Here is a 105,046-nt window from a genome sequence, read left to right as displayed (position 1 = left end):
AAAAGCTAATGGCTAAGACTCAGTGAGAAAGCTAACAGCTAACTCTCCAAGAGAAAGCTAACAGCTAACTCTCCAAGAGAAAGCTAACAGCTATGACTCAAAGAGAAAGCTAACGGCTAACTCTCAAAGAGAAAGTTAACGGCTAACTCTCAAAGATAAAGCTAACGGCTAAGACTGTCTCCCCCCCACCAATGCTGCTCTGCTATGACCCCTAAGTTTGCACCTTACTGGGTAGGGAGCAGGTTCTGAATGCACTTTGTTACTGAGAAGGGCACTTTTGTCAAAGAAACGGGTACTTTGAAGCAAAAAAAAAGAAGAGGAAAGTGAGAAAAAAAACCCTCCGTTCATCAGGAGCCATTTCACGTTTTTTTTCTTCAGTTTTGTTCAGTTTTTGACAACGGGCTGCCAAAAATAGATAAATAAATAAATATAAATGCCTGCAGAGTCTCACAGAGATGTCACAGGGAACAGTCGGTTTGAGAAACAGACGTGTTAGGTTTTGTGACCTAAAAAAACACAAACAAAAAAAAAAACTTTTAAAGGAGAAGAGAATCCCCATGTAACTGATTGCACTTGAAGTTAGCTAAGTTAGCAAGTCTTTGTTCATGTCTTAATGCAGAGTGGGGGGAGGGGGGGGGGGGGGTGTGGGTTGAGCACTTGGGGGGAGGGAGGGGGGGCAGTGTGTGTATACGTGGCGCTGGGGTCAAAGGGCAAACCCAGGTAGGCGAGCTCCAGCCTATCCCATCTGGTCCTCTGTTCTTAGCTTTGGTCAGTTTACACAGTAAATAGGACACACCTTCACCAGAGCAGTGTGTACGGAATCCCTACTGGGGTCCAGAATCTCATTTCAGCACGAGGGCATGTGCTCCTTGTGGACTTCATTTTGTCTGTTCAGCTAGACTCCGGGCTCTGCCTTTAAGGTGACCTTAAATAGATTGTTTATTTTGTCTGTGTGCACATCTGCGCAGATCCCCTTTCGGCGGTGTATATCACGCGTTACGGCTCTGCCCGCGCGTAGCCTCACGTCCAAGACGTTTGGGGTTTTTCGTTTCGTGTGGGTCTGTGGCCGGGCTAGCCCACGGTCAGAGGCAGCGCTGGGCATTATATTTCAAAGTGCCCTCCAGGAGACAGACGCAGCCTTTCTGCAGCGGAAAGGCAGCTGTGTTGCCGTTGCCGCTGCGGCGTCAAACCGGTGCCGCGTCTGTGAGCATCTGAGTTATGGGCGCTAAGGCTAACGACAACATTGAGCTAACGGTGTCCTCTCCAAGCCTACGGGTGGAAATGCAGCGTAACGTGTGTAGAATGCGCTGTGACATCACAGTACTGTCTCCTGGGCGCGACCTCGCCCCCCCTGCCGCGAGTGACATCATCGACCCCGTCATACACAGGGCTAAGCCGCCATCTTAGTTGGCAAAAGGCCCTAAGCCTGTTTGTTATGAATCACTAAGAGCAGAGCTCCACTAATGAACATCACACGCGGCTCACGTAATGCTAGTCTGCGTGTTGCTATTCACCACCCCGGTTGGAGAGGCGTAATAACAGGTCTGATTTTCCAGCTGGTGAATCTGTGTATTAAATCTGAAGCGCAAAAGCTGCCGCATCTAGTCTTAGATGGACACACTGATTTAAAAAACAGCTTTAGCGCCCGCCCCGCCTTCCTTATGAAATTATAAGAATGACTAAGAGGTAGTCCTATATTTAGTATGAGGCTGATCCTTAACCATGCCACGCCCCTAAGCACTCTCCTCCCCGTGATGCGTATGCAACGATTTGTGTGGAATCATACAATAATTTACTTGAGTTTATTTTTCTCTTTCTTCCATTTTGTTTTCCAGTAAACTGTAGATTCTTATTCATTTTTGTAGGTTGACTAGTTTCTGGATTTTCCCTGTTTATTTCTCTTTTGAAAAAGGTGACGCTAAAGCTTCTAAAGTTTTATTTTCTGTCGTTCGTTCGTTCGTTTCTTTCTCTTTTTTTTCTTCAAAAGAAATTATGGCTGTTTGAGGGTGGGGCAGAGGGCTGGGGTTGTGGTTTCGGGTGGAGTATCCTAAATCGGATTGGGGAAGTGTGTGTGTGTGTGTGTGTGTGCACGAGTGTGTGTGTGAGTGTGTGTGTGCTGGGGGGAGAGGGGTGTACAAAGCCTGATAGCACTGGAAATGGTGCTTTAGCTGAGACAGCAAGAGTTTGCACTAAAATAATGTTCTGGTCCTGCTCAAAGCAGGACAGGCAAGGCCTTTTCGTTTCCGTGAGCATAGAGTGTAATACACACAGTATCCCAGCAGGGGGAGTCTGTCTGAGAATTGAGCAGCTCGATTGTGTGTGATTCCAGTCCTCAAATTTACAGTGCTAGTAATCAGAAATCATTGTGGGGGTGGGGAAAAGTCTTAAATAACACACACAATCATTGTACAAACTGCATATTTCTAAACAAAATGGTAGCATCCGACATTACATAGACAGATGTGTTGGATTCAAATGATTTGTTTTATCCTATCCCCCAATCACAAAATAACGATTGTGTTGCTGGGTGTAAATGTTCAGCACAGGGAAATTTGAACTAAGTTGTACTTCAGTGAAGTACTTTAATGAGCTTGAAGACTACACGCCCCTGAAAACAGGGAGTTAGTGTGTTCAAATGGAGGTATATCCAGGTGCCAGAGGCTAGCACAGACAGGCGGACGCAGGGTTTCTGTGTGTACCCGGAGACTCTCTGGCCTTGTCTGAGGGCTGAACTTTATTCAGTGGGTCCAGTAGGAGTCTGGGGCTGAGGCTCAGGTTCACAAAATGGGGTCCGGGGAGAGAACGTGCCTTAAAATGGAGAAAGACTGGGATGCAAACCAATGGTTTCCCCGCGTTGTTTTTAGTCAAAACCATATCGGTCCTGGCCAGTGTCGCAGACACTCTTGAGGGGGTTACTGGACTGATTGGTGTTTAAACACTGGGGAATAAAAACCAATCGAAATATCAGAACTAAATTCACCCTCATTGACATTCAGAAAATGAGTAATGTCCCAGTAATAAGCCATAATATCAGCTATATTGGTCAATAGCTCACTAGCTAGTAGCCTTTTGGCTTTAGCATTTTAGCAAAATCAGTGGATGACAGAGAATAGTTTGGGGAATAAAAATACCCAGATAAAAGAATTGTAAGTACATACGTATATAAATAAAAAGTTCAGAGGGCAGGACTATTGTGTTCTGTGCTCCCTTGCACCCCCTACAGGCCATGGAGAAATCTGCAGCTTCAGCCTTGGCCTACAGACACTAGTCGGACACACTGAGAGGGTTGACTTGGCTTAACTGGTGTATATCCAAAATTGAATTTTTGATCTTTTTTTTTTTTCTTTTTCTTTTGTATTTATTAGAAGAAAAAAAAAAACATCCGAAAGCGTTAAAACACACATGAACTTTAATGACAATAATAACTGTAATAATGGTGGAATGTGGAGGCTACGGCAGGAGATTGTTTTTTTTTTTGTGTTTTTTTCCCCGTTGTCACGGCCGCCCTTGATCTCCGGGCTCATAAAACACAACAAGGCGAGTGTCTGAGTGCGGGTCTGTGGGGAGGGGGAACCAGGCCATCGGCCGCCACACGTGCACACTTCACCCCTGGCCTATCAGAGCAAGCTGTTTGCACTAAAAACCCCTTTTGCACTAGCAGAACTATGCTGATGAAAGCCATACTGGAACCTCTCTGGGCTCGGCTGACGAGGTCTGGCTGGTTTCCTATCTGCGGACTCGCTGGACTGTAGCGCAGTAATGCACAGCGCTAGGCCGTGTAATGCCATTGCAGGCACTTGAATAGAAGAAGACTGTCAGAATCTACTTGATTGTCACACCTGAAAACAGTTTGAAGGTTAAATATACTGCTACATGTGGATTCTGTGATACATTTTAATTGCTGTTGGAAACAACTATGTTAAGAAGTCAAGAGTGAACCTTTGAAAAAATCAAATGTGTTGCGAAGTGATTTGCATACACAGATTTTTTTTTTGCCAAGTTCAAATTAAAATCTAAAATTAACAGAATGTTGACAGAATTCCTTCCACCTCCCCAGCAATTAAGAAGCCTATTGGTTCAAAATATTCCTGCAATTTGCCACTCACAACCCTGGCCTGCCCGTAAACGGGGGCAGTGCCAGATAATTTGTAGAACATAACCTGATAAATGAGCCCTCATTTGGCTTCAGTCTTAAGGAAAACCACCCAGCAGCCAGAAAATGACCAAGTCAGCCGGGTGCCAGGTCTGCAGTGGAAAAGGTTCACGAGAGTTCCCCGGCACTTCAGTGGGAATGGAGGGGGGAGGGAACGGTTGATTTGCACAAACCCTAGCGGTGAGGGAGGGGGGGGGGGGGGGTGTTTGGGGATCGGGAAAACCAAAGGGGAATTTGCTGTGGCCTGGAATTCTGACATTCCGGGCGGAAGTAAGAAGTAATGTTTGCGTCTTGTTGTGTTTCATGGGTGTTTGTAATGATATCATGTTGAGTGTTGGCAGAACTGGGGTGGGGTGGGGTGGGGTTACCAAACCCACGATGTGGGCCTTGGGCTACCAGTCACATTTATTTTGCTGAATTTTCTTTTTGGCTGAATACCAGAGCGTCATTGTGATAATCCATTCCACCTGTTCTCTTTTGCTTTGGGATACAGCAAATTTAACCACCCGCAAACTCGTTTCATGTATACTCACCCCTTCTTTAATTTTTTTATTACAGTTGAGGGCAGCTGGGGTATGCGCCCTACTCCTGCAAATAAGCAGTTCATTGGTTTTGTCGCATATTCACAGACCTATTTGTTTCCTCTTCATGCCGAACTGCCACATTTCACACGTGTTTTCAAAGGTGGAGCCAGGCTGAAAAAGCCAGTTCTTCCTGCTGTTGTGTGATCATGTGACTGTGGCCCCACCCACCCACTGCTTTGCCCCATGAGTTGCAGCTCTGGCAGCTAGGCCTGTATGGGCTGTGACCCTGCCATTGGAACCAAGCACTTTGCAAAATGGCCATCCAGAAAACAGAAAAAAAAAAAATGTGTGTTGTTGTTATGGTTATTACTGTTGTCATTATTGTTGTTATAATTCTTGTTGATATTTCATTGCTTATTATTATTGATAATAATGTTATTATTTAAAATGCAAAAACTATATGAAAATGAAAAAAAACTTGAATATTTGATATATTTGGGATAGAAGTCCATTTTTACTGCCGCCCCCCACAATCCTACACAGCTGACACGCAGCCGCTCAGTGCTTTTACAGTCTCAGTAAGAGGGAGAAGCCATTTTCCCCCACCTTGTTTCAATACGCTTACTCATCTTAATCAAGAATGCAGATGCTTGCTTAAACTTCACATCAAGTATAACCCTGCTCAACAACAAAGGGAGACGTTTGGATATTTAATTGTAAAATATATGAGACACTAAACTCTCGATGGCCATGCTGAAAGATTTACTTCACACTGTTTTGCACAGCTGCTAACTTTGTCGAAGTCTTTCGGTGGCGTTGCCGTTCCCCGACAGTGCCACCCTGTGGCAGGCATGGGAACTGCAGCTCAGTCGGAGAGGAGTCCTGCCTTCCATATGTGGGGATTCTGAATTTCGTTACGCAAAACTGTGCAACCGAGGTGGAAACAGACATGTTCAAATATGCAATATCTTCGATAATATTTTCAAATCCAGATTCATACATTGAAAGACAATAGTGCACAATACAAGAGACCGGTTACATAGAAACAAACTGATTCCACGGTGAAGGAGTGTGGAGAGCAATTCACATTTGCCCGTGGGATCGTTCGCTGGTTTAGAGGGGGGTTTCTGGTACACAGTCGGGTCAGACCCATGGACGCCCCACGAGGGTGACATTTGGGGTCTATGGGGCGGCAGAGGACTCCCTATGTCTCAGGCCTGGACAGTAAAACCTCTGTCCTTTTCCAAAAAATGATTATTCCATTCATTGTCAGTCTAAACGTCTGTAGAAAGTGAGGAAGGGATTTGTGGTTGGGGAGAATTTGCACTTTTGGCTACAAAGTAAAATTGTGTTGTACATGAGAGACCACTAAATCGACATAGTCCAAACTATATAATTCCATTGTTTTCTTTTTTTTTCTTTTTTTTTATAAAATATATCCAAATATCTCTGGCGTCCTGGTTTAAAGAAAACAAGATCTTTCTATTAAAAAAATGAACTGTATGTGTCTTTTTGTGCATGTCTTTTGTGACTGTCTGTGCTTTACCTGAACACTCGAGACTTTGAGGAGGTGTTTTAAAGTGTGACGTGAGAGAAAGAGTACACACATCGCTCACAATGTCCCCTCGTCAGCTCTGCTCTTTCAGAGGTCCTGATAGATGTTAGCTCTGCCCACACATAATACTGCACATCTATCGCACTACACGAGCGCTTCATCGCTTCCCTTTTGAGAAAACGTACATTTTTTGCAGCACTTTACAGGGAGAATGTACAGCCAAATAGAGCTTAAATCTGCTTACCACAAATCTACTTGGTCGAGTCCATTTCAGTTCCATTCAGGAAATGAATTTAAATTAAATTAATTCTGCTTTGTACTACATAGAAATGTGCAAACAACATACTGTATGTTGATAGAAGAACAGTGCAGAATATGTGAACTGTTAATATATGGAACAAAAGGAGCAAAAAAAAGGAGCATTTACCTCAATCTCACGTGCAGATTTTCTTAGATAAATAAATTGATATATATATATCTCCTTTAAATTTGGTTGTGTACTTGTGTAAGAGAAAAAGAAGTTGGTATTCACAGATGTACTTTTCATAACATGACAGCCCACAACTGTTGATTAAAATCCCATAAGCCCTGGAAAAGAGGCACTAATACATCCATCTATACACTACATGAGATAATAAAATAAAAGTTCCACAGAAAATTTCAGAAAATAAAGAAATATGCACATTAAATATATCCAGTAAGTTGGCATTATGGACTGAATAAAATGATGGTTTAGGCAACGTATTTGCTATATTGTCAATAGGAATTTTTGCCCAGATTGCTAAGCAACAGCATGATTGCATGTACATTCAGTATGATGTCCAAATCCATTGAGACCCTATGCTCTCCATGGACTTTACTATCTTTGAAAAATGGCTCTTGAACAAGTGCAAGGCGCTGTGCACTCATTTTGCCACAAGGTGGCAGCAGACTTCAGATAAATGCCGGAGGATGACTCCCAGCACCTTTGAGCACTTACTGTAGAGTATGTAGGTAAACGACTGTAATGACTCAACACCTTCAACTGTACTGCAGAGGTGAATAAATAACCGTGTTGTCGAGCGTGTATTGCAGATAAGCTCCACGTCCACTGCTTTAACCTCGAGTCTGTTCTTGGGTGTATCATCGCTCTGTCCCTAAATTCGGCCCGTGCGGTGTGGAGAAGGTGGGGAATTCGGGTTGTCAGCCTGCTCATTAACCTCAGGGCGACAGCCCTGTCTTCCACACCAACCCCCCAGCAGCGTTCATCCTTCACTCGCTCCCTCTCTCCCTAATTCCGCTCTAATGACATTAGCGCCCGCTAAGTGCGCAGTGAGCCGACAGTACGACTCGTTCGCGGTTTCAGACACAGTCAGGGTAAAGGAACAGAGTGGACACTTCTTAAGAGCCACCTCGGGCTCTTCGGGCTCATCAAAGGTTTACAACTGTCATTGAACACGTTTATCGAATTGAGGTCCGTAATCTGTTTGCAGTTGGCTACAGTGAAATTAATATGAATGAATGAATGAATGAATGTTCAGTGAGTTAAGTATACTCTGAATCTCTGTATATGAGTTCAGATTGACACTGATCAGGTGTTCATAAGTTTAGCGCCCTACTCTCAGTGTGTCTGTGTAGCATTGTCTCTGGCACACACTGAATGTCGCGTTTCGGCAATGGAGGATGGGTTATGCTGTTCAAACATGGTGGTCCAGGCTATTTATTGCCCTTGCTGTTTTCTGGGAAGTCTGACTCATAAAGATTGAGTTATGCTTATTTCATCAAAGTCCATATACAGGGTATCGCACAAACAATGACTTTATGTGCAACTGCATTGTTGTGGGACACGACATTGCATTTCCGAGCCACCCAAGAACAGGGCTGGAATCTGTCTGACGCACGTCCGTCAGTTCTACTTTTCGCTGAACCCAAACCCCACCCTCCCTCCTACCCCTAAAAAAAAATACAAATAATTCATTAAGAAATGGCATAATGCTCTTGTCTTTTAAAGATTACCTTCAACAGACACACATATTTCCACGTCCCTGGAAGTAAGGTGGCATGCTTGTTCTTTTGTCTTGTAATTTCATCCAGATTGTGCTGATTAATTTAAATGTGTTGGTAATTCAGCGTTGCTCAAGGCGTTTCTCTGCCTCATTTAAAATGGGGGGACATTTGCCCTTTCACCCCTGTACCCTACTTCCTTCAGGCCACCCCCCCCCCCCCCAACCCCCCAACCCTCCGAATTGTGAAGCTCGGAGCGAGGCATGGAGCCCTGCCCCCCGGCTGTCTCTCTCCCGAAACAAGAAGGGGCGAGGTGCCTTTAAACCACTGCGGCAAAAACTGCAGGCATTAATATGCAAAAATGCAAATGAGTAGGTAATTAAGAGCCCGAGTTCTCCAGAGGCTCTTTGATTGCTAATGAATTCTAATCTGCAAAGAAGGGGGGAGGGGAAGGAAGAGGAGGAAGGAAGAAAGAAAGAAATAAAAAGAAAGAGAGAATGAAAGAATCACCAACACCACCGTCTATCTGTTCTCCCCATCGAAACTTCCGAGGCCAGAGTTAGACCCAAAGTTTTTAGGGGGGGGGGGGGGCGCACACGTACACCCTCAAGCCCCATCTCGAAAATGGGGGAGGGAGCGGGGAGGGTATCCATCTGAAGAAATCAAAGGCGTCTCGCGTAGATCAAACCGGATCCTGTCTACATGAGAGGCACGTAGGGGCGAGCTGCCGCGACAGCCTGTTTGGCTCCGTCGCCTGGGCGATATCACAGAGGCGACGGCGTTCTCCACGGTCGAGCTCAGAGCCACACCACCGTGGGGCAGGACTGTAAGGGCAGGACTAAAAGGGCAAGACTGTAAGACCAGGAAAATATAAGGGCAGGACTGTAAGAGCAGGAAAATATAAGGGCAGGACTGTAAGAGCAGGACTGTAAGGGGAGGATCGGTAAGAGCAGGGCTGTAAGAGCAGAATTGGTAAGAGCAGGGCTGTAAGAGCAGAATTGGTAAGAGCAGGGCTGTAAGAGCAGAATTGGTAAGAGCAGGGCTGTAAGAGCAGAATTGGTAAGAGCAGGGCTGTAAGAGCAGGTCAGTAAAAGCAGGATCAGTAAGAGCAGGACTGTAAGAGCAGGTTCGGTAACATGACAATTTTCCAGAGGGAGAGTCAAGTTTCCATCCCACTGCATGATGGGAAACATCATTAGCCATGGGTGAGTGGAAGCAGGGCCTGCTGGGTGAAAAATAAGCCACACACTCACATACTCACACGCTCACTCGCTCACTCGCCTACACACTCGCTCACACACTCACACGTTCACACACTCACTCGCTCACACACTCACACGCTCACACACTTACTCACACGTCCACGCACCCTGGGTGCAAATGCAAACTGCATCGTCGGACTCGGGGAAAGTTGTCCACAGGGGAAGTGGTGTTGGGGCACGGCGACCTCCAACCCCGCTGTATAGTATAGTAGAGAATATGGGGGAGAAAAGAGTCGGGTATCTTGGCAGGAAGGAGTTTGATGGCAGCAGCTGCACTGGGGAGAAGTGATGTCATTTCATCACTTTTGCGAGCGGTAACTCCCCCTACTTCCACACTCACACACACACACACACACACACGCGCGCGCACACACACACACACGCTCGCACGCACACACTGCTGTTATTGTTGTTGCAGTGCTCCCCCGACACCCACCATCCCTATCTCCCCCCCCCCCACCCCACTCCCCCCCTTACACACACATCCATCTCTCTTTCACTCTTTCTCCCTTTCCTCCTCTCTCTCCCCGAGCTCCCCCCGCTCCTTCCCTTCCTCCAGGCTGCTCTCAGGGTTTGTTGCCAGGGTCGCGCCGCTGACGGAGCCCAAACTCTCGGTCTAACTGCAAACGCTATCCCCCCCCCCCCCCACTCCCCTCTACTCCCCCCACCCCCCACCCCCCCCAATTTCCTCAACACCTCCCACGCGGCTTTCAGAGACGAGAGGGACTCGACTCCGCCGCCCAGAGCATTCCCAGAAGGGCCCAGGCCTTCAGAGCTCGGAGCGGCCGTCGTCTTTCTTTTAGGTAACAGCTACCCCCCCGCCCCCCCCCACCTCGATTTCGCTAAATTACGCCAGGCCCCGCACCCCTAACCCCCGCCGCCGCACCGGTTCGCTCGCTCCTGCGACCGCAGCCTTGCACTCCGACAGGCCTCAGGCACCTGAGATTGTCAACAGGAAGCCTCACCCCGGCGCACTGTACCAGACCGGGGTGACTGGAGCGGCACAGAGACCATACAATGGAAGACACAACGTGATTTCGAGATTTCGCGTGGGCGTCTGACATCATTTATGGGGCAGCCGTACGGGGCTAACCCGAGGAAGTTCCTTCCTACACTGAGAGAGAGAGAAAAAAAAAAAACAATAAACATGCCCGCGGGCCCCCCTCCAAAATTCTGAGGGCCCCGGTTAGGCGGAGAACCGGTTAATGGTCAAGATGAAGGCAACTTATCACCTCGTTCACATCGAGCGTGGTTCAAGTTCACTTGGCCATGCTGAGTGTGATTAAGCGATGCCGTTTAGTTTTAAAAACAAGGCTGCGTTTTTTTTTCCTGTTTGGCGACTGAACTAGCAGAGCAGTTTGCTTCTGAGAAGCTTGACACAGTTTTGAGGAAATGACACACTCAGCCTATGCCTGGCAGGGCACCAACATCTGAGTGGTGTTTGCGCGGCTGAGAAAGAGAAAGCTCGTAGCTCGTACACGTATGATTATTTTACTGAAAATATTCCATTCAGAATTGAGTTTAGTCTAGAACTAGCCTTAATCAGTGTATGTGAAACTGGCCCAATAACTGTTAAATTACCAAAGAATGGCAAGCTTATATTGGCTGCCATACTGTGCTATTGCTAATGATGTGCTCTGTGCTGGGTGCTGGGTTCACTTGACTGCTCATCTGAGTCTGCTGCAGGCTGCTCTCACTGAGCTGTTTCTGCCGTTCAAAATTACCCAGCATCCCTACCACGAGCAGAAACCTTTTGTTGCATTGCAGCGATCTTTTCAGAGACATGGGCTACAACAATGGGGCCAGTCAGGTAAAGCAGCGAGGAGCAGCCGATGCGTACACTTGTGAAAAATTCCACAGGTGCCAAGGGCGTACAACAGACTGAGGAACAATACAAGATGTGTGCACGGTGCATCAAATGCTCCCCAAACAAGTTTAATTGACATTTAACATTTCATATTGCCAAAATATTTGTCAGTTTCAATGTTTCAATGTTTACCCAACTAACCCAGCTAAGAATTGCAGGTTCTCATAACGTTATCTGAAGGTAAGTTTTGGTTCCCAGAATATTCTGTTTGTCAAGTTTCCTGGGGGTTCTTAAAATGTTTGTGTGTAATGTTTTTTAACGTTCTCAGAACGTTCCATGAACGTTATATGAACCTTACTGTAGGTTACCTGAACAGTTTCTGAATGTTATTTTCTGGGCAACCGGGGAACGTTCTAAAGTCGTTCTGAAGCAAAACGCTCTTAAATCACATTTTTCCAGAACGTTCCAAGAACGTTTTTTTTTTTTTATAACATTACAGTTGAACCTACTTAGAACCTATAGATAATGTTACTGAATGTTCTCATAATGTTCCCTGTTGGCTGGGAATCCTGTTTGGGAGCATTTAGTAGCACATGGGCGTCTATTTTCATCACTTGTCAGGAAAAAGAAAAGTGCGCAGTCTGGAAGCTGCTAGTTAGCTTTAGCGACTACTTCCTAGTGGCTCAGGTGGGGGTGAAGGGCCCGTTTTGGACGTTCTCTGCCTGGCCTCTGATAGCGCCAACTCAGCAGGAGTCAGTTTACTAGGAGCAACAGAAGCAAAAGCAGATAGATTCTCTTCTCCTCCCCTCAGCAGAGATAGGAGCAGGACAGAGGGGGGAAATATGGGCAACAAGCCAAAGCCATCAATCTATTCTGTCTCAACAGCAATGCCTCTCTCTAGCAGTTTTTTTTTTTTTTTTTTCAAGGCAATGGAAATATGATCCCAGGCCCTATGTGAAGATCTGTAAATTCAAGAGTGGGTTCTGGGGGATTGAGAGTTTAGTTGAAAATGACTTGGGGAAACGATAATATTTTTGAAAGTTAAGAAATAGCTGCCATAAACCTTCCGAAAGCTCTTGGGGAAGGGAGGGGCAAGAGTTTGTGGAGGAGGTGCTGGTCTTGGCCTAGTTTCTTGTCTGATCAGAATCCTATAGCCCTCTGCCCCTCCTCCACCCCTACGAAGACCGCCACTGAGAGTGTGAGAGAGAGAGAGAGAGAGAGAGGGGGGGAGGGAGAGAAAGAGAGAGAGAGGGGGGAGAGGGAGAGAGAGAGCGATTTTAATTTGTTATTTCTATGACAATAATGCTATGATACCTTCTGAAATCAATAGAATTTACTGCAAGATACTCCAATAACAGCTATAGACTGTTTGTTTTTTTTAGGTACACAATCTGCAATTGACTGAGACTAGAGATGGGGGAAGGGGAGGGCTTACCAGAACGGCAAGGTAGCTACTGCAAAACCACAAGCCCCTAACACTCGGAGAAAAAAAGGTGTAAAGTGCTTCTCCTGCACTCTAAGAGGTGTCACACATCTCAACAGCTGTAGTATTATTATTAACATTTATATGGCTCACCGAGGCCTCCACCCAGGGCAATGTATAACGTGTATTACAATTTGGCTCACAGCTCTTCACCTAGGAGACATGTAGATCATAAGCATTGTGATTCCACCATTTTGGTTCCATTTATGAACATTTTATCGATTTAAAATTGTTTTAATTTGAATGTTTTCCCAGCCATATTCCAAGCAAGAAAATGTAACATTCAAATGAAAAGAAATTTCATAGGATCCAGCCATTCGAACTAGGCCTACTTTCTTCATAATCAATCCGCTGTATTCGGTGACACAATCCAACAAGTGACCTATAAACTCACAGCATAACAAAATACGTTGTTTTAATATTATACTAGTTTTCGTATAGGCTATTATTAAGATATTTACCAAAGAGATTTATTTGTTTAATTTTCTCGATGTGTTGCTAAGGCAGTTGGGCCATTAAACGCCCAGTTTTCCGTTTGTCAACCCCCCTCCCGCCTTCCACTCTGATCGCCCCAAACTCTCCATGTCAATCCCAGCTGTTACTTTAAACCGCCTTGGTGAACTGAGGAAGTAACACCTCCTACTATTTTCCCCCTATTGCGGTGAAATGCAGGTTTCTTGTAGAACGACTGAAATTCAAGAAAGCTGCGTTCATTGTTGAAAAACAGACGTTAAGGACATTTTCTCCCAACGCCATTATTTAAGTCCCGTAATAGATTATTTCTTTGGGCTTTTAGCTTTGGGATTGTTTGATAATGTATAATTAAACCTACTGCTTCAAGCATATGCTTTTCCGTGTTAAATGGGCCGTAAGCATGCGAGTAGGCCTAAGTGTGCTGTGGACATTGATTTACATAATTACTTGTCTATCTATCATAACTCGCGTGTTTACATCCCTCCAAGATGTATTTATTTAACTGCGCCTAGCTACTACATCAGTTACGGTACAGTTCGTTAATCGTTTCTCTGTTCGAACGTCTCAGAATATGAATTTTCTTTTTTTTATGTAGGCCATGGGTCAGCAATGTCGATGTACTATTTTAAGATAGGCTACTTGGAAATTTGGAGAATTGAAGTAGCATGTCGTGAAATAGCCTACGAAAGTGATTAGATGGTAATCCACTTTGGCGGAAAATCCAATCATTTTCAATCAGTGTTGCACAAGATATTAATCGTTTCCCCCTTTCCCCTCAAAATCATTAGGCGCAGCCTGCAAGGGGACAAACATAAGGCGATAAGGCTAGTCTTCAGTTTCAAGCTCACGCGAACAGCTTTCTTGAAAACGTCCCGATTGGTTAACTCATTAAAGAACGCGGAGGCCAACCGACAAGAACCAGTTCATATGCACGGTCGCCTCCCATCACACTCACGCGCCAAGCAGTTTCCAAAAACCATCAGTGTATCCTACCGCATAACAATACTGTCAGGGATGAAATGTCACATTCAAAGATACGTGTGACGGGATTGCACTGTACTTATTCAATTACTTGTTTCAGTATTAGTCAGACTTTCCACATTTAGCCTAAACAAAATATCATTCCAACAAGTAATTGAAAATGTATCAATGTTCATTTTACATTGCTGCAAAATAATATAGTGGCCTACCTAAAGCTGCAGTGGTATGCAAGTATACACGTTAATGTTTTTAGTGTTGTTGTTGTTGTTTGTTTTTTCATAAATTGTGTTCAAAATATACGTTTTTCACTTAATGTATATGGTGTAAATGTTCATCCAATTAAATGCAAATTCAATTTGATCATGAATCACCCAATGATACTAGTCTGTGGGTTCAATATGATTTTTAGCTGTTTCAATGTGTTTATTCTGGTGTTGTTTCTCTTATAATTCTCATATCATACAATGTTACCTTTGTTTAATGTTCTGAAAAATTTGAATTGAATCAAATAAATACAGAAATGAACAGCATTACTTGTATTGGTGATTGTACCAGTACAACTATAACCACGTGCTAACATTAGCATCATTGAGATAGCTCATGCATAATAGTGTACACATAAACAACTGAATGTGCTGAATGCATAACTTTGGCATGCAGTCCTACACGTTTAAACAAATAAAGCAACGTGCTGTTACTCGCTCTGTTTATGCGACCTTTCGGTCTTCCACATGTTAGTCGCTGGCTTCAGCTGCAGTTGCTGCACGGGAAGCTCTCCTGCCTCAACACAACCTCATAAACTGGCGTCGTAATGGAACAGGCATGCGTCATAACCGTCCGTCCGGATATCTGCAGGCTGTCATAAGGCTTGCTCTCCCACATACACACACACACACACACACACACCTTTTTATTTTTTATTTTTTTTCTTGAATAAGAATTCCATTCAGATCAATCCAATCAGATAGCAATTCTTCAATGGCACTTGCGCAGAGGCAAGAGTACCGCCCGAACGTGTATTAGCTGGTGGCATTATACACGGCAACTGTATCGAAGACGTGTCTGTACACATCACCGTGGGCATGTATGACTGTGCTGTATTCACACTTACTATGCCCCAGTGCATGACACAGCTGGCCCTGGGGGGTAATTATTAAACCATGCTGTGGCTTCGCTTCCTCTCCTGGGAAACCTATTTGATTATTTTCCAATATGTCCCATGTGCAGTTAGAGTCCCTTCCTCCCTCTCCCTCTTGCTCCTGTGATTGCGTTCGAACTGAAAACTCGGGCCTCTGGGAAATCCTCGCTTATTGACGCTCTGCGCACTCCACCTAGACACAGCCGAAGACAGGTTTTCGTTACCGTTGCCACCCACAAGATCTAGCCCGTGTGTCTAAATGGAAATCCCTAGCTCCCTGACTGAAACGGACCTGTGTGTATACGCGGCGTTCGCGTCTCCCAGGGTTCAAGGTTCAGCTGTAGGGTTATAGGTGGTAATAAGCAGTTTCTCTCCCTGTTGCGTTTCTGTTGGCGGTCCCCTTCCTCGCGGTGTCTCTCTCATGCCTGTGAGACCTTGGCTCAGTTTCTCTCGGACACCCTGTGGAGCCAAAGGCTCCCACTCACTGAATCACGGGGCATTATGCAATCCCTGAAAGCCACGACTGATCCTCCAGAGCCACTTACTTCTGAAACTTTCCCTCTATTACTGTAACCTGGCCTGCGTTATTGTACTCAAACAGAGCCTGGTCACGCATTGTTAACCTTTACGTGTATTACTGTAACAACAATTAAATAGAAAATAAGAAGACGCATACATTATTCTATACTCATCCTACGAAGTTAGGAACTAATGACTAATTTGCTTTGTGATGCCAGAAGTACATTTCAATGGCTGAATGGTTTTATTGGAAAAGGGCTCCTTTAAATATGGCAAAACCCCACAACAACAGTACAACTAAACAATGTGTTGACAGTATAACTCGTCGGCGTGTCTATTTTGGTGGTCAAAAGAAACAAATTAAAGAAAGGACAGAAATATAGACTTTTTTGCCTTTTGCCATTTGTGCTGGAGGGAGAGGGGGTAGTGCACGAAGAGATGACCACCCAAGGGCCTTATAGGTCAACCAGAGACCTCTCCGCTCCACAGGAGTAAGGGACCGACCTATAAAGTAAGACAGATCCAATCCTAATGTGTGTGTAACGGGTGTGAAAGAGAAAATGTAAAATGGACCAGGGCAAAAGCTTAGGAGGCAACCAGCAATATTTTATATTAGAAATTAGGTTGTGATATTGGATTAATCCAGGCAGGCTAACAAAGTATGAATCGGTTTGTAAGCCTCATACCTTCTTCAATAGAAGACATATAATGTTGTGCATTGTTAATAATAGACATAGCACCTTTTCCATTAGCAATAGAAGTGTCTGGGCTTACGCCGTGGGAAAACACACGATTTCCACGAATAAATGCACGTGATCGTGAAGTCAATTAAAGTAGCGCACATAAAGTAAGCTAAGATAACCACACAAACGTAATAAGTTCTACCAGATAATAAGCCGTGTTATCGTATAGATTACAAGTGCGAATGCCTCTCTGCATTCGCACTTGTGCAGTTTCCAATGACTGTTAAGACCGAACTGTTAAAATTGCTTTCAGCGTCTACATTCTCTCTTTTCTTCCCTACTTCCCCTTCTCCCAATGTTGCCGACGATCCTCCTCTCCCCTCCCCCACACACAATTCTGTTATGATCCCCCGCACTCTACGATCCCGCACCTCTCCCTCCTCCCCACCCTAGGTCTATGAATCAGTCACAGTGAGACCAGAAGCTATTTATTTTGTGTTTCACGTCAATTTCTAGAGTTAAAAAAAAGCAAGATGGGAGTTTACTGGATGCTTTCCGTAAACCACAGCACGCGCGCGAACACATACGCAAACGCAAACACACACACACACACACACACACCACAATATCTACTAAAGCAAAAGCGACCGAAAGTTGCTATGGCAACAATAGCACTATACATTGTTAGATTCTATACAATCCAAGGCTGACTGAACCTCAGAAATGTCTCAGTTCAGTAAACTGTGGGTAACTATGGACAAACGATTACTTAAACTATAACCTTTTGTGCCATGGTAGCCTGTAGGTCAAATGAGACATAGCCTAAGTTGTGAAATGTCGGCTTGGAGTACAAAGATTCATTCATAGCTTTAAAAATAATATTTTAACATGCTGAGAATCTGTATCTGTAATTGATTATTGTGTAGTTTTCCAATAAGTTGAAGCTACCATTTATACCACAGTACAAGTTTTAATAAACACCAAAAAAGTTTTTAGATGTAGTAAAAATAAAAAAGTTGTTGAAATAAATTCTTCGCATACAAAATACATACAAATACTTTATATGATCCTCTGCTCAGACTGTGACCTCGTTAGAATTTGAAGCTCTGCATCCGATGCCTTTTAGACAACAAAACGCAAAAATCACATGTGCTTGTCTAGCTAGGCGGCCTATATGATGCGTGTAGTTCGAACTATTAAAAGGAAAAAGTAATTCGGTTGGTGCGTATTTAAAAAAAGAGAAGCAAATGGTCGTCTTTTTACTGTTCCTGCTATGTTAAGGGTAACGGCATTCCTTAAATAAATGTTTCATACCTCACAAAATAGTAGGCAATGTTATGTTTATGTGCCCAACTTTCCTGTGTGCGAAAACCACCGTCCTAAGAGTGAAACGGGAGGGAATGTTAACCATAATATTACAATGATGTCAGACGTTCAGTGCTCAAGCCCCCTTCAGCCAGCCTCAATGAGCACACAGGGAGAGGGAGCATGGAGAAAGGGGCTGGTTTTGCGTTTAAACTCGATCGATTACTGGCTGTTTCATCTGCTAATCAAGATGCTGTGTCTTCTTATTGGCCGAGCCCCTGCGGGTTGATCATTCCATCTCGTGCTGCTCCCGCTTGTTGCAGCCAAGTTTGCTGTTGTTCGCTTCCGCTCACAGGCATAGTTCCCATGATCACATTTATTAATAAAATACAACTATTCTCAAAAGCCTTAAACTCGTCATGCTAAGCTTATGAGTAAATCGTACCTGTAATATTTTTCTGGTTTCTAGGACTTAAGTGACAACGTCCGAGCTTATTGTTGGGCGTTTGAAATTGGACACCGCTAGGATTGAGGTCCCTATTTCATGCGGAGGGATACGGTTTTGGTTGACAATGTGGATGGAGGTTGTTAAGATGTCTACTCGAAGGATGAAACGGTCTCAATTGTAGCAACAAAAAAAAGGAGACGCGAGAGTTGTAGAGTTTGGATGCGAAAAGGGAACCTAAATTTAATGACGTGGATTGCTGTACGAACCAACGTAAAATCAGAAGAAAGGAAGATATCGTGGCTCTGATACCCAGTGCTTTTGAAGAGGCGCTGTGGTGTGAAATTCTCTTGAAGTTTTATGTTATTTTTCCAACGGGGTTTCGTCTAGCTAGCTAGCTATCTTCACTGCTTGATGCTAGACATTTAAGAAGAAAAAGGTAATTCCACCAGTGCATGCATGTTTTATTTTGGGATGGAGGGTAAATGGCTCGTTAAAGTTGTACGGGGATACTTGTTTATTGTGAATGTTGAACTTTTCAAAAAATACAAACAAGCCAACAAAAAAACAAACCAAAAAAATAATAAGTTTTGGGAATGTGGGTTGTGTAAATGTGTATTTTATGTTTTTGTTTAGTTGGTTGTGTGTGGGTTTTGAGTGTATTTGTGTACGAGTGATGTCGTCCCCGCTGCAAGTCTTACCGTGGGGAAATCACTCCTTTGTTCAGTTCTTGACAAGTTTTAAAGTACCACCGAAGTTGACTTAACTGAATTTATGACTGGTTCCAGTGAGTGTAGTTGGCTAGATGGCAACCTTTAGTTTCAACCTGTTTATTAGGATGTACGGTAACATTGGCTTGTTAACTAACTCAAGATGAAGAAAGCATAGTCGAATTTGGGAATATGGGACACTGAATTGTCTTTTTCTCTGTCCCGTTTTTGGTGAAGGGCAAGTCCTATTCTGCCGGTTATTCAAATATTTCGTTGTGTGTGCGTCCGCTACTATTCGTGGTTAAAATGGTTGTGTTAGTGGTCACTAGTCCCAATTAGTAATGCTACAGTGTTTATTGCATATTTGCCACGGCATTCCTTGTTACAGCCCCCCCCCCCCCTCCACCCCCCAAAAAAGAGGAAAAAAGCATACCCCATCTTTATTGCAACCCCTTAACATAAGATTATGCGTATGTGAAGTTCTTCTTTGTCTTGAACACTTAAATGTGGTTATTTCGACATTTTATAGCCACAAAGCATGTAACTTGTTAAACTAACTTCGGCATATATTTAGCTTATCCTACACCTATTTTCCGAAAGGCCAGACTCTTTGTGTGCAGTGCATTGCCTATGAAAGTCGTTGACGACGTCCGCTGACATCAGAAATGGATCAGTAAAGTAGTTTTATCTGGAAGTGATGTAACTTGGCGTGTATGGAAGTATTAACCCAGTATCCGTTGGCGTGCAGCTGGACAACATATCTATAGTTATTGCCCTTGGGCATGGCCAATGGAGGTGAACTCGTTTACAGCTTGGAATAAATATTTACATGCTTTCGGTCTGGGTGTCTGACGAGGCAAAATAAAGAAGAACAAGGAAAAGTATTGCTTAAGGATATGAGATTGTGGCAGTGGGGGCAGAGAGACTTATTGGTATGAAATTTGTTCACGCATTTCGTGTTTTATTGACGTCGATAAGAGGTAGCCTACTTGTACCCCAGCTAAATATTCAGTTTCCTTTATATTGGGACAACTGTTGCACCTTGCAGTATAAAATGGAAACGTCAATGTATTTGGCTGTTATCGGTTGACTACTAGGGCGTATGGCGGTCTGTGTAGTGACAGTAAATATTTAATGGAAGATTATTACTGCTTGTGCGAATTGTGAAGTCGCGATATTCGGCCTTGGCGTTTGGGACTTGTCGAATAAGGCCAGGTATTAACGTTAGACAAGCCAATATTTGCTATTAATATTAAAAATATGTAGTATGTACTATTTGTTTGCACATCCTCACACGGTTTTGAAAATGTGGGACTGCAGTAGTAGTTGGTTGCTGTAACGTTAAGCGTATGTTTCGTTGGCTTCGAAGTATAGCGTTTTGAGTTATGAAACAAGTGTCTATATCCTTGGGACAGAGTAGCCTAACTTGTAACTGATAAAACGGCAATGTTCCCTACGCTTGGCAGAAACGGTAAGTTCTGTGTTTACAGCTCATGTTTTTTTGCTGTCTTCATGACTTGGCAAAGTTTAATCGAGATCTGTCCGCGTACCTTGGTTACAGCAGTGTGTTGACGGCATAAGTTGGGCTACATGTGTGTGCCATATTTTCACATGTAGGCCATTTTCCTTTGTAAAATGAAACGGATCAAGGAATAGTTTGTTTGAGAACATTTTATTGGCCATCTCTTGGCTTCCCCTACCATAGTTGAGTACTGTTCTAAAAAAAATATTTTGAAAACACAAATTTAACGGCCTGTGTGCATATCACACCCATTGTTTTTAAGTTATGTCCCCTTGTCCTATGCCACCTGTTTATGCAACCCACGTGGTCCTCTTAAATCGAATTAACATAATTTTATTTCCTTCTTTTTTCTTTTTTTTTTTTTTACTATGATGTTGTCAGTAAGGGCCACCGGCATCAAGCAGTGTGCTCATGCAGCAAAAAAAGAAAAAAGAAAAAAAAGATTGCTGGATTGAAGCAGAATTAGTATTGTTTCACACTGTTGACATGGCATTGTTGTTCTGGTGTAGAAGTTGTGGCGGAAGTGCTGGGGGTGTTGATTTTGATAGTATGCACTCAGCCCTTTGGCCGTGCAGAGCATGTAATCGCTGGCTTCGATACAGAACTACCTGCTAAAGCACACCACCTGTTGGAGCCCGAGTGCTTTTCCTCGCCGCACTTTGTTCGTGTCATTACCGCAGTATAAATTGCACGGTTTAATTTTGTATTAGTGCGGAGTAGGGGCCTGCTGCATACACGCAAATTGGACCTCTAGCAGCGCAAATTGTCAATACCCTGTCATTTCGGGGTTTTGCATGTAATCTGAGCAGATTTCCTGAAAGTGACATTTGTTTATTGAGTAATGACAGGTTTTTGCTAGAGCCGTTAGCACCCTGGGGTTAGAAGTTTCAAAGCTTTTTCAGAAACGGTGCTTAGCACTTGAAAACCTATTAGACTGCCGGCACAATGGCAGGAAACGGCCGGGCAATTGTAAATACATTAGATGGAGATTCTTAGCAAAAAATAGCCCAGGTATTGGAGATACTCAGAGCTTTGTTTGTTGAGAAGGTGCCATTAAGAACTTGGGCTGCCAAATTCGTGTGAATGGTTTAACTTCCTCCTCAACTGTTTGCAGAATGAAGTGTTTTTTTTTTTTCTTTTTTCTTATGGAAATGTGAATGATTGCAGCTCGACTTCATGCCTTGCTGTATGTGCGATTTCTCTTTCCCCTTTGGTGTCTCGTATGGTAATGCAGGTCTGATTTTTAATCCTTTTTAAATATAGCCTGACTCTGTGACGCATGAAGATGAAACTAACTTGCATAGGCAACAAAACTGTATGATTTGGATGAGCTGCGTTTCAGGTTTCTTGCAAAAGAAGCATATTTTCCATCTTTAGACCAGTTTAAAAAAAAAAAAAAAAAATTATATTAACTTGGGGGACTGACCACTCAGAATTTGGCAATCGACAGAACCTTGAATTTAATGTCATTTTTATTTAGTGGTGGCACTGTTGCAGTCGTGTACCCAATTGCTTGGCTTTAAATTGGCAGAATGTTGTTGAGTTTGCATTTCAGATGTGCGCACACACCTGGGACTCCGCATCTGTTTCCATATATTCCACTGCGGAATGTATTCCGTACCTCTCTTTGGTCTTGTCTTTGAGGCAGTCTGTGGCATCTTGCAGCTGTAAGTGCCTACTGCTTTAGCATGCCAAAGTGGAGGAGATCGTGTGTGTGTGTGTGTGTGTGTGTGTGTGTGTGTGTGTGTGTGTGTGTGTGTGTGTGTGTGTGTGTGCAAAAGTGAAAGCAACCTCACAGGAATGAGAACTGTGGTATTATAATGGACACTTGCGTTTTGTAGCTACACTATTTGTTGAAATGGGAAGTAATGTTATTTTTAGGAGGGAAAAAAAAGTGAATAATTTACATAAAAAAAGCTTTTGACTGACAGATTATTTCTTAAATAATTATTTTAAATTAAGAACTTGTCTTAACAGGCACGGAAAGCCACATATTAATTTGTGATGAAAAGGAACCAAATTCTCACTGGTCCGGGAAGTAGCATAGTGTGAACTGATGAGACCGTGTCTAGTTATATTTGAAAAGCACAATTTCTGATCCATACGTACAAACTGCTGGGAATTAGGCCTATACCTAACATGCCGATATTTCCTGCTAAATCTCTTGCTCTTGCCCACACTTGTCCTGCTTGCTATAGCTACCGTCTTCAACAACATTGAGCAGTTTGGCAAGTGTTGTGCCATGTAGGTGGGTCATGTACATTTGAATTCTTTATTTAGGTCCACATTTATAAAATGCATTATAAGGGCCCAACTATATTTCCGTTGTATCCTGTGATGTCCTTCACTTGAGTGGCAGAAAGCATACCAGTGGACAAAGTCGGCCTATAGTGGAGGAGAATGAGCAATATTTTGCTAGCTGCATTGCTTTCAGTTTAGCCAGCCCGATTAAGTGTAAACCCTCTGACCACGAGCCTGTGGACAAGGCCTAAGCACACACACCCACACACACACGCACACGCACGCAATTTCCCTGTTTTGTCCCTGATTCGGAACGCAGTTGCATTGTGTTGCTGTCCCATTGTTGCTACATCCGTAATCAGCGTTCGCCGGCCTGGGCCCCCGCGCACTCGGTCTGCGGAACGTATGAGGTCAGCCCGGCCAGTCCTTCCCCCCCCTCTGCACCGTCTGACTGCGCAGCCCGGGTGATGTCACGGCCGCGTTCGGGCCGGCCGATTGGCCGTTTCTGCATTTTTGGCCGGCGCTGTCATCGCGTGAACTCGGGATTTGTAGACCACCCCCCCCCCCCCCACCCCTCCTTCCCCGCCTCTGTTGTCAGCGTGTCTCAACTCGATGTGAAACCGGAGAGCGTTGATTCTCTTACATTACATTTTATTTAGCAGACGCTGTTATCCAAAGCAACATACGACGCTGTGGTATAGTCAAGGTCATAGATCACACAACCGAACACGTCAGATAAGGTACAATTCGTATACGATACGGTTGTAAGGCCATGGACATAAGGCCAGTACACAAGGTAGTTGGGCGACGTCTCTTAACTACCATACCAAGACATGAGTGCCATAACTCGCTCTGACAGAGGAGACCGGCTTTTATCCCTTTTTCAGGGCAGCCTGTAGCCTGTAACCTAGTGGCAAAGGCACATGACTGGGACCCAGAAGGTCTGTGGTTCAAACCCTGGTGTAGCCAGGAAAAGATGCACACCACTGTTACATTGCTCCTTGGGGGGGACTGTCCCCTGCTTAGTCTAATCAACTGTAAGTCTCTTTGGATAAAAGAGTCAGCTAAATAAGAAATTATTTATTATTATTAGTCTGCCTGTCTCTGTTCCCAAGTATGCAGATAAGGGCAATGGTTAGCACGCCTTGTGAACTAGCTGCCTTGGAGTTTGGGCTTTTTGCATAACTTGAATTTCAGTCTGTTGCATTTCTTTGGTAGGCGATTCAGCATGCATTATGGCATTCGTAACATAGCGTTCATAGCATGGCCCCCAGCGTTTGTTGAATTTGTATGTTAATATGAATATTAATCTGCTTCAGAATGTCTGTCCTCAGCTGCTTCGGTGATGGGCTCTGTCAGGGGTTAGAATTGGCCTATATTTTTATGAATAGTGGTGAGGGGCGGTGTTTGCTGGAGGCAAATGGTGGCCATAAGCATTTAGTAGGAGCAACTTGTCACTGTATGAATCCAAACTGTTGAATGAGGTTATAATTCTTTAGTAATGCAGTTACTATGACACTTGGGGCCGGTTTCACGGACACAGATTAAACCTAGTCCTAGACTAAATTCTCCCTACAAAACATAATTTTTACTCCAGGACTGAACTTAATCTGTGTGTGAAACCGGCCCTTAAACTTTGTTCTTCTGTCATAAAAAGCGAATCCTTCTGAGCGGAATGTCTGTCCTGATGATGGAAGGCATTTAAAGGTGTTCCAGTGCTGTTCATCCATCATTTCTTGCTTGCTACTCGTGTAGTCTGATATAAGCCCAGCTGAATGTCAAGTATTACAAGCATTTTCTCACACACCGTGAAACTTGTTTCGGGAAAGTCCTCAGCAAGTCGTCTACATCTGCTTTAACCCTCTCGAGCGTTCACCTGCGCAACTGTGGCTCTCTAAAAAAAAAAAAAATTATAAAATAAAATAAAATGGTAAAATTGTGCTTTTTGTAGTATAGTACAAAATTATAGCGCTTTTTTTTTTTTTTTTTTTTTAAATGCTTTTTTTCACGGCTAGCTTGCCGGCATGTGGCTCAGTAACCCGACACGCATCGCGGAGAGGGTGGACGGTGAAATAAAACCCGATTGGCCGTTGACTCATTCATTACTCATGGTGGGATAATGTGCCGGGACAAAGATGTCCCGGCGTAGAGAGCAGCACGTGCTGCACACACCCGTCTAAATAAAGCTGCACCTGAATGGAGATCCAGAGCGCTGCCCCGGTGGGGATGGGCGAGGAGGAGGAGGAGGAGGGAGGGAGGGAGGGGCTGTGATGGCCTTCCTCCCCCCCCTCAGGCTCCTGAGCTGTGGCTGGGGTTCAGGGGCACCTCGAGTGCTGGAGGAACCCACGCGCGTTCAGCGCGGTTCACTTCTGGGAAGTCCTGACAAGTGTGGATTGAGGGGGAAAAATTTCTGGGACCTTATTTATTTTTTTAAATATTTTTTGCCGTCTGGTCATGTTTTTGGGTGAAACTTCTTTTCAAACTGGATAATCTCTGGCTGTATGTAATTGGATGCAAGTGTGTACTGTACTTTAGCCCCAAAAGTATCTTCAAAGCCATGCTTCATTAAGAACATGGGTATTTTGGAGGCTCAATGGTACTGCCATGTAACCAATTATTTTAACCAAGTGACTAAGTCACGATGTAGCACAATATTAGATATTCCTTGCATGTTTTGAGAACTGTTCGAAATAATAGGGAAAAGCGTCACTCAATAATACAACCAAATAGAACAATGGCAAAAAGTTTGTTAAAGTGCTATATAATCTTGTTGGAATCATTTGACTTAATATCTTCCAAGTCAAGCAAAGTTACTACGTTAGTCCACAATGGCCAGGTTTATTTCTGAAAGTCCCCTTTCTCTGATCCCCCACACTGAAAATGGTCAGTGTTGAATCTACTCTGGTGTAAATGTTACTCCTTTCGAGTCCTATAACCTCTCGTAGAGTTAGAACGCCGTAAAACCTTTTGCAACAGGAGGCAGAGGGGTTTGTTCTGAATCCGAGAGCGTGCCTGTCTGTGAGAACCCTCACCTTCAACAAACAAGGTTATAAATCACCCGAGGGAGGGGCCGGGAGGGGAGCGCTGGGATTGAGCGGGGTCACGCCGGGGTCACGGAAGCCAGATACGCTCCTCTCATCAGCCAGTGACTGATCTGGCTTCGATTAACATCTCGCATTCCGTCGTCGTGGTGTTTTAAGCGCGAGTGTTTTTTAAATGCAGCCTCTTAATTTAATCATTTTTTTCCCCCCATAATTGCTCATCTCGAATAAGTGCTGTCCTTGACCTGACACTGCAGTTGGACGGAGTTTTATTAATCGGATTAATTGCCCTGAAATGAACAGTTTTACACCTTATTTAAACTGTTAACCATAGGCTGTGTGGTTTACGAGCCCGGTACAGTTTAGCTCGGTAGCGGTGCTTGTGTAATTAATAAATCTGGAAAACAAACAAAACATCACTATTAGATGCCTATATATATATATTTTTTTTTTCTTTTACCATCACTCATATCTTTTACCTGCTGCTTATCCACCTGATAGCGTGTTTCATACACAGAAACTTCCCAAAGACAGCCCGATTTGATGTTTCAATGGCTCGTTCTGATGTCTTTGCATTCTTCATATGTTCTCGACATCGGTACAGTACCAAGGTATGTGCTAAATGAGTTACACGTTAAATTGGGTTTTTATGGCACGCTGCAGGAATGTGTTCAGCTACGTGTGCCAATATGTAAATTTAGCATTAGCCTGTGTACATTTTAGTAGTAAATTATATAAATGAGGGATTAGGCTGTTAGGCCAAGTTTATATAAAGAGAATTGTTTCTTTTTATGGTTTTGTACGGTAAACAGTTTATACAGGTCTGTATACAGCGCTCATTTGAAATATTTACCAAGCATTAATAAAAGCATCAAACCGTCTTGATAATTAATCCCCGGTATATTTTGGAAAGATTAATGGCGCCCATAAACAGGATGGGTTTAAAAATATTCTAGCACATTACACAGTTTGCGGCAAATACGTTCTAATCCGGTCCACAGAAGTGGAAGCCAGAATGCATTAGCTGTTGCTAATTCTGGGGGCCTGCACGGGAGACTGTGACTTGGAGCCCGCTCAGAGGAAGCGGCACCTGACTGCGACCCTGGAACCACGACCGGCACCGCGCCTCAACCCGGCCGTTGGCGCAACATCGTTTTTGTTTGTGTTTTTTTATTTTTATTTTTTTCGTTATTTTTGTAACCTCCTAGCTCCGGATCAGTCGGCTCCTTTCTTTGCTTTGTCCAGCGCCGCGTTGGGAGTCGAAATGGAAGCATATGGTTTCGGAGCCAAATTGCGGCTTTAATCTTCCTCCGTCGGGTGCCCGCGGAGTCGTGCTGCGTGCGGGAACGGAGTGGGCAGCGATATTCCCGTGTGGAGGACGGGAACGCCTCCCATCGGCTGCCTCTGCTGCCCGAGCCTCGCGTTCCGCCGTGCCAGCATCGCCCGGGCCGACCAATCGCGGGAGGACGTTCGTTCTGCAGCTGATTGGTGCCGTTTCTCTAGATGGCATTCGGACGATGTTGGAAATCTTTCAGGAAAATGCTGATATGGACAAACCTGCGTGTTTTTCTTACTGCCACATGCTGTGACTTGCTTACTTAATACTTAACACCATCCAAATTGGGCTCTTCCAGATTAATTTAGTCTTGTTTATGTGGAGGTTTGAGAAGTGAAGGCTCCAGGATAGCTGATGGGTTATTGTTTTGAGAGCAAGCTTTTGGAATAGGGCCGTTTTAAGTGGAACTGATCTCGGTTGAGTTTTTGATCTCTTGTCTCACCCAGGTTGTCAGGGTTGTCAACCCTCCTGTTGGCCCAGGGTGTGTGGAGGATTTTGGGGGTCTTGGTAGTGTCGCCCATTTCTGGGGAATTCTTTTAGATACGGGAACATTGGTTCACTACATTGTAGGGGTTTTCCAACCTCAAATATTTCTCATAGAGGCAGATTTGGTATCACTGTGCTGAATGGATCCTCCCACTCAAAGTTTGAAGTATAAGAGGTTTTAATGTTTAACTTTATCAAGCACTTTTGCAGAATACTTTAACAGCTGTTTACAAGGCCATTATTTGACAGAGCATGTTTAAAATCAGCATTATGCTGCCAAATTGAGATGTTTTGTGGCAATAAAATATGCCAAACAAATATATTTCATTGAACACAAAGAGCCAGGAAATTTGGGGCTGGATTCCGGACGTTTCCTGAAGGCTGTTTATCAGTGGAATTAATTGGGGACATGGTGTTAGCTGTGTGGTCTGAACTGCAAGCCTGTCTGCATGTTGAAGTCATTCACCTGGCCTGAATTTCATCCCAGGAAGTGACCATCAGGGCTGTGTACTATGGTCAGTTAAGCCAGGTCACAAGTGGAAAGTGGTATTGGAAGGACGATGGCTAAATTCATCAAAGTTTCTCAGTGTACCTTTGTGTGTAGCTCAGTGTGTAGCTTTCACACACCTGGATGTGTGTGTGTGCGTGCCAGATTTGTGTTCAGGCATCGTCTAGTCATACTGGCTTGCTGAGGCTTGCCGTGTCTGTGTGTGTGAGTGTCAGATGTGTGTTCAGGCATCGTTTAGTCATCCCTGGCTTGCTGAGGCAGGCCGTATGTCTGTCAGACGTGTGTTCGGGCATCGTTTAATCATCCTGGCTTGCTGAGGCAGCCCCAGGTGTTTGGTAGAGTGGCCGTCCCCCGAGCTGAACTGAACTGAGCCCACCCGACTGGAGATTCACCATTTCCAGTCTATTTCAGATTTCACATTTCCTCTGCGTGTTTCTTTTGGAAGCGGCTTCCGTATCGCGGGTGAATGTTTGTCAGACGGCGGGGCGGTTCCAGTAACGGTCAGTATTATTGTAAAATGTGTGTTTTATTTATTTACATTTATTTTCTTTTCGGTAGGGCTGTTTGTTGGTGTGACTGAGTGGCATGACCGAGCAGCAGGGGAGAATGGCCGCAGTGGGAACAGACAAGGAACTCAACGACCTCCTGGATTTCAGTGCGGTGAGTGAGAGAGGGAGCGGGGGGGAGGGGGAGAGGGAGAGGGAGAGGGAGAGGGAGAGGGAGAGGGGGGGTAGAGGGGCGGGAGGCTCCAGTTTGAGGTGCTCCACTTGGGGAGAGGTAGGCAGAAGGGGGGGGGGCCTGGTCCATGTCGATGCATCACATCCCTGGGTATGTATTTTTTCGTACTCATTACCAGTGACGGTCGATTACCATTTGTCTCTTGAATTGACAGTTCTTTGGCTTTTCCCATGCTGATGGATGACACGGGGATTTTGCTTGCATGGTACCTCGTTTTTGTACAAGGGTGAAACAGGAAATAATCGAATGGCACAATTTGGTTTGTCTAGACTGAGATGAACTAAATAATCCAACCATGCTAAATTTCCTCACTGTTGGGTGATCCAGTACATTTTCAATGCGACCTGATATAAAATATATATATTGATGACGTTTTTTAAAATGCTGTTGGCCTCTTAAACGGTTTGGAAATTTAGCATGGCGAAATGTCTTCAATAGTCCTCATTGTTGGCTAGATTGTAGTGTGTTTAGGGTCGTCAGTGGTTAGATTGTATTGTGGATGCTGTTTTGTCCAATGAAATATTCTGGTGAGGTGGATATTCTTTCATATGTGGACCGACATTACAGATACGTAGGTCAATAGCTACATTTGTATGGGCAATTTCTGCATTGCTTGCATACAGTTAGGTCCAGAATTATTGGCACCCTTGATGGATATGCATAAAAAGAAAATACTGTATACTAAAAAAATAATACCGTTATTGACTAACTGTATTCTCCAACATTTCTCAAGTAGTGTGCTTTATTAATGATTCGGTGGAATCTGCCAAAGTCTTACATTTTTTTCAAGATCATTGATCTCCTTGGGCTTGTTCTGATGGACCCCCCTCTTCCGTTCAGACCCCATTTTTCTGATTTAAGTCTGGAGACTGAGATGGCAGAACATGGATGTTTTCACTTGACCATTTCTGTGTGGATTTTGATGCATGTTTGGAGTCATTTCCCTGTCATTTCTCAGCTTCCTAGCAGTGGCAACCAGATTTCCGGCTAAAATGTCACGGTGCTTTATTGAACTCATTATGCCATTGATCTTAAATAGAGTCCCTGGACCATTGGCAGCAAAATGCCCCCAAATCATCAATGACCCTCCTCCATATTTGGAATGAGGTGCTTCTCCTTGCTTGCGTTCCTCTTTTACCTGTCAATGGTGTGTGTGACCAAAGTGTTCAGTGTTGCTCTCATTTGCCAATATTTCTGGAGCTGACTATTTAATTAATTAAAGGTTTGCATACAGCTACACATTATACACCGTAAAATAATCCATCCATCCATCAATCCGTTCTCTAATCTGCTAATTCCTGGTCAGGATCACATGGACTGGAGCCTATCCCAGCATACATTGGGTGAGAGGCAGGAATCCATCACAGGGTGCACACATTCATACCCCTAGGGGCAATTTAGAGTCTCCAGTTAGCCTGGCCTACATGTCTTTGGACTGGGAGCAAACCGGTGTACCCGCAGGAAACCCACACAGGGAGAACATACCATCTGCACCACCACCGCCGTCCTAGTAAATGGTATAAAATATAACATATATAACATTATATGTTATTTATTAATGAATGTACACCGTATGCAATTGGTTAAGCTTATTCTCTTTCTATTCCACTGGCCACTGGTGGGATACCCGTGGTTCTACAGTAGCCAGTATTTGTGGTCTGTACAGGAATGGTTATTTCTGGTATGGGCTAACGCTTGCCTTTGTGTGATTGACATATTTCGGGAGATTATTTTTCCATCTCAAATGGCGGCTTATGACGTACAGAGAGGCCGCACAATAAAAGCACAGGAAGATGTCGTCACATGTTGATATACGAGTCACTGCTGATGGAGACCAGTGACAGCTGGCCCCAGTTTATAAGCTGGGAGAACTCTTTTATGGGCTAACCAGTGACTTCAGCTGTAGCCAGTGGGTCTGATGTAAGGATCTGGGGGGTTGGGGTTGGGTGCGTGGGGTTGTTTTGGTGGGGTTTTAGATGGAGAGGAATTTTTTTTTTTTTTTAACAAGGGCATATGCTAGTCACTGGTTTTTATAGAAAGTGTCTGTTCCAAAACTAAACCGGAAAATGGTCTTTGACGTAGACGGAAAGATGGTTAGATGGATAGATGTACTTTATCGAACCCCGTGGGGTAATTTGTCCTCTGTATTTGACCCATCCTTGCTGCTTCAGAGGAACGGGCTGCCACAGCGCAGTGCCTGGGGACCAGCTCCAGTTCTGAGGCCAGTGCCTTGGTCAAGGGCAACGGCAGGAGTAAACCTAACCTGACATACATGCTTGACAAATTTGTTTGAATTGGAACGATTCTGTATTTCTCCATCTTCGTTTATAAAAGAGAGAAAGAAAAAGAAACTGAACCACTGGTTGTATTTGACATGCGGTAATTCATATTGGAAGCTTAAAGGCTTGCGGTTCTCTATTACAGGAGTCTCTTTGCATCCCTTTAGCCCAAGGATGTGTAACCCTTGTCCTAGAGAGCAACAAGCTGGGTTCAGTTTTCACCTTAACCATTTGAAGAGTAGGCTTTCTGGAAAAAAATGTTCTCCCTTTTCAAAATTCTTTTCCATATTCCAGTCCGTATTCTAGATCTCCGTTGCTTTCAATTACCGGTAGTGATTGTTACATCAGCATTAGAATGTTCAGTTGGGAACGGTCTAATCACATTTGTGACCTCACACCTTAACGGGTGAAGTCTACTTGTGCGTTTGGGGAACGTCGCTGGGCTGACTCAACAGGGCTCTGCAGTGAGCCTGGTGTAGGCCTTGTAGGGGATGACGGCTCACAATGCAAGGCTAATGCCTCAAAGCCCCAGCCATGAGCCTGGGATTTATTGAAGAGCCAGGGCCCGACCTAATTGATTGTAATGGAAAATTGCTGTCTTTGGAGGGCGTGCGTAGACGCAAAACCGCGAATCCTAATTAAGAAAATGTTCTTGTCATCAAACTTGCCAGCCCAAATGAATTATGATTTCGCAACTAATTAGAACTCACAAGTATTAAATCTGCCTGTATATTTGATACCCCAAAAGTGTTTACTCAGTAATTACTGAGAGCTGAGTTATTGCACTGGAACCTTAAGGCCTGCCAGTGTATAGCTATGGTATTCACATGGTATAGCCTCCTACATCAGACCTGATGAACATGGTTGCAGGACGGAAATGGTGAAAGGACTTTTTGAGGAAACCTTTGTTTTTGTGGATTTTCTAGATGAATCATAGACAAAGCGGATGCATGGTATTATGCTAATTGTTTTCAGTTTATATTGTTATGCTATGTGACCAGGGCATCTGTTTCATATGTTATAATCTGTGTAATATGTAATGTAATCCCATTTGCGATAGACCTCTTAAGGTGGTATGACACAAAAATATCATAAAATTCATTCAGTTCATTCACGGCACATGCCAGTTTTGTTAAATGGCACCACTGTGCCTTTTTTTTCTTCTTTTTTTTTTTACCCTGTCCAGGGAGAGCATTTTATTTTATTAGTTTATTTAATAGGGACAATAGGCTTTGATGATATAATTGTAAATGTGACTGGGTTAGCCAGACAGGCTAGTTTCCATCTGTAGAGCCTGGCCAGGCAGTTAAAAACACTACAAAAACACGGGGACTCAAATGCATGACCAATATGTATGCGTGGACAGACTGTACCCGCACCTAAGCAATTCAGCATTCAAAAGATACAAGATGGAGAAGAGACTGATAACCGACAAGCAACGCTCAAAGGCCGAAAAGGGTTATTTTGGTGTGAAGGGTTTTCTCTGTTTTGTGGAGGTGCTCTTGAATTCAGCGGAGGGCCAGTGCGTACCTGGAGGAAACCCTGAATACTGAGGTTTAACTGGTCTGTGTAACTCGTCTGTTCTAATCACTCTCCTGGCACCGAGGACTGAGCAGGGCTGTCGTGAAGCAGTTTTTCGGTGGATACGCGTTCTCGCGCCGCGTCAGAACCTACCCACGGTCCCGATCCCCTGACGTCTGCCTAGCAACTGCAGATTGAGCAGGAATGTCTATTTGTTGTTGTTCCTCCCCTAACCGACCAATCGGAATGCGGCGTTGGGAGAAAAATAAACTGTCCGACTCTCTGCGGGGTGTGTTGGCGTGTCTGCTAACAGGCTTGTGTTGTCCTCTTCCTGTGTCCTGTAGATGTTCGCACCACCTGTGGCCAATGGGAAGAACAGACCAACAACACTCGCCAGCAGTCAGTTCGGAGGGTCAGGTAGGCATCCTCTGATTGTGCTTTTTTTTTCTTTTCATTTTTTTTTTTCTCTCCAGGGTTTTTCAGTGCATCTCCTTCCCCATTCCACAGTTTTAGTATCGGCGGGTATATCACAAAGCAGGTTTTACAGAGTTAGCTGGATAAGTCCGCCAAGTAAAACCCGGAACAGCCGTTTTTATATCAGTCCATGTTCCGGTTTTTTGAAGGCTTCCGGGTTTTACTCCGAGCGTATCCAGCCTACTCCCCAACTCTGCGTTGCGATATGCCCCCCAGCCCTCTCTGTCCTGTTTTCCTTCTCGGCTATTTTTTTTGTTGTTTTAAGTGTTGAAACGGGGACCTGCCCACTTCTGCTTTCGATCACTTTGATGGTGGTTGAAGAGGGCCGCCTCCGACCCTGTGCTGGCGTGGGCCGCATGTGGGCCGTCGTGCGGACTTGTTTAACGGCACGGCTGCGATGCGAAACGCCCCGTTCCACGCTGACGGAGCGCAGAAAAGTGGCGCGGCTGGGACCGAACCTCCAGCCCCACAGAGAAGGTCCACGGCTGGGCCACAACCTCCAGCCCCACAGAGAAGGTCCACGGCTGGGATCGAACCTCCAGTCCCACACAGGGCCACTCCACGGCCTGCGTCACATGTCTCGCCTTGTTTAGTTTTTTTTTTTTTTTTTTTCCATTACAAAACTTTTGTCCTTTTATTCACAAACACCCAATGTTCCTTATTCATTGTTTGTCGTGACCCCTTTCTGAGCTGTGCGCCTCTAAACAAAGGGAAAGGCTGTAAAAGTGGGTTGTGAAATTGTTGTGTGGACCCCCCTCCCCTCCCCTCCTCCTCCTCCTCCTCGCGGCTGGCTTGTTTTCCATCCTCCGCTCGCTGCGTGGTGTTTCTCAGCGCCCGGCCCAGAATGCTTTGCAGTTCCGCTGGCTTTGATCATGCCTTCACCCTCCCTGTGCGCACTGAAGTCCGGGGCAGGCTGTGTGCGCCCCCCCCCCCCAACACGCACACACACACACACACACACACGCTCGCACGCACACACACACTTTTTATGCTTCCAAGATGGTGTAGCCCAGCGAAGGCTGGAGGCGCTCACAGTGCCTTTGAACATTCTGTATGGGGCTGCATTGCATCACACTGACTGGAACTCTGGAATTCTGTTCCGAAAAGAAGGGTGCGGGGCGGCGAGGGGGGGGGGTGTTACGGAGGGAGGGACCCGGCGGTGGGGACTCGAGTTCCCCGCTGAAGGTTTAACGAGACTAACGCCAGGGCTGGTGTCGATTACCTCAGGCGAAGATGGGAAATGATAGGGAAGGCCTCGCCGCCCCGGTCGTTATGTCGCAACTTTTGACGGATTTTATGGGAACGCTCGTTGTTTTCGTCCGTCATACGGAGGGGTGGGGTGGGGGGGCGGACCTTTGGTTCGCTCTAAGATATTGTCCAGGGCATAGATTGGCGGTCGCCAGATAGGTCGAACCGTAAGGATGTTTTGCCGCTAATACGGTGCGTTTGGAGCGGCGTGTGACATATGAGCGGTGTGTACGCTGTGCGCTGTGTGTCAGCTACGAGCGGGGTGTGTACGCTGTGCGCAGTGTGTCATCTGCGCTTCTGCTGAGACGTTGTCGAGCCGCTGTCCATAACGGTCCGCTACACGCTATTGACGTTCGCGGGCTGCGACTCGGGCAGATGTTTATAATGCTTAATGAAGCGTGACCGAACGTGCCTTCAGTTGCCGAACACGACGTCGCGTCAGGCTACGCCTGGACGGTCTGCCGGAATCTCTGCAGTCAGGTACGGGTGTGCTGCCCTGTGTAGGCTGCCGCTGGCTGACTCTCGTATCGGATTTCTCGCCGAGAATTCGGCCATTGTGAACATGGCTTACACCGTGGTGAGATTTCTCACTGATAATTCAGCCATTGTGAATGTGAACGTGACTTTTTTTAAATCTTTAAACAAAATTTTTTTAATGACTTTTGACCTTTCTTTTTTGCCATCTTGGCAGTGAAAGGTTCAAACAAAAGTGTAAATTTCAATCATCTGGATTTTATATTGATGAGAGCAGTCAAGTCATTCTAAATCCTTGCTTCTGAAAATGGTCCTAACACACTACTGTAGCTCGCAGGGTTTTTAAAACCTTGCGTACTTCTTGGATCGTGGGAGCCAGATAAGGAAGTTCATTTTTTCAGGTCACTTGTCCAGTAATGTCAAGACGTGCTTTGTTCCAAAATACTTGTTGCGCAGTGCCAAAGCTGTGCTGTACCGGGTATGAAATTTGTTTCTCTTAAAAAATAATATTGGACAAAGTTGTTTTACAAGGTGTAAGCCGTGTCTTATGTTTATGGCAGAAAAATAGTTGTGTTTTGTAACTTTTCTCAGCCTCCTGTAAAACGGAGAGGCACCGGCCCAAGCTGGTTCACTCGGCTAGGGCTTCAGTTGAAAAAAAAACCTAATTGTTACCGTTCAAATCTTAATCTTAGGTCCCTGTTGAATTTCTGGTTAGTATTGTCTTTAAAGTTTAAGCATTGATTTATGATCTTTACTTAATTTTTTTCCGAAACCTTGTTTTTTTGCTGTCAGTGTGTGATTTATATCTCTTGGAAAGAGAGGTTCACTTGTGTGAGCATGAAACAGCCAGTGTGTGTGTGTGTGTGTGTGTGTGTGTGTGAGAATACAGCAAGGGAGTTTTTAGAACTTTTGTTACTTCCAAACTAGTCTCTAAAATGGAGGTTACAGAGGTAGGACTGAGTATGTGAGCTTTCTACCCCTTTGTGCCCCCCCCCCCCTCAATTTTCCTCCCTGGTGAAATAGAGACTTTCTCATAGCTGCTCCCCCCCCCCCCCCCTCCCACCCCCAGAGTGAGAGAACCCACCCCAAAGAGGGAACAAAGGCTGAAAATGGCTTATGGACTTTAAACGATTCCCCCACCCCTAAAGTGCTAAACACTCCTCCCCCAACACACAGCTCCGCTCCCCCCCCCCCCCCTTCTGCTGACCCTCAGGAAATGGCCTCAAAGGGGCGAAACAAAGCCCCCCCCCCTCCCCCGGCCCGAAGCGGGGAGCCCTGTCTGCGGGACGGAGGAGGAGGGAGGGAGGGGGGAGAACGGGGTCCTCCAGGCGTCCCCCTGCTCACCTCTGCAGCTGCTGCCGCCCCTCTGTGGGCCGGGGGGGGGGCAGGGGGGCGGGCGTCAGGACCAGGCCTGGGAAACCCACCCCCCCCCCCTCATTACCCCCATCACCCCCATCACCACCCCCACCTCCACCACCTTCTTCTGAGGCTGTCATCACCTGCTCCTTTCTCACCTTAACACCCCCACCCACCCGTCCCCGGTTTTTTGAGGGACCTCTTTCAGGAGAACAATCAGGAACGCGTCGCTCCCCTCTCTCACGCTGAGAGATGAGAGGGTTTCGAACTTGCCAGCTAGCCCAGGTACACACAGGCCCCCTTTTTAAAAGGTACTTCGTCTTTTTTTTTTTGTTGTCTTTCTTTCTTAAACATAAGCTACCGATTGGCTGAAGTGGGAGTTGGGGATGGTCCTTACAAAGGAAGACGGTTACTCCCCCCCCCCCCCCCCCCCCCCCCCCCCTTCTCCCGACCCCCCCCACCCCGACATCTGACTGCTGGTCCTGCAGCGGGGACACTGGAGCCTTCTCGGTGCCGCAGACAAAGAGGCTAACCTTACCCGGCAGCTGGGGTCCCGCACGCGGGCGCACGCTCCCGGACCTCCATTGTTGGCGGAAGCTCGGGTTTCACGCCGAGACGTTGCTCACGTGTTCTTTTTGCGTGTCGGAGGGTTTTTTTTTTGGTTTTTTTTTTTGCCCTCTTAAAATTGAAATGCAATTAAATTTCACTTTGTTCCACACTTCCGAGCGGTGTTTTCTTGGCGGTTAAAGGTCGGCACGAATTAATCGACTTCCTCTCTTTATCCTGTGTTTTTTCTTTTTTCTTTTTTTATTTCTATTATTATAGCGGGTCTAACCGTAACCCCCCCCCACAGTAACCTGTAACCTCTTTTCCCACCCCCCACCCACACAGTTTCATTTACCGAAAGCCTGAAAGTGAGATTTCTGTGCGATGCGTCTCAGCTGAGGTCAGTACTGTAGGGGAAGAGGAGGAGCTTCCACGAAGTTTCTGTACCGTTCCGGACCCATTTCATTTCTCCTGGCCACATCTGTCTCTCGGTGGTTTATACCTCCGTCCCGCGTGTGAACCCAGTGAATCAGACACCTCCAGCCCGTGTTTTACGGCCGGGAGAGGCGACGCTGACACGCACCCCGGCGCGCTGCGCTCTTTAATTCCCGCGTGTCTGTCCCGTCTTCCCCAGGTTTATTACGCGCGTCTCTGCCGGTGCCCCGCGGGCAGTGACTCAGACTGTGACTTGCCGCGCGGTATCTGTACCTCTGTGTAATTATAGACTTGGGCTGTTCGTGGAGCTCAGAGCAGCGGCGACTGGGTCCTGACTCACGCACTTGGCAGGGGAACGCTGTGACGCCCCCCCCCCCCTCCTCTTCTGTCTCTCTCATTCCCTCCCTCTCGCTCTCTCTCCCCCCTCCTCTTCTGTCTCTCTCATTCCCTCCCTCTCGCTCTCTCTCATTTCCCCTCTCGCTCTCTCATTCCCCCCTCTCTCTCTCGCTCTCTTCATCCCCCCCTCTCTCGCTCTCTCTCATTCCCCCCCTCTCTCGCTCTCTCATTCCCCCCCTCCTCGCTCTCTCATCCCCTCTCCTCCTCTCGTTCACTCTTATTCCGTCCCTCTCTCGTTCACCTCTTATTCCGTCCCTCTCTCGTTCACTTCATTCCCCTCTCTCACTCTCTCATTCCCCCTCTCTCACTCTCTCATTCCCCTCTCTCACTCTCTTATTCCCCCTCTCTCGCTCTCTTATTCCTCTCTCATTCCTTTCTCTCTTATTCCCTCTCTCATTTCTCCTCTCCTTCCCTTTCTCTCTTGCTCTCTATTCCCCCTCTCTCATTCCCTTTCTCTCTTATTCCCTCTCTCATCCCCCCCCTCTCTCTCTCATTCCCCCCCCTCCTCCCTCCTCCCTCTCCCCTCTCCCCTCTCCCCCTCCCTCCCTCCCTGACCCAGGGGGCTTAACGGCCCAGCCACAGGGTCTCTTCCTGATCAGTGTCGCATTCTGATCACCTGAGTAATTATCGCTCAGAAAGACCGCCTCGGCAAGGCAAACCGGCGGTTCTCTCCCCCCCTCTCCCTCTCCGAATCTGAGCAGTTGTTCACTCCTAGCGAAGAGTCCGGAGCTTTATTTTTATAAAAACCCTGACCTTGTTTGAGCGCCGTAGTGAAAGATAACCTTCCCGGGGAAGGGCACGGTCTCCTCTCTTCTCCTCGGACTTTGGGAAAGTTCTCTCTCTGGCGCGGAGGACTGGAGGATGATGTAGAGCGGTTATTTCACGTCTGGCGGGACGCCGCGGTTTCTCGTGCGCTCTGCGCACTCGCTGAGTTGCGACCGTGTTTAAAGACGCGGGTAAGGGGGTGGGGAGGTTAAGGAGGGAACACCTGTGGGTGACCGTCCGTCGTCTCCCCCCCCCCCCCCCGTGAGAGAGAGCCAGAATCTCCATCGTCTGGAGGGGTGGTAATCTAGGCTGAAGGGTGCGTAAAGTGACCTGTGAACCCCAACATAGCTCAGGTTTTGCCCAGGTATAGCCTGTCTGCCAGGCCTGGGCAAAGACAATCCTTTTGTTTCGGATTCAAATACTTTCTGTTGGTCTCGCCTGGTACAATTAGGCTGCCGGGAGGACCAGACGGTGGTCGTCGGTTCCTATACACCGAACAAGCTCAGAAAAGCGTAGGAAGGTATTTGAATCCCCAACAAATATGTATTTGGTCTGATGATTACTTTAACCTTTCAGCCAAATGTTGCTGGGTTTTCACCAGGACGTCTAGACCGCGTTTCACCCCCTTTTTGCCCAGAAAATGTGGGTGTAGCTCGGTTATCGCATGCCAGCTCACGGTCTTTGGGAACTGATTTTTTTAAATGAGGAAATGTCGAGAAACCGAATATGAAAAAAGCAACTGAAAATGGATGGATTTTTGGTTTGTTTTTTATAGCAGGTGGTGTTGTATCGGGAGAGCTCTGCAAGGGTTTCAGATGAAACCAAGTTAGAGTGTTACTTAGAGTGTGGCTCACACAGCCTTTTCTTCAATATTTGTAGCTATTCAACACACCTTACCCAGTGTTTCTTCTATCTAATGTACTTGTATCATAACATTAAAGATTTGTAATGTTTTTTTTTACCGCTATTATGTATGTATGTATGCATGTACGCAGACATGCTTTTATAAAACGCATCCTCGGGGATGGGTTCCTACACTCCCTCCGTTGAAAAACGTAATCTGCAGAATAATTTCAGGATAATGGATGTCTGAAATGAAATATGCAGTTCATTACCTTTACTGTTGTAGGCGTTTGTGTTGAAGAGCATCTCTTTTGTTTTGGGAACACAAGCTAATTTCAGATCCTTTTGTGGTTCTCTAAACTACTTCAGGCTATTCTAACCGCCGCGCCGAGTGAAGAATGATTGACTCATCTCTTCCCCTCTTGTCTATTGAAGCGAATTACTTATGCAGATCGCATTGTTACTCATTCTATTACAAAAAAAAAAAAAAGGCTGTTCTCCATCACAGGAACGGGTAAATAGACCCCCCCCCCCCCCCCCCCCCCCCCAATCCCTTCTCAAAGACGTGGATGGTTTACGCTTGGTGAGCCAAGCTGGATTCTGTTAAACTGGATGGAATGTGGGCGCGTCTGAATTCGTATCCGTTTCGGAGTTCCGCGGGCCAGAAAACGCAGCAGCGGAGCTCTGTCGGTGTGGCGTGCGAGCGGATTAGAAACGTCGACGTTTCTTTCGAGAGTTAAGTGCCGCTCGGGCGCGCAAGGTCGAGGTGCGTAGCGTGCGTGCGTGTCGCGGCGGGCGAAACGGAGTTCCTGTTCGCCCCGCACGTGTCCAGGCAAACGCACACGTGACCGGCGGACTTCAAAGCCGGCGGCGGCGGAAGGAAGCTGAGATTTCTCTGCTGGTGGAAGTTCCATAGCTTCTAGATGGATGAATATAAGGCTGGTTATACTTAAACTTCCAAGTACTTTCTTCTCAGTTCATATGTTTTTTTTGCTTGCTTTTCTCATTGATTTTGAAAAAAGAAAAAGAGAAAAAATAATGTTTTGATTGAGTTTTAAATGTCAAGTCCCTATGTGTCAAGTGAAGGCACTGGCGTGTAATGAGCTCTGATTGGTTAATCACCATCAATCAATCACTTGTCTGGAACCGGTTTAGTGTGAAGGGTCCCCGTGAAATTGCATTGTTTTAGCTGGGGCTGGAAATCTGTCGCCGGGCGGCTTTTCCAGGGGTTGGTAATTTCAGGAGACCGTGGTTAAGCGGCCATCTTTAGAGGGGCAAGAGTGAGTGATGGGTGATATGTTGCCTTATGTGCCTTTACCCCACTATGCAGTATAGTATATTGAATATGATTATTTCAGTTTGTCAATTTGTCCAATTTCTTTTGGTCCCCTAAAAGATTGTTTTGTGGGGAACATATGTTTAAAAAAAGAGACAAATTCCTACATGGTTCACCCAATATGTATGTTAAAACTTTCAGCTGAATAAATGAAAGCTGAAAGCACTTTAACCACATAGAACAAATCACCATTTCAACTGTTTGCTGGAGTACCGAGCGAAAATAACAAAAAAGAGTCTCTGTCCAAATACTTACGGACCCCACTGAAACTTGACCAGAGTCTGACATAAAGTGCAGGGGTGCACAGCGCGGGCCCCTGGGATGCTGTGGGATGTCCCGCCAGCTCCCGCTCTTGATTATTTGTATAACCCAGGTCGTGTATCTGCTCTGATGTGTGTGGTGAAGCCACAGGCTACAGCTGGACACTGCATACGGATCCTGAGCGAAAGCATTTTTAATACGATCCCAGATATCGCAGCGAATCGTCGGGAGTAATTGGTTGCACCAGAAACTAGCAGTCTCTCCAGGACTGGAGGTGTGCACCCCTGAGTTTGGGGTTTGGGGGAATGTATGTTATGCTTTTTATCCTTATTAGCACGCCCGATTATTAGTTAGTTTTTGTTTTTGTTTTTTTTACCCAGTATGGCTTTTACTATAAAAAGCAACTTCGATGCATGTGTGTGTGTCTGTTGCTTAGTTTCCCATGCAATAATGACTTGTGTAAGAATTTGTGTGAGGATTTTTACCACAGATGCCTCTTTCACCGACTGCATTTTTGCTGAAAGTAACTGGCACGGAAACATTTCGTCTGAACTGCGAGTTATTAATGCGTGACATCGGCTTAACCCCGGCACCCCCTCTCCTCGTATAAGTGTTTTTGCTCTCGGCCTGTCCCGGCCTGTGACACGAAGAGACTTCTCGTTTAGCCTCTTCTCAAAGCCAGAGGTCTCTGCCACAGCCAGGGCTGTTGTATTCCCCCAAAGATTCCTACGCGGTTTAAATCCGCTAACCGTTTAGTCTCGATGGCAGTTGTCGCATTCTCACCCAATTGGCTAATGTTGCGGTGGTGTATTGTCATGTTGAGCACCAGGCGGGAGAAGCTGGCGCTCGCCAAGAGTTGGCAACGGTAGGTTTCGGTTAATTTCAAAATTCTCGCTCGCTAGCGTTCCGTTGAAAACCATAGAGGCGGGCGCGGTGACCACATCACTCTGGTCTGATGCTCACTGCTCTTCAGAAGTGTCCCAACAAAGTTCTAGTTTATGCTGAGCTGCTAAGGTTGTTTGAGGCTTCTCTTTGCAGTAATGGCGCCGAAGATTTTAAAAACTAGTACGAAGCCGTTTTGTCATGTCCTTTTAATTGTCGATTTGTTTTACAGCACTTCGTTCTGTTTTGCCGAACTTGGTAGTTTGGGGAAAAAATGTTTCCGTTGAAATAGCGTGGATAATGAGGGCGAGGTGTGCCTCTACCTCCAATCCAGATGGTCTGGGGGGGGGGGGGGGGTAGGTCTAATGTTACCAGTGGACACAAAGATTATCATGTTGTGGTCAGAATTCGGGTAAAAATTGAATTTCATACCATTCACCAGATTTCACAGGGGGGTGGGTGTTCACGGTCTGTGTTACATTTTCTTTTCTTTTTTTTCTTTCCCCCTCTTTTCCCACCTCCACGGATCAGGCGGGGCCTCATGTATTCTACAGCAAGCGTCTACTCATCATATTAGATGTGTTTTAATTAGGAATGTAAATTGAAAATCCTTATGAATATGTATGTGGAAAAAGTAATTAATATGCACAATTAAATGTCACTGTCCCCTTTTTCTTCAACACCCCCCCCCCCCAACCCCCTCCCTCCCCCACACGCACTTTATTTCTCTCAATGCGGTGTTTTATTGTCTACATTGGCCCCATTTGATTTGTGGAAGTTTCCCCTGTCCCTCTTGTGTCCTTCCTACTTTGTCCCTCTTCCCCACCCTTACAAGGGCGGTTGATATCCTGGGTGCTCGCTACCTGCAGGTTTCCTGTACGTCTAGTTCAGGAGGAACTCTATGGTATCTGCTGCTTTTCAGCAGCTCGTTCGCCTCGCTTCTAATTGCCTCTGAGTTAATTACTCCGCGCAAGTGTGGTAAACAATGTAGTCACTGCATTAATTTCCTTTTGAAAGAGCTGCGCGTGTCTAATTCCACGCCGATTTGAATTTGGGATGCATTTTTAAAATGCGTTTTCATGTCAAAATGACCGGTTCTAAATGAGTCAATATGGGTCTAATTGCGTATGTTGGCAAGAAATCTTGGAAATGGCTACCAGGCTGTATATTTTAGTATTTTTTTTTTTGGTGATGATGCCTTTTTAGCATTTAGAACCGATTTATCCTCGCCGTTGTACGCTGCCAATACAACAGCAGTCTTTCCTGTGCCTTATACTCAAAATCCGCAGCAGGTGTGGTAAAGATTGAATCATTCGTACATTGTCACCGTGTATTTTTTATTTTTTTTTACATTTTGTTGTTTCGGCTCCAACGTCGACGTGCGCCTGGCAGCTGACTGGCGCGGTGTTTCTTCGACGGTGTGAATTTCGGCGGGGGAGGGGGGGGCTCTGAGGTTGGGGAGAAACGGAGGCTAGCGCTCTCCTCCTTCACACCGCGCCGGTACCAGCTCCATAGATCACCGCTGTCATGGCGTATGTAGGAGCACGCACCGCTCTGTTACACTCATCACTCATCCACCCCCCCCCCCCACCCCCCCACCCCTCTCCGCAGTTGCTGATCTTGCTGAGCTCCCCCCCCCCCCTTCTCCTCCACCAACCCCCTCCTCCCTCTTTTTTTAATTAGACAACAAAATCAAAGGAAAATATGAATATTCATAAGGTAGCCACATTAATATGCACAATTATGCAAATCAGTATGCAATTAAGCCTCTTCTCTCCAGAGAGTGGCGGCAGTGCTAAAACGAGACGGGGAGGGGAGAGGGGTTATTAGAAATTTCTGCTTCGCCGATCTTTAAAATGTTTTCTGCCTCTTTTTCTGGCAGTCTCTTGAGCTCGAGAACCGAACATACAGGTTTGAGTTTCCGTTCGTACAAACACACACACACACACCCACACACACACACACACACACAAGTACAGGTCTAAATGTACATGCGTGTGAGCGGATGGGTGTACATTTCCCAACGCGGTCGAGTGGTAGGAACAGAACCAGGAACAGGGGCGGGGGGGGGGGGGGGGGGGGCGGTCGAAAGGAGGGTGCACTCACACCAGAACTCGGCGTCCTGTTCGTCTCGACCGCACACACTCCCTGTTCTCCAGCGGTGGGAACGTGCGCAGAGTCTGCCGTGCCATAGCTGCGAAAAAGTTCCTTTCAACTCCGAGACTAGCGCACTTCGCAGTACTGCAATGCTACAGTCAACTTTGTTTTTTTTCCCTCGTTCTCGTTTTTGTCTGCTCAGCAGAGCAACAACACCCCCCCCCCGGTATCTACCTTAAAAAATGCATCCTGTCCCCATTCCTCCTGCAAACAACTGCCTTTCTGCTCATTAGCTAGCCTCTTTACGGCTTTTATGGTATCTATGTAAATGATGGATGGGCGTAATATGAAATGGAAATGATGACTTTGATGTGTGGAAGCCTCATTGCAAAATAGACTCTCTTTTTTTTTTTTTTTCTCTCGGTGAAGGATCCATCTAAAACACCGCCGTGAACATAAGGCTGCTTAAATTGATATGCGTCCTTGCTGCCATTCCCCAGTTTACACACCTTTGTGGGGACCTTGCTGTTCTTTCGCGGTTTACACACCTTTGTGGGCCGTTGTGCCGTAAATTAGCATCTCGTCGTGGGGATGTCCTGTGGCCAGCCTTGCGTGACCCTTTCCCTTACCCTGGTTAGTAAACCGGGCGGGAACTGGCAAGGACCGGGCCCTTTGAAAGACACAGGAGCATTCAGGTTCTGGGCCCTGTCTCACAATGCAGGATTACTCTGTTGGTTGGATAACCGCACTGAGTTAAACCTGGAGCCCTCCCAAATCTGGAACATGGACTGAGGTTTCTGGGAAGAGCTATTCCGGGTTCCACTTGGCGCAACTTATCCATCTATCTAGCTTTGTAATCCTGCTTAGTGAAATACCCTCCCCGGTGTTCAGTTCAGTGTTAGGCGAGTAACCTCTATTGATCAGTGCGAATGTCCGTTGCTATGCCGACCCAGACTGAATATCTGAAATGTCTATTTGAGTCTTTGCCCTCTTTCGTTCCGTGCTGTTCCTGGGCTGTTTGTTCTGTGCGCTGATGGCAGTTCTCCTTGTGTGTGTGTGTGTGTGTTGCAGGTTTGGACGAGCGCAGCGGGTCTGGATCGTGGGGTCCCGGCGAGCAGAACAGCCCCTCCTTCAATCAGGCACGGGTACGAAACTCCGCCAAAAAATCGGGCAAACGGGTTGGCGAGATCCACCTGCGCGCTGCGTGCGCTCAAAGAGCCACCGGTGTATTGGTGCAATGGGCTGAACGTTTCGTGCCTCTGACAGAGGGGACGAATGGGGACTCGTGCTGAAACGTGTGACCTTGGCTCGCAGTGCGGCGGTACTGCCTCACGCCTTCGCATTACTCAGCGCGTGGGATGGACGGGCCGGGGGTTACAGCGAGGGCCGATCCGTTTCAGGATTTCGTGCCAACTTTTGCTCAATTATTAATAATTACCTCGGCCGTATCTCGATCTGACATTTGTACGAGCCCCAGTTGCAGCGGCCGCAGACTGCACGTGTATCCTGAAGACTTTACTGTGCTGAAGTACACGAGCGAACCAGCACGGTTTATAGAGCTGTGACAGAATAAAACTACTGTAATGGGTTGGAACAACCAGCACGCTGCCAGTCCCTTAAGGACCGGAGTTGTGCACCCATGGCCTATGCCCAGGAGTGAATTAAGTGCATCATGGGTAATGTAGTTTAAAGTGCTGGGTGTGTTTGACTGGTGATGATGTGGCTGAATTGAAAGCATTGGTGAGGTGCAGTGTGGGTCCTCACCTCTTCTCTCTCCCTCCGCAGGGCTATGGGGAGGGCTCTCACTACGGTGAGCATCAGGAGCTGGCCTCTTCCCCCTTCCTCACCTCAGGGATTGTAGGTAAGCTACAATGGTAACTCCGGAAACCGGGGCAGGTTAAAGGGTGACATTCGATGGGCTTCTTATTTTTTCTTTTTTTATTTCGGGTCTGTCCTTCTAGAACCGAAGATCAGGATTAACGTGTGTTATACCCATGGTGGGCTGGAGTGAGTGTCGGGTTATAGGGAGGGAGCTTGAGTGTTCGGTTATTGTGAAAGGGCGAGAGGTTTGGTTTATATTGAGAGAGATGGAGTGCCGGGTTACAGAGGCTCCGAGAGTTGGGTCAAAACCTTGGTGAGCTTGAGAGAGCAAGCGAGAGGTTTGGGTTGTAGTGAGAGATGGAGTGCTGGGTTATAGTGAGAGATGGAGTGTTGGGTTATAGAGGCTGAGAGGGTTGGGTTATAGTGAGAGGGATGGAGTGCTGGGTTATAGTGAGAGATGGAGTGTTGGGTTATAGAGGCTGAGAGGGTTGGGTTATAGTGAGAGAGGGAGTGCTGGGTTATAGAGGCTAAGAGGTTTGGGTTATAGTGAGAGGGATGGAGTGCTGGGTTATAGAGGCTGAGAGGGAGTGCTGGGTTATAGAGGCTGAGAGGGTTGGGTTAAAACCTCGGTGAGCTGGAGTGAGCGAGCGAGTGCCAGGAGCTCCTGAGGCTCAGCAGCCCATGATATTGGGAGGAGGGGGGGAGGAGGGGGGAGGTTAAGGGCACTGGAGCACAAACTCTCCCTGGGGGGGGGGGGCTCTGGCCTGCAGCGTCCCCCCAGCTCAGCAGGCAGGGAGGGGGGCACTTTAATTACCTCTGTGCCATTTATAATGTGGCAATTTGTCATTGATTTCCTCTCACTCCATAAATGTAACACATACAATAGGCAGAAGTCCATATGCTCGCACTACTTAACCCAACTGGATGAAATGCGGGGGGAACAAGACATTTAAAGATTCATCAAAAATGCAATGTGTCAGATTCCTCTCGAGCTGCCACGACGGCCCCATGGCGCAAGTTATAAATGCCCCTTATTAAATACAAAGGCAGTTTGTCAACGGGAAAACCTAGATCGCCTTACGGCGGAGGACGCCTCCTCCTTCCAAGACCAGTCCTTTTCCGTGGGTGGAAAAATCAGTCTGTGTTCATTATTCTTCACTGGATTTGCTTGGAAGTATTCATCATAATGAAACCAATCCAATCCAGTCATTGTTGTACTACTGTCTGTTCTGTTGCTGTTATCAGTGGAACGGACACCCTAGTTTTAGTGGTCACCGCCTGACCTGGTTCTGTTTTTGTTTTGTTTTTTCCTGTAGGTAAAAATGAAAGGGTACCTTACTCCTCCTTTGGGGCTCAGGTAAGAGCAGAGAACACTTCATTCAGTGTTTTTCCTCCATATTGAACATGCGTATGCGTACGTGTGTTTTCTCCATATTGACCCCGCCCTATTCCACCCCCCCCCCCCCCTCTCCCCAGCCGGGTTTCCTGCCCAGCGACATGGCGATGCCCAGCCCAGATGCCATGTCCCCCTCCGGCATCAAGTCTGGCTCCCAGTTCTACCCCTCGTATCCCAGCAACCCCCGCAGGCGGCCCTCGGAGGGGAACGTGGGTAAGCTCAGTTCGGGTGGGGGCGGGGCCTGGGGCAGCTCTCGGTTGCGGTACATAAAGGTATTTATTAGGGATTTCCCCGATGCCTGGCCTGTGTGGCTGAAGCTGAAATCCACGGTGAGCCCGTGGATCTATTCCCCATGGGCACAGCTCAAGTAGCTTTAGTGTATCTCAGGGAGGGAGGGATTCAGTAGACTGGTCATTCCCGATCGGAATGACCTCTAGCGGTCTTCAGTCCTGGTCCTGGAGAGCCACGGGGCCTGCTGCTTTCCCTGTTCTCCTTAGTCGGCGACCAGTTTAGATACAAGAGACGGACAATGCGACTCAGCTGTGTAAATAAACTGCTTCAGCTGGTCGATCGCTGAGTATGAGCACAAGGCAGGAAGAACCTGTGGCCCTCCAGGACCAGGGTTGAGGACGTCTGCACGAGTGACTCCTCTGTAGAGGTGGGAAGACCAGGGGTCAGAAAGTCAAGGTCCTGCTATTCTTCCACCCGTCCGATTTCGCTAATTGGCAAACCTCCTGGCTGAAGAATTCCGATGTTTAGCGGTTTGAACAAAAGGAGTTGTACTTTCCGAGCCAGGATCTTTGCACCTCTGCTCCTCCGGGCAGTTGGACTCCTGCGGGGGCAGGTGGGGGGGTGGGCTGGGGGCAGCTGTGTTAGCGCTGCGTTAGCGGTCTCTGGAACGAGGCCGTCCGCTCCCCGGCCAGCAGACTGCTGAATGAGGTGATGTCTGGCTCCCTCTGTTCCAGAGGGCATGTGTGCGAATGCAACCGGCCGTCCCAAATTCACAGAAGAACAACTGTGCACAGAAGGTTCTTTAGTAAAAAATAACTGCTGGAATTTGACAGCGCTAAGGATTCCCGCACGTAATTATTTGAAGAATGCTATGGAATGTAGCAGACTGGTTTTGTAGGGGTATTTGTTTGAACTAACCCCCCCTTGATGTAAATTCATTGTGTTGAAAGTTTCATTTATTAAAAACACTGTTTTACACCCATGCTGTTAAATCTCCAAAAATATAACTTCAGCTTCACACTTGTAGTGTTGACATGTTATTCAGAGATGAGAGCGCACTACAATGCAGTTAATTTTGGGTGTACCCTAATATCACCTTTTTAAAAAATGTAAAAAACACCTCCGGTTATTTTAAGTGATTAGCACAAGAGTATATTGCCACACTGCGGACAGCAGATAAATGATAATCTAATGGCAGTGTTATTTTTTTTCCCCCTTTACAGACACCCAGCCAAAAAAGATCCGGAAAGTTCCCCCTGGCCTGCCGTCCTCTGTAAGTGCCCCAATTTCTTCAACCGCCATTTTAGCTTCTTTAAGCCTGAATAATACTTCTTATATTGCAAGAGCCTTGCAACAAGTGTTGTATGACAAAAAATATTAGACTGAATCAAAAATTTCAACTGAAAGAAGTGTCTTGCGTCACTTTCTCAGTGTGGCGTACCTGTAGAATTTTATGTGACAGACGCAGTCTTACTTTGTCAGACAGTGTTGATTGGACCGCTAGATTAAGCACTGAAACTCCTTGTCATGGATAGGCTAAATGGGTATTGGTGTCTTGTTGCCGCAGAGGCAACAGAGCCCTCATAACAGACCTTCGCCGAAGTATAAATGCAAAACTTTGTGCAACTTGTCGAGAAGGCCATACAACAAAGTATCAATTGGGCTGAACTGTCTAGGATGCCAAGAGGGCCCACCATTTCCGTTTCATAGAGTGCGGCATTAGTCATCTGGTGGATGCTCCCTTGTTCCAAAAAGCAATGTACAGCACATCAGCTGGTTTTTATTGGCTATGGTGGAGCGAATAAATTCACTGATGGGTGGACCTGCAATGAGTTAGCAATCATTGGCATGTTTTAGCCAATGAAAAGGTGTTGCTCTCCCACAGCAAAACAGTGATTGGCTCACATCATGGAGTTAGTGATACTGATGGCGTATGCTAGCACTCATTTTTTAGCTTCTTGGAAGTCTTCCATCGCTAGTTTAGCTCTGTGTTTGTCTTGGACTGTTTTATGGTCTGGTTTATGGTCTGGTTGTGGTATATGTGAGTGTGTCCTGCTTCATGCTCCAGGGTCTCTCTCCCCTCGGAGTGTGACCCAGTTGTGAAGCGCTGTGGTCCCAGACCACTCTGTGTCTGAGCCCAGATTAAGAGCGGCTAACGCCCCACTGCTCTTCCTCCTCTGTCTCTATAGCCTGGGTAATGGGCATTAACCTCTTCCTGCAAATCCCCTTCCCAGCATCCCCCCTGTTTCTCTCTCTCTCGCTCTCTCTTTTCCCTCATTCCCCTCACTCACTTTCTCTCTCTCTCTCTCTCCCTCATTCACTCACTCTTTCCCCCATTTCTCCCTCATTCCCCCACTCACACTTCCCCCTCTTCTCATTCCCTCTCTTCTTTTCCTCCACAATCCTCCCTCCCGCTCTCTCTCCATCTCTCTCTCTCCCTCCCTCTCACTCTCTTTCTCCATCTCTCCCGCTCCCTTTCTCTCCCCCTCTCTCTCACACACAGCTTGCTTCCTCTAATCCGCACAGTATACCTGTGCGTTGAGGCAGTGGATGCGTCAGAAATCCCTGGGTTAATATTGCACATATACTCTGGCTGTAACCCTTTGTTGGGCTGTGTGTGTGTGTGTGTGTGTGTGTGTGTGTGTGTGTGTGTGTGTGTGTGTGTGTGTGTGTGAGTGTGTGAGTGTGTGAGTGTGTGAGTGTGTGAGTGTGTGTGTGTGTGTGTGTGTGTGTGTGTGTGTGTGTGTGTGTGTGGCGGCGAAGCCTCTTCTTCGCAGTTAAATGCTTCATTACGAAAACGCTTCGTCTCGCAAGCGTACCTCCCACTGATGTTTAGAATGGAACAGCGGCAACATCCTTCATTTATTTAATTTAATTTCCCTTTGTTTTGAACTACCGGTACTCCTCGTTCCCCCTCTCTCAGCTCGGGTCACATGGTTCTGTTTGACCAGGGCCGGCCGTGTAAATGTTCCCTTCAGCTGCGCCGCCCCGGTATGCGGTCTGTCGTCTCCCGGGCGTTGCGTCACGCTCCCCACGGACCCCGCAGCGGTTTCCAGCCCTATGCATTTACCAGAAGCCCCGGAAAAAAAAAAAAACGCCTGGCCGCCCCTAACGCCTGCTTGTGGCAACACGGAGACTTCTGGAGCACTGTTCCCAAAAACAGCCTGCCCCCCTCACTTAGATACTGGCTTTGGACCTTCCCCCCACCCCCTCGTCTGTGTGCTCCATGTCTGCTTGTACCACCTTCTCCTTTTCTCTCACCACCTTTATTCTGTCGCTCTCATTTCTTTCCCCTCAATCTCGGTTAGGTCAGTCCTTCTATTTTTCTCCATCCCCCCCCCCCCCCTCCCCGCCACCTCCCACATTGAAACCTCTCTCACCCTGCTTCCCCCTCCTCCTCCTCTCCTCCTCCACCCCCCTCCCTCCCTCCCTCCCTCCCTCCCTCCTCCTCTGTTCTCCCCATCCCCCTCTCTTAAGCCCAGCTGCCTGTGGAGTTGGACGGGCTCCAGGAGCGGGCAGATGGCTCTGTAATTAGAAGTGCATCTCTCCGTTCCCTTTCCACTTCTCCCTGTTAAATCACATTACAGGGAAAAAGTCAGCGGCGGATTTGCATTCTCTCGCGCTGTTTATGATTCCGTACCCCCCCCCACCACCACCACCACCACCCCCCCCCCCCCTGTACGTGAGAGGGGGAGAGCGGACGGTGTCGGAGTTGGGGGGGGGGGGGGGAGGAGGAGGGGTTGGGGCTCCGCACATATCTCCGTGCCCCCCCGGGTCAGGGGTTTTCGACACCCCTGGCACACGAGGTGAAGTGCGAGAGGCTACCTTTCGCCCGTAATCCCCCCAGGTTCACACTGCTCCCAGAACCGGGCGGAGGAGGCGAGCCAAACCTCCCCGAATATCCAGCTCTTAGTCACGTCGCTCTCCAACCCGTCCCACCCCCCCCGGCTGGAGAAGCTAACGCCGCTAGCGCTCTCTCAAAAACGGCCCCCTCCGGGTTCTCTGAGGCAGGTCGAGCAGCGGCCGTTCATATACGCCCTCTGCGTGTGCGTTTCCAGTCCGTCGAGCGGGAATGCCATTCTCCTCCGCATTTTTCCGGTCGAATTGGGGAAATGGATTCTTTCCGATGGCCGCCGTTCGGGCCGGAGTGCGGAGGACTCGTCTTAAGCCGAACATCCAGGGAATCTGACAGCTGATATCCGGGGAGAATGCCGGGCATGTTAGCCGAGCGCTAATGGGCACGGCTAAAGCGTTTGGGGGTCAGATAATCGGTATTTCCTGATTAATCAGGGGGAACTGAGGACAGGTCAAGGCCCCGCATAAGAGCCCGTGAGAATCCGTAAAACGACTCCTCGCCTGTCTTCTAACTGAAGACAGAGACACGGGCCTGTGTCGTCACCCACAGACTTTTCCACGGGCTTGTGAAAAGCGTTTTGAAACCGTAGAAGTGCAGCTTTTTCGGGCGCCATTTTGTACAAATTGGAGCCAGAGATTCTGATTTCACAGAGTGCAGTAGGGAAACTGGAAGCCCTAATGTAGGCACGAAGTCCAGAATGTGGCTCGTCCAGTAAGCGTGTAAGAGAGAGATTTTCCCCAGATTCGTCCACTAAAGTAGTGCTCTATTATCCTAATGAACACAATAACACAATACAATCGGTGCATAGGGAGACAAAGACATCAACAATTGCAACTACAAATGTACATTGCATTGACGTACTTTGAGAGGGGTGGCTGAAACCCAAATGAGCTTCGAATTAGAAGCCCTGTTTTGGCCGCTTGGTTGGAGCGTGATATTTTGGCCGCTGGCTTCCACCCGGGCCCCGCGGCGCTCTGCGTCGAGCGCGAGGTCGGAGAGAGGGCCCGAGGCGTGATTCGATTGGCTCAGGGGGAAGGAGGAAGTGCGTGCTGGGCCAGGGGGATTGTGACAGCGGCGTTCCCAGCGTGGCCTGACCGCCGCCCACCTCTCCCGCGCACGCTGGGCCCCGATCCGCTCCCGCTGCCAGAGCACCACAGAGCAAAAGCGCTTTAATACAGCCACGCGTACCCCAGAGCACCACAGAGCAAGAGCGCTTTAATACAGCCACGCGTACCCCAGAGCACCACAGAGCAAGAGCGCTTTAATACAGCCACACCTACACCAGAGCACCACAGAGCAAGAGCGCTTTAATACAGCCACACGTACCCCAGAGCACCACAGAGCACCACAGAGCAAGAGTGCTCTAATACAGCCACGCGTACCCCAGAGCACCACAGAGCAAGAGCGCTTTAATACAGCCACGCGTACCCCAGAGCACCACAGAGCAAGAGGACTCTAATACAAGCACCACAGAGCACCACAGAGCACCACAGAGCACCACAGAGCACCACAGAGCACCACAGAGCACCACAGAGCACCACAGAGCACCACAGAGCACCACAGAGCACCACAGAGCACTCTAATACAGCCACACGTACCCCAGAGCACCACAGAGCACCACAGAGCAAGAGCGCTTTAATACAGCCACACGTACCCCAGAGCACCACAGAGCAAGAGTGCTCTAATACAGCCACACGTACCCCAGAGCACCACAGAGCAAGAGTGCTCTAATACAGCCAAACGTACCCCAGAGCACCACAGAGCACCACAGAGCAAGAGCGCTTTAATACAGACACATGTACACCAGAGCTCCACAGAGCAAGAGTGCTCTAATACAGACACATGTACTCTGGAGCACCACAGAGCAAGAGCGCTTTAATACAGCCACACGTACACCAGAGCACCACAGAGCAAGAGCGCTTTAATACAGCCACACGTACACCAGAGCACCACAGAGCAAGAGTGCTTTAATACAGGCACACGTACCCCTGAGCACCACAGAGCAAGAGCGCTCTAATACCAGCGTATGCACAAACTGTGTTGTCATGCTATATGACAAGATGCATATAATCTGTATTTTGCAGGTGTGTGTTATCTGTCTCTACTGTGGCTCTGGGTGGGTGTGTATCTGTGTCTCATGCCTGCGTGGCATTGACTAAAACAACCAAATACACAGGCTTGTTCGCTGCCACATGTCGATTTTTTGCAAAGGAGACCCGAGTGCTGTATTTCTGTATCTTTTCCAGTCTACAATGTTCTGTTCGTAGACTAGCACCTCATAATGCACCGAGTACCTCTCACATTCACTCCGGGCAAGCCGGGGTAGCATCCCTGCCTTTCCGTCGTCCATCTTGAAACCACACGTCTGTGTTAGCGGCGGCGTTTGGCTGTCCCTTAGCCCGCGGCGCCGTCCTGCCTGTGCGAATGTGACACTGTGACACCTCTCCCGCTCCCCCGCAGGTCTACGCCTCCGCCTCCAGTGAGGAGTACTCCAGGGACGGAGCGGGGTACCCCGCCCCCAAACCTGGCACCGTGTACCCCGGGTCCTTCTACATGCAAGGTCAGTGCCGCCGCCCCGACGTCCCCGTCTGTCTGCGGGAACGAGAGCCTCTGCTCTTAATCTGCAGTTTGTTTACCCAGTCCCTGGTTGAGCTGAAGGGAGTTAAAATGGTTGGTTGAATTAAAGGTACGATCAGTAAGATTGTTACAAAACCATTGTAAATCCCTTCCTGTCATTGAAAAAGGCTCGCTGACATGTTGACTCACGCTCTGCCTGTGTTTATAGTCCTTAAATTTGGGTTTCAGAATATAATTGATGGACCGACACTCTGTACCAAAACATATAGCTGTACAATGATTCATGCTCAGTGGTTACAAATTGGTTCTAATTGCCACAGCCAATGGCATGTACCTTTTAAAACGGTTGTATTTATTCTTTATTTTGCCAACTTTTTCATTTGCTCATTCTGTTTGGCAAAAAAAAATTCATTCTTATCAGACTAAAGAGCGTAAAAGACGCTAAAGAGAAGAGGCAGATATTTGTCTACATCACAGAAGTGCTTACAGTGTTTTACAGTCTGGGCGAATTGAAATGTAGGCAGGGAATAATTGGACTGTAATTGAATTTGACAGTTGGATTGGCATTGTTGTGCGAAAAACAGCTGCTCGCTGAAGAATGAGCCGGATTGTTGTTTTCGGTGGCGTTGCGCTCACCCCCTCCTCCCTCGTTGCGTTTGCCAGAAGCCCTCCACCCCTCCCCGGACCCCTGGGCCCCCTCGGGACCCCTGGGGCAGCCTGGGTACTCGGCCATGCTGGGGAACTCCGCCCACATCAGCCAGCCCGGCCCCTTCACCGCCATCAACCCCCAGGACAGGATGGTGAGGCCCTGCCCGCTCCTTTCCAGCCCTTTAAACGCGCGCGCGTACCGCACCGCTTTCTAGCCTTATAAACGTGCGTTCGTACCCCAGTGTAACCGGCCCTGTGCCTGGAGTTGTGTTGTCGCGATACTGCAATTGTGACTTCAATACAATACCAGGTTTGGTAAATGAACATCCAGTATTAGCCAGTTAGCTTTTTCCTCTAACCTGTGCAGACTTGGGACAAGTTGGCAATTGTAGATTGGTCTAAATCCTCCTTTTTTTTTTTTTTTTAAACAAAAAAAATGTATGTCTCATTTGAATGTCTGCAGTTTTATCTAGCTATAGGGCTGCCCGTCTGGACCTTAACAAGTCTTAAACTTGTTTGTATGCTTTGTAAGCTTGTATGTTTGGATTTGGGCCTGTGCCGACAGGCTCGTACAGTGACTGCAGCGGCGTGGTCGCAGCACGTTTGAGCCCAGCTTTACCCCCGGCTCGCGTGTCTAATCCCGCTCCCCTCTCTCTTTCCCCCAGAAGCGGCAGCCCCTGCCCCTGTCCCCGCAGAACTACCCCCTCCACGGCAGCGAGGTGAACGGTAGCCTGCCCGCGGGGTTCCACTCGAGCTCCGGGGGCTACGGCGTGTCCAGCCACACGCCCCCCGTCAACGGCACCGACGCCATCATGGGTACGGCCCCCCACGCGCTCGGGCACGCGGTCCGTTTAGCGCTTAGCGCTGGGTTATATAGAGTTTAACAGAGTCTCAGTCGGTTTAGCGCTGGGTTATATAGAGTTTAACAGAGTCTCAGTCCGTTTAGCGCTGGGTTATATAGAGCTTAACTGAGAGTCTCAGTCCGTTTAGTGCTGGGTTATATAGAGCCTAACTGAGGAAGTCTCTGTCCGTTTAGCGCTGGGTTATATAGAGTTTAACAGAGTCTCAGTCGGTTTAGCGCTGGGTTATATAGAGCTTAACTGAGAGTCTCAGTCCGTTTAGTGCTGGGTTATATAGAGCCTAACTGAGGAAGTCTCAGTCCGTTTAGCGCTTAGTGCTGGGTTATATAGAGCTTAACTGTGGAAGTCTCTCTGTCCATTTAGCGCTGGGTTATATAGAGCCTAACTGAGGAAGTCTCTCAGTCCGTTTAGCGCTTAGTGCTGGGTTATATAGAGCTTAACTGAGGAAGTCTCTGTCCGTTTAGCGCTTAGCGCTGGGTTATATAGAGCTTAACTGAGGAAGTCTCTGTCCGTTTAGCGCTTAGTGCTGGGTTATATAGAGCTTAACTGAGGAAGTCTCTGTCCGTTTAGCGCTTAGTGCTGGGTTATATAGAGCTTAACTGAGGAAGTCTCTGTCCGTTTAGCGCTGGGCTATATAGAGCTTAACTGAGGAAGTCTCTCTGTCCGTTTAGTGCTGGGTTATATAGAGCTTAACTGAGGAAGTCTCTCTCTCCGTTTAGTGCTGGGTTATAGAGCTTAACTGAGGAAGTCTCTCAGTCCGTTTAGCGTTTAGCGCTGGGTTATATAGAGCTTAACTGAGGAAGTCTCACCGTCTGTTTAGCGTTTAGCGCTGGGTTATATAGAGTTTAACTGAGAAAGTCTCTCAGTCCGTTTAGCGCTGGGTTATATAGAGCTTAACTGAGTAAGTCTCTCAGTCTGTTTAGCACTGGGTTATATAGAGCTTAACTGAGGAAGTCCCGCAGACCATGGGTCTCAAAAGGCCCACTTTAAAGGCCCACTCGGTAGTTTTGCCTGTTAACCGACGGAAATTATGCACATGGCACCCAAGTACCTCTGTGGCTCATGGTTCTTGTAGTTTTTAATGCGGTGCTGTCGTAACCTGAGCAACACCTTTGGCTAGTCTTCTGAGCCTTCGCTACTGTTCAGCGCTATGGCAATGTCACGTGCATCTGAGGTAGTTGGAGGGGTTATTTAGCCAACCGTTCGATATCTTACCTGACCAGTGAGTGACAAGTTAATTTCCATGGTGATGAACTGCATAATGACAAAATACTCAAATGTCAAAAACAGAGAAGAATTGAATTCAGAAGACTGAGAACGAGCAAGCTTAGTGCTTTTCATAAGGATCATTACGATTATTTTTACTAGGAGAATAATTGTATAGTATTATACCATATCTTTGTCTTTAGCATTTTATTAGCGCCAAAAATACTGAGTGAGCTGTGGGCATGGGCAGTTTGAACTGGCGTGGTTCCCTGAAGGTGCATTCAGACGTGTGTGAATCTGAAAGGCGAGAGCTGGGTTTTTAAACTCCTTTTCCTCCCACAGCAAACCGAGGCACCACGGCGGGAAGCTCAGGAGACGAGATCGGAAAGGCGTTAGCGTCGGTGAGTTTACTCCGCGCTGTCCGCGGGAGGGTGTGAAAATGAACCTGGGCCTTGCCTGGCTGAAGCTTCTCTGCTCCTCAGTGCCTGGGTATTCCTCATCTGTATCCTGCCCTCAGCCATGATGAGCTGAAAAGGGAAAAGGGAAAACTGACCTGAGATTAGCTTAGCCTACTCAGAAAACTGACCTGAGATTAGTTTAGCCTACTCAGAAAACTGACCTGAGATTAGCTAGCCTACTCAGAAAACTGACCTGAGATTAGCTAGCCTACCCTCCGCCATTATGAGCTGAAAACATTCCTGCAGTGTTGCTGCCATGTAGTGGCAGTGTTATAACATTGGCCTGACGTTCCAGTAGTGTTGTGGGGACATTTTGTGTTAGCAGGACATGGGCCTTGGTGTGTGTGTGTATGTATGCGTGTGTTCCCTGTGTGCTAACTGTCCTCCTTCCTGCTGCAGATCTACCCATCGGACCACAACAGCAACAACTTCCCCTCTACCCCCTCCACTCCCGTGGGTTCCCCTCAGGGCATTGCAGGTACGAGGGGGGGGGTCAGTCCCGCTCCAAGGGCGAGGTTTCGTCATGGGTCTAGTGTCAGGCATCGCGACTCTGTCCAGAGTCACTGCTGAATGCTGAGAGGAGCTTTCGCCAATTCAGTGATGCTGTAGAGTCGCGATGTGAGCTTATTGTGGGCCTGCAGCACCACCTACTGTTCTGAGAGAAGAATTGCTGAAGTGTCTTTGTGATGCATCAATGTCCTATGTTGATTGTATGCTGTTACCACATATTCCGCCTGTATTCCTTGATTTGTAACTGTAGCAGCTCTCAATTTAAATATTTTTTTTATTTAGCGAGTTATTGAATAGATGCAATTCAACTTACTTGAAATCATGATCTCTAATTCTTGGGAGTGTTCAGATTATTATAATTTTTTTTCAAATAAACATTTGGTGGCCAACGTGGAGCTGAGCTTGTCACTCCTCACCGCGGTTTAGAATGGCCAACCGTAGCCGTGTTCACGAGTGTTCACGTGCGATGGGGGAGAGTGTAGTCCTGGCGTGCTGTCCTGACGACGCTCTCTGTTTCTCCCCTGCAGCTGCGTCCCAGTGGCCGCGGTCGTCTGGTCCTGCCAGCCTCTCCCCCAGCTATGAGGGGGGGCTGCACGCGCTGGTAAGCAGGGCGGGGCTTTGGGTTTGGGACGCTGTTAGCCACTGTTAGCCATCCCTTCAGTGTTTCCCTTTGTTTAATTGCCCTTATTTTAACTAGACCATGCAATGTTGCCCACTGCCTTATTTGTCTGTCTGTTTATGTCTGTTTCTGGCTGCGTCGGTGTCTGTCTCTGTGCTTGTCCCTTTCTGTGTCTGCATTGTCCTGTGCGTGTCTGTCTGTGTCTGTGCTCACGCTGGCTCATGCCTTCTGCAGCAGAACAAGATGGAGGACCGTCTGGAGGAAGCCATCCACGTGCTGCGCAGCCACGCGGTTGGCCAGGGCCCCGGGATCGGCGGGGCTCACTCGGACATGCACAGCCTGCTGACCGCCGCGTCCTCCGTGCACGGCCTGGGGGGGCTGGCGCAAGCCTTCACCAACGCGGGGCTCGCCCTGAGCAACCGCCACCCCGCCATGGTGAGACCGGGAGCCGCCATTTTGGCTCTGGTGCCAGCTTTCAGCATTCACCATTCAGAGCGGTGTCAGGAGCCGCCATTTCGGCTCTACTGCCAGCTTTCAGCATTCACCATTCAGAGATGTGTCAGGAGCCGCCATTTCGGCTCTACTGCCAGCTTTCAGCATTCACCATTCAGAGATGTCTTAGGAGCCGCCATTTTGGCTCTACTGCCAGCTTTCAGCATTCACCATTCAGAGATGTGTTAGGAGCCACCATTTTGGCTCTGCTGCCAGAGTAGCGCTAGGTTTCAGCATTGTTTGCAGAGCTGGGTCAAATACTTCATTGTTTTGGATTAAAATACTTGTCTATGCTTTACTGAGATTGTCTGATGTATTGGAACCTATGAAATGCTCTCAAAAGGTGCATACCCGCCTTCTGGTCTTCTTAGTTGGCTCGGTTGCACCAGGCAAGATCAATCGAGCACAGAAAAGTATTTGAATCCAAAAACGATTATGTATTTGACACAGGTCTGTCACACCTTCAGTTTGAACAGTGGTGACCAACCATGTTTGTGGAGATCATACCATCTTGTAGGTTTTCATTCCAACCGTATTTTGGTACTGTTGTCTACTAATTAGCAGCTGAATAAGACTTCTAGCTGTTGAGTGAAGTGTGCTACGTTAAGGATGGAGTGAACCTACAGGATGGTAGATCTGCAGAAACAGGGTTGGTCACCACAAGTTGGAACTCCTCAGAGTTCTGAGTGATTTTAAAGTTCAGACTCAAACTCAGGTCTGCAGTGTTGGCTGGTTTGTGGTGTGATCCAGCTCTTAAGTGATTCATTTCTGTCTGAGAGGCGAGAGAGTCATCGTGCCTTGTTTCCAGGGTCTAAATTGGAAATTGATTGAAAGGAGAACACACAAACAGGGACGCGCATATGTACATACACACACACACACACATGCACACCAATTACATTACTCATTTAGCTGACACTTTTATCCATTGACTTACAGCTGATTAGACTAAGCAGGGTCCAATCCCCCCCCCCTGGAACCATGTGGGCTGAGAGCCTTGCTCACACACAAGACAGACAGACACACCTGAAGCTGTGGCCCTCCGGGGCTGTCGTGTGAGACCCCCCCGTTTTAAACGCTCTGTCCCCCCCTGTTCCTCCAGATGGGCAGTCACCACGAGGACTCGGCGGGTCTCCCCGCCAACAGTGCGCTGGGGCACGGCCACCACGCCTCTGTCCCACCCCCGGCCAGCGGCCAGCCCGAGGGCTTCACCAGTGAGTACCGCCCAAACCCGCTTCACCACCGTACACCTGGAGGAAGCGCCTCCGCTCTGTTACTCCTGTTCATCGGTCCGCAGAATGATGCCCTGGCATTATTATTCTGCCTATTTTCAGTCTGGAGGTGGATGGCATGACACTAAATGAGTACTCTTCGAGATGTACATTAAAGGCCTTGAGGCCCTAGTGGTGCTGGTACAGTGGCGAACAGTTGCCATTGAGTCTGTCGAGTCGAGTCCATCGAGTTGGCCCTAGTGTTCCTGGCGCAGTGGTGAGTTGGCCCTAGAGGTCCTGTGTGTGGTGAAAGTGGCCCCGTGTAGGAGGGGCCGTGTGGCTGACCCCCCCCCCCCCCCCCCCTCCTGTGTCTCTCCTCCCCCCCAGGCCTGGCTACAGGACCCCGCTCCACACACTCCAGCAGCTCCGACATCAAGCGGGAGGACAAGGAGGACGAGGAGAACTCCAACGCCGACAAGTCCGAGGACGAGAAGAAGGACTCCAAAGCGTCCCGCACCCGATCAAGGTGTCTGCCACCCACCTCCCCTCACCTGGCAGCTAGCTGGCTGGTGCCTTGCATGGCAGCCATTCTCCAGGGGTGTGTGTGTGCGGCTTTAACCGTGAAGCGCTTTGGATAACAGCGCTATATAAATGTAGTCCATTTACCGTTGCACCTACACCGTAGACCCCTGTGTATTGTGTAGACTGACTGTGATTGATTTGAAATGAAATTTCGCGCATTAAAAATACAAAATCGCCGTTGTGCTGTCGGCACACGCGCGTCTCCTGCGGCTTGTCGGGAGATGTTGAGGGTTTGATTCCTGCCGGTTTTTTTCCCGCTTGCTACAAGCAGTCAAGACGACGAAGAGGAGGAGGAGGACGACGAGGACCTCCCGCCGGAGGTGAAGATCGAGCGGGAGAAGGAGCGGAGGGTGGCCAACAACGCGCGCGAGAGGCTGCGGGTTCGAGACATCAACGAGGCCTTCAAGGAGCTGGGCCGCATGTGTCAGCTGCACCTGAGCAACGACAAGCCCCAGACCAAACTGCTCATACTGCACCAGGCCGTCAACGTCATACTCAACCTGGAGCAGCAAGTGCGCGGTGAGTGTCTGTGTGTCTGTGTGTCTGTGTGTCTGTGTGTCTGTGTGTGTGTGTGTGTGTGTGTGTGTGTGTGTGTGTGTGTGGGTGTCTGTGTGTGTGTGTGTGTGAGCGCGCGCGGTGTGTGTGTGTGCGTAGGGGTGTGTGTGTGTGTGTGTGTGTGCGTAGGGGTGTGTGTGTGTAGGTGTCTGTGTGTGTGTGTGTGTGTGTGTGAGCGCGCGGTGTGTGTGTGAGCACTCTGTGAGTTTGTGAGGGCACTCAGTTTGTGTGTGTGAGTGTGTCCTTCTGTCTGACTGGCGTTGTCTGTTTATCTGACTGGATCTATCGGTCTGTATGTGTACCCCACTGTTCATGTGCATACGTGGGTGTTTAGTGCGTGAGTGCGTGAGTGCGTGTGCGCATGTTTGTATGCGCTTGCGTGTTTGTGGTCATAAAAGCAGGACCCACATGCATACGACTGTGAGCTGAATATCATTACTGCTCAGTCGGAGTAGGCCAGCGAGCTGCTGTGGACTTACGTCTGCTCTCCCCCTCTCCCCAGAGCGGAACCTGAACCCCAAGGCCGCCTGTCTGAAGCGCCGGGAGGAGGAGAAGGTGTCCGGCGTGGTGGGGGACCCCCAGATGCAGCTATCGGGGGGACACCCAGGCCACGGAGGGGACGGCCATAACCCCGTCAGCCATATGTAACACCTGGGTGAGCTCATACACCCACACACACACACACACACACACACACACACACACACACAGACACACACACACACAGACACCTACACACACACACACACACCTACACACCTCTATACACACACACACACACACACCTACACACACACACATACACCCCTACGCACACACACACACACACACCTACACACCTCTATACACACACACACACACACACCTACACACACACACACACACACACACACCACTACACACACACACACACACACACACACACACACACACACACATACACACACATACACCCACATACACCCACACACACCTACACACACCTACACACACACATACACCTACACATACACCTACACACACACACACACATACACCCCTACACACACACACATACACCTACACACACACACACACACACACACACACACCCACACACACACCCCTACACACACACACCTACACATACACCTACACCCCTACACACACACACACACACCTACACACACATACAACCGCGTTAACCATAAGTAACACCTGGGTGAGCTCATACACACACGCCTACATGTACTTGAGCAGTGTTACCGGTTATTTTCCTATATTTTACACCGTTACAATCACGGACATGGCTAGAGCTGCTTTTGGTTTCAGCATGATTCATTTAATACTTCATTTAATAATAGAATTTCTTCTGTCTCTCTCTGCAGATCCTGTGGAGTTTCCTGGGCTCTTGGAAGATGTGGCCTTATATTTTTCTTCCATCATTCTTCTCAGTGTGTGTGTGCGTGCGTGTGTGTGGGCCCGTGTGTGTGTGTGTATGTGTGAGCGTGTGTACGTACACACGCAGTTTGTGTACGAACGAGTAAATGCAGACGCACGTTCACACACCGCACACACGCGCACACTGCCAAAACTGACACAGCCAACAGGCCGCACTCTCGACCATGACTACCAGCGCAAATGTGAAGACTTTGTTTTCCTTTTTTATATACTCGCGTACGTGGCTCTCTAATCTTACAGAGCGCGGACGAGTCCTGCAGCGATCGGACACTTTTACACTGCCGAAGGAAGAGAACCTAACAGAAAAAACCACAAAATTCAATGAAAAGGATTTGTGCCTAATTGTTACATGTTTTATATGAGACATTTAAACAAATTGCTTACATGTTTGGAACAAAATGTGTTTGGGAATGCTCATATGAGTCTTTTTTTTTCCTTTTACTTTTTGGTAGTGTCATTCCCAGGTGATAATGGTACAGTCTTATACGCAGCACAGAAACATTATCAGTGGCCAGGCAAGGTTCTGAACAGGATTCACCAACCCCAGTGTTTTGGGGGGGGGGGGCCTTCTCCCCCCCTCCTCCCCTCCTCCCCTCCTGCTCTTCATCAAAAACAAAGGGAAGGGGACACTCGTCTGCCTGGACATCTTATTTTCAGCATTGCTGAAGCAGATTCTGTTTCTTTTGAAAAGTTGTTCTTCCACTCCACAGATGGGAATATGTGGAGAGACTACAGTATTGTGCCCCCCTCCAATCACACACACACACACACACACACACACACACAAACACACACACAGGCGTACACACACAGAATCATCAAAGTGGGACACACTGCTCGAGACTGTCAGAGGCGACGCAGAGAAAAAAGCGCTGTTTTAAAGCGCTGCTTGTTTATGGGGTTCCGTTGACACTGTCCTTTCCCTGCTAAGGAGGCCGGAACGCTTGTGGCTTAAGGTGGAGGAGCTTCCATGGACGCCCACGGATCCGGTCGCCTTTCCGTCGGAGCGCCGCTCCTCCGGGGGAAGAGGCGGGGGGGGGAGGGTTCTCTTTTGGGGGTGCCGTGTGGGGCACCTTTTCTGTGCCGAATCCCCACGCCCTCACCCCCAGAGGGCCCCCCGTCCCGTGCGCCCTCCCAGGACAACGAAACGAAATCACGGGATTTGGAGGAGAGAGGAATTCTTTTTCTTTTGTTTCCTGCAGTTTCAAGGTTCCTCCGAGATTTGTTCTGAACTGTGCCCCCATGAAATGGCCAAATGGGAATCGCCTCTGCCTTGGTCCGCCCCCCTCGCCCCCCCCACAGAACATGCCAATTTTCCAGAGCCTTCCACAGCATCGCACGTCTGAATTATCCCGATCTCGCTCTGAGAGGAGTGCGACCCCTCTCCCACGGTGTGTGGGGAACGGCGTTCCCAGCCACTTTTCCGGCTGCGCCACGCCGGGAATCTCGTATTCACGCGTTCACACGTCCTCGCACCGAGACCAAGCCAGAGTTCCAGAGAGTCCGGTTCATGTATACATAAAAAGTAGGGATGTTATTTTATGTAAGATGAGCAAAAATTAAATATATATTTTTATTAGAATATCCATGTAGATTTTTAGATCTAAAAAAAAAAAAAAAAAAGAATGGTCAAACTAGTCTGGAGATTGAGTGTATTCGGAGGGAGGAAGCAGAGAAGTTGATGAAATGGCTCTTGATACATTTTCAAACTGCCACTTAATTGGACAGTGATTTTTTTGAAGAAAACGGAAGAAAAATAATTCTGTTATGGATATGAGCTGACATTTACAGCGGATGTGAGATTTCGGGAAGGACAGATGGGCTGGCCTAGTCTTTTAGGCGTAGGATTCAGGTTCAAGTCCAGCCACCTGTTTCTGATTTACCTGCCAGTTGTAAAATACAGTGTAAAGTACTTCTAGTTTTCAAATGGACTTTGACACTCACTGGTTGAAGTTGAACTGTCTTTAAAGACAGCCCTGGACAAATGTGGTGTGGCGGTTCAGTGAGCCGCCTCTCACGCAGATAACAGAACATTTTTTGCATTGCGACGAAGTGGAAATTTCTCTTATTTGGGTCCCCAGATTGTAATTTCCTTTAAAAGGGAAGGGGTGATGTCATAATCCATAATGGAACGGTCTCATTTTCCAAGATATGTGTGTGCTTAATTAAAGAGAGTGCTGTACTTGCATCTAATGGCAATACGTTTGCCATGTGGCTTTGAGTGACCGATACGGCGTAACCAAGGTGAGACTGGAAAATTCTCCCAATGGCAATTATGCAACTGTTCGAATGTACAGTTCAAAGGTCAAAGGAACACTCTCCTTGTCAGGGCTCTCAGTGGTCATTCTATTGATTTCAGTTCACTGTCGTAAGAGCTAATCTGTCATCCCCCCCCCCCCCCCCCCGCCCCCCCCCTCCTCGGTGTAGCTAATGGCATATCTTACTGCAAGCTACTGTGTCCTGAGGCATTGTGGGTAATAAGGGAGAGGCTGAACAAAAAGGATGTATTGATACAACAGTGTTCATTCCTTGTGGTAATTTCTTGCCCGGTCTGGATGTCTGGCAGGACGTGGTCACCACAGGAGGAAATGTGTGTTTTCGTTCGTCGGTGGTGATTATCGTTGGGAGAGCTCTCAAAAGTGTGCAAGTTGGTTTATATATATATATTTTTTGTTGGAAAAGAAAAAAAAAAAATCAATCATGTGGCCTTTTCATTCTCAAGACTTCAAATGTCATGTTGGGAAAGTGATACCGTATCAGTGCCTGAACATTTTTTCAGTTAAATCTTTATTTCAGGTGTTTTTTTAAAAAGCATAATGTCATATATTGCTGAGATGTGCGGTACACCCAGTGTGTTTTCTTTTTATTTAATGTGGCTTAATAAAAGGAAAAATATGGAATTGGGGGAATTGGATTTTTTATTTTTTTTTCTGTCCATCTATTGTAATGGAACATACAAAGTTTTTTGGGGGAAAAAAAAAAGAGCAAAATGTTACTTGTTTTGTAGATCTTTGTTTTTTTTGTTTTGTTTTTTTAATTAAACTGGATTCGACCATTTCTCCTGCCCACTGCTTTGGGTAGTGACTGGAGTACATTTGTCAAGTCCTTGTTTTATGTTAGTTTTCTCCCCCCTGCGTGTTTGATAGCCGCTCGACTGGTGTTCGAAAGCTGGTCAGCGCCGCTTGCCACACAGCTGGGTTCGAAGAGACGCCCGTTTCTGTGCACAGTCTCGTGTTCTGGCGGCCACCGCTCCGTGCCCACGGCTTCGAGACGCGCATTTTACTAAAAACCTAAAAAGTATTCCTCCTTCAGGATTTAGCTACATTGTAATGGTCGACGCCCCCCCCCAGCTCCTGGTTTTGGCCCACGTACAGATTTCGACACGCATCTTCTAGATTTAGTTATTCGTGAACTGAAAACGGTGCCCTTGATATTATTGCGGATTTGTAAGTGCGTAAGGTGGGATGTGGGCCACAGGCCTTGCCCTCCCCCATTACACGCACTGTTACAGAACCTGGCGTCTCGGTCATTGGGGACACAAACCAGTCTGCTGTTGAGTTCTTAGAGTGCCTCCAGTCCCAGTCTTTTTTTATTTTATATATAAAGTAGCTATTGAGAACTGTCCTGTATATAACCGTAATGTAGCAATAAATGTGCCATTTTTAATAACAGAATTATACCTTTTTTCAATGTCTGTCTTTTGAAACTTGTATACTTTAAAAAAAAAAATAAAGGAAAACATTGTAATAAAGGTTTTACCATAACCTGAAAAGCAGCTGTCCTCTTTTTAATGACCTGTAAGTGATAAATGCTCCAGATGGTGAGTTGGGTTAATGGCGTGTCTGCAGGCGTTCTGCTCTCAGTCGCTGTTCATTCGCTGTTCACACAAAAACCACCTTTTGAGTTGCAAATGTGAATCACACTTTTTTTTCAGCCATGTTGAAAGTTGTCAACAAAGTTCAAATGCAGTGTTGTTAAATGGCCTGAGGTTTGTCAGTCAGATTATGTAAGGGTAAGTATGCAATAGGTATTTGTCCCTAAATTATATCTCTGTTTATGTAGAGATAAGCTGGTCTACACTGCACCCTAAATAAGTGTCCAAAGGGACACACAGGTTATTTTTGTTAGCTGAGAAAATGCATTGTGAGCACTTTTATTCGGTATTTGTTAGACTTTTCTTTAGACTTATTTGTCTTCTGCTGCTGTAGCCAAACTACTTCAGTGTTTGTGGTGCCGTGTGTTCGGAGATGCTCTTCTGCATACCACTGTAGTAGTGCGTGGTTGAGTGACACTCACCTTCCTGTCAGCTTGAACCAGTCTGTCCATTCTCCTCTGACTTCTCTCATTAACCAGGTGTTTTCGCCCACGGAAATGCTGCTCGCTGGATGTTTTTTGTTTTCCCACACAGTTCTCTGTAAACCCTAGAGACTGTAGAGTGAAGATCCCAGGAGATCAGCAGTTTCTGAGATGCTCAAACCACTCTGTCTGGGACAAACAATCATTCCATGGTCAAAGTCATGTTGCGTTGTTACAACTTGGCTGACTTCAAAATCAGGCATTTTATGGGGTATAGTACTGCATTTGGAAAACTATTGGTGAATAAGGGTTTGTACACATCCCACCATGGAAACGTAGCCATTTTTATTTGTGCAGTTATATTTTGTATCTCCTTCCTATTAACTTTCTAATATTAATTTCTAATTATTTCTTATTTATGAAGTAGTAGGTCCTGTGATATCGTTTTACATGTATGCAGTGCTACTAAACCGATTTGAAATATTCCGAGTTAAGGATTAGGCCTAGGCGAGAGGAAGTGTTGTTTGACTAGGTGCGATTTCTGCACAAAACGCACCTAGAAGACGGGATTGTACTGCCCTGTAGTGGAGGTTTTTGAGATTGCAGTCAGTCTGTTAAAAAAATATATATATTTCTATACTCTCATAAAAATAAATAAAAATTGTGTTATTTTATTAAGTCTAAATCTTTAACACTGTCCCCGTCAATTTTATGTCATTTTGTCATAGAACCTGTTAAAGTCGTCTATTTCATTCAGGCGCTCCGGTCGACTTTGAGGGGTCCTAGCGCAGCCATCTATGGTCTCGCGCATGAAACAAGACAACAGAAGAAGGTCAGATTCGAAAATGCCTAACAGAATAGTGCAGTTGGTTGGACCCAAATATGTTTCCATTTTGAGGACGTGGTGAGTTACATTGAATACTGTGGATACATAGTGTTTGCACATTTTAAACGTGCGCTAAAATCACGAGTTTGTCGTTCTTCTCTGTACAAGTGAGAAACGAATGTCCTTTTCCCAAGTCAATGTCGCCGAGTGTGAATGGATAGCTATTGTTGGCTAACATTAGCTGGCTAGCTGGTAATATTTTAGATATAATTCTTGCAAAGTAACTCTAGAGCAGCGAATGTGTACTGCGTTTTCTTTTTAAGTCCACCATGTTTGGCCCTCTGTGATGTTAATGTTGGCTAACGCTAGCTAAATTGGTTTGGTGAGTTGTCACACGCCCGTTTTTAAGCGTTGAGTTGAAAACCATATATCATCTACCTTATATCATCTACCCCATTCTTGTCCATGTATTCATTTCACAACGCAATGTTGTCGAAATTTAGGCGAAAAATCACGACGTAAATAACTAAAAACAGGCATCAGAACTGGTTAACGTTCGACCGTAGATAGGCCATAAATAACTTCGTGCAAAACCGATTAGATATCGTCAGTACATTAGTAACTTGTCTGACTCTTATCCACAGGGACTCCAATTCCCCTGGAGCAATGTGGGGTTTAATGGCCTTTCTCAAGGGCCCAACAACTGTACTGATCTTACTGTGGCTACACTGGGGCTTGAGCCACGAACCTTCCAAGTCCTAGTCATGCACCTTGACCACTAGGCTACAGGCTTCCCTGATTCGTTCTAGTACTAGATAAGAAAGATAATTTTTTTTTTTTTATCATTAATATAATCTAATTGAATATAATGCTCTTACCTATGATACAGAAACGGTTGCTTGTGCTAATAAAGTTGTAATTTCATTCAGTAAATGAATGTCGATCATACAGAACAGTAATGTGCTTAACTTTTATTCATGTTTGCACTTCATGTGAGGGTTTTTCTTGTCCCCTGTTTTTTTTTTTGTCAAGGGTGCCAACGTTGGCAGGCTGGGGGACAGTGTGCGGGGTGGCACTGGTCCACTTCACGGACTGGAGGCTGTTCCTGGACTATGTTCCCTACATCAATGGGAAGTTCAAAAATGATGACTAGATGCCCAGTACACCTGACTGTGGAATGGTAAGTGGATGCTGGCAAACTTGGAATTTTAACAATGGTTATAGATACATTTCCTTAAAGGTACAATAGGTAAGATTTGTGTGTTAAAACGTGACCATTTACAAGACCATTCCTATCATTGAAAAGGCTCACTGAAATGTTCAAGCTCATTGGCTGAAAATTTGTTATAATTGCCACAGCCACAGAACAGTTTCAACGTCAACGTCAGCGCATTCACAGAGAAGGGGGAGGGATAAACAGTGTTGTGGTTTAAGGGTGTTTGTTGCTGCAATTCTACTCTTGACTGTCAGAAGTCAGAAATTACCTATTGTACCTTAAAATTCAATACAAAAGACTATGGGCAGCCAAAACAAAGGACAGTGCAGCTGAGTGTGTATGTATACTAGCCGGTAGATATTACAACAAAGCAAAATGAATGCATCTTATGGTGCCTGTGCATGGGATGTTGTAACTAGCAGCACACTGAAAATTGTGTGATTATTATGTCGGTTAATGTGCTGACTGTGTGCCTCTTTGCAGGTCGCTGGAGTCGGTAAAGCCCTGAGTGGCAAGCTTGTATGATGTTCTGACGCTCTACACCCCGTGGGCTTGCGTTGCATTTGGCACAGAGCAATGTCTTGTTTAATGTCTTTCTTATTTTTATTTCTGTGAATAAAACCTTTCCTCTTCTCTCTCAACCTGTCATCTATGTCGTTGCACACACTGCAAACATTTAACATTTATGATAAATTTATCAAGAAATAACTGCATGGTCCATCCCAGAAAAATTGTAAAGTTGTTTAATATTCCCCTTTCCTTGATAGCCCATACAAGTTTATGATTGTTTGTGGTCTGTATTTGCTACCAATAACATCCACGTACTCTGTGCAAGCACAAAATATTGTGAAAATTATTTCACTTGATCAACCCTAAAATCCATCAGCAAAGAACTAAAATGTAAAGGAGCTTTTACGTTTTCTGATATTGCAAGCAATCCTTTAACAGCTGCAGTAGTAATTTAGTACTCTAAATTGTGCTCATTTCTAAAACGGAGACTTCATCTCAGTTCTTCGTGCACTGAACAAAGGTGTGTATTGCTCAATGTTTTCGAAATTAAGCCGCCACTCAAGAAATAAACATAATGGAAAGTTTGGTACAGATTTCAGTTAAAGAAAATCTTATGGTCAGGAGTTCTTTAAAATTTAATTAATCTCCCTGCTTGGCGTACAACATAAACTGCCGAATTTTAATATATCATTCTTACCCTAAGGATGAATGGCGTTTTAAGGTACATTTCGAAAATATAATACTCGAAACGATTAGTACATCTGTGACATTGCTATTGCCCACGTTGTAGTGCGTAATTATAAGCACTCGCACAATTCGGTGTTGCCTGGAAACCATGTCTAGTGTTCTTTGTTAATTCTACGAAGGACGGAAGCCGTGCCTTCCTGGACCCCCCCCCCCCCCCCCCCCCCCCTCTCTGCTGTCCATCAGCAGTCCATTTTTATCTGGCATCGCTTTTCTACACTATATGCGACGCTGATGTCCTTCGCTCCTCTCATCGAAGGGGGAGGGGAATAAGAGGGAAGGGGAGAAGGGATTAAAACACGCCGAAAGAGAAAATTCGATATACTATTCGAGATGGACAAAAACGAGTAAGTAGCTACTATCGTGTAAATCGCAATGCAATATGCCAACGTATATCTCAATAACTGATATCTTCGCCAAGATTTATCCATCCGCTGTTTTCTGACAGGCCGTTTTAAAGTATGCTATCGCGGTAAATACTTGTATATTCGCTCAAAAAGCTTTTCGCAGGTCTCTCCTGCTGTCGTCTTTGACTGCAAATGAGTCGGGGAATTGACTAATGTTTTCTTCTAACACAATACAGGGAGATTGCTTTTAAATATAGACCGGCTGCTTAAAATAGCTAATTTTGAGAAACCGTTTAATCAGGGAAAAGTATTAAATAAGGACGTGAACCTTATGTATATCATCTACCCCATTCTTGTATTACTGAAGGGAACAATAAAAACAGCTGACGATACATCTGATTGTGTTGGTCATAAATATAGTAGGCCTATAACAAAAACAAACAACCATAATAATAAGGCTTATGTCCCGGGTTTCCAATTCATCTAATCTGTAGCCTTGTAGTTATATTGACACGTTGATTTGCTTTATTCTTATCTAGTTGCGTGCTTTGTTGCTATGAAAAGACAGCAGCTCTAAATGTAGCCTATCATGTCGTAATTTGGCTAATTTTACTTTCTTCATAATCATTTTAACTGGTGCGCTAAGCGTTGAAAACAACTGTTTTCTGTAATGATCACACTTACCTTTGACAATGTCAGTTTTCTACCTAGCTAGCTACGGCTAATGTTAGCTCTGCTCATAAAATATTCAATGCCACTGAGTGTTCAATTTCGGGTTCGTCTTAGCCAATTTTGCATTGCCTGTGTATCGCAACCGGTTAAATGAGGTGATTTTATAGATGTGTGACATGGTCATAGTCGTGTATGGATTACTGTAAACAAGCATTAGCTGGACGGGACTCCGTTTTAAAAACATACTACACTGTATTTGGAGTCCAGCGGAGGTATCCTTCTTTGCCCCCGTGAGACAGGCAGGTAGTGGTGCGGCAATAACGGCGGAGTGATCTGCTTGGCGACAAAGAGATGCGATATTGTAAAGAAAGATCAGAGAAATAGTAAGAGGAGCAATGCACTAAGGTCGATGAAATGAACGAAGTCACGGCGTAAGGCCTTGTCCTCTGAAAGTTGAACAAATATAAACCATCAAAACCCTAAGATACAGTTGCTATCATTTTAATAAAGAATCGTCTCCACTTCGGCGGATAAAACCCGGGAGAACCATGGAGAGGAAAAGGTGGGAGTGCTCGGCTCTCCCCAAGGGCTGGAAAAGGGAAGAAGTGACCAGAAAGTCGGGTTTGTCTGCGGGGAAAAGCGATGTCTATTATTTTAGGTACTGAGAGAGGAGGAGAGGGTGTTATCATGCAGATTTGTGGGTAGTATTGATAGGGGTCGAACTGGATGGGGATTTGGGATGTAGCTAGCAAAGTTAGCAAGGGGAGGGGGATTTAGAGACACTAGAGTTGGGGTGTTAGTATATAACTTAGTTTGCAACTAACTGGCTAGCTACCTGCCTAGCGTCAGCTTCTTTGTGGCACAGATCGCTTCATTGTCTGAGCAGGATTAACAATGTAACAAGCGTGCTGCTTGCGAGTGACGTAAGGATCGTAAAGTAGCTCGTTGCTAGCTGAAGTGCTAGCCAAGTTCTCGAAAGCTAGCTAATGTAAACCTAAATTAGTGCTTGTTTGTGTAGTTTGGGTTGTTGGCACACTAACCTGCGATGTTCGAAAGGGAAATTGATTTATAAGGAATGTGGGGGTCTACGTTTTCATTTACCTAACTTGCACAAGCTAACCATGCTCAGGATAAGACACGCGCTCTTCTTTTTTTTTTTCTTTTTTTTTTTTTTTTTAGCAGAAGCGAGGAAGAGGAGGAGGAGCAGAGGCGAGGAAGGGGGGAGGCGGGTCGTGTGTATAGTTTGTGGTACCGTATAATCTTATCTTATTTTATTTACCATGCTGTGCTGTGGTGCACGGAAAATGCATTCAGTTGGCCACATAGGCAGTGAATTGGACGCTAGCAAGATAAAATGTGTGCGAAGTTCATAATCCCAGACTTCTGCATGTGGTATGCAAGCACGACGTTTCATTGTTTTGTCAACCATACAACTGTTCGAGGATTGCACGCGTCATTGTATCTTAATGTATATAGTTCGCTGTATTGCAGTTACTAACTCATCCATTTAATTTATCACAATCAGTCAAAATTAACATTTAAAATATGTTTGCGTCGTGGATTACAATTCAGAGTTTTAATTTTTTTATTTTAATCTTTTTTTTTTTTTGAAGTTTTTTTTATGACACGAAGTTCTAGGGGGAGGTAGCTTGCTTGCTTGCTTTGGCTTTATGACAGGTTTGCCATGACTGAATAGTCCCATCTCGGACGGATGATGATAAGTGCTGTAAAGAACAATATTTCTTTGTGTTACTACAGTATGAGTGCAAAAATTATGTTGCCCTGTGTCCATATCTGCGGCGCCTTCTAAATCGGGTTTACAGGTCGTTAATTGCATAGAATGTTTGCATAAATATGTCCTTCCTTTCACAGAAATTAAATTAATGCCGTTTATACTGGCATGCTGTTCTGTGTCTGTGCACATTTAGAATTACTGATCTTTTAAAAAATTATCTGACCTGGGTTATTGTAGTGTTGTTGAAGATGCTCTGCCTGGACCAAGACACAACCAAATATTTCCCCATGGTGAATGTTACTTTAAAAGTAAATAAATAAAGGAAACCCATTTACTCTTATTAGCCCTGAGTAATTTTGTGGGTGTATCCCAGTCTGGTACAAAGTTTACCTGGACTTCGATTTGAAATGTTTTCAGGAAACCATGTTGCTGTAAGAAGTGTGTATTGTTTGTTAAAGCAGGTTATTGTTACTGTGGCAGGAAAAGTATGCAGTCAAGAGTGTGGACTTTCAAGAGAGATGTTGAACTACCCTGACTTGAAAGGTCTTTAAATATCCCATGGCACTTATAGCAAAGGGTTGCCCTGTTTCTTGGGCAAATTTTATGTCTGGCCACCTCTGTCTGTATTGTGAAATTAACACCTCAGCCGATGTATATTTCACACGCAGATGGGTCCTGCAGTATATATTGATTGTGGTTGGGGAGAAATCTCCTTCTTCACTGTAATAGACGGAGTTCCTTCAAATAAGCTTTCAGTTGTTGGTATTCTCATCTGACGGACACGGTAAAATACGTCACAACAGAATTATTCATTAACCCATCACACCTGGATTGTGCAGTCTTGACAGTAGGCTTCATGTGATTGTTTATTCATCATACATTTTACGATGGCTGAAAGGACGTTGCTGATTTATTTTGAATGTTTGGTTAGTCATTTCTAATTGCCCCAGATGGCAGACTTTGAGACACGCATGTGATTGCGCTCACTCATTTGTTGGTGTTTGTCAGTCTTGTTTGAAGTGTATGAAAAGTTGTGTAGCTCTCAGTTCTTCCTTGGTGATCCACATTTTATTTTTGCATGTGTGTGTATTGTGCTCTCTTATCTATTCTGAGGGAAAGCAGTCGGTGGGTATAAGACAAGAATGCCAAAAAATGATAAACGGCTGATGGACCATTTGTGTTCGTGAGCAGTAGACCTCATTGTGTTTCATATCACCTGTCTCCCCCCCCCCCCTCCCCCCCTCCCCCCCAAAATAACAAAAAAAAGGGATGAAGCATTGTAATCTGTCCCCTTTCCCCTCCCAGCCCCACTGGCAAGAAGTTCCGGAGCAAGCCCCAGCTGGCCCGTTACCTGGGTAACTCCATGGACCTGAGCTCCTTCGACTTCCGCACGGGGAAGATGCTGATGAGCAAGCTGAATAAGAACCGGCAGAGGCTACGCTACGACAACAACAACCAAAACAAGGTGTAGTTTCTTGTGTTTGTAGCAGTTATGAAATCACAAATAGTTATGTATTATACATGTAACCACTGTGTAATTTGGATATTATACAAAAAAGTTTTCAGGAATAAGTCAACAACCCAACTAGCTAGCTACTGTATATCAAGCAGCTAACATTAACAGGAACGTCGACCTTGCATGGCTTCATAGCTCTTGTAACTTGTCGTAATTCGTAACTTATCTATGGAGGTCTGAGTGCAGTAGGGGCAAAATGGCAATTGGAGTGCTGAAAACCTGTCCAGTACAAAAACATGTCATGAGGAGTAGTGGCACTAGAGTACCCAAACAGGAAGAGGCAGCTATGTAGTATAATCCAGTGCTGATTAAAGTAGCACAATTAGAAGTGTCAGTGAGCATTAGCAACAGGCTTAGTGGCTGAGTCTGCATTATGCTCCGTGATAGGATCATGTTCTTGACACGCACTTCTGTCTCCGCCCTGAAGGGTAAGCCGGACCTGAACACGTCCCTGCCAGTCCGACAGACGGCGTCCATCTTCAAACAGCCTGTCACCAAGGTTACCAATCACCCCAACAACAAGGTGAAGACGGACCCACAGAAAGCCATTGACCAGCCCAGACAGGTAAAGGCCCTTCATTCACATTGCCCTTTGATAAAACCGAGACTTCATAACGCAGCGTAAACTTAATTTTTTACTTAATTTTACTGTGGTTGTAGCTTTTTTGGGAGTAGCCACACTGCAAAAATTTGTCAATTTCAAGCAAACGAGCTTCGTTGAAACAAGCTAATATTTTATACTTGAGAGAAAAAATGTCTTTCAAAGCTTATTACAAGACTAAAGCTCTTGTTTCGACGGTCATTTTTTGCAGTGCAAATGGTACATATCTTGAGTTCCCTCTTGTTGGTTGGTTGCAAGTCTCCTGGTCCCTGCTGTGGCTGCACAGTTTCTTTGATTTCTTTGTGCCTTTAGCTCTTCTGGGAGAAGAAGCTGAGCGGCCTGAATGCTTTTGACATCGCAGAGGAGCTGGTGAAGACCATGGACCTACCCAAAGGCCTTCAAGGTGAGGGAAATATCTGAAGCCGTTCTTGTTCTTTGCATTATGTCATTCAGATTTCTAATTGAAATTAGCACATCTCACACATTCCACATGCTACAGACTGATGTACACTTTCTAGGCATTGTGTCAATTTGTAAGAAACGCATGCTGCTGAAATAATCGATTTAGCGTACACTACAGAGGAGGTGGAAGTGAACGCTTTCTAATGATTTTGGGGCCTCTTAACTGTTGTGATTGGATTGTGCCGTCAAATCAATTCGCTGTGTTTCAGCACCAGTGATTCATTTAAGCCCTTGATTGGCTAGAGAATCCACACGCTTTGTTCTCCGGGTCTTAATTGGCTGCTGATTGAAATTACACCTGTTCAGTTAGACCCCCTGCTCTCGAGCATCTGGAAAGGGGATTTTGTTTGTGACAGCTGATTGGATGAAGCTAGTTTTATCCGGCATTATGTCGCAGGCTAGAGTTGGCTTCAGTCCGCACCTCCATTCGCTAATACTTTACTGACATGACCTCGTATGACAATATTGCCTGAGCATAACGATAAGACATTAGACAAACAGATTGAATACAATTGCAATGACAAATACAGTAGAGAAATGAAAAGGAACATTCATGGGCAAGTTAACTGAACTAATATTGTGGCATGCCATGCAGTCAGCGCAGCATTTTCAGTTTCCTCCCCCAGTGTATAGAGATGTCTTCATTTATTTTATTTTTTGTTTCTTTTGAGAGGTTTTTCAGCTTTATTGGACTGTACAGTGTGGAAAGACAGGAAGAATGGGGAGCGAGAGAAAGGGAGAGACATATAACAATGGTCACAGCTGGATTAGAGCCGCCAGCATCGGCTATAGACGACACTGGGAGACAGTTGGAGGGCTGTTTTTCTACGAATCTCTAATGTACATCGCTCTGCTCTCTCTCTCTCCCCATCCCTTTCTCTCATCCCTCCTTCTCTCTCTCACTGTGTCTCTCTTTCGGTCTCTCTTTATCCCTCCTCTCTCTCTGTCTATCTCCCCATCCCTCCTTCGCTCCCTCCCACCCTCCCTCCCTCCCAGGCGTTGGCCCTGGATGCACAGATAAGACCCTCCTGTCGGCCATCGCCAGTGCCCTCCACACCAGTGCGGCCCCCATCACCGGGCAGCTGTCGGCCGCCGTGGAGAAGAACCCCGGGGTGTGGCTCAACACCTCTCAGCCGCTCTGCAAGGCCTTCATCGTCACCGACGAGGACATCCGGTACGGGCCACCGAGTCTAGATATGGACGAAGTCATCACCCAGTGACTCTCTTTGAGCTTGTGGCAAGCCGCAGAAGTCCAGTTTTCGTACATATATGTTCATGAAGTCCAGGCTGGGTCACAGTTGTCCACTAAGCGTGTGAGATGACAACCCGGTTTAGGCTGTCTGGTCCCTGAGGACAGTAAACTTGGCTTTAGAAAGCTGCCATCCTTGCTTTTCTCATAGAGGTCCAGGGAGGTGCTTGAACCGATCACGCTGTACCGAATTTTAGAACTCCATACTTTGCTTGATAGTTGAAAATGTGACACCCAATAAAATATTCACATACTTTTCCATAGAAGTTGTATATCTGGGATTTTGACAGTTGTAAACAAGTTTTGCTTTTAGTTTCAACCAGGTAAAAAGTGATTAAGACTCATTTCCGATACTGACCTCACCAGGAATGCATGTGTCCTTCAATACGAACAAACATTGCTTAAAAAAGTGCAGAATAGTGCATTTACCCCGTTCACCCTTAAGTTGGTACGACTGAAATAAAGATAATATTCTTAAGTGTCCTGACCATCCTTTTTTAAATGGTGAATTTAGGAAGCAGGAGGAGCTGGTGTACAGTGTGCGGAAGAGGTTGGAAGAGGCCCTGATGGCAGACATGCTGGCCCATGTGGAAGAAGCTTCCAGCGACGGGGACTGCAAGGAGGAAGGGAACGACAACGATGACATGGAGGCTGTATAGCAGAGGTATGGGTCAGAGGCTTCTGTAGCAGGGATCACCAAATCACGGTCCTCCAGGGCCAACAATGCTGGATTCCACGCTCCCTCTACATGGGAGTCAGGTGTGAAGACAGTCTGGCCAATCAGTAGCTCTACATTTTTCAGTTAATTAACTGAGAGAAAAGAAAACCAGGGTTGTGTAGCGAATAGTGCTCCCAAGTTTGAAAATTGATGTTCTTCTGAATTATTTTTACAGTTAGGAGACATCTACTAATTTGTATGCATTTGTGTGCTCCTAAATATTTCATTTTTTTCCCCCCCAATACATTTTTCTCTGGAGCATCTGGAAAAGAGATTTGATACTTGGTTTATTACCAGAGCATATTCTCAGATGTTGAGCAGACTCACTCAGTGGTCAACCTTTTCAGGTGCAGGGCATGGGGGAGCATACAGAATATGAAAATCAGGAGTGGGAGTAGTAAAACTGAAGGAAAGTTGGCTGTCTATGCAAGCAACCATGAATTTCACCCAGGGCATTCATCAGCTTCAACTTAACAAGAAAGCCATTGTGTTTGGGTTAGAAGATTTAGTGAAAAATCACGTAGAGGTATTTCATTTTTACAGCAGAGTCCCTGTTGCAAGCAGGTATTCCCACCACTGTAGCTCAACTGTGTCTGCTCTGGTAAGGTCGTAGTCATTCCATTTGCCTGCTTGTAGATCCAGATTAAATCTCTAAATCTTTATTAAATCACTATGAGGTAATCCTAATATCTAACTGTCATTACAGAACAAGATTAGTCTCATTGAAACAAAGGCTACGTCTTGTTTCGTGTAAGTTCTTTTTGTCTGAAATCCTTTCCTTTGTTCTTTCTTCTATTTTAAGTGATGTTGCAAATTAACTAATATCTTGCATATCCTGCTCTTTGACCATTGTGTAATGCAGCGGTCTCCAACCCTGGTCCTGGAGAGCTTCAGGGTCTGCTGGTTTTCATTGTTACTCTGCACTTAATTAATTAGAGCAGTTGATTACAGTTAACTCGCCTTACCTGGTTACCTGGGTCTCAACAGGGTGCTGATTTTAAGGTGAAAACAAAAACCAGCTGACCCGGTAGCCCTCCAGGAACAGGGGTTGGAGATATAATCGATAGTGAGTATCTGTTCCTAACAGAGTACTTTTCCATCCTGTAGGGCCTGAGGCACTGTGTGGAGCAGCCTGGAACACAGTCTTCACATGCCTTCACCAGAACCTCACCCCGGACCCTTTTAAGAGCCCAACAAAAAAACAACAACAACAACAAACTGCCTTCCTCATCCCCTGTTCCTTAAGTATCCCTGGTGGACTCAGCTTTGACCCCCCTTACCCTGGCCAGGCACAGCTTGAGAACTTCTGGCTACACTGCTAAGGAAAAACGCTCGCTACAATCCTGAATCAAATTGATTAATGAAAGAAAAACACACATGCAAACACTCATACACACATTTTAACGGTGCAAAGAAATGGGAGAGAAGTTACAGTCGGTTTGCCAATTCATTGTCGTTTCTTTTTTTAATTGTGTTTTCATACACATCCATTTTTATGGACTATGGTAGAGTGTACTGAAGATGGAGATTTTTAACAGTACATATTTCATTACGTTGGGAAAACCTCCTTAACTTGAATGCAAGAAAGAAAAAGGATAAAGGATTTATTTCACACATTAGATGGCCGCAGTGTAATTTACTGTGAGCATAGCTTAGCATGGTGCAAAGCATAATTTCTCCTAGTCCCAACAGTTTTACACTTTACACACAAGGTCGGTACCCCCCCCCCCCCCCGCCCGCAGTAGCCATCAGACCTGAGTCAAATACATCTTTGTTTGAGATACAAATACTTATTTGTGCTTTACTGAGCGTGTCTGGTGTATTGGAACTGAAGTACTCTCAGAAAGTGCAGACATAGCCCTCTGGATCTCGTGGCAGGCTCAGTTGCACCAGGCATACATAAAAGTATTTCAATCCAAAACAAACACATATTTGACCCAGGTCTGGCAGCCATAATATTGGATATGTGTGCCATCCTTTAACATATGTGGGGGATAAAGCTTTGTTAAAGTTTGAGAAGAAATGCGGATGGAGATGTGCATTGTGCCACTTAATCCTTTAGCTGGTATTGATTTATTGCATAAAGATTGCTTTCCTAATAGACACTGGTACAAGTGCGTGAATGTTGGAAATACATGTTTTTATTTTTATTCTTTTTTTTTTACTATGCCAATTATATACTGTGGTAATCCATTTAAATCAGTCGTGGCATTTTCCAGAGAAAAGCTAATTTTGGCGGATTGATTTGCAGTGCCAGGATGTTTCAGGAAGTGTTGTGTGGTTATTGCTCTCCTTTGGATCCTCAGTTCTTACCCAGACCTCATCAGCTGCTACATAACCATGCCGCACCGTCTGTAATTATTCCTACGTTCCCTCGACTGCCGTGTTATGGTCATAACTGGGTTATGACTTTGCTGGACAATTGATTTGCTTCTCAGTACAGAATCCTAACTTATTGTCATGGGTACAGAACTACCCCAGTTGCGCAGTGCTGCCCCCCCCAGTATTGCTGTATTGCTCAGAACGCTTTGTTCATAGAAAGGTGCTCACTGGAGTTCATTGTTTCCAGTTCAAGGATATTCCTTTGTTGATTCATGTCCTACTTTAAGCAAACACTTTGTATAAATGATTCATGACGTTGCCAACGCTACCTACTCCACCAGCTCTCGTTCCGTAGTGCGGTATGTTGGTAAGAGATCGTGATGCCACGAACTTCGTAGAATGGCTTATGCAAGCATGGGAAAGTGTCACGCAATCCCAGTATAGAAGTGACAGTATAGACATGATTAGACAACCGATTCCTCCACTGAATTACTGAAGCACATCACTTCTATTTTAACTTTTCGATGAGAGTGAAAATGTAAGATATCATTTCTTTTGAATACATGTTCTACGAACTGCGTCTTGCAAAAACTAACAATTTATTTTTTTAAAAAGACACGAATGTGGTGCTTTGACGAATGTCAGGGGATGGTAATTACGGTAATTAAGTATTGCGGAGACGTATCTTTTAATTGCACACACAAAGAAGCTCAACCAGGAGTGCAAATGTTCTCTGTGTGTTTCTTGAAATTAGAGAAGTTAAAACAAGCTTGTAATTTCAGCTCACTGTAGAGACTGTAAAACACAAGGTTTGAGTTGAACATCAGCAATTTACATTTTATAAAATTGAAAAGTAATTGATTAAAATGTCTGTGTATATCTTTGGAGTATGACTTTTTTTTGGTCTTGTTCAGTTGATTCTGATGATACTTTTCATGTTTAAACCTTATTCATATTGCTACTTCCAAATTTGAACCTTTAGTTGAAGCAACTGAGAGTCGTCCCAGTTTGGGGAAACCATACTGTACTCAAGTAGTTTCACCCAATTGATTTTTTGTTTAATTTTAGCTGGATAATATTTACAAGGTCCAAAGTATGCAGACCCCCCCGACATAATGCTTTAATTCAGTGGTAACCAACCCTGTTCCTGGAGATCTACTGTCCTGAAGATTTTCACTCCAACCCTAACAAAGAACACATTCACAGCAGCTAGAGATCTTGAGCTGCTAATTAGTAGAATCAGGTGTGCCGTATTAGGGTTGAAATGAAAACCTACAGGATTGTAGATCTCTGGGAACAGGGTTGGTTGCCGCTGTTATTTTACCAGTGATTGTAAAGGTAAAGTAATTCACATACTACATGCTCCATAAACTAGTTGGCTGTGCAGATGTGTGAAAATGCTTATCAACCCATGAAAGTGGTTACAAGTCAACTTCAAGCACTTCAAATCCAATTGTTTTAATAACCCACGTAACTCTATGTACTCTCAGCAATTCGGACCAGTGAATTGCAATGAACAACACACAACCCCGGCAAAACGTTTAATTTTGAAGGGTTTTCATTACAACGAAACGGTATGGGTAGCTGCTGGCTGGCCACCATCTGGATGAGTATGCCAGAACTGGCCAAAAAGCTGTTCGCTTTTATTCAATTGTGTCCGGTGTTGAAGCGTCACTGGACGTTAAGATTCAGTAATCATTAGGTTTCAAACAAAAACCATAAATAGTCTGAACGTGACATTTTTGTTTGATTACACCACACCAGTCCCAGCCTTGGTCTGTGCTTTTCTACGAGGAAAGCTGGAGTCGCATGGCCTTTGAACCTATTGTTGTGTCGCGGATGACGTCAGTGCTGTGTGCGGGGAGACGGGCAGAGCGGCATGCGCCTGCCGAAACAAAGACGGCGGACAGGAGATAGGTTAGAAAACAGGCAAGTAGCTAGCTAGAAATATTTGGAGTGAGATGTAAGTGCGAATTCCTTGTTATAAGATAGTGGGAAAAAAATAGTCTTCGGGGAGGGGGAAAAAATCGTACGCGGTGTTTCACGGTTATCCCGTCTAGCCCATGATTTTTCCAACGCCCCCAAATTAGCTGATCGCTAGCTAGTTTGCTACTTAGCGTTACACATACTGCAGTCCTGATTTTAAGAAAGGCGAGAGACAAGGGAGGTGGCGAAGAGAAAAAGTGAGTTAACGCCGTGTTGCCATCGTAGCTTGTTTTAACGTCTCACCGCAAAAAATGATTGTTTTATATTTATAGCACAAACATATCTGAATAGCAAATAGCACCTCTAACTAGCTACGTAAGGCTAGCTAAACTCTGGTTTGCGCGCTTGTTATTTCATTAGACAAAGGCAACACAACGTGACAGCTTGCTAGATGGCTCCATTACTGTGTGTTAAGATCGTTTAACTAGCCAATAAATTTAAAACAGGTTTCACTGTTCTCTTTACTTTTAACAGCATCCTTGTTTTCGCGAGGACAAGGAAGAAGACTCGACCTGAGTCACAACTTGACACGACCGAAACTCAACAATTGTGACAGCTAGCGCTAGAGGCAATATTTGAAATCAACACGGACGAGAAGGGCGCAGAATGTTAAAATAGAGCGCACAACAGGGCTACCGAGCTATTCACCTGGAAGTGGAAGAAGATAAACGTCGTTGAAAGTACAAAAAAAAAAAAAAAAGACGGCTGACTTCTTGCGCTTTATAGTCCCAAGCCGTGAGTTTTAAACGCGCTTTGTTACTTCAGAATTAATCTTATTGTGCTGGAGTAAGGCTGACTATTGCGCCCAAAACTGCATGATCAAACTCAGGGACTCTGTCTAGCCCCCCAGTTCCATGCAGGGATATCTTATGGAGAATGAGATGGTGGTGAGCAGCCTGCACGCTGGGCTCGTCCTGCCCGGAGAAATGGAGTCGGACTCCAGAGACGAAGAACATCAGGAGGCGCTCTGCTTCGCCCTCGATCAATTATCTCTCGTGGCTGTTGAGAAGGCAGACTGTGGTGGGGGAGTGCTAGTCGACTCCCTTGACACACCGGACTCTAACTCCGATACATGTAATGGTGTAGGGGGCTTTGTCGGCTTACAGATGCTTGAACACCCCGGTGGCTCTGTGGGATCCCCATCTTCCTGCTCCCCGCCGCCGGAGTACTACGGCCCCGGTGGATTCCACATTACCGGCCCGCACACTCACACCGTGCTCGGTGAGCCGGGCTCCGTCCTCTGTAGCCGAAAGAGGAGCGTTAACATGACGGAATGTGTTCCAGTTCCTAGTTCGGAGCATGTTGCTGAAATCGTAGGACGACAAGGTGAGATGTTCTGTTAGCTAGACAAATAAAGTAGTTTGCTATATGCTTTGTACATTTTGCAACTGAACATTTTGCTGCCTCGGTAAACTTATCCAATGCACTGGGCCCCACAGACACGAACGCTAGCAGGCAGATGCCCTGTCAAAGTTACTCTTTTGCCACGCAGAATTTTAGCTGTCGTGGCAACATAACGTTAGCCTAAAATACTAAAATGTAGTTGGCTAGCTAAATAGTTGCACACCTACTTTAGTTTCCTAACTAACTCCACGGCGGTAGGTATTGCTGATATAGGTTAATATTAAAACATTGTGCCAAAGAATATAGAAACTTAACTAGCTAGCATCACACCTAATGCCACCAACTGCACTGGCCATCTTGCTGATTTTAGCCGCAGGGCTACTAGGCTACTTTAGCTACCCGGGCACATGGGGGTTGGTGTAACATTGTCCACATTTAGCTAGCCTTCCAGCATAAATTGCCATTTAGCTGGCAATATAGCCAGCTAACGGATAAAGCGAATTGTCCCCAATATTTGAGCTTAGTTGACGAGTTGGGTGAAATGAGGAGAATGCCTGTCTTTGTTTGCCAGCTAGCCTCCAAGTGCCGTTACTGCAGCAGGGTGCGACTGTTGCAGCGCTGAAAAGTTTGAATGCTTATTCACCGCGGCCTAGTAACGTTTTGGGTTTATTCTGTACTTATTGTTTTACAGGGCGTTCCTCTGACTAGCTTACTTGATAGAACAGTTGTATTACTCGCGTGTATTATTATCTATAACTCATTTAGTTATTTACATCTGTTTTAAATTAGGTTACAGTAAGGGTGGTTGGCGAACATGGTTGTGAGGGAGGGGGAGGAGTATATAGACAAAAGCGGCAGATTGTGGTAGTCTGGACATGTCTGCATACTACCACAAACAAAGGAAACCAACTCATAGCTAGCTGTCTAGTTAACGCTTTGGTTCGCATTGGTGCAGGGAATAGTGAAAACATTGTTTACTTGGTGTATTAATTAATATTGTTAGTATTCCGTGAAATTACACAAATAATGCACTACGGCACGTCTGTTGCAGTATAGAAACGTCAGTAAGGGGCGTTCGTACAGTATGGGCGTTGTAGGATTTCCTCAGTCGGCAATACGTGGTTAGACAGTGGAACCAGTTAATCTGCAGTGCAATACTTTTCAAATGGTCCAATACGAACATTAAAACTAATTTGATTCGGAATCGGCTCATCCATACTGCAATGTGGTTTTATTGCCTGGTTCCTTTGTTTGAAAGTACCATGCTTTCTGTCCCTTAGAATGACATCACAGACGCCGTTTCCAATTGGTTGTTCGACGAGCACACTTTTAAAGAGACAGTGCAAAAATTATCCCCACTAAAAAAATAGCCTAGCACGGTCGTGTGAGAATTAGCTGAGCGAAGTTAATTTATCTGGACTAAGGAAACGTGTGATGGCGAATACTATCAAGAGACTGGTCAGCAAAAACGATACAGTTACTGTGAAAACAGCAGTTGGCTGTTCTAATTGTTTTGCATTTACACTTTATCTGACGAGAACCTACAGTTTTCGGTTATGTAACTGGCAAGTTACCCATATCTAAAGTAACGTACTGAACATGGTAGCTTTACATTTAAACAGCAAATCACTTTTTTAGGCTACAGGAGTCTTTTCACGTTTAACTACATTGGTTGAAGCTGCAGTTTTATCAAATGTACACCAACTTTATTTGCTTATCTTATATCATAATCGGTTGATATGTGAAATGATGGATTGAAAACGAGATTCTGTGTAGTCTAACCCGTTCTCATCATCACTCCTCCTCCCCTCCAGGCTGCAAGATCAAGGCCCTGCGCGCCAAGACCAACACCTACATCAAGACGCCGGTGCGCGGGGAGGAGCCGGTGTTCATCGTGACCGGCCGTCGCGAGGACGTGGAGATGGCCAAGCACGAGATCCTGTCCGCGGCCGAGCACTTCTCCATGATCCGCGCGTCGCGCTGCAAGGCCGGCGCGGCGGGGGCAGCCGTGCCGGGCGGCCTCCCGGGGCCCCCGCACCTGCCGGGGCAGGTCACCATCCAGGTGCGCGTGCCGTACCGCGTGGTGGGCCTGGTGGTGGGGCCGAAAGGGGCCACGGTGAAGCGCATCCAGCAGCAGACGCACACCTACATCGTGACGCCCAGCCGCGACAAGGACCCCGTGTTCGAGGTGACGGGCATGCCGGAGAACGTGGACCGCGCGCGGGAGGAGATCGAGACGCACATCACGCTGCGCACCGGCGCCTTCGTCGACCTGCAGGGCGGCGACAACGACTTCCACAGCAACGGCACCGACGTCAGCCTGGAGGGTCTGGGCCTGGGCGCCGGGCTGTGGTCCCGGGCCAGCCACTCGGCACCGCCCCCGCTGCACCACCCCGGCAGGAAGGCGAGGTCGGCCTCCTTCCACAGCGGCGGGGGGCTGGCCCTGGGCTCCGGGCCCTCGGAGAGCTGCAGTCCCGAGAGCCCCTTCAGCACCGGCAGCGCTGGGGGGGGCGGCGGGGCCGGCTTCGCCTTCGGGGGGGACCTCCCGGCCCCGTGCGCGGAGGAGCTGGGGTTCGAGCTCGGCGGCGGAGGCGGAGGCGGCGGCGCTAACATCTGGGCGCCCTTCGCTAACGCTAACGCCCGCCAGCAGCCGCCGCAGCACCGGCGCAACAGCGGGGCCGTCACCCCCCGCGTGTCGCCCACCCTGCCGCCCCCACCCTCGGCCTCCTCGTCCGACCCCGCCTCCTTGGAGCACCCGCTGGCCCGCCGCGCCCAGAGCGACCCCCTCAGCGCCCTCACCTGGCTGCAGGCGGGAAGCGCGTCCTTCTCCCGGGGCTCCAGCAGCAGCAGCGGCGGCAGCAGCACCACGGGCTACTCCTCCTCCTGCTCGGCCTCCTCCCTCCCGGGGGGGTCCCCCACCGAGTCGGAGGGCGGGGGCGGCGGCGGGGCGGGCATGCTCGCCCGCTTTAAGGCGGCGGCGGGCCTGGCCGGGGGTTTCGGGGCGGGCGGCAGGGACTGCTACGTCTGCTTCGAGAGCGAGGTGATGGCCGCCCTGGTGCCCTGCGGCCACAACCTCTTCTGCATGGACTGCGCCGGGCAGATCTGCCAATCAGCCGAGCCAGAGTGCCCCGTCTGCCACACCCCCGCCACCCAGTGCATCCGCATCTTCTCATAACCGCGGCGCGGCGGAGACCGGCCGGCGGGGGGTTCGGCTGAGTGCACCTTCTCCAGAAAGCAAGGTGACTGGATCAGCATAATGAAATATTACAGCTGTAGTGTTCTCGGACACCGACAAACTGCCTCTATCCGAACGACAGTAGTACCCGTATCAGCCACGACACTAATACCGATGTTTATAAGAATGATAATAATAGTATTAATAATGGTAATAATAACAGTAATAATCATAATACTGATAAGAGCAATGACAATGGACATGACATGTGATTGTTGGAAGCCCCCCCCAAGTTTATTCTGTGAAGAAACTAAGTCTCTTAAACACTTTGTTCTTATTTTTCAAACCCAAGTTTAGCCTCAACAGGGGCACAGTTGGATTGGTTTGGTTAGTTGTACGTGTTTTTTTTTTTTTTTTTTTTCTTCCCCGAAAGCAGATTTCTGTTTACGTTTTGCACAGGAATTCTGTTGCTCTGGGATATTTGCGAGTTCTGATGCACTTTTTAATGCATTTAAAAAAAAAAAAAGATAATCTATAATTCTTGAATGGTACGAGAGGCATCAGATGTTTTTGGTTAAATATTTTTTTAAACTGAATTTTTATTCCTGTACAGATGGTTTGCATTTTCACATGCTCAATGGCACTATTGTGTGGAGAGTCCCTATGATTCCCACTAAATAAGGGGACTCGCTATAAATGAACGAGTTGAGTCACTGAAAGTCCATCAACATGGATTAATTTGACATTGTCCCAGCGTTTCTGAAGGCTGGTACATTCCGTTCCAATCACATATGAAAGCATCTCACCAACCATCCCCCCAGTTTGTATGTTTGTGGCTGCAATTTTTAAAACATTTAAAAGACCAAAACATTTGCAGTACATTTTGCTTTTGAATGTTTTTAAGGGAAGAGAAACAGAATTAATTATGGTTGGTTAAGGACGATGTTTGGTGGTGGATGTAGCCATCAAGAGAAACGTTTGAGCAAGCCAAAAGTAAGAAGCATGGTTTGGTTTCGAAAGGGTCGTTCTTTACCCCATCTGAAACTCCAGTTCTCTCTCTTTCTCTCTTGCCTTTCTTTCTAGGTCTGGGAGATTATGTCTCTGGATCACGTTGTTACTGCTCTGAAATTTGGTTGATCAAATTCAACAACGTTGAGTTTCATCACATACAGTATATTGAGGCTTTTTTTTTCTTCTTGATTTATTGATTGTGTACGACTCGCTGTTTCTGTCCATTCCTATTTTTGACACTGACACTGCGTTTCTTTGGGTTTCTAAGCCGACCGGATGCTTTGGAAAGCCAGTGTAAAAAGCCTGTTAACTGTGTGAGATGGTAGCTAGCTGTTATGGAATTTTTCTATGGTTATTTTTAAACCGCTCTTAACAATAGTTCCTTTGTGGCTGCAATGTTTTCTGTCACAGATGGATGGACTTTGATAAGTGCTAGAGAGAATCTTAGCACTTTCTTCTTTGCATAACATGTATTTCAGTGGATGATTGTAGATCACCTTAAACTCTCTCTATCTCTCTCTCTCTCACACATACATACACACACACACACACAAACACAAACACTTTGTGAGGTTGTCATCTGCCAATCATGAAAACACTGCCCCCCGATTAATCGTAATTGCAAAGAAAGAAAGCACGGCATTAGTCATATTTAGAACTTTCCTCTTGTGCATGATATTTTTAATGGGGCGGTTGGGCTGGTTTAACCATCCTGATACTTCACACTGTTTTTGGTGTGAGGATGCTAAATGTCTGTACAGTACAGATTGGGTGATTCTCACATCTCTCAGGGGCGCTGTTTTGGAACCCCATTCCATAGCATTAACACAATCTCCCAGTGTACCGTTTAGACACTTTACTGGGATTACCCAAAACTCTAGGAACATTTTTTGTGTTCACTTCTTGACAGCCTCATTTTAGTTTTTTAGTTTTTTTTTTTGGTTTTTATTGTCGAGTGAGTATTTTAGAAATGGCCTGATGGTGATTTTTTTTTTTTTTCTTTTTTTTTTTCTGGACGTAGCCCTCAGAAGTTTTGAACTCGCTCTCCGTATCTGGGAGATAAGCCATAAAATGACAACATCGAAACAAGGGCTTCCACTCTCCCCAGCGCTTTTCACCGCTGTCTGGGTTTGTATCCTTAGTAATAACAAGGAATTATGGGAAACAAAACCATTATGGCAGCTAGTCCACTCACAGGGCTTCCAGACACTTGAAGTGTTGTTTGCTTTTTTTTTTTTTTTTAGTAGCCGAGTTGCAATCGTTATATCGGCTGCGTTCTCGAACCGTTAGCCGCGCGGTAGCCATGATTAAATTAAGATTGTCACATTAGCTGCTAATCGCAGTTCGCAAGCACAATGCTCGTCAGTTCCCTTTGCGGTAAGACTACGAACAAAGATCCCCCAAGTGCTCGGCATGGAATTTGAAAGTTGGCCTCATCCGGGCCAGTGACACTTGATTGTCTTTGTTTAAATGAGTTACATTGTTTTACATTTATTTATTTGCTAAACAGCCGCCGATCTTTGGGGCCAACTTAAATAGATCACATAGATGTGTATTGTATGTGTCTGTGTAGTGTACTAATTATATTTCTGGTTGTTTCCATGCAAAGTTTTGTTACAGGTACAAGAGAACAATCCAGGTGTATATGAATACTACTTTCACTAGTATGTACAATGTATCTTGGGAGTTTTTTTTTTTTTTTTAACTGTTCAACCATTTCCTGGTTTACTTGTGTCTGGAGACTGTTTGTTCTCAAGTGAAGGTTTGTTTGACTTGAGCAGTAATACCAGTTTTCTCTGCGGATTTTGGTTGGACTCGGATAACCACTTATGTAATTCAGATTTCCGTTATAGCGCCAGTCTAGTTGGTACTGTGGTGTGACCGGATTACCGCTCACAGTTTTATTTTATTTTTTATTATTATTATTATTATTTTTTGGGTCGTCAAGCCCCGACTCAAGGACCTGTTCGACGACTTTCGATGTCCGTTTTGAAAAGGAGAAAGCCTGCATAATGACTGGAGTTATGTATGAGTGTCTCTAACGCTCTCTTCCTCCTTTAACTTCGATCGCAGTTACGGAGGGTCTTCCAAAAACCTACATATACGACTGAAATCTCCATTCTAGCTGTTAATTTCAGATGCACAGCAGTGCCACGTGCTGGAATGTTCTTTTCATTTTGTTTGTGGTCGCTAAACAAGAAACGATATTTTTGACCGCCTGATACTTGAAGCATATGGGTGGCGTGGAATGTTCCTTTTTTTAAGCGGGGGAAATGCATCTGAGAAATGCTTTATGAGTTGAGCTGTCTGATTGTGGATGGAGGACAGAGGGCGTGGAGTGTCGGCGGGCATCCATTTAGCAAACGCGTTAAGGAAAGAACGGTTTAAAGGTACAAGTATCTAATGCACAACATTTGGGCTGATACCCTGAAGAGGGGGGGGAAAACAGGGTTATGAATGAAAATCATTTTGGGATTTACTGGGGGGGCGGGTGGCGGGGTGGGCGGGAACGAAGAGTCCTTCCTTAATTCCTTTCCCAGAATCCTCCTCTGTCCTGTTGCTTTAAGTATTTTGTACACAGATTTAATGATTTTATTATTTTTTTAACCAAAAGTGTTTTCGATAATAAGCCTTCAGAACTGACTGTAAATACAACATGCAATCATTGGAATTTGTGTGTGAATGTTGAGGACTAATTAGGACGGACACATTTTTATCTTCGTTTGCAAGTTCACAATCGGCACGTGCTGAAGCCGTCAGACATCGGCCTATTCATTACCTTCATTTGTGCATTTCTTTATAACGTACTTACTTTATGACCAAAATGTCCCAAACTGTGACCATTTTCTTTTAAGGTTTTTTTTTTTTTTTTTTTTTTTTTTTTTTTTTTTTGTTGCCTAATTGTTTATCTCCTGTGTACATCTAGACAATTTATAACAGAAAATAAGACAGCTATTGAAGAAATTTTAAAATTGAAATATATTTTATTTTAAAGTTCATGGACATTTTAACCTTTAGGTGGGGTGCTTATATATAGTGCTTATATATTTGAACTGACTTGACGGTTATCAGAAATTGTATTAAGAGTTTTATTTTTTATGATTCTTTAATAAAATGTTTTTTGTTTTTTGTTTTGTTTTTTATGAAAAACAATAACCCATTGTCTGCTTGTATTTATTTCTTTTTTTGTGTCATTTCATCATGGGCATAGCACAGTGCACATGCTATTGGTGATGTAGCGATGTAGAAAGATTTGAATTGGTTGTTTTATTGTTGGCTTGCTTCATTGATAATTCCACACGCAATGCGTATGGATGCATAACGTACCGGGCAGGACATTGAGTGTTTAGGAAGTTTGAATTTGAATTACTGGGAAAGACAAAATGTTCCGATACTGCAAGACCTGGGAGGTTTTCAGCTGGCAGTGAATTAGGTCAGGCAGGCAGGCATAACATCAGGAAGAGATTACGTTTAACGTAAGCCATTTTAATTTGTGTATGTAAACTAATGCAATGCTAGGAGAACTCGAAGGCACAGCTCCCAGTTCATGTATGGGCGGAGAGAATGATTCATTTGATTCTGCTTTTGCAGCATTCAGCTTTAGGTCCGACCTGAGCATGTCTCCCATTGGCAGTGACATGTGGCCTGGACCACATTCCACAGACATGAACAATTATTAAATTAGACCGGTTCAGAGCTCAAAATTATAACCAAACGTGCTGAAGGGATGGGCGCATCGTTCAAATATGCTTAAAGACCTGCATGTGTATACATAATGTAAGCTAAGTCAAATTGCAACTAAGTCATTCAACATGATTCGTCACATGGAAGGATGGAAAATGTTATAACTGTTCTTACCTACGCATGTTAGTCAGCATAAAACGGCCACGTGTCTTCAAAGGGATTCTATTAAACGGCGAGTTTCGCAGACGCAGATTAGCCGTCGTCGACTAAATTTAATTTGGAATTGAGATTCTCCCATGCAATAGTCAGTTCTGTTCAGGATTACGCTTGATCTTTTGTCTCTGAAACCGGCCCTGCATGTTCTAGTACAAACGTGATTCATGCCCGAATTCTTCAGTGTGCATTCCTGTTTTCTGATTTCCTCTCTGTGTGCACTTCTTCCTCTCAGTTTGAGTCTGCCGGTGGCAGGGCATTGTGGGTCCTGGGCATTCCTTCCCCCGGTGAAACCTGGAAGGCAGCAGCCTGTAGAACTGGAAAACTAACCACGCCGGGCTTAGCAAACTGGCTAGTTCAGTAACCTCGATACCAATAGATCTGACAAGAAATGCATTCAAGAAAAACTGCCCATGAAGAAGCATGTACATGGGTATGTATCTGTGGTTGGCTGAGCTGAACCTGCTGTCTGCAGGCTTGGAGGCAGCGGTAGTCTTCCAGGCGTCACTGAAGGAAGGAAAGCACCATGCAGGTGTTTTTTAATGGGATTATGGGAATGCTTCATGTCAGCGGTCCTGACCTATAAAATGGGACTACTCTGAAGCAGTGCTGCATCAGCACATGTGCCAAGTGCATCTGCACGCACATCACATTTCCAATGGTTGCGGGACTGAGTTTGCTCGCCGTTGACACGGGTGGTCTGTGGAGTCGTCCTCCTAATTTTGAGTGCACTTATTGTGCTGGCCTTTGTTGGCTTTGAGGCCTTTGAGGCTCCTCTAACAGTCAGACGGCAGCATGTTCCGTAATGATCAGAGGCAGCCCTCCCTTTTGCTGAAAACGCTTTATTGAGAAGTGCTTCTCGTAAAAACTCACCCTCTGACTCACTCTGCTCATGGAGCTTTAACCCTTTAAGGTGTGACATCACAATTCTGTGATTAGCATGTTCTTAACCGAACATTCCAATGATGATGTAACAATCACTACTGGTGATTGAAAGTGAGGGGGTTCTGACTTAGAATTTTTAAAAACAAAACATTCCAAAAAAAAAAAAGCTCCGCAGGTTAACGGTTAACCTGCCGGTTGGAGGCGATCCTGTCTCCTTCCTTCTCTCCGGTGGTGCAAAGTGCACGCAGGGAATTGCACTTCTACAGAACGCCGGAGCAGGGAAGAGACCGGTCCGAAGAGGGCATCCCGTTCCTGTGTCACCCCAACTTGGAGCCCTATTTTCAGCCCCCCCCCCCTTTTCTGCCGGCAGACACGGAATATCCTCCCCTCCGGAAGACCATGAATACAGAGCTCTATACTAAGGTAGGGCGTGTGCACAAAGAATTTCTATCATCCCTCTCTATCGGCCCACTGGCCTTATTGTGTTACCTGTGCTGCTGTTTGAAAAAGTCCTACAGTCATAAAAGTTTAACAGGGACAATGCACATTACACTCTCAGAAATAAAGGTACGAAAAGTGCCTAAAAAAGTCCAAATGCTTACTGCTGGGGCGCTACCCTATAGGTACATAAAATTGCGGCCCTAGCCAGCAGTATATAATTGTACCTTTTTGCAGCTTGGAACATGTACTCATTTGTACCCAAATAGAGCATTACTGTTGTTTCAGGGTACATATGGGATATTCGATCCTTGAAGAACAAAGATGTACAGTACATCCGCTGTCACTACTAGTTAGTGTGTATTCCAACTTTTATGTGAATGTCAGCCAGGGAGGCTTATTTTCGCTTGTAGTCCCTGGGGTGCATGTCTTTGGACGGTGGGAGGAAACCGGAGTACCCAGGGAAAACCCACGCATATGCCAGGAAAACGGTTACGGCTCCCTTACTGCGAGGTGTTAACCACCCTGCTCCCAACCCTGACGGTTCTTTTGTGCTGGTCAACAGTTACCTGCAAATTAAAACAGCACCAAGAGAACGATAGGAGATACGATACGTGAAAGTATTCCCCAAAAAAACATTCTGGAAAAAATATAATGTCCATGGTTTTATTATTTCATCTGCGTCAGAATATTTTATGAGATTTAAAATATATATTTTATTATTATTTTTGCACAGGTCCCATCTCGGTGTAATTGTTTTAAAGACGTGTCTATAAATACATAAGACAGATGAAGGATAGCAGGTAGCTAGCTCACAGGTGCTGAATGCGTTTCTTTAGCGTTGCGTTTCCCGTCTTGTGATTAATCGCATGTTGCTCTTCCTCCCGGCGATAGCGGTTGGAGGCGGGGTCAGTGTTTGATGTGGTTTGGAACTGGGGGTATGGAGGATGAGAGGGCGCGACTTTAACGGTAAAGAGGAAGCACTCCGTCAGAGCGAACGAGACCGTCTCTCGTGATGGAGATAATGAGTAACCGGAGCCCTCAAGAGAGGCATGACTGACGTTAATTTTTAACGGGGGAGATGGGAGATTTCTGCTGAGACAGAAGGCCCCGGGCGGGGGGCGGGGCCTGCCGCCGCGCTGGGTATCTCGCAGCGGAGATGAGACGGTGAGGAGATACTTCAGAGTGCCTGCTCACCTGCTGTTGTGAGCATATGTGGCATATGTTGCGGTTTTGTCTGAAAACAATGCGCAGCTGGACGGCGTTGTGCGTCCAGCATTGGAATGAAGTGTATTTGTGCGGCGCTGAAAATCATCCTTTCTCCTTTCTCGAAAGTACAGAAAAAGTTTGAAGAAAATGAAGGAAATTCTTTCAGTATTATCAGATTTTGGGAGCAGAGGAGAGGCGTATATATTGCTTGTGTATTCACGTGTGTGTGTGTGTGTGTGTGTGTGTTGGGCATACATTTGTATATGTGCCTGTGTGCCAGATCCCTGATATGTCAGTGAATCCTGATGAGGGTTTTCACTATGTGTGTCCATCTGAATATTTTCTCTAACCCTGTGATAGTATGTGACACGGTGTTTGTGTGGGACCGTGTGTGTAAGAAAAATAGCGGCAGAATGAGAGAGGAGTGACAGCTGTGGCCCTGTGTTTGTGTGTGACGGAAGATGTGTGTGTGTGTGTGTGACAGAAGAGATTGATGTGTGTGTGTTTGTGTGTGACAGTAGATGTGTGTGTGTGTGTGTGACAGTAGATGTGTGTGTGTCTGTGTGTGTGTGTGACAGAAGAGATTGGTGTGTGTGTGTGTGTGTGTGTAACAGTAGATGTGTGTGTGTTTGTGTGCACAGGGTGCGAGTGTGTGGGTGCCAGACCCCGAGACAGTGTGGGCGTCGGCCAGCCTCCTGCAGGACTTCAGCCCGGGTGACGGACAGCTCCTGCTGCAGCTCAGCGATGGCAGGGTGACCGACACCGACCAGTTACTCTGCTGCCACAGGGTCCCCACTTTCACTGCTGAACCCCCACTTTCACTACTGAACCCCCTCTTTCACTACTGAACCCCCACTTTCACTGCTGAACCCCCACTTTCACTACTGAACCCCCACTTTCACTACTGAACCCCCACTTTCACTGCTGAACCCCCACTTTCACTACTGAACCCCCACTTTCACTACTGAACCCCCACTTTCACTACTGAACCCCCACTTTCACTACTGAACCCCCACTTTCACTGCTGAACCCCCACTTTCACTACTGAACCCCCACTTTCACTACTGAACCCCCACTTTCACTACTGAACCCCCACTTTCACTGCTGAACCCCCACTTTCACTACTGAACCCCCACTTTCACTACTGAACCCCCACTTTCACGACTGAACCCCCACTTTCACTGCTGAACCCCCACTTTCACTACTGAACCCCCACTTTCACTACTGAACCCCCACTTTCACTGCTGAACCCCCACTTTCACTGCTGAACCCCCACTTTCACTGCAAGAATTGTCCACCTATGTCACCTTGTTCTGCTGACAAAACTCAATCAACAAGAACTTGTTTGTAATTCAACAATCAATTTTATAAATTTAAAACCCTCAAACAAACCTCAGTCTCCATTTTCACTGAGCCTGAACTGAATACATTCCCCATGTTTCCAATTCGTCCTGTAGGAGGTGCAGTACCCGCTGTCGCCCCCTGCTGGCCTCCCGCCGCTAGGGAACCCTGATATTTTGGAGGGGGAGAACGACCTGACTGCTCTCACCTTCCTCCATGAGCCAGCGGTCCTGCACAACCTGCGTGTGCGTTTCCTCGACTACAGCAGCATCTACACCTACTGTGGTGAGGGGGGCGGGGGTTTGGGAAACTGGGCCGCTGCCTGTAAGGGAACATCAGTGCGGTGTAGGGGTTAGAGCGACATGGCTCAGGCAGTAAGAGCAGTTGTCTGGCAATCGGAGGGTTGCCGGTTCGACCCCCCCGCCCGGGCTGTGTCGAAGTGTCCCTGAGCAAGACGCCTAACCCCTAAATGCTCCTGACGAGCTGGTTGGCGCCTTGCATGGCAGCCAATCGCCGTTGGCGTGTGAATGGGTGAATGAGAAGCATTAATTGTACAGCGCTTTGGATAAAGGCGCTATATAAATGCCAACCATTTACCATTTAGAGGCCTGGGTTTGCAGGCTGAAGTCCCTGGTGGAGCACTTTAACCCTTTCAATACCAAGCCCAATATGAAGTGGCTCCACCCAAATGCCAAGGGGGTTTGGCTTTGGTTGAGAAAGTTGAGAAAATTTAGTAGGGTTTTAATAGGGGCTCAAAACAAGAGTATAACAGTAATTTTGATTGGTTGAAAAGGTTAAAAGTGCCATATGGTACTCTTGTGACTGAAAGGGTTAACTGTTCCCTTGGTCACAGTGCTTAACCGGTTGCTCCAGTTGAATAAAACTTGATAGTGTGTAAAAATATCAGCTGTGTAAATCACTGTGGATGTTTCTTACTTCTGCTGAGTAAATGCATTTAATCCTTTATGGTTTCAGATCAGAAAATATGTGATTAGAATGCTCTTAATCTTAACTGAACATTGGAATGCTGATGCAACATTCCACTACTGGTGACTGAAAGCAATGGAGTTCTAGAACACTGACTTAGAATGTTGAAAATAATCTACTCTTCAAAGGGTTAAAAAGGTAAAAATAAAAAAAAAGAAGTGTTGAGGGATGAAAATGTTTTAGCCTCTGTCATTTTTCAAAAAACTTGCTTTCGACAAGCATGCCAAGTGAAAAAGGCAACATCATTTACCAGCCAATAAATTTTCATAACATTTCCTCTAATGTGGTGGCCCTACCTTTGCGTGCTTCGTATTTGAATAACAAAAAAACTATTTCACTGGTACAAAACAGTGTGTTATTGACCGCGGTTCTCCTGAAGAATCTGAGCAAACATTAACCACGGAACAGAGCCTGAAGGTCTTCTCGAACCCCTGGAAGTCTGTTTGAGCAGCCTGTGTGGAGCCGTGCGTCCTGCGCTGATAATATGCCCCTTTATCTCAGCTCTGAGGCAGACGCCTAATGAACTATGGTGACCTGCATTTTGTCAAACGTTATGCAGGCTTTCTCTCATAGTGTGATCCCTGCTGGTTTACACATCCTGGTCCTTAAACCCAGTAAGGTGTGAGGCCACAAACATGATCGGAATGTTTTTAATTCTGAAATGTTCTAATGCTGATGTCACAATCACTACTCGTAATTGTAAGCAAAGGAGTTCTAGAACACTGACTTAGAATGTTGAAGAAAAAAGTTTTGCTGCACGGTATGTGCATTGTTCGCAGTAAATTAGCAACAATTTCAACAGAGGTGCTGAGAAAGCAACAGTCAAAAGCCCGAATGAGCTCTCCTATGCCATTGGTACTAAGGGAGAATTTGTTTATCACAACAGAGAATCCAAACACCGGCACCTCTCTAAAGTCACATGTATTAATACCCAAAACAGTGTTTGTGTTACTACTTTTGCGCTAGCTTCAACACATTTCCTGTCAAAGTTGCTGCTTTTCTGCTACAAATATACAACTTATGTGTTACAAAGGGAGTCTTTTTAACACAGACTGTGATGAAGGCAAAAAACGCGTTGCCCTTAACTAGACTTGGAGGCGCGATAAACGATGACGTGCTACGTGTCGTTTTTAACACGTCTATTTTGAGCGAGACCCAGCCTAAACGACACGTGCCTGTTGGGGGTGTTCACAGGGATTGTGCTCGTGGCCCTCAACCCGTACGAGCAGCTTCCCATCTACGGCGAGGAGGTGATCGATGCCTACAGCGGGCAGGACATGGCCGACATGGAGCCCCACATCTTCTCTGTGGCGGAGGAGGCCTACCGGACCATGATAAGGTCGGGGGGTCAAACGCGCCTTTAGGTGCATCAGCATCTTTGCTTCTGTGGGTCAAAGGTCATTGTGTGCACAGACCTGGGTCGAATAATGATTTGGGACGCCTATAACGTTCCTACAGGTGACTGAAAATGTAAAAATACGATGTCTATTTTCTCAAATATTTACAGATGATTTTTTTTTCCATAATATGAATTGGATGTTTTTGTTTACAGTAGAGGATGCTCTGCTTTCTGCAGGAGTGTTCTGCCAACATCTCAGGAATATTTCACATACTTTTTTTTATTTGACCCAGGTACAATTGTGCAACTGTAAAACATTGCTTTGCATTGTAGTGTAGAAGATGGGCAGGCTCCAAGGTTGGGTTCACCTCTCCTCATCTGCCACATATGTGCGACGTCTGTAACCGACGTGGCTCGAAACTGACATTTGAAGGAGCCAGGGACATTCCATTCGCATAGTTCACATTCTCGGTTTCCCCTGTCTTCACTTCCTTTTCTCGCCTCTTTTTCTGGCCTCTCCCGATTGGCGGAGCGAGGAGCAGGAAAAGGAGCAAGGAAAGCAATAAGGAGGTGAAAAATAAGCGATTGGAAATAAGCTCTTGATGTTTTGACGGGGGCGGCACGGATGGCGCAGTGGGTAGCACTGCCGCCTCACAGCAAGGAGGTCCTGGGTTCGAATCCCCGTCGGCCCGGGCCTCTCTGTGCGGAGTTTGCATGTTCTCCCCGTGTGCGTGTGGGTTTCCTCCAGGTACTCCGGTTTCCTCACACAGTCCAAAGACATGCAGGTTAGGCTGATTGGAGAGTCTAAATTGCCCGTAGGTATGAGTGTGTGAGTGAATGGTGTGTGTGCCCTGCGATGGACTGGCGACCTGTCCAGGGTGTATTCCTGCCTTTCGCCCAATGTATGCTGGGATAGGCTCCAGCCCCCCTGCGACCCTGTTCAGGATAAGCGGGTTCAGATAATGGATGGATGGATGTTTTGACGGTGCGTCCAGGGAGCAGAAGAACCAGTCCATCATCATCAGCGGGGAGTCGGGATCGGGGAAGACCGTCTCGGCCAAGTTCACCATGCGTTACTTCGCCGTGGTGGGGGGCGCCGCCCAGCAGACCTGCGTGGAGGAGCGAGTGCTGGCGTCCAATCCCATCATGGAGGTACGCAGAGCTGGGAGGGGGGGAAAACTACAAAATACCAACCCGGGAAATGTATCTATAAACTACAATCAAAATGGCGGTGGATAGTGTATACGCATGAAAGTATATATGCATGTCAATTACAGGTACTTTAAATGCTGCCATTAGCTGTGCATGCTGAAGGCACTAGTTGTCACTTTTTTGCATTATAATTGAGAGGATGGTTACATTTTGTTCATTAAAAAAAAAATTGAATTATTGCAAAATGTTCAATGTCTTTGTAGAAAAAATGGCTGATGAATGACTCTTTTGAGTGTAAGTTTCTGTGTGATGTAATATTAACTCCAGGCTATCGGGAATGCTAAGACGACCCGGAATGACAATAGCAGCCGCTTCGGAAAGTATATTGAGATTGGCTTTGGGCGTCACGGTGACATCATCGGGGCGAACATGAGGACCTACCTGTTGGAGAAATCCCGTGTCGTCTTCCAGGTGCCCGATTGTAAATAATATCTCATGTGCTGTAAGTGACCAGTCGGCAGATCTAAATGCTCTTATGCACTCAACGTAGGGCATTTATCCTAACCTAATGTGTGTAGATCAGGGCTACCCAACCCTCTTCCTGAAGATCTACACAGCAAAAACCAGAAAATAAGTCATTCTGATGTATTTCTGGTGTAAGTATTTTAGACTTATATTATTTCTATGACTTTTTTGTTAAATAAAACATTCTTCATGAGGTGAGAGAATTTGACTCATTTCAAGATTTGCCAATGGAGTAAGAAAATCTAACTTGTGAAACAAGCAGTCACTTAAAATACACTCATACTTTCTTCTCCAGAGAAACAAATAAGATTTAACATCTCATTACAAGACAAGAATAAATTTTTTCTGTGTACCATCCTGTAGCTTCTCACGCCAACCCTAACAAAGCACACCTCTTCCCACAGCTAGAGATCTGGGGGAGCTGCTAATTAGCAGAATGAGCCGTTCCAAATTAAGGATGAAATGAAAACATTCAGGACTGAAGATCTCCAGGAACAGGGCTGGGCAGCCTGTCATAGATCATGCTGTCATAGTGTTTGTAATGACCTGTATCTCAGTATTGATATTCCGTTAGATACCTCCAGCATTGCGCTCCCTGCCATGGATATTCTGAGTTCAGCGTATTGTGAGCTGCATGATTGAGTTCTGGCTGGTGATGCCTCTCCTTGCCCAGGCCCCAGAGGAGAGGAATTATCATATCTTCTATCAGCTGTGCGCTGGCAGAGACCTGCCGGAAATGAGAATCCTCAAGCTGGGTGAGACTGAGATCCTTATCTGACCTCTTAATGAACAGACCTGCAGCCCCAGCACTGCAAGAGACTTACTGACACAGACGGGGTGGTCAGTAATCATGTGTGTGTAGACTTACTGACATGCGCAGGGTGGTCAGTAATAATGTATGTGCACTGCGAGAGACTGACTGACACAGACAGGGTGGTCAGTAATCACGTGTATACAGATTGACTGACATGCAGGGTGGTCAGTTATGATGTATGTGCACTGCTAGAGACACAGACAGGGTGGTCAGTAATCACGTATGTGTCGACTTACTGACTCTGACAGCGTGGTCAGTAATCACATGTGTGCAGACTTACTGACAAATGCAGGGTGGTCAGTAATCATGTATGTCCAGACTTACTGACATATTCAGGGTGGACAGTAACCACGTGCGTACAGACTGACTGATACAGACAGGGTGGTCAGTAATGATTCTGTGTGTACACTGACTGCAGATCTTCGTTGAACCCCTCACCGAATAGAAGGGAACCAATGTCCGCTGGTTTACCCGAGAAACAGCCGCATTGTTTTGTTTTTCTGTTCGCTGGCGGACATTACAGACGCGGCCGAGCAGTTCCGCTACACTAACCAGGGCCGGGAGACGAGGATTCCGGGCACAGACGACACGGCCGACCTGGAACGCACGCGCCACGCGCTCACCGTCCTGGGTGAGACGCCGCGCGGACGTGTATACGCACACGCTACAGCATTGCATTGCATTACATTACATTACACTTATTTACCTGACACTTTCATACAAAGCGTCTTACAGTTGATTAGGCTAAGCAGGAGTCAATCCCCCCTGGAGCGATGTGGGGCTCCATTACATTGCTGTTATTTAGCTGACACTTTTATCCGAAGTGTCTTACAGTTGATTAGGCTAAGCAGGGGTCAGTCCCCCCTGGAGCAATGTGTGGCTCCATCACAATACAGTGATTTAGCTGACACTTTTATACAAAGTGACTTGTTGTTGGGGTTAAGGGCCTTGCTCAAGGGCCCATCAGCTGAACTTATTTTGGCTACGCTGGGATATGAACCAACCTTCCAGGTCCCAGTCAAGCACCTTAGCCGCCAGGCTACAGGCTGCCCCCAGCAGATCGCACCCACGCTGGGTTTATCTGAAGTGCTCTGTTACCCCCCCTCCCGCAGGTGTGGGGGCTGACCAGCAGATGGAGCTGTTCCGGATCCTGGCGGCCGTCCTGCACCTTGGGAACGTCAGCATCCAGGCCAGCGGGAGAGGGGGCGACCGGAGCTTCATCGACGTAAGGGAGCAAACGCTGTGTGACTGTACACTTCTCCCGTGGTCCTGAGGGGCAGTGCCCCCCCCATGAGCCTCTACCAGAGAGAAACAATAGAGAGATCCAACCTGGAGGCTAAATTGCTCCGTGCTTAAATGTGCTTTTCTTCCCTTTCTTTTTTTACAATGGGTCCCTGTGGGAAAGTTTCTCATGATAAGCTGTTGATCCCTGCTTTCTGAGTCCTTATTGGGGTTGCATGAGTCGTTGGATGGCCTAGATTGTTTGGTATGAAACCCACAACAGCTGTTTATTCTTCAGTCCATGATCCAGTTTTGGGAGGGTTCCGGGCTTTACTTTGTGAACTTCAGTAATCCATATCCATTGTGATATACCCCCCTGGTGTTAAAGGCGTTGAGTATTAAAAATAATTACCCAGCTCTGCTGCCTTTGGTCCACTCTACCGGTCTTTCTGCCTGCTGTTCCCCCCGGTGGCCAGAAGAGGGCGGTGTGGCGCACACGGGTCCCTGACCCTGACCCGGCCCTGTGTTGTCGCAGGCGGAGGACCGGGCCCTGGCGGTGTTCTGCAGGCTGCTGGGCGTGGAGCGGGGCCAGATGGCGCACTGGCTGTGTCACCGGCGGCTGGCCGTGGGGGCGGAGGTCCTGGTCAAGCCCGTGTCGGGGCAGCAGGCAGCGGAGGCCCGAGACGCCCTGGCCAAGAGCGTGTACGGCCAGCTGTTCGCCTGGGTCGTCCGGAGGCTCAACACCGCGCTCCGCGCGCAGAGGGAGCGGCCCCGGTCCTTCATCGGAGTCCTCGACATCTACGGGTCCGTGGCCGAGCCTGAAGCGCTCATTCATCCCTGCAGAAAATACCGGTTTAAACCGGCTTAAACCGGTCAATCTGGTTTTCAACACTTTTTACCGGCTGACCAGCCTATATAGTCGGCTAGTCCACCAGTTTGACCGCCAGGTTACTCTACCAGTGTAACCTGCTTTGACCAGCCACAGACCAGTTACATGCTACCGAGACAGCAAGCGACTCCGGGTCGGATATCCCCCGATTCTGGCCCGAAGTCAGCCAGTACCGGCTAAGATCCGGTCCGGAGTCACTTGCTTGAAAACACACCTTAAACCATCTTTTTAAATGTAAAGATTGTCTGAGGGTATGCCCTTCGTATATTAGCGCGATGGGGACTTACGTTTAAACCTGTGAGCCGTGTGGATTTAGCAGAAGCTGCAGACGGCTGTTCTCTCACCTCTCACCTCCTCCCTCAGGTTTGAGACATTTGACAGGAACAGCTTTGAGCAGTTCTGCATAAACTACGCCAACGAGAAACTGCAGCAGCAGTTTAACCTGGTGAGTGACAGGCTGCAAGAATGAACTATACTCTTTTTTTCACATGGGCATAGTACTTCTGGTTCTCTTTTCTGGCTGATGGTCCGTAGTCCAAAAATGTCGCTGATTGGGCAGAGATTACACCATGGTGCATCGGGTTTAAATCAAGGAGGCACAGAGGAGACAATGGGGATGTGGGATATGGAGGGCAAGGCAGAGAGGAGAGGAAGGGAGAGAGAGAGAAGGAGGAGGGAGGGTGAGAAGGGGGAGGAAGAGAGAGATATTAGAGGGATGGAAGGAATGAAAACCAGCAGCGCTAATGGTCCCGAGGGCCAGATTAGAGTCTCCCTGCCCTATACTGTACAGGCATGAGGATGGATCATATTTATTTCTTGTTTCCCATCTCTGGTGGGCTGTTCTGATTCTCATAACCTCCCTTTACGTCTAGCTCTGTCTCTTTCCTCCTCCCCGCCCCCCTCCCTCCCTGCAGCACGTGTTCCAGTTGGAGCAGGAGGAGTACGAGAGGGAGGGCCTGCCCTGGAGCCGGATAGAGTTCAGCGATAACCAGCCCTGCATCGCTCTGATCGAGGGGGCGCTGGGGCTGCTGGACCTGCTGGATGAGGAGTGCAGGGTGTGCTACACACACTCACACACACACGTACATACACACTCACACATACACACACACACACACACACAAACACACATACACTCACACACACACGCTCACACACTCACACATACATTACATTACATTATTGGCATTTGGCAGACGCTCTTATCCAGAGCGACGTACAGTTGATTAGACTAAGCAGGAGACAATCCTCCCCTGGAGCATTGCGTGGTTATGGGCCTTGCTCAAGGGCCCAACGGCTGTGCGGATGTTATTGTGGCTACACCGGGATTAGAACCACCGACCTTGCGCGTCCCAGTCATTTACCTTAACCACTACGCTACAGGCCACATACATACATACATACACACACACACACACAAACACACATACACTCACACACACACGCTCACACACTCACACACACACACACACACACACACACACACTCACACACTCACACACACACACACACACACACACACACACACTCACATACACACGTACATACACACACTCACATACATACACACACACACACACGCATGCACATACACATGCACACACACACACACATACACACACACTCACATACACACATACATACACACAAACACACACACTCACACTCCCATACACACACACACACACACACACCCCTGGGGCGTCTGCACCTGCACAGGGTTGGGGCTGGCGTCCTCACAAGTAATTTGTCCTCTGTTGTATATACATTCTCTCACACACACACACACACACACACACTCATATACACACTCATATACACATACACACACATACACACACATATGCGCCGGTTTATGGAATGAAGTATTTCACCTTGCTCAAGGGTACAACTGCCTGAGTGGATATAAAAGGATCCAGCTGTTTAAACGGATGCTATGTAAAAAAGGTCACTCTGGATAAGAGCATCTCCTAAATATCTATAACATAATATATGGTATAAGTGTACAACTATGTACAGTATTCGTCGTATATTAAGTGAATATGTAAGTGAGTATTCAGTGTGCAAGTATTCATCTCAAACTAAGGATATATCCTTAAACATATATCTAGGTTTGTTGTCCCTGTAATAATTATGCACTTTTTAATAATTTACTGTGAACTGCAATGTGAAAGGTCAAAGGTAATGTGAATGGAATGACAGATGCCCCTATGGACCTGCATGTCAATTAATCTGTGCTGTTGCCTGATAACAGTGACCTGACCCTTCCTGACCCCTGACCCCTGCAGACCCCTCCTCTCTGACCCCCTCTGATTCTCTACCTGACAGATGCCGAAAGGCTCAGATGAAAGCTGGGCCCGGAAACTGTACGACCAGCACCAGAACCACAGCCCCAATCCCCACTTCAGCAAACCACGCATGTCCAACACAGGATTCATCATCCGACACTTTGCTGACATGGTGTGTGTGTGTGTGTGTGTGCATGTGCATGGGTGTGCGTGTATTTTTGTCAATGTGTATATGTGTGTGTGTGTGTGTTGCGCGCATGTGTGTGTTGGTGCATGTGTGTGTGTGTGTGCATGTGTGCTTGGATGTGTGCACGTTTCTGCATGTGTATGTGCGTGTGTGTACATACACAGACTCTCCAGAAAACATCACAATGATATAACATTGACAAAACATTTAAGTAACATTGTGACAACATTTTGTGTTGGCTGGGATTCTCACTCCTCTCCGTTCGCACACCGTTTAGGTTCAGTACGAGTGTGACGGGTTTCTGGATAAGAACCGGGACACAGTGTTTGAGGAGCCAATCAATATCTTACGAGCGAGCCAGGTACCTTTCACACCCCCCCTCCACCAAAGCATCTCAGCGCTTTTGTGCAATGGCTTCTCATAATGTCAGTAATATAAGTAACATTTTATATTCCTTACCTCTGGAAGTAGCTTCCCTGCAAACCTGAGGCTAGGGCTATGCCATGATTCATAGTTTTTTTTTTGCACATGGTATTTTTCTATTTAGGTGTTTTGGAAACTGCTGTTTACCAGCACAGTCACAACGCACAACGCACCGGTCATCCGTAATCTGCCGTCTCCCCCTCTCTCCCTCAGTCAGAACTGGTGGCTGAGCTCTTTCAGCAGGAGCCAGCAGGGGGCGCCCTCTCCCAGGCCAGTGTGCCGAACGGCAGCCTGCGCTCTGGGAAGAGAGCCCACAGAGAGCACAAGCTGACCGTGGGCTTTCAGGTGAGCTCCCTCCGGTGGTCACTTGTTGCAACTACACGGATGACGACTTGAACTTGTCCATTTGTAGTGTGATGAAGACTGTTTCTCACACATGTCCGTCTGTCCCG

General features: G+C 46.5%; 4 protein-coding genes across 16 annotated transcripts in view; all 4 read left to right on the top strand.

The window, feature by feature from the left end:
• Window positions 1-18,208: 18,208 nt before the first annotated feature.
• tcf3b (transcription factor 3b) lies at window positions 18,209-66,041 on the top strand. 6 transcript variants are annotated; one of them, XM_061238445.1, is made up of 20 exons: window positions 18,211-18,751; window positions 28,715-28,816; window positions 33,039-33,111; window positions 44,879-44,952; window positions 45,593-45,668; window positions 46,945-46,985; window positions 47,105-47,237; window positions 48,479-48,528; window positions 53,572-53,671; window positions 54,352-54,488; window positions 55,002-55,152; window positions 56,745-56,803; window positions 57,260-57,338; window positions 57,898-57,971; window positions 58,224-58,424; window positions 59,584-59,695; window positions 60,080-60,290; window positions 60,543-60,793; window positions 61,332-61,484; window positions 62,197-66,041. In XM_061238445.1, exons 2-19 carry the CDS (start codon window positions 28,742-28,744, stop codon window positions 61,475-61,477), a joined length of 2,043 nt encoding a protein of 680 aa, XP_061094429.1. In that variant the 5' UTR covers window positions 18,211-18,751; window positions 28,715-28,741; the 3' UTR covers window positions 61,478-61,484; window positions 62,197-66,041. The 6 variants fall into 6 exon arrangements, with proteins under 6 accessions (XP_061094434.1, XP_061094429.1, XP_061094433.1 ...); XM_061238449.1 differs by having other exon boundaries at window positions 18,212-18,751; window positions 60,080-60,218; window positions 60,546-60,793; XM_061238448.1 differs by having other exon boundaries at window positions 18,212-18,751; window positions 60,080-60,218.
• A 4,012-nt stretch (window positions 66,042-70,053) lies between these two features.
• mbd3b (methyl-CpG binding domain protein 3b) lies at window positions 70,054-80,362 on the top strand. 8 transcript variants are annotated; one of them, XM_061238359.1, is made up of 9 exons: window positions 70,180-70,208; window positions 72,060-72,128; window positions 73,921-74,080; window positions 74,559-74,696; window positions 75,045-75,135; window positions 76,191-76,368; window positions 76,958-77,107; window positions 77,868-77,911; window positions 78,269-80,362. In XM_061238359.1, the coding sequence occupies exons 1-7, from the start codon at window positions 70,195-70,197 to the stop codon at window positions 77,100-77,102; spliced, it is 795 nt and encodes a 264-aa protein (XP_061094343.1). In that variant the 5' UTR covers window positions 70,180-70,194; the 3' UTR covers window positions 77,103-77,107; window positions 77,868-77,911; window positions 78,269-80,362. The 8 variants fall into 8 exon arrangements, with proteins under 8 accessions (XP_061094347.1, XP_061094343.1, XP_061094341.1 ...); XM_061238356.1 differs by lacking the exon at window positions 70,180-70,208 and adding an exon at window positions 71,046-71,538; XM_061238360.1 differs by lacking the exon at window positions 70,180-70,208 and adding an exon at window positions 71,102-71,442.
• On the top strand, window positions 78,312-89,435 carry LOC133126297 (RNA-binding protein MEX3B-like). The gene is made up of 3 exons (XM_061238355.1): window positions 78,312-78,336; window positions 82,334-82,795; window positions 84,628-89,435. The coding sequence occupies exons 1-3, from the start codon at window positions 78,312-78,314 to the stop codon at window positions 85,986-85,988; spliced, it is 1,848 nt and encodes a 615-aa protein (XP_061094339.1). The 3' UTR covers window positions 85,989-89,435.
• Window positions 89,436-92,180: 2,745 nt separating this feature from the next.
• Window positions 92,181-105,046, top strand: part of si:dkey-110c1.10 (unconventional myosin-Vb) — a 29,097-nt gene continuing 16,231 nt past the window's right edge. Inside the window, exons 1-15 of the mRNA XM_061237839.1 lie at window positions 92,181-92,204; window positions 94,070-94,180; window positions 94,886-95,054; window positions 96,951-97,095; window positions 98,091-98,247; window positions 98,575-98,718; window positions 99,446-99,527; window positions 100,110-100,217; window positions 100,699-100,811; window positions 101,343-101,611; window positions 102,060-102,141; window positions 102,611-102,751; window positions 104,025-104,156; window positions 104,449-104,532; window positions 104,808-104,939. Of these exons, the coding sequence (XP_061093823.1) occupies window positions 92,181-92,204; window positions 94,070-94,180; window positions 94,886-95,054; window positions 96,951-97,095; window positions 98,091-98,247; window positions 98,575-98,718; window positions 99,446-99,527; window positions 100,110-100,217; window positions 100,699-100,811; window positions 101,343-101,611; window positions 102,060-102,141; window positions 102,611-102,751; window positions 104,025-104,156; window positions 104,449-104,532; window positions 104,808-104,939 (1,893 nt within the window). The remainder of the gene's footprint in view (window positions 92,205-94,069; window positions 94,181-94,885; window positions 95,055-96,950; window positions 97,096-98,090; window positions 98,248-98,574; window positions 98,719-99,445; window positions 99,528-100,109; window positions 100,218-100,698; window positions 100,812-101,342; window positions 101,612-102,059; window positions 102,142-102,610; window positions 102,752-104,024; window positions 104,157-104,448; window positions 104,533-104,807; window positions 104,940-105,046) is intronic.

This window comes from Conger conger, chromosome 4 (assembly GCF_963514075.1).
Source record: "Conger conger chromosome 4, fConCon1.1, whole genome shotgun sequence".
NCBI lineage: Eukaryota > Metazoa > Chordata > Actinopteri > Anguilliformes > Congridae > Conger > Conger conger.
Note: the sequence above shows the minus strand (reverse complement) of the source record. Positions and strands in the feature narration are given on the sequence as shown.

Excerpts from the sequence above, each read along its gene's own strand:
- tcf3b (XM_061238445.1), top strand. The coding sequence starts at position 28,742 with ATGACCGAGCAGCAGGGGAGAATGGCCGCAGTGGGAACAGACAAGGAA. Across the intron at positions 45,669-46,944 it reads CCTCACCTCAGGGATTGTAG|GTAAAAATGAAAGGGTACCT; the intron begins GTAAGCTACAAT and ends TTTTTCCTGTAG. Across the intron at positions 56,804-57,259 it reads TCGGAAAGGCGTTAGCGTCG|ATCTACCCATCGGACCACAA; the intron begins GTGAGTTTACTC and ends TTCCTGCTGCAG.
- mbd3b (XM_061238357.1), top strand. The coding sequence starts at position 71,429 with ATGGAGAGGAAAAGGTGGGAGTGCTCGGCTCTCCCCAAGGGCTGGAAA. Across the intron at positions 74,081-74,558 it reads ACAACAACAACCAAAACAAG|GGTAAGCCGGACCTGAACAC; the intron begins GTGTAGTTTCTT and ends TCCGCCCTGAAG. Across the intron at positions 74,697-75,044 it reads CCATTGACCAGCCCAGACAG|CTCTTCTGGGAGAAGAAGCT; the intron begins GTAAAGGCCCTT and ends TTGTGCCTTTAG.
- LOC133126297 (XM_061238355.1), top strand. The coding sequence starts at position 78,312 with ATGCCTTCACCAGAACCTCACCCCG. Across the intron at positions 78,337-82,333 it reads TTCACCAGAACCTCACCCCG|ATCTTATGGAGAATGAGATG; the intron begins GACCCTTTTAAG and ends CCATGCAGGGAT. Across the intron at positions 82,796-84,627 it reads TGAAATCGTAGGACGACAAG|GCTGCAAGATCAAGGCCCTG; the intron begins GTGAGATGTTCT and ends CCTCCCCTCCAG.